Source organism: Podarcis muralis, chromosome 13 (genome assembly GCF_964188315.1).
Source record: "Podarcis muralis chromosome 13, rPodMur119.hap1.1, whole genome shotgun sequence".
Lineage (NCBI taxonomy): Eukaryota > Metazoa > Chordata > Lepidosauria > Squamata > Lacertidae > Podarcis > Podarcis muralis.
This window is the reverse complement of record NC_135667.1, coordinates 36,992,269-37,101,497: the sequence shown is the minus strand read 5'-3', so window position 1 is coordinate 37,101,497 and position 109,229 is coordinate 36,992,269. Positions and strand designations below refer to the sequence as shown.

Below are 109,229 nucleotides of genomic sequence, written 5' to 3'. Positions count from 1 at the left end.
AAGGACAATCCATTCCTATGGCTCACTGTTCCCCACCCCCCAGGCTAAAAAAACCCGGCTGATTGATTGAGCAATCAAAACTGGAAAGTGCTGGCGTTTCTAGACAAACAACTGTCACAGAAACACTATACACATCAGTAATAAAGAAAAGCCACAAGCTGGATCCCTGCCAAAAAATAAGATTTCTCTCCACAGTGAAATAGGCAGAATTAAGATCAGTGTACAGGTGTAATTGACACTAGCTTGCTGACGGAATACAGATTGTGAGTGATCTCTCCACCCGGACAATTAGAACAGCTGACAGTGTAGATTGTTTTGATCGTTTGATATGTGCCTCCCCATAACTGGCTGACACGAATGTTTGGCGGGAACATGGAGATTCACAGCATGATGAGATCTGATTTGCTTAGTCAGCAATCTGCGATGCTTTGGTTAAGGATGAGTAAATCTGACCATTTCAGTTCTTCACTCTTCCAGTCTTAAATTCAGTTCTTCACATTTCCACATTAGTTTGTGATTTATTGATGTTTGTTTAAAGTTCTCGTGAAAATTCATCAGCATTTTAATGCTGATCCTAAAATACACATTTTTGTATGCAGTTTTCCCTAAGAAGCAAAGTCATTTCCCCTACTGTAATGTATTTGTGTGTGTAATTTTCACTAATATATGCATTTTTATGCACAGCTTACCCTAGTAGGTGCAAGAATAGTGCAAAGTGGTGGATTTATACTGGACCATCCACATAGCATTCTGTTTTTGTAGTTGTTCAGTTATGCTTCTCCATTGCTACTGCACCAAGCATTTAAAGTATGATCTTACCACTTGAAACAATCATGGCTACTCCCAAAAAACCCTGGGAAATATAGTGTTAAGTTGTGGGTGAACATATCAGACGACACAGTGATTCTTCCAAGGCAGCTCTTTATTTGTAAGCTGGAACAGAACTGAACTGAGGAGCTCAGTCAGCCTGCTTATATAGAGCTCCACTAGAATGCAACAGTAACCATTTTCTGTAACTAGCCAATCACTGAACGTCACTTTCGATCCTTCATTTGCATAACTATCTACAGTATCCCCCTGCTGGCCCAGGGTGAGAACTTCAGTACATAACATATAGTTTAGGGTTCTTCAGGGTCTTAGCGCACCAAAGGAAGATGAGCAAAGCGAACCCAGAAGAGGTTCAAATATGCTTATTGGGGGCTGAAAGGTAAAATGGAAAGTGGGAGAGCTAAGTCTGGGTTCTTTTCCCTGCGTCATGGTACCTGCCTCTATGAAACCAAAGTCAGATGTGGGGCAGGGTGGGGGGAATAAACCACAGCAAACATAAAGCTCAGCGATGTGAAACCCCTTGGTGAGAAGTGGAGCTCCCAGCCTTGCTTGGTAAATAGACCGTACAGGAAACTGAAGAGCAATATTTGGTTTCAGTGACACAAACATGAGGAAGTGGAACTCATAATATGTATTATAGGTCAGGTTATGAGCGTAACAGCTGTCTTGCTGAAAAAGAGTGAAACCGTGAGCAAAAGGGTAAGAAAAGAAAGCATGTCATCACAACAGGGAAGGGGCTTTTTCAAGTGTTTTGACCACATGCTTCTCCTACTCATAATGCAGTACTTTTAGCTTCAGTATCCAACTCGGCATCACCATAATTTACACATTCCCCCCCCCCAATTGTTTTAGGTGTATGTCCTCAGCTTGTCGGGGACGCGGGTGGCACTGTGGGTTAAACCACAGAGCTTAGAACTTGCCGATCAGAAGGTCGGCGGTTCAAATCCCCACGATGGGGTGAGCTCCCGTTGCTCAGTCCCTGCTCCTGCCCACCTAGCAGCTCGAAAGCACGTCAACGTGCAAGTAGATAAATAGGTACCGCTCCGGCGGGAAGGTAAACGGCGTTTCCGTGCGCTGCTCTGGTTCGCCAGAAGCGGCTTAGTCATGCTGGCCACATGATCCAGAAACTATGCTGGCTCCCTCAGTCAATAAAGTGAGATGAGCGCTACAACCCCAGAGTTGGCCACGACTGGACCTAATGGTCAGGGGTCCCTTTACCTTTACCTTTTACCTCAGCTTGTCAGTAATATGACTGTTGTATGCAACCCCGGTCTCCGAGCAGTGAGAGACTCCTGTGCTTACCCAGGGTTCCTGTTTCCTTGGAATGAAGGTCAATGAAAACAGTGGTATCTTTAGGATATATTGTTCTGAGTGTGGGATAGAGGGGCTCATAGCAGGAACACCCCAATAGGTCTCGTATCTTGGAAGTCAAACGGAATCCGTTCCAGAAGTTCATTCGACCTCCAAAACGTTCGGAAGCTCCTGCAGCCAATCGGAAGCCGCGCCGGACATTCGGGTTCCAAAGAACGTTCGCAAACCGGAACGCTCACTTCTGGGTTTGCGGCATTTGGGAGCCAAAACGTTCGGCTCACAAGTTGTTTGTCAACCAAGGTACAACTGTACACAATAAAAAGGATATATGGAGAAGGCCAAGAATCTCAAGCGAGGGAAGGGGAGGCACAAAACAGCATACGCAGAATACTGTATGATTTCTAGCCTCTGAACATTGCACTTCTTCCTTCATTTCAGCTCTCTTAAAAGATCCCCACGCAGACTTTGGATGTGATATATTATCAGCCTTAAGACCAACCATGCCGCTGATGGATCCTCGTAGAAAACGGACTATATGTGTACAACTGCTTGTGTGGCTTAGCTGTGCCTTTGCTTCAGGAAACCGGCCTCGAACAAAGAGAAAAATGGGAGGGCAGGCAGCTCACTTCACACCTCAGCCCTGGAACCTGTTTCTAAAGCCTCAGAACTTGTGCTGTATTAAACAAAGATGCCTTCACTTCCGAGTAAAGCGGCGATTTCTATTATACCGTGAGGGCTGTGTATGCGTAGGCTCTCTCTGTAGAAGTGGCTAGACAAATTTACAAAGCAACACTCACACAGGAATTCTGGCAATGGAATCTTTAGACTCCTCCTCCGACCTGCTCTCTCTCCACCCCCCTCCCCGGCTTTACCTGTCTCTCCTCTGACCATGTGACCTTTGGACCCACCCACATTCACCTGGAGCTCTCCGGCAGCTCCTGATTCCCTCCAGGAGACCTCAGCTTTGTTCCAGAGAGTTTTCCCTTTGCACTGGACTGCCATGGACTGAGGCTATATGTCATTTATTCCCTTCCCTTCTAACCGTTGACACTGGGGTCGTCTTGCAGCTATTCCTGCCTGTCTTTCTACTGCGGGAGAGCAGAACGAGAGGCTCTTTGGGAACAGCCAGGTGCTTCCATCCAGGTCATCGGCGTACCTGTTTTCCACCTGCGATTTCCGCACAGGTGAGTTGGCAGCACGCAGGCAGCTTGGAAACCAAGCTGGCTTAAAAGAGGAAAGGAAAAAAGGACGCTTTGCTTTCCTAATGGGTTGTGATTTCTTTTGGTTTTTGTTCTGTGCCTCTACGGTCCAAGGAATTGCGACGTCTTCCTGGACCTGGATCTGAAACAGGAAAAATAACTTTTAGAGAGTTTTCACATTTCTGCAGCTCTTTTGATCAGAAGCCGGGGGTTCAATGCTTAGAGCTAGACAAAGGTAAATTCAGCATCAGCCTATAATAATGATTGTATGAAGACTCCATACAAATTACTCCAGACTTGAAAGTATCATCAGAATGCTTCAATAAACAGGATGTTGAATATTTTTAGTCTTGTGTTGCTCCGACACAGGGTTTCCCAAACTTTGGTCCCCAGCTGCTTCTGGACTACAATTCCTATTGTCCCTGACCACTGGTCCTACTAGCTGGGGATGATGGGAGTTGTAGTCCAAAAACAGCTGGAGACCCAAGTTTGGGAAACTCTGCTCTAACAGCACAATACTGCATGTCTAATCAGATGTGAGCCCCATTGTTTTCAAAGGAGCATACAGTACTTCCAGAAATATGTGCATGGGACTGCAGCCTAACTTGGTTTGTCTGAAAGGAAGTTATAGTCTCCCTGGGACAGTGTCTATCAGGGCGGCTTACCTGTGACTTTCCAGGTACTTTTTGCAACTCCCATCAACCCTACCTAGGGTCCAATAGTCAAGGAGGGCAGGAGGTCACAGGTCAGCCATCCCTACTTGGGATTGTATTCTCTATGGTCACACGTCTATGCCATACCTTTAAAGCATTCTTACACCATTTTAGCATTCATGAATCCTGGGAACCGTAGTTTGTTGAGGGTGCTGGGAACTGTAGTACTGTGATGATTAAGCCCGGCATCTTTTTGGGGAGATGCCATGACTGTGAAAGTGGTATAAATGTGCTTTAAAATGTGTAGTGTGGATGTGACCATAGTAGTTATTAATCTAAGGTAAAGGTAAAGGGACCCCTGACCATTAGGTCCAGTCGTGAACGACTCTGGGGTTGCGGCGCTCATCTCGCTTTATTGGCCGAGGGAGCCGGCGTACAGCTTCCGGGTCATGTGGCCAGCATGACTAAGCCACTTCTGGTGAACCAGAGCAGCGCACAGAAACGCCGTTTACCTTCCCGCCGGAGCGGTACCTGTTTATCTACTTGCACTTTGATGTGCTTTCGAACTGCTAGGCTGGCAGGAGCAGGGACCGAGCAACGGGAGCTCACCCCGTCGCGGGGATTTGAGCCGCCGACCTTCTGATCGGCAAGTCCTAGGCTCTGTGGTTTAACCCACAGTGCCACCCGCATCCCTATTATTATTAATCCCGTTATTAATCTACATCGCTGCTTATTGGAGTAGAAACTCTCTAACCTAGAGGGCTCATCCTCACAGCCCCACAGATTTTTGAAAAAAATGGTAAAAGTTGACAACCCAAACAATATAGGAATGATAATTATACTCGCCTACCTTACAGGGTTGTTGTCAGGGTTAGGAGAGGATGTTATGTGAAGCACTCTGAAAGGACTATATGAATGTTAAGTATTATTCTACACGTGGCCCCTTAGCAAACATCCCCTAAAACTACAGCGCGGAAATTTGTTAATAGGAACGTTATTTGCAGGTGCTCGATTCTGTCTGACGCAAACAGTTGGGACTATATTCTTGGGCAGCAAGGGGAAGCGGCTGGTTTTCTTTCACTTTTGATTATGCTGCAGATAATTTTGAAAAATCCTAAGCACTCTGGTTTTCAAATAACTTCTGAAATCCGAAGCACTCTTGTTTGGAGGCAAGTCTGGGGTCAGTCCCTTCCTAAAGGCTTCCCAAGCCATCATTAGGGCAGTAATTATTTTTAAAGACTTAAAAAACAAAGCTGTGTGCAGTCTGATAATTACTTTACAACACTTATCTGTGACTTTGCAAAGGATGCTGGGAGGACACGCCTCTTGGATCGTGCAGAGCCTGGCACGACAGAGAATGCCTTTCTGCCAGCCCGGAGGAGCAAGCCTTGCAGGGCGCAGTGGGGTGACCTTTGGAGGAAATATGCACAAGTTCAGACTGCGAATGATTAACTTGCTTGATAAATGTAGGGGCAGAAAGCCAAGCTTGTGCCATTTCAAATGGTGGATTTCTGAAAACGACTGAGTAACAGCACTGCCCTGTTCCCTTAAGGACTTCTCTTTAAGAATGGGCACGCAGGAGAGTGGCAAGTAGGGTTATCGTTTTGTTACACACTCTGGTTTCGGATTCCTCCTAAGGAGTGTAATAACCACGTCTCCTGTGTTGTCTTGCTGGTCAGTTCCACTGACCACTCTTTGTCGAAGTAGACAGTACCCAAGGCCAGATATTTTGGTGCCAGAGATAGAAAAACCCCACCTCCCCTCCCTCACTCCCCAGCAGTAAAAACAACAATAATGAATCAATTTACTAACAGCTTGCTGCCTTTCCATGACACCCCGAAATCAGCTGCCTGAGGCAGTTGCTTCGCCCTGCCTAACTGCTGGAGCGACTCTGTCTCTCCAGCTTTCTTGTTGTATTGGGCTCTTATCAAGTTCCCAGCACTTGTCCCCATGTTATCATGCAGTAGAGCAGCAACTGTTTTCTCTGTGGGGAGGAACCAGCTGTATAATACCAGCAGTGTGTTGTGTCTAAGGCCCGTGTTGTTCTTTTTTGTTAGGAAACCCCCATTTCCTTCCCAGAAATACTATTTTGCAGAGTTTCCCATGAAGAGGGACCTCTGGGAATTGTAGCACCAGCAAAGGAATCAGGATCCCCTAACAACTCTTAGCACCCTTAACAAACTATAACTCCCATAATTATTTGCGGGAAGCCATAATTGTTTAAAGTGCTTTGAATTTATAGCGCTTTGAATTTATGATGTGAATGTGGCCTTATTTGACTCCTCCGTCCATCTAAGGCTGCAAATCCTATGCACACAGACTTGGGAGCAAATTCTGTTCAACTCAGACTTTGGAGGAGTTACTTCTGAGTAAACAGAAGCAAGCAGGCATTGACATAAGGGGGCTTACTTCTGAGTGAACATGCTTAGGTTCACACTATAGTACAGGTTGTAAATGCCCTCAGAAGGAAAACTTCAGAAGGAGGAACCAGCTGTATAATACCAGCAGTGTGTTGTGTCTAATGCCTGTGTTGTTGTTTTCTCGTAAGTGAAGGCTGGCAGATAAGAGAGAGCTACTGTATCACACGAATGGGTGGTGTTATCCCAGAATATATATTGGAGGACTCTCTTGAACCCAGATCTTTGGCACTGTCTCATGTCCTCCTTTCAGGGCCCGTCATGTGGAGTCCTCCATGTCTTCTTTTGCTGTTCCAAGCCCTCAGCCACAGCTTTGCCGTTCCATTCCACAAGCAGCCGGAACACCAGCGGACTCTAGAGGATCAAGGTAAGTTGAGGGTTGGGACACACACACACACACACACACACACACACACACATCCTTGCCAGGGCTCCCTGCATCTGTTTTCAAAAGGAATCGCACCGCACTGTGGGATAACACAGGATCCATCTGCTTTTATTCTGGGAATAATGAAGCCACTTTGTTGAGGGCACATTTCAGGGGCAAAGATGCAACAGGGATTGTGTGTGTGGACTAGGTGGAAAAAAACAAGAACTTGCTTTTCACCGATTGTAAAAGAAAATGTTGTGCGTGCGCAGTCTAAAGGAACAAAGAGCCTGGAGGTCACAGGTGACTTTTTAAGGTTATTTGAAGTGAGGAAAATGCCTACATAAGAGCTGTAAAGTAGAACGAGTTCCCCCTAAATAGGCCTTTCTTAAGCCTTCTTTATTGACGTTTGTACCTTCCTCCCAAGGGATGCGGGTGGCGCTGTGGGTTAAACCACAGAGCCTAGGACTTGCTGATCAGAAGGTTGGCGGTTCGAATCTCCGCGACGGGGTGAGCTCCCGTTGCTCGGTCCCTGCTCCTGCCAACCTAGCAGTTCGAAAGCACGTCAAGAGTGCAAGTAGATAAATAGGTACCGCTCCGCCGGGAAGGTAAACGGCGTTTCCGTGCGCTGCTCTGGTTCGCCAGAAGCGGCTTAGTCATGCTGGTCACATGACCCAGAAGCTGTACGCCGGCTCCCTCAGCCAATAAAACGAGATGAGCGCCGCAACCCCAGAGTCGGCCACGACTGGACCTAATGGTCAGGGGTCCCTTTACCTTTACCTTCCTCCTGGCAGCAAGGATCTTCTCATCCCAGCCACCCATGTCTCCCCACCCCAGAAACTTTATGATTAGGCTTTGGGCTTAGCCAAAGTCCTGCACTGAGCTTCATGGCTGAGTGAGGATTTGAACCTCTTTCTCCAGCACTTTAGCCACTGCACACAACCACTAGCTCCTTACTGTCTTTAAGAAATCTACGTCCAGCCAATGAGAGGTTTGTCCCACTGGCTGTGGTAGCAATGAGAAGCCCAAGATCCCTGCACTGCCCCTCTCATTCCTAAACACAGACGTCACAGCAAGCAAATAGCCAGCGAGTGCATTGGACCCTTGCGGAACCACATTCCACATTTTCCAATGAATACAATATATGGGGGGGGGGGGAGGAGAAGCATCTCATTTCCTCAAACTGTGTGCAATAAGCTTTTGAGTTCTAACGAAGGGTCATTCAACCAGGAAGTGAAGGCATGTGACTGTGAGCAACGAAAAAAAGCAACAATGCCTCATGCATAGTGTCTAAAACAGCTCACCTGGAAAGGTTGGGAAAGTATCAAAGCAAGCAGTGATATTTGAAGAAGGGAGAAGGACCTGATGGGTGCAGCTGTTGGCTCCCAGGCCTTTCTGGACCTCCCAGAAGCCTCTGCTATACCCAGTGGCGTAGTGTGGGGGGTGCAGGGGGGCCCGGCCGCACCGGGCGCAACATCTGGGGTTAGGGCAAATCCACGGGTTAGGGGGCGCAAATTACTTGCCTTGCCCCGGGTGCTGACAACCCACGCTACGCCACTCGCTATACCTGCAAAATAAATGCTGCCATTCTCAGTCCTCTTCATATGCAACGTCCCCTAGAGGGTGGAAAGTGTATGCTAACTGGCTGGGGTTGATGGGAGTTGTCGTCAAAAACATCTGGAGGGCACCATGTTGGCAAAGGCTGATGTATGTGAAAATAACTGAGGACTTCAGCGTGACACACCCAAGAATACTGGGAGCTGGTGTTTGCTAAGGGTGCTGCGAGTTGTTAGGAGACCCTAGTTCCCCCTCCCAGAGTTTCCTGGGAAGAGGGATTGGCTGTTAAACACTCTGGGAACTGCAGAGGGGAATGTGAGTCTCCCATACCACCCAACTTTTTACTACGTAAAATCGGGGTGAGAGTGCGACATTGCGGCACCCCCAACGGCCACTGAGATCTCATACGAATGTCCCATTTTTGCCGGGGCAACTTGGAAGGCATGGGCTCCTAACAAGTGTGTTTCCTTGACAAATTACAGTCCCTAGAAATCTGTAGGGGAGCAGTCTAGCTCGGAGGGCACAGCACAGGGCAGAGGGCACACACAGGGTCAAAGGTTCTCCACTTTGCTGTAGCAACAACTCCTCTTTCTTTGAGAGAACAAATGACTCTTGGGCCTAGGACAGTGGTGGCGAACCTATGGCATGCGTGCCAGAGGGGCACTCAGAGCCCTCTCTGTGGGCATGCGTGCCATTGCCCCAGCAGGGCCATAGCTAGGGGGTGAAACAGGTGCTCCAGCGCTGCAGGAGGCCCCTGGCCGCTTCTAGCATGGTCCCAGCGCTGCTAGGGCACCATTTTCACCCCCGGGCCACGCTGGGGGGAGGAGGAGAGGAGGGCTCGTGTTGGGAAACTGCTGCTCTGTCCAGGCCTCGACTTTTGATGCGCCAGGGCCTCCCGCCAGTTTGTTGTTCCTACTCGAGAGTAAGCCACCTGGAGTTCAGCAAGGTTAGACAAATTATCAGCATGCTTACAACAGCCAAAATCACATTACTTGTTCAAAAGCATGCCAAATGCAAACTTTTACCTTTTTTTAAAAAAAAAGTTGTTTGTATCATTGAAAGCTCTGTTGTGTTTTTTTCTTTTAAGACAAAAGATGTTAATGTATTTTTTTCTAAACTAAAACCTCAGTATTCAGTTTAAATTGCTGTGTTGGCACTTTGTGATAAGTGGGTTTTGGGATGCAGTTTGGGCGGTCTCTAAAAAGTTCGCCATCACTATCCTAGGACCAGTGGCGTAGCGTGGGGGGTGCAGGGGGGGCCGGCCGCACCGGGCGCAACATCTGGGGTTAGGGCAAATCCACAGGTTAGGGGGCGCAAATCCACGGGTTAGGGGGCGCAAATCCACGGGTTAGAGGGCGCAAATTACTTGCCTTGCCCCGGGTGCTGACAACCCACGCTACGCCACTGCCTAGGACATCTTGCCTTCTCTAAACTTCGGGATAATATCTTATGGTTTCTATTCTCAGTGATCCTGGATGACTCTACTGCTCATCGATTCCTGAGCCGTAAGCCTCTTTATAACCACTGGGATTTTGAGCTGTTCACGCCAGGCAACTTTCAGCGTGAATGCATAGAGGAAGTTTGCAACTACGAAGAAATGCGCGAAGTCTTTGAGGACGACTTCAAAACAGCTGAGTATGGGGAAAGCCTTGGGCTTGGGAGAATCGTAGCATCTAGCATAGAGATTTTGAAACTGTTCTGCTGCACTTCTAGGTAGTCACAAAAAACACACCCAGAATTATAGAGGGGGAAATGATTCAGGGCCAACAGGGATAAATGCCAAATTAAAATCTGATGCAGCTGTCTGTACCTGCTGAGTGAAAGGAGAACCTAGCAACACCTGCCTGCTACATAGCAATGTGTCTTCATGACTGCACCAGGGCGACTAGAGTAAAACTGGAGTTTTAATTTGATAGCCTTTCTAGCAACCTGCCAAAGGGCTATAATGTCAGGAATGTGGTTAGCAAAGAAGAAAGTCAAAATACAGTAGTTGTCTGCCATCGTACAACAAACGTAAAGGCTTACTAAGGTAGTGGACTGGTTGCAGAGGGGGAGAGAGAGAGCATTCGAAAACCAGGACCTCTGCTTTTCCGGGAAGAGATTAAATAAATTAATAGTAAGAGGGTTGTTGTTTATACAGACATGGGGGTAAAGCCTAATTGCTAAGTTCTCTAGGAAGGAGTTTAATATTGGGGGCAGACCAATTCTGCCCCCTCCCATGCTAAAAAGGTAAAGGTAAAGGGACGCCTGACCATTAGGTCCAGTCGTGATTGACTCTGGGGTTGCGGCGCTCATCTCGCTTTATTGGCCAAGGGAACCGGCGTACAGCTTCCGGGTCAAGTGGCCAGCATGACTAAGCTGCTTCTGGCGAACCAGAGCAGTGCACGGAAACACCGTTTACCTTCCCACCGGAGCAGTACCTATTTATCTACTTGCACTTTGACGTGCTTTTGAACTGCTAGGTTGGCAGGAGCAGGGACCAAGCAACGGGAGCTCACCCCGTCGCGGGGATTCGAACCACCGACCTTCTGATCGGCAAGTCCTAGGCTCTGTGGTTTAACCTACAGTGCCACCCGCGTCCCTCCCCCCCATGCTAGGCCCAACATTTTATATTTAAAAAATAAATAAACCACACTCACTGCACTGCACATTTAAAATATTATTTCCTGCCATCATCTGTGCACCTAGATTTATGAAGCTGAAAACTGAAAGGACGGAAGCAGACAAAAAGCAGCTCTGAGTCATGCTTTACCTGCTGTACATTTGGAAACTGAAATTGTGATTGATGTAAACTGAGGATGAGGAAAGTTGTGGTTCTGTGTTGCATTCAGTGTGTGTGCAGGATCCTCATACATGAAGAGGGGACAAGATTCCATGCTTCCCTTAGAAGGCAATAAAGCCCTGGTGCTTCAGAGCCAAGGAAAACCAGGGCACATCGTTTGTCATGAACTACAGTGCTCCATGTCAGGACTCGTCTAGGGAATTTGGAGCAGGTAGATTCCTAGCATAGTAAAAGAGCCACGTGCAAACAGGCCTCAGGCTTCCTATTACAGAGCTATGTCCTGGTCTCTGGATGGTTCAGGGCAGGCAGGGAGTGAAACCAGAAGCAGCCAGAGATGGCTGGCTGAAATAAATCCGTGACTAGGCTGGGGCTCGTTTGCATCTCAGTTTCCTGGGGGGAGAGCGATAAGGGCTGCATCAAATTGGGAAATCAGTGTGTGAGAGATCAGTTTAAACACCACCCTATTCTGAACTGTGAAGGTGATTCAAGATGACGTCTGTGTGTGTGTATTTGTGTGGTTTCTGGGGTATCTTCTCCTTTGTATATTTAGATTTTGTGTCTCTTCCTATCTTGACAGGCTATGCAGTTTCCAACATTTCCATGTAACTAAACGCAAGAGAAGCCAAATTAGATTCTCAGCAGAAACTGCCCAATATTATTTCTCCCTTCTCTCTAAATACACTCTCTCCTGTATCCAAGGCCTTTCATCCCCTTCTTTGCCATCCACACCAGGAGAACCTTCTCCTTTCCTCAGTCCCTGTGTTCCCCCACAATGGAGACTGGTCCATTGCCAACTGCATCCAGCCCTCAGCTTAGACCCCCACCTGCCTGCCTGCCTGCTTGCAACCAGTCCAGGGGCTGGCCCTGGCTGTCAGTTTTCTCCTCCATCATCTCAGTGTTTCCCTTGCACAGCTCGGCAGGGAGGTGGAAGACGACAAAAATGAGAAATAGTTGGCTCTCAGTGGCTCTAGCGCCACCTAGAGTTGGCCTCCCTGCCTTCGGACCCACCAGTCCTAAATAGGCACCAGCCGCCACTGTTCCCCCAAGCTTATGCCCTCTGCTCTCATTGGTTGAGAGCATTTCTCTAGTAAGTGCATCCCTTTAGTCTGGGGATGAGGACCTTGTGGTCCTCCAGATATTGGGCTGCATTTGCCATGATCCCTGACCATTGGTCATGCCGGCTGGGGCTGATGAGAGTTGCAATCTGACAACATCTGGAGGGCCACAGGTTCCCAGTCCTTCTTTGCACCAGTCCCCCTAAATCCCCAAATACTGAGTTGAATGTATGAATGCTCCAACACATGCCACAGTGGCAGGTCGCCAGCGCTTGAACTGGCTCAGTTAATACAGTGGTACCTCGGGTTACATACGCTTCAGGTTACACACTCTTCAGGTTACACACTCCGCTAACCCAGAAATACTGCTTCAGGTTAAGAACTTTGCTTCAGGATGAGAACAGAAATTGTGCTCTGGCGGCACGGCAGTAGCAGGAGGCCCCATTAGTTAAAGTGGTGCTTCAGGTTAAGAACAGTTTCAGGTTAAGTACGGACCTCCGGAACGAATTAAGTACTTAACCCGAGGTACCACTGTACTTAGAATTTGTTTTCTGGGTTTCTGTGTGGAAGCATTTGCAGGAGCAGAATTAATTGGGGAAACTGCTATTTATAAAGATAACGTGTGCACCCTTGTGCACTTTTTCAAGTTTTTTTGCTGGTGCTGCGAGGGCATAGACACAGACAATAGAACTGGCTTATTCGCGCCTTATCTTTGTGCCAGCTAGCATTATCTCGAGGAAGCGCTGTGTTGTTTTCTCTGTAGTGTTCATGTTTATTGACATCTTACATCTTTATTTCACACCACCGGGTTCTTAAATGCAGAGTACTACTTCATGGTAATCGAGATTAAGAACCCTTGTAGCCCAAGGTGATTTGTTTGTAGTTTAGAAACCAGAAGAACCGCAAATAACGTGTAACCTTCCTTTACTGCAGTCAAGAGGTTAGTTATCGCTGTATTCGCCCTTGATAGTGGAAGACCTAAACAGCCCTAGAGGGGCGAGTCTGTTGCAGCAATTGAGGCGGTGGTTTCCTGTCCCCGCTGCAGGTGCTAATTAGCTGAGCAATGCTAAGCCGATTGTGTTAATCGACAATTACTGCTGTTGTAAATGGCGGCTGAACTGGTTTCGCTTATATTTCAGCTTTAATTGAATTGTCACAGTCTGCACCTTCTGCGTTTCATTACCATTTGCCTCTACTATGTCTCTCCCCGCCCCCCTTTTAAACCTGTGTATGTTTGTCTGCCACCAAAGCTCATGCCACAATAAACCAGTCCATTTTAACACCACTTCCCATACAGTGCTGGGGATATGTATATCTTTCATGATTCCCCCTCCTTCGCTTTTTTTTTAAATGGATGTGCTCAGGGGTTGTTTTCAGCACCCACTGTTTTGAAATATTGGGCCTTTCTGCACTTGCCATTTATAGTGGAATAGTCGCTGTTTGCTCTGATGTTTTGAAGAGTGCGTTTGTTTGCGGCACCCGACTTTCTTCCTCATGGTATCTCCATTTTCCTCCCCCTGTCCAAGTCCCCCAGCTAATTTCCCTTTCCTTCCTGCTCTGTTGGTCATTCTGTCACCTACCTGCATCTTGAAAAGCATACAGTTGTACCTCAGGTTAAGAACTTAATTCGTTCCGGAGGTCCGTTCTTAACCTGAAACTGTTCTTAACCTGAAGCACCTCTTTAGCTAATGGGGCCTCCTGCTGCTGCCGCACCGCCGGAGCACGATTTCTGTTCTCATCCTGAAGCAAAGTTCTTAACCTGAGGTACTATTTCTGGGTTAGCAGAGTCTGTAACCTGAAGTGTCTGTAACCTGAAGCGTATGTAACCCGAGGTACCACTGTATAGCACTAAAAGAGGAAGTGGGAAAGTGTTGTTCTTTGAACTTCCTCCTCCAGCTCTCAGTACTTTTCAAGAAGGGGATGGAAAGTAGCTATCTTTTACCACCTCATGATGAAGGGGACAGTGAGCGGAGGGGAGGTACAGGCAGTGGCGTAGCGTGGGTTGCCAGCACCCGGGGCAAGGCAAGTAATTTGCACCCCCTAACCCGTGGATTTTAGCACTTGAGTCTCTTCCACTAGATTAGCGCGCGCGCCCAGATGTTGCGCCCGGTGCGGCCGGCCCCCCTGCACCCCCCACGCTACATAACTGGGTACAGGGGCTTTGTGGGCTCTGGATGCGGCATTGTGTCCACAGACACCATGTTGACAACATCAGCATTGAATTCTGCGGAAGGGTGAATGCCAGGAGGTGCCACTTTCCCCAGCGCTGCACCTTGGCAGGAGAAGCTGTTCCTGCTTTAATCCTTCTCCAGCATATTGGACACAGCTGGCAGCCGCCCTATCCCTTACTAATATGACAAATCTCCCAAGTAATTGCATGCAGAGGTTTGGGCTGTGCAGTTCTGCATGTCCGCAGGATTGCATGGCACAGTTTCTTATGTGCTCGCAGCCAGTTCAGAATTTGGACTGGTTTCAGCTCTTGACTCAGAGAGAGGCAACGCCTTTCGTATTAAAATTAACTTGTTGCATAGGGGTAGATACACAGTTTAAAAGATTTACGGTTCCTTCAGCTAAACAGATCTGCCGAGATTTGACTTCTGAGGACGGGGGTTAAGTTAGCCTGTTGTTTGCGGCCAAGAATGCCAAGAGTCCTGTGGCAAAGATTAATTTAGTGCAAAAGGAACTTTCGTTAGCTGATTTCCTGAATCTGAGGGATTTGAGGTTGTCTCCCATCCCGCCTTTTTTAAAGGACTTTCTTTTGCAATAGACTGATGCCCTCTAGAGTGCATATTGCAAACAACAAGTGTGGAAATAAGGCAGCATTGCTGGAGAAGCAGTTTTAGGCTGTGTGCACACCAGGGTGTCATTGCACATGTGGGTGGCACAGATGGCATGTTTCTGTTTGTGCTTCAGTCCACACCCAAGCCGGTTCCATTTAAACCTTGACTAGCAGGCAGTGGGGATGCGGGTGGCGCTGTGGGTTAAACCACAGAGCCTAGGGCTTGCCGATCAGAAGGTTGGCGGTTCGAATCCCCGCCACGGGGTGAGCTCCCGTTGCTCGGTCCCAGCTCCTGCCAACCTAGCAGTTTGAAAGCACGTCAAAGTGCAAGTAGATAAATAGGTATCACTCTGGCGGGAAGGTACACGGCGTTTCCGTGTGCTGCTCTGGTTCGCCAGAAGCGGCTTAGTCATGCTGGCCACATGACCTGGAAGCTGTACGCCGGCTCCCTCAGCCAATAAAGCGAGATGAGCGCCGCAACCCCAGAGTCGGCCACGACTGGACCTAACGGTCAGGGGTCCCTTTACCTTTGGCAGGCAATAACTGATTGCGTGTATTCACTCTGTTCATTATGGAAACCTGAAGTCTGTTGTTGGCGTGTGCACGAGTATTTGCTTATCTGTAAGTGCATGCACCTGTAGGGGGGGGATTCATTTTGCGGTGGAACGGTGAAATAGTGAACTATACCCAAAGCCAAAGTGTCAAGCACGTTTCACAATGGGCAAAATGGCCATTTATTTATTTAGTCAGAAAGGCGTGTTTTCCAATTTACCAGATTTGTACAAAACAACACTTTCAAAAATAAGTACGTGTTTGTGAGTCACACCTGGACTTGCCAGGTAACGCGCCAGCAGCCCACCAAGAAGGGCCTCACCAGGGCAAAAAACGGCCCCTCCCGCAGCTACACTTCCCAGAATTCCCTGGGGAGAGGAATTGGTTGTAAAATGACTCTGGGAGTTGTAGCTGTGTAAGGGGAATAGGCGTTTCCAAAAACACTCAGCACCCTTAACAAACTACAATTCCCAGGATCCTTGGGGAGAAGCCATGAATGTTTAAAGTGGCATGATATTGCTTTAAATCAGTGTTTCCCAACTGGTGTTCCGCGGCACACTAGTGTGCCGTGAGACGTTGCCTGGTGTGCCGTGGGAGGGAGGCGGGCGAGTCGGGCGACGAGAGGCGGGGCGGCGGCGGCGAGGAGAGGCCGCCCAGCGCGGGGCTCTCGCCGTCTGCCTGCCTGGCTGCCTGCGTGGCGCTGACATCACGGGACTGTAACGTGCCCCACATAGGCCATGCCCACATAGGACCATGCCCCGATGCCGGGCGGCAGTGCTGCCGCTGCTTGCGGAGAGGTCCGCGAAGCCTGGGCGCGCTGATCTCGGCGCGCCCAGGCTTCGGCATGCCGGCATCTCTCCGCAAGCAGCGGCAGCGCTGCCGCTGCTTGCGGAGAGGTCCGCGAATCCTGGGCGCGCTGATCTCGGCGCGCCCAGGCTTCGGCATGCCGGCAACTCTCCGCAAGCAGCGGCAGCTTGCTGCTTGCGGAGAGGTCCGCGAAGCCTGGGCGGACAGCTTTTGAAGGCGGGGGGGGGGGGAGCAAAGACTTTCGCCCCCCGCCAGCCTTCAGAAGAGGTCGGGAGACAGACTGTCCCCGGACCTGGTCTGAAGGCGGTTTCCCTAGGAACGCATTAATTGATTTTCAATGCATTCCTATGGGAAACCGTGCATCGCAAGACGAAAAACTCGCAAGACGAAGAGACTTGCGGAACGAATTAATTTCGTCTTGCGAGGCACCACTGTAGTCAATATAGGCACAGAATTAATTTTTTAAACATTTTCTAATGGTGGTGTGCCTCGAAATTTTGTTCATGAAACAAGTGTGCCTTTGCCCAAAAAAGGTTGGGAAACACTGCTTTAAATGTATAGCGCAGATAGCATCCAGTGGTTACCACCACCAGAACTCGGGACGCGGATTTCAAAATGGCAGGAAGGCTGTTATTTGCTATCATGCCATGTTAACCTCCCCTTTTTTTGTTCTCTCTTCAGAAAATGTTTTGGGATAGCTATGAACACAACGGGAAAGGAGGCTCAAGTGAGTAAGGGTAGAAAATGGCAGTGGGAAATTCCCAGGCATCCCTCTTACATTGTGAGTCAGCTAATGACAGAAGGAAACAAACTCCGGTTTGGTTTCCCAGAGGCTCATCCTTGAGGAGCAAACAGGCCACAAACACCCACGCGCATAACTTATTTTGCCCAATGTGGGGCTCGAACCCACAGCCCTGAGGTTAAAAGTCTCATGCTCTACCGACTGAGCTATCCCAGGCCAAATTTCAGTAGGGGAAAGCAAGAGCAGACTTTGGCACTTGCGCCAGGGGCTTACTCTGAGCTGAGGGGTGCCAACAGGGTTTTCAAGGCCCAGTACACTCTGCGGATTGGGCCCTCTGCAAAATAAGTTGGTGGGCTCTCATCGCCACCCCCAGCTGTCCTACAAGGGAAATACAAAGCATGTTATACTTCATTTTAAAAGGGGGATCAAAAGGGTCTAGTGAACATTTGGTTCTCGGTGTGTCCAAGGCTTCCTCTTGTTGCTGCTTTATTTTTCCAGTTGTTTCTAGTTCACATTCTGTTCCTTACAGTTAACCTTATTTTACAATAGTTTTTTGAACTTTTTATCCTTAAGCATCAGCTCTCCTTTTTTTAAAATAATATTTTATTTAGTTTTCACAACAAAGAAATTATAAGACAAACAATAGGAAAAACACAGAAATACACTCAAGGACACTAAAATACAAAAATACAAACAATTTAACATAGGGTAAAAAAGAAAATTGGAAAAAAACAAAAAAAACCCCTCTTTTTTCTTTTATCCACTTTAGTCAACTTATTTGCCTGACTTCCTCACACCTCCCTTTTTTGTATTCCACTTAAAAGCTGGTTCAGCAAGTTCATCTATTTAATTGATCCTTAATTATTTTCCTCACATGTTTCACATATTTTAACTTCAAACTTTCATCTAATTTCAATCTACTCTTACGTAATCTTTTACTTTGTTTACTAGAACCCCTTCATTTCATTTCAATGTCATCAGCATTCAAAAATTTTACAATGTTTCTGTAAATAGACTTTAAATTTCGTCCAATCTTCTTCCACCAACTCTTCTCCCTGATCCCGAATTCTGCCAGTCATTTCCGCCATAGCATCAGCTCTCCACCTGCCAAATCCTACATGTACAATATTTTACCATTTGCAATTTCCAGTCCCTTTTTCCTTAAAAAAAACAAACAAACACCCTGTTTAGGGGTACTCTCATTTTGACTCAAGAAAAATCACCATTTTATAGTTCACAACAGGGAAAGTAAATGCAGTAAATGGACAAAAGTACAAAGATTCACAAAATGTTCAGGGGTATGCATACCCCCAGAAAAAAAGCACTGGCAATATCTACAAGTGAGTGCAAGGAATTTATTTTAGAAATGATTATTGCTGATTTATTGTGGATTTGATAATCACAAATTATCAAATCCACAATAAATCAGCAATAATCATTTCTAAAATAAATTCCTTCCCTTCCTCCTGCATGTGTGAAAAAGCCCAATAGTTCACTTTTACTAGGTGTTTTCCCTTTTCTTATCTGCACAGGCCACTCTGCCAAAGATCCTGCCCAGAACTCTTATTAAATTCCCAGGCGAAATATCTCCTGTTGTTGTCCCTTCTAAAAAAGGAATTCCAAGGACGACCTTCTGCCTCAGTGTTTTCCCACGGCCGCTTCACAAGCAGCCCATAATAGCAAGGGAGGGCAGATTGTACTTCCTGGAGAAAAGGAAACTTTGATATCTCTGAAGCCCCTCTGAATCAGGGTGGCAGTGCTCACAACAGGGCTCCTATTAGAGCAATTTGCGGAGGCGGACGCCAGATATCTCTACTAATCTTCCCTCAATCTCTCCAGCTTCCACAGAAAGACCTGGTGTTGACGTGGCCGGCCTGGTGGCAGGCCTCGTAGGAGCGTTGGTGTCTGTAGTCATGTTTGTGATTGTGGCCATGTATTGCATCAAATACCGGAATAAGCAGAGGAGCCGTTCCAGGTACGGATCAGGGTCTAAGGATGGGTGCTCTGGGGGCATGCATGCATGGGAATGAGAGGCAGTTCCAGGCAGCTTTCAAAATCAGGAGGTCCTAGTCAGGGTCAGCATGAACGATGCAGGGCTCCATTGTCAGGGAAGTTAACTCTTTATTCAAGGAGGTAAAGGGACCCCTGACCATTAGTTCCAGTCGTGGCCGACTCTGGGGTTGTGGCGCTCATCTCGCTTTATTGGCTGAGGGAGCCAGCGTACAGCTTCCGGGTCATGTGGCCAGCATGACTAAGCCGCTTCTGGCGAACCAGAGCAGCGCACGGAAACGCCGTTTACCTTCCCTTCCGGAGCGGTACCTATTTATCTACTTGCACTTTGATGTGCTTTCGAACTGCTAGGTTGGCAGGAGCAGGGACCGAGCAATGGGAGCTCACCCCGTGGCGGGGATTCGAACCGCCAACCTTCTGATCGGCAAGTCCTAGGCTTTGTGGTTTAACCCACAGCGCCACCCACGTCCCTCCTTTATTCAAGGAAACAGCATACAAATCAGCAACAGTTCCCAGTAGGTCTTGCCCCTGGGGAGCAGTTGCCAGGACTGAAGGTCCCTGCCTTCTGCCCCTTCTAAGGCTCCTCCTCTCCTGGATGTTTCCCAAGCAGTCTCAAACGGTGTCTGTGTACCTGTGGTCTCTGTTCTTCTCTCCTTATTATCCTGCACGTTCTTGGAGACCACAGTGGAGGAGAGCTTGTTGCAACAATAATAATATAATAATTTATTATTTATACCCTGCCCATCTGCAAAGGGGCAAAGGTTTGGCCCTCTTGGTCGCCAGACCATCTGGCTGAGTTTCCCCAGCCACTCTGGGCGGCTCCCAATCGAGTTAAAAACAATTCAGTATTAAATATTAAAAACTTCCCTAAACAGGGCTGCCTTCAGATGTCTTTTAAAGATGGGATAGCTGCTTATTTCCTTGACATCTGATGGGAGGACGTTCCACAGGGCGGGCGCCACTACCGAGAAGGCCCTCTGTCTGGTTCCCTGTAACCTCACTTCTCGCAATGAGGGAACCACCAGAAGGCCCTCGGAGCTGGACCTCAGTGTCTGGGCTGAATGATGGGGGTGGAGTGGGAGACTCCCTAGATTCTTCAGCAGCCTGACCTCCCTCTTCTGCTTCAGCCTCAGAGTCCGGACTGTTCCCTGACACAGGTTCTTTCTGCTCCCAAACCCTCTTGTCCCTTCAGCATCCAGCCCCTCCTCACAATCTTCTCCCTCTGACCTCTCTTCAAGTGTCCCACCACCAATCCCCTGGCTCTGAGCCTTCCTCCTCTGGAGTTTCCCTTGGGGGGTGTTATGTACTGAGTTGAATAGGATCCAAAAAAAGCAGCAGTCTGATTCCGAGTATATTTCAGGGGGGTTCCCTGCTGGCGCCTCCCATCACTCCTCTTCAGCCAGCCAGCCCCTGACAGTCCTTGAGTGGATCTCCCACAGTTGATCACACTCCAGTCGGTGCCCTCGACATTGGGGTCCCAGCTCCAGGAGGTACAGTCATACCTTGGAAGTCAAATGGAATCCGTTCCGGAAGTCTGTTCGACTTCCAAAATGTTCAGGAACCAAAGCACGGCTTCTGGTTGGCTGCAGGAAGCTCCTGCAGCCAATCAGAAGCCACGGAAGCCCCGTCAGACATTCAGATTCCAAAGAACGTTCACAAACCGGAACACCCACTTGCGGGCTTACAGCGTTCGAGAGCCAACATGTCCAAGAACCAAGGCGTTTGGGATCCAAGTTACGACTGTATAAGCCTCTTAGCAAAACATTCGCCAACAAGGGCAGCATTGCAAGTGCCATGGAATCCAAACAAGCCAAGGTCAAGCGGAGAAGATCAGCCTAGGTCTAGAGCCCAAGGTCAAACAACAGCCCAAAGTCAATATCACAAGCAGGTCAGGCAAACTACTGGTACCTGCACAAGGATGCAGAGACTTGTATAGTTTGCAGCTAGCAGAGGCTTCCCAGACCACAACCCTGCCCTGCCACCCTAGGCTCCTTTGGGAAGAAGGATGGGATATAAATTCAGCGGCCAGGTTGCTCACCGGAGCAAGACGGTTTGAGCATATTACACCCGTCCTGTTTCGACTGCACTGGCTACTAATTAGTTTCTGGGCCCAATTCAAAGTGCTGGTTTTTACCTATAAAGCCTTAAATGGCTCAGGACCGCAATACCTCAAGGACCGCCTCTTTCCGTATAAAACTACCCCGACCCTGACCCTGAGATCATCTTCTGTGACCCTCCTTCTTGTGCTTCCTTGAGAGGTTTGGAGGGTGGCAACACAAGAACATGGCTTCTCTGCAATCTGTGGAATGCTCTCCCCAGGGAAGTTCGCCTGGCGCATTCATTATACACCTTTAGGCGCCAGGAAAAACATTCCTTTTTAACCAGGCCTTTGGCTGATCAGATTTACATCCTCCTAGGCCCTTTTAAAATGTGGGTTTTTTTGGGGGGGAGGGGTTATTAGCTTGTTTTTATTTTGGATTTTGTGGTTTTATATTTTGATTTTATTCTATAAACTGCCCTGAGACCTGCGGGTATAGGGCGGTATTAAATAAATAATATAAATAAAATTGATATACCGTATTTTTTGCTCTATAAGACTCACTTTTTCCCTCCTAAAAAGTAAGGGGAATGTGTGTCCGTCTTATGGAGCGAATGCAGGCTGCGCAGCTATCGCTGAAGCCAGAACAGCAAGAGGGATCGCTGCTTTCACTGCGCAGCAATCCCTCTTGCTGTTCTGGCTTCTGAGATTCAGAATATTTTTTTCTTGTTTTCCTCCACCAAAAACTAGGTGCGTCTTGTGGTCTGGTGCGTCTTATAGAGTGAAAAATACAGTAAATAGAATTAATTCCATCTGGTATGCTGGCTGAGACTCTACCTGCCTGGCCACTGTCTCCAGGGTGGTGCATGCTCTGGTTATCTCCCGCTTAGATTATTGCAATGCACTTTACGTGGGGCTACCTTTGAATGTGACTCAGAAACTACAACTAATCCAGAAAGCAGCTGCCAGATTGGTGAATGTGGGTAGCCGCCAGGACCATATAACACTGGACTTTAGATCTTTATTGGCTCCCAGTACATTTCCGAGCACAATTCAAAGTGTTGGTGCTGACCTTTAAAGCCCTAAACGGCCCCTGTATACCTGAATGAGCGTCTCCACCCCCATCGTTCAGCCCAGACATTGAGATCCAGCTCCAAGGGTCTTTTGGCGGTCCCCTCATTGCGATAAGTAAGTTACAGGGAACCAGGCAGAAGGCCTTCTCTGTAGTGGAATGCCCTCCTGCCAGATGTCAAAGAGGTAACGAATTAGATGACCTTCTGTAGATGTCTGAAGGCAGCCCCATATTAGGAAGTTTTTAATGTGTGGTGTTCTGTTGTGTCTTTGTATATTTTGTTGAAAGGTGCCCAGAGGGGCTGGGGCAACCCAGTCAGATGGGCGAGGTACAAAAATTATTATTATCATTATTATTATTATTATTATTATTATTATTATTATTATTATTATTAAAATAAATACTGCAGCTGCTGGTAGTTGTGACATTTTAAGGATTGCTTACCAACAACCATTGGGTGATGGATGTTGGAATCACGTATCACCTGGAAGGCTGGCAGTCCAACATCTCCATCCTAGATCATTCTTTCTGTAATTCTTGGGCTTAAGAAAGTATTACTTTCCTAAGCAGTACATGAGAAGCCCTTCTGAAGTCAGTGTGTTACTTATGATGATATAACTGAGCTTGTCAGCAAGCAACCAGAGTCCATAGGAGTGCTTTGTGACATGCTCTCACCATTCTGACTCATCTCCTTCCCTCATCAGGGCTCAAAGCGACCTGTATCCTGCGGTGCCCCTTGCCACCTTTGTCGAGGAGCCAAAGCCAGAGTCAGCACCGGGACTTCCATCCTATGATCAAGTGCTGGAAACTTCAGGTGTGCACGATGCACCTCCTCCACCTTACCACAGGTACAAGAGTTTTTGAGATCTTACTCCAAGCCTCTTGCCCAAGCTGTATCCAGAGTTTGTGTCAAGTGTGCAAGACAGAAAGCCGAAATGGTCCGTCTAGCTCAGCATTGTTTACACCAGCTTTTCTCAACCTTAGGTCCAACCAGAGGTTGTCGGACTACAGCTCCCATCATCCCTGGCTAGCAGGACACGGGTCAGGGATGATGGGAGTTGTAGTCCAACAACCTCTGGAGGACCCAAGGTTGAGAGATGCTGGTCTACATTGACTGGTAGTGGTTCTCCAAGATTTTCAGACAGGGATTCTCTCCTAGCCCTCCCTAGTGATTGAACGTGGGACCTTCTACATTCCAAGCAGGTGCTCTCCCACCGAGCTATGGCCCTCTTCTAGCTTGTTTGGCGGAAGTGGCTGGAGAATTGGATTTGGGTCTTAACGCTCATCACGAATGGGCTGGGTCAGTGGGAAACAAACCCATCTGTCCAGACCACATAGAGGAAGGGCAGAAGATTCCACATCTCAGCTGCAGCTTTGCAGCAGCATTAAACTACCCAGTGAAGATAAAAATGGGCTAGCTCCATGCGCACTGCCCTGAGCTCCTTGCAGGAAGGGTGGGAAACTAATGTGACATGACGGCAACTGACAGAATGCTACTATGCTAGGCAGTTACTGCAGCATGGAGCGGCTTCACGAAATGTAACTTTCTCTGTTGGCTCTGGCTGGGCTTAGCTAAAACCCAGGGACTATCCTGCTGTTTCTAATTTATCTTTATTTTACGAGTATTTTTGTTACTGTGAACAACTTAACGGCTGTGTGTACAGTGGTACCTCGGGTTACAGACGCTTCGGGTTACAAATTCTGCTAACCAGGAAGTAGTTGCTCCAGGTTTAGAACTTTGCCCCAGGATAAGAATGGAAATCGCGCACCAGCAGGAGGCCCCATTAGCGAAAGCATGCCTCAGGTTAAGAACCGTTTCAGGTTAAGAACGGCCCTCCAGAACGAATTAAGTTCTTAACATGAGGTACCACTGTATGTTTATGAACCGGTAAAAGTGCAGTGCAGAAGGCAGCAATCCATTTCCTCCTGTCCCTGCTCAGCCCGGCCCTGATCCAAGCAGTGCTTTTCATGCATTCCCCTCTCCTCCTAAGTAGCCTCACAGGCAGCTGGAAATTCAGTTTGTATTTATACGTGAATTTGCCCAGCTCACACTTTCTGAAATACATTGGACTCTCAGGTTGCGAAGGTGATCCATGTGGGATGCACGTCCGCAACCTGCAACCTCCGCAACCCGCAGCGTCGCATCTGCGTGCGCACGGGTTGCGATTCGGTGCATGCGCAAAGCGTGGTTTAGCGCTTCTGCGCATGCGTGACTGCCAAAACCTGAAAAAACGCATCCTGAAGCGTCTGTAACCCAAGGTATGACTGTAATATATGAATCAAAACACAGCTAGGCTTCAAAATTTGCACACCCCCAAATTTTGCAATGCAGTTCTCCAGCCAAGGAATGGGTCCAAAAATGCATATACTGGGGTAACTTTGCATTAAAATGCATACGTTCATGAAAATAGCTTGCAGAAAACCCCCAAATGCATCCTATAAGGGAAGACTGCTTTGCAAAAATGAGTATGTAAAAAAAAACTGCACCCGAAGATGTGTGTTTGGAGAAATTCACATGAAAATGCCGCTTTATTTTCATGACTTGTGGTTTTTTAAAAAAACAAAATCACAAAGTTATGTGGAAATGTGGAGAAATGAACTGGATTAGAAAACAGGAATTGACACACTCGCCAGTCTCTGCTCTGAAGTTTTTGCCTGGCTCACCATTTCTTGTGTACTAGGCCAAGAGAGAGAGGTCAGTTTTCCTTGTTATTAATAAAGAAAAGGGGGGGGTGTTTGTCCTGAATATATGATGCAACCTTGCATGAATGTTTTAAGCAAATTAGCATCACCTACTACTGTCATTGTACAGTGGTACCTCAGGTTACATACGCTTCAGGTTACACACTCCGCTAACCTAGAAATAGTGCTTCATGTTAAGAACTTAGCTTCAGGGTAAGAACAGTTTCAGGTTAGGTACGGACCTCCAGAACGAATTAAGTAGGTACTTAACCCAAAATACCACTGTATGGCTTCTTGCTCACTGTTAAGAATCTCTATTTTTCTTTTTCTCCACTCCCCACCCCAGGAATAGCACCAACACTGCCCCACCAACCTGAGTTGTCAACAGCAAGATCACCACTCTTGGAAAAAAGTGTACCCCCCTCCCCGCCAATTTATGTGCAGAAAAAAACACTGTGAATTCACCTGCAGCATACCTGAGGGGGGGGGGAGACACATACACAAATATGGTGTGGACCACTGAATTATGTATATTGCATATATGTGTGTACTATGTACAGAGAGAAAAAGTGTGTGTGTGTGAAGACAGAAAGCTGCATTATATTGTTTGAGGAATAAGAATCTGAAATGTGAATAATACGGCTGTTCTCCGCTACTCTGGCATAAAAATGAATCACCAAATTTACAGCTCCGAATCCAGCATTTGCGCAGGTTTCTGACACAAATCCCTCCCTCCTGCCCACCACCTGTGTCATGTGAACAAGCCTTGTTATAGCTGTGTCTTTCTTCTGTCATGGCTTGCATGCGCTAGCTAGAGTTTGACAGAGGGTGGATGGGATACCTGCTTGTTTTCATGCCCGATAAAATAATTCTCAGAGTATGCTTGAACAATAACTCTTGGGGCCTTTAGGGTGTGTTCAAGAGCACTATTAAGATGCAGAAGGGAAGAGGAGTGTATAACATCTGGCCTTGTGGTTGGTTTGCGGTATGAAGTCTCTCCATCAGTATAAGTAGTGGTAGCTCGGCCTTCTGCCCCTGCATCCTCAATGGAGCAATGCCTGATCTAGAGAACATCCCATCCATATCTAACAATGACATAGGGCACACAGGAAGCAGCCATGTATCGGGTCAGTATTTTCTAACCTAGTGTTTTCTGCTGTGATTGGCAGTTGCTTTCCAGGGCTTTGAGCAGGAGGGCTTTTTTGCAATGCAAGCTGAACACCCCCCCACCCCCACATATATTTAGAGAAGTGTGGAAAAAATTAAGGAATGAGGAAGAAATACAGTGGGCAGGCGGGTTAGAGGCAGATGCAAAGGTGTTTAAAAGGGAAGGGGAGACATAGGTTGGTGAGAATATACAGATCAGCTGTAGAAAGCAAATGCACCTCTATGGCGATGTAAAGAGGAGCAAATTATGTTTACATGCATTGCCTACAGCTGTCGTCAGACAAATTTGTGTGGATGTCCAGGAAGGGAAGATTATCATCCAGTAAAATGGGCACAAGGTGTTTGCATGCACATATGCTAAACTCATATCCATCCATCCTTTTCCACTCACATGTCCTGAAGTGTTGCTTGCTTGACCCTGAGCACAGTATCACACACCTTTATACTTCTGTGAGAGAAGATAGCGCTGCTGTGTGGACAAGAATGTACCAAAATAACTTGAGCCATCTGTGAATCTTTTATTGTGGCATTTGTAGAAAATAAAATTTGAACTATTCTGTCACTTGTCCTTCTTGTCTGAATAGCTCTTGGGTCTGGGCTTGGCACAGGCAGGTTTCACTTACTCTCGGGAAGAAACTAGCCTTAGGGTACCAGGTTGCCCAGGACTTCAGCAGAGACATTGCTCTAGCACAGGAGTTCCCAAATGGGACTCTTTGGATCACCAATGGTCTGTAAGCTTCATTTGGGTGGTCCGCAGAAGGCCGCTCCACCCATGAGGCAACCGCCTCAGGCAGAAGGATCCACAGAGCCAGCAGATCCTGATGAGGATCTTCATTCCTCCCCCCTTTGTGTTATAGACCTTCGCTCACCTGTTCTTCCCTGGTGAGGGAGGGAGGAATTTTTTGGTTCACCTCCGATGCCAAAATCTCTTGGGCCCGGCCCTGGGTCTGCATTAAACATACTGATCTTTAAAATTGTGTTCTTAGTGTGTCTTTTATTTATTATACTGTTCTATGAAATGCAAACTGCAATGCAATAAAATGCAACATAAAAGAAGCAATAAAAATACAATTCGAAATCATACAGCATCTAGCACAGTGCATTATCATTGCTACGACTGGTGGGAAAAACGTTAAGCAGCTCACCATCAGCAGTTTTCAGGTGGTCTTAGGGGTACTGCAGCACTCTGCCAATGTGAAGATTTGGGAAAGGGTGTATAATAGGGGGAAACACAGCATAGTACTCCATCATATCTGTGCTTTGGCTTGCTCCCAAGTGAAGCACCAACCACAGCTGTGAAACAGGGATAGAGATAAGCAGTATATTGTGTTTAGTCTTGTAGTCTAGTATATTGAGTGACACGTATTCCAAATATCAAGGTTTTAATCTCTTGAGGATGTATTTGTTCCAAGTTTACGAATAGTACAGAAGAGCCACAACTATGCTACGATCTCTTGGCTAGTTTGTACCAAATTTAGGCATATGACGCTGCCTTCGGCTGTTGCTCCATCTAGCCTACTATTTTCAACTCTGGCTCGCAGCAGCTCTTCTCTGTCTTCTGCTAAAGGTAAAGGTACCCCTGCCCGTACAGGCCAGTCTTGACAGACTCTAGGGTTGTGCGCCCATCTCACTTAAGAGGCCGGGGGCCAGCGCTGTCCACAGACACTTCCGGGTCACGTGGCCAGCGTGACAAGCTGCATCTGGCGAGCCAGCGCAGCACACGGAACGTCGTTTACCTTCCCGCCAGTAAGCGGTCCCTATTTATCTACTTGCACCCGGGGGTGCTTTCGAACTGCTAGGTTGGCAGGCGCTGGGACCGAGCAGCGGGAGCGCACCCCGCCGCGGGGATTCGAACCGCCGATCGCAAGCCCTAGGCGCTGAGGTTTTACCCACAGCGCCACCCGCGTCCCGTGTCTTCTGCTACTTGACCATTTAACTGAGGATGCAACAAACTGAACCTGTGTTCTGAATACAACACGATACAAAGTTTACCGCTGAGATTCCGCCCTTCCCTTTCAGCTTTCTGCTGTCTCTCCAGTAAAGACTGGTGAAAGAAACACAACATCCATGGTGGTGACTATCATTACATCTTGTGGCAGTGAATTCTCACAACCAGAAGACACACACACCTGCCATGTCCAAGTTCTTTGTGTGTTTGTGTTTTAAGGGGCAGGACTCTCACTGGCATGTTCTGCACTGAATGGACCTTGATAAGGTCCAAATAAATAAAAGCTAGGAACAGCATTTAGAAACTTTAGTTCTCTCCCCACTACATCACACACACGGATGCACAACTGCAGCTTTGAGAAAAGAGATGCAATTCTGGGCACCCCCCTCTATTCAGACTTTTTGGTTTACTCAATCAAAGCAGTTGAAAAATTAACATAATGGCAGGCACCAGAAAGCTAATAATGGGAAGGCAATTAGGCAAGCATTCATGCAGGGGCCAAGCCAGGGAGTTGGGGTGGGAGAGCTGTATCTGAATCTCAACCTGGAGAGTGTGTTCTCCAGTTGAGTAAACTCTTTGATGTCAGCAGCTAGAGTGAGGCACAGGGAACATATTACATTGCTGACAGCTAGACAGCAGAGGGACAAGCCAATCCAGAGACTTTGTACAGCCTTCCAATCGCAGCAGCCGACATTGCACACCACTGTTTCTGTCTGCACCTATAGTGGGCTGAGCACACACAGACCCAGGTGCCTCGCTAGGGTGTATCTCAGCTTCAGGCCATGAGGTTTCAACCTCTGGAGTCCCTGACAATTAGCGAATGGAGGCACAGATTTAAACCACTCCTTTGTAGCCATAATACCTGCAGGGAGTGTAGGGGTTGTAACATTCTGAAAACTAGACTCAGATTCTTTTGAATACGCTTTTTTCTGGGCAAAATCAGAATGCTCTACTGCAGTCAGTAAACAGGGCTTGGGTCTTACACTCCCCATTTCCATTTTAAGATGAGTTGGGTGCTTTCAGGCCTGAATTTAAACGGCCTGTAGCTTGCTGTGTCTGAGACCAAGCAAGCTACAGGCCCTTTAACTTCAAGTCTGAGCTGAAAATGGTCTGCTCAGGCCTGAGACCTGTTTTTATCTTGGGCTAAAGTCTTAACTGACCTGCATCCTCCCTCCAGCCGAAGCTGTCGATTGCCTATGGTCTATTAACCATTGCGTCTTAAAACCAATTCACCTTCAGAGAGAAACGACGCGATGCATTTGTGTAACTTGCTCTCTTGTAAGGCTTCATTGTCAGATTCTACATTTGCTTTTGCACGTTAATATGAGTGATAATCAGCTGGGACGCGGGTGGCGCTGTGGGTAAAAGCCTCAGCGCCTAGGGCTTGCCGATCGAAAGGTCGGCGGTTCGAATCCCCGCGGCGGGGTGCGCTCCCGTTGTTCGGCCCCAGCGCCTGCCAACCTAGCAGTTCGAAAGCACCCCCGGGTGCAAGTAGATAAATAGGGACCGCTTACTAGCGGGAAGGTAAACGGCGTTTCTGTGTGCGGCTCTGGCTCACCAGAGCAGCGGTGTCACGCTGGCCACGTGACCCGGAAGTGTCTCCGGACAGCGCTGGCCCCCGGCCTCTTGAGTGAGATGGGCGCACAACCCTAGAGTCTGTCAAGACTGGCCCGTACGGGCAGGGGTACCTTTACCTTTACCTTATGAGTGATAATCAGGAGTGCATCAGGAAGCCAATAATTTTCACACGTCATTGGTATAACGCAGAGGGGGCTATTACTGAACTACAACTCCCATCAGCCCCAGCCAGCATGGCCAACAGTTAGGGATGATGGAAGCTGTAGTCCAATAAAATAAAATAAAATCTGGAGTGTCACAGGTTAGCCACCTTGGCATACACTGTCATTTATGAAAATTGTGTGAGTGTCTATTTCGATCTGTGTATGTGGACAGAGCACAGAGGGGAGTTTAGTATTTTAGTTTGGCACATAGTTTAGCTTCACAGTGTCCTTGCAGTGTACTCGTTTTCATAGTGTGTACACAGGACGTGAGATTGAAGCCACTTACTGGGCGCGAGAAAGTAGTGTCTCTGAAGTCATATACACCTGCCTTCTATACACCTGTGCACACAGCTAGGACCAAACATCCAGCACGAACTACTGTTGTACCTTTCCCTACACCTTTGTGTGAAGCAACCCTGAGTGCCCTTGCACAGATCCGTACAGATCTCCTACTTCCCCACCAGCCAAGGCTTGACTCTCGTCTCCGCCGTAACGTTTTGAAGGGCATCCCCACGTGTCGGAAAACACACGCCCGGTGGGGTGGGGGGGTGGGGGAAGAGAGAAGCCTTAGCCAATCAGTGCTGCGAAGGCCGAGTTCACCGCGTCTTTTTAAGATATGCGAATGCCCTTCAAACATTACCGGGGGTGGGGAGTTAAAAAGAAAACAAAACACAAAAGCCGCGAGAGGAAACGGCGTGGAGAGCTACCCCGCGCGCTCCACGAACTCCCAGCAAAAAGCGGTCCAACTTCCTGGCCCACCTTGTCGGCATTTTAAGTTCACACGTGGAAAGTAAAGCGGGGAAGACCTCGGCAAAAAAAGGGAGAAAAAGTTCCCAGATTTTGCTGCCCTTTCTGCCCCACCCCCACCCCGCCAGCCCTACTTGACCTGGCCCCCTCTCCATCATTTCCCGCTTGTTCTGGCTCCTTCCCCCCCCCCACCGCGACCCACCTCAGCTCCCCCCACATCTCCCCTCCGCCCGTCCACCTCCCCTCCCCTCACCCCGGCCGGCTCGGCCATTGCCCGCTCCGGCCGCCGTTGCCTTTGTCCTTCGGCCCCTGCGGGCGCCCTCTCCGTCCAGCCTTGCGCCCCCCTCCCCGCTTCTCCTCCTTCCTGCTCCATTTCCTGCGTGCAGACTCTCCCTCCCTCCCTCCATCTCCGGCGCCCCTGCCCCTTCCTCCCCGCCTGCCCACCATCCCCTCACAGCCGCCCGCCCGCCCGCCTCCTCCTCCTCCTCAGCACGGGATTGTGGGAGGAAGCGGAGCGGAGCGCAGACAGACGCCCAGCGAACATGGCTGCACCATGAGCCGCCTCCCAGAGGCTCGCCGCCGCCGCCGCCACCACCACCGCCGCCTCCTCCCGCCGCCGCCGCCTCAGCGCTAGCGCCAGCCCGAGGCTTGAGCCCAGGCCGAGCGGCGGGGCGGGGCGGCGGGGAGCGCCGCGGCCGAGGGGGGGAGGCGGAGGCAGAGGCGGAGGAGGGACCCCCCCCCTCTCTCCTTGCCTCCCTCCCTCCCTCCACGGTCTCCTCCCCGATTGCCCCCCCTCCTCCCCCCCGTCGACCGACGCCGCCGCCGCCGCCGCCGCACGGGGAGGCGCTGTGGGGACCCAGACTGAGCGCGGAGACGGGCCGACGGACCGAGGCCGGCCCCAGGCGCCCGCTCCCCGGCGCCCGCTCCCCATGGATAGGAACTACCCCAGCGCCGGCTTCGGGGATCCGCTGGGCGCCGGCCCGGGATGGAGCTACGAGCGCTCGGCCAAGGCCAGGTCAGGCCGACGGACGGGGAAGGATGGGGAGGCGGGAGGGGGGGGGAGGAGGGAAAGGGAGAAACAGCCCCCTCTGGCAGTCCCGGGGAAGCGCTGGGGGGGGTGGGGGGTCAAAGAGGGAACCCCCCCCTCAGCCAGCCCCTCCTCGCCTGCTGCTTCTGCTTCGCGGGCCTCCACTTCTGGGCCTGGGAAAGCGGGGTGGTGGATGGGTGGGGGGAAGCGGGGTGCAGAGTGCGGGGTGGGGGCCCGAGGGAAGGCCAGAATAACCGGAGGATGTGCGCTTTTGGCCCCCCCGAAGGCATTTGGGGGGACCTTCCTCGCGTCGGGAGGGTTGCCTTGTGCAAAGTGGGGGGAGGGAGGGAGGGAGAGAAGAGGCCTCTAGGCCATGCAGAGGAATGGGGGAGCCACTGAGGCGCACGGCTCCCCGCGGCGGTGGTTGGAAGTGGGGGGGGGGTTACACGCGAACGGGTGTGCAAAGGGTAAGGGGGGTGCAAGGGAAGGTGAGGATCCTCGGGCTTCCCCCACCCCCCGTGCAAGGCAACCCGGCAACCTCTGCAGGGAGAAACTGTGCTTAGTTCCATGCAGGTGAGAGAGGAGCAGGGGGAGAGAAAAGGCGCTGTGTGGTGGGGAATTTTTTTTGGGGGGGGCGGTCCTCTGCTTCCTTGCCCCTAGGCATACACACGCTGAGAGGTGTCCGGTGGGGGACACTCCTTATCCCCTTCCATGATGCTGGCGTTGCATCCCCTGGATTTCCTTCATGCGATGCAAGAAGCTTTTGCAACTCCCACCTACATCCGTGTTGGAGGGGGGGGCAGGGAACGTGGCCCTAGGAAAATCAGCCCTCCTTGGAGAATTTTTCTCCTTTGCTAGGAGGACTGTGCAGAATCGATCTCCCTCCTGCCTTTCAGGAGGCTTTGCATTTGGGGACCTCTCTCCACATTTCAGCATTCTTGGCACCAGAAGAGAGATCCTGAGCCAGGGCCTCTGGCAAAGTGGGAGAAGCTCCCCCTCTTTTATTCACATGGTGACATGTATGTACCCCCTTGTGCAGCGTTGAGGGTGGTTCAGAGTGAGGTTCCTTTGAATTTGTCTGTGGATATCTGGTGTTGGAAGTTGTGGAATATAGGATAAGCCCTTTGGTTGGGGGATGGAGACGAAGATATAGAGGTGTTTGTAAAAGGCTTGGGGAGGTACACTCTAAACGAAGGAAGGAAGTACAGGACATTGGGAACCCCCTATGTTTCCAGGGACTTCCCTGTGAAATAAGGCTCAGATGGGGGAGGCAAAGATCCTGTGACCCTCTTTATGCTGTGCTTCTTAACTGGGACACATATCCTCTATGTGGTTTATGCCTGTGATGGCATCATTCAGCCATAGAAGAGAGCCACAATAGGGGGGAGTTGGCCACCTGAATCTCTGAGACCTAGTGGAGGAGGGTGGAGGCCTTTGAATCTTCGAACTTTAGATCTCTGGCTATTAGTTCCTGGGAATGCTTCTTAGGAATGAAAATAACTTGTGGGGGAGTTCCACCAAGTACAGATCTGACCCACTCCATTTACTAAGAAAAGTGGGAGAAGATTGGCTACACAAATCCCCATCCCCATTGCTACAAGACACATCCCACTTGCTCTCTCAGAGAGAAATACAATAGCCCTGCCCCCTCCCTTTTGAAGAACCCAGTTATTTGGATCCTTATACCCTTTCATACCTCTGCTCTGACAAATTAGGGCAGGCTCCCTCCAGATGTTTTGGACAATACAACTCGGACTGGCTGGGGCTGATGGGAGTTGTAGTCCAAAACACCTGGAGGGCACCAGGTTGACGAAGACTCTATTAGTCCTTGCTCCCCGCTGGGAGAACCCAGGAATGCTGGATTCCAATAATTCCTGCTCTCTTTCTGTAAGGAGTCCTGGATCCCTAATCCCACCTCTCCTCTCCTCTAAAGAACCTAGCAAAAGTGGAATGGTCTTTACTCCCTTCCAGTAAGCGGGAAGGCTCATAGCTCACCTGTTTTGCATGTGAATGGTCTCAGATTCAATCCCCAGCATCTCCAGGTAGGACTTTCTGGACCCCACATCTCAAAGGCCAGAGAGCCACTGCTGGTCCATGTACACAACACTGAGATGGGTGGACCTAACAGGCTGTCTCGGAATAAGGCAGCTTTCTATGTCCCAATTTTCTTGCTCATTTCCCACAACATTCAGGAGTTCCATCTCTTTTTTGCACCAGAGGCCAGTTTGCTTCTTCTTCATCCCCTTTCCCAGTAGTGCTTTTACAGGTAAGGAGTGCAGAAGGATGGTGTGTTGTGCTGTGTTACTTCCACACATCTTGTGCAAACTGTTTGAGGCAGCCCTCGTGCTTGTTAGCCTCCTTGGATAAGAAAGTGGCAATCTGAGACTTCATTTAAATGAGACACTGGCCACAAGAAGTGCTTAACCCATATAAACATTCCCTGAGGCCGCCATTCATCTCGTATAAATGTACTTACTGCATGTGCTGCCACACATGGGCAGAGCGTTAGTTCAGCAGTGGTCCACGCAGGTGCGTTGCTGGAATGCTTGTGCTGCTGGAACTTGTGTGTGCCAGCACATGCACACTTAAATGTGTCCAGTGTGGACCATGGGAGAGGCAAGGCGGTGGGGCCCAGAATTCCCTTGAAGTATATGGTCCAGTGCTTTAAGAATAGGGGATTTTCAGAGGCAGCGCTCTAGAGTTTTATGGGAAGGGGAACTGGGGTCAAGTGAAGGTGGAGAAATGAGGTATCAGGTTCCAGACAAGCCACCTCAAAGATTCTTAGTGGGGCACAGCTCCAGTGATTATTTGCAGGGGTCATGGCTTTAGACATGTATGTATGTATGTATGTATGTATGTATGTATGTATGTATACATTAATCTCAAATGGGCCAAGGAGCAGAGTGAGACCACCAGGGCACAGATTTTCTCCAGTGTGCATTCAAACATACAGGAAGCAAATCAGGAGGCTACATTTATTATCTCTCACATTTATTGTTGCATTATCTACCCCAAAGGAGCCATCCTCTGGTGCGTACAAGCTTTTGGCATCTCCTCAGCTTGTCTCCCTGAAGAATCCTCTTCCTCCCTTTTTCTCCTCCTGCCCCTGGGACGAGGGCTGCTGAGGGATGAACTATATTTATTTGTGCTGTTCAGTTACATTTGTGGAACTTTGGAACAGTTGTGTTTGTGGCTTCAGGTGGGGGGCTCATCCTCATCATCAGTATGGCAAAACATGGAGAATTCTTGGCCTTTCTTATTTACTGCTGTTTGGTGGGGGTGACCTTTTAGAAGCTGACTGGGATCACCTTCATTTCCTTTTGAAAGCACAGGTATGTATTTCGTACTGGGCATGGGACAGCAGCTTCTTCCCCTGCTGCAAGGTGCATCTGTGTGTACACAGGATACATTTCAGTCAAGTCTCTGTTCCCTTTGCTCCCAGTGCAGTAGGACTTTACTTGTCTGAGGCTGGCAATCAGAGTTTCCAGGTTGGAGGGCATGTTTTCTAGGTAGTCTTGAGGCCTGGGAATTCTCTCTTTGCCTTTGGGCCTGAGGTGAGTTGGTTCTGTGGCTGTGTCTGCAAATGACTTTGAGGCAGTCTTGAAAATAAATCTGTAAAAGTTACTCGCCCAGTAAGTTTGTATTATCTGCCAGCCTACATGCACAATCTTTGATGTCAGGCTCATCAGTAGTCTTAAGTGGAAAGTGCTCTTTTTCCAGTTGACAGAGGCTTTCTGGCCTTCCTTAGGAATCACAGGCAACCTAGACCAGTGGCTGTTTACAGGCCTTCTTTGGAGACAGCAAGAGGCTGAGTTGGTTTGGTGGCCAAGCTTTTGTGCCGAGGAGTCAAGCGTATAGCATCCATTGCTTTGTTTCCTGGTCAAGCTTTGTACTTTGGTCTGTTGATTCCCCCTCATTCGTAACTTAAGTTTTTGACGTGTTTCTCTTAGACTTAATTTCCACCTCACACCCAAACCTGCCTCTGGAACTCTGCATCTGACCTTAAAAAGCTCACACTCTCCTTTGCAGGTTTGTGATGCTCTTATGTCACAAGGCAGTGATACTGAGTGTGTAGGCTTTGGCTTTGGGGTGTGTTTCCTGTAGATGTTTCAGCCTGGAGGGTGAATGCTCCTTCTCTCGTAAATTACACTTTGACTACCTTGCGTGCACCCGAGTGTTATATATTCTGTCTCATAGCGTGATGATTCTGTCACCACCACACAAACCCGCAACAGATAAAGTTAGTGCGCTTTCTGATACAGTTGTGTGTGGCGTGCATCTAGAGAGTACCCCATTGCTGGGACTTGTGTGCCATACGTTTATTTTTAAAACGTTCTCTGAGGCAATTCAGATTTTCTGTCAAGAAAAGCGGAGTTTGGAAACTTGCATAAATGATGCAGATTTGCATGTGTTTTGCTTATTTTGCCTAATTTGTGCAGCTTCAGATAAGGAGAAAGGCAAAGGAGCTACTAAGCAGGCTGCCCAAGCGCAGAGACCCAACTCTACCAGCTTTGGAGACTTCGCTAGGTGCTGAAACCCATCTTTGCATCATCATTACGGGACAGAAGTTTCTCAGGAGACTGTGCCCAGCACGCAATATTAAATACTGTGTTTGCACAGTAGTGCATTCTGTTCACAGCTCTTGTCCGCTGCCAGCTTGTATTGCTGCACTTGGGAATACTAGAAAGCTGTGTGGTGTGTTTATATCAGGGGTCAGCAAGCTTTCTCAGCAGGGGGCCAGTCCACTGTCCCTTAGACCTTGTGGGGGGCTGGACTAAATTTTGGAAAAAAATAATAATGAATGAATTCCTATGCCCCACAAATAACACAGAGATGCATTTTAAATAAAAACACACTTTCTGCTCATGTAAAAACACCAGGCAGGCCCCACAAATAACCCAGAGATGCATTTTAAATAAAAGGACATATTCTAATCATGTAAAAACATTCTGATTCCCAGACTGTCCGCAGGCTGGATTTAGAAGGCGATTGGGCCAGATCTGGCCCTCAGGCCTTAGTTTGCCTACCCATGGTTTATATCCTGCCACATATGGATTGTTGGACTGGCAATCTCTTGATGTTACCCTTGAACTTGCAGCACTACATGCACATTTGTGATTGCCCTCCCTGAGATGCATCCTACCATAACTTAAGAGTTCCGCTCCCCACCGTCTCCACTTCCTGTGTCCATGGCTTGCTTATTCCTGTGCATCATTTTGCATGGATCACACACCTTGCTCTGCAGGTATTTGAACACAATTAACCAATAGCTGTTGGATTTGTAGCTGCACCTGCAAGACCTGCATTTAGGGAGTGCACTTGCAAGCTGCACTCATGGATTTTGATACAAAAGTTCTGCAAGTAGAACATTTGGGCCAGTTGTCCTTTCAGTTATGTTGTGGGTGCACTTTGCGCAATGCATTTTCACCTGCAATGGTTGTATTTGTGTATCATGTAGCTTCTGTGGAGGAACTAAGCGGTTGGGAGAACGATGCATGTGTTTCTGTACAGTTGCATCTACAAAACCTTATTGCTATCATTGGGCTCCAGAGCTCTTAAGTGCACATTCCATTAGCTTACATGGAATCCTGCATGTATGTGTGTTTCTCAAAAACTGCAAGTTTCTAGTTCTCATGGGGCTAGGGATTATTTGAACAAAGCTCAAGTTGATTCCTTTCCTTGGGGGGAAAATCCTGCAATCTTTCTTTGCCAACCACCTTTCTCTATTCCTGTTTTCTTCTACCTTATTTGTTGTTTCTCCACACACACACACACACACACACACACACACACGCATACCATATTAAGAAAGACAGGGTGGCAAAGCATGCTCATTTGTAACCTTTTATTTTGCTGTTGAAATTTTCAGGTGCACACTTCTGCAGGTGCCTGGCTGCATCCTGCTGGGGAATACATCACCTTTCTTCCTTTCCCCACTACAGAAAGCTGAACATGCGTCTTAGGCTCCAATCACATGTCGTGCATTCTCAAATAATTCCTTACAAACCCTCAATAACCACAACTCCCACCTGTATGATGCTGGAAGCAATCCCTGTAGAAAGATTGCCCCGCAAGAGAGGAAGAAATCTTGGTATTCTAAGTTGTGGTTTCCTGGAAAGCAGGGGGTGGGGTCCAACTCTGATAGCTGGTGGTGTTTTTTTTAAGTAAACAATCCAGGAGTAGGGATATCTATTTCACTTTAAACTGTAGTCTATATTATTCTCCTTCCTAACTTCAGCTTCTCTGTATTAGAAGTGAAGGAGAACGGTATTTAACAGTTTCAACTAGTGTTGTTTGTGTGAACATGGTGCTTGCATTTAATGCTAATGATATTTTGCTGCTGTTCTGCATTTCTTGCAAATAAAACAGGGGCTACATTTAAAGCAATATCATACCACTTTATTAAAAGATCTTGCTTCCCCCAAAAGAATCCTAGGAACTGTAGCCTGTTACAAACGCTGAGCGCTTTTAGGGGACTCTTATTCTCTTCACAGAGCTGCGGTTTTTAGTGTGATTTAACAGTAAGCCTCTCACTGTAAGGCAGGCATAGGCAAACTCCTGCCCTCCAGGTGTTTTGAGACTACAATTCCCATCATCGCTGACCACTGGTCCTGTTAGGCAGGGATGATGGAAATTGTAGTTCCAAAACATCCGGAGGGCCGGAGTTTGCCTATGCCTGCTGTAAGGGGAATAAGAGTCTCCTAAGAACTCTCAGAGCCCTTAACAAACTACACTTCCCAGGATTCTTTGGGGCAAGCCATGACAATTTTAAGTGGTATGATACTGCTTTGAATGTATATTGCAAGTGGGCCCAGTGTTAGGTTTGTAGCCCTTTCTGCCGCAAAGGATTTGTCCTTAACATCATTCATCATCCTCAAGCTACTCTGGGAAACGGGTCACTCATCTTCCTCAGTTACAGGTGAGGGAAACTGTGGCTCAATAAGCCAGAGCCACTGATTTGCTCAGCATCCTCTCATAGCTCCCAGAGGTCCAGTGGTTTATCAGCTGTTGCTTATGTCATCTGTGTTTTTTGGAAGCGTGCGACCTCTTTCCTTCTGCCAGGAGCTGTGTAGCTTATTAGTGGCAGGCCTTGTAGGCTAGATCCAGTGTCCTGAGCAGGGAGAGGGCTAGGATAGGTGGTCTTTGGGTCTGGGGGCCCTGAACTCAAGCGTTGACCCATGTTTTGCGTTTATTGTGTGGCCTCGGAAAAGTCACACACTCTCAGACTCAATCCCCAGGCTCTGTGCAATGGGAACACCAGTGGCCTGCCTAAACTGGGTTGTTGTGAGAGTGAATTTAACAGAGGTCGTAAAGCACTCCTGCAAATTAAAAGTGTTACTATACCGCAACTGAAAATGGTATACAGTCGAGCAGAATTACCTCCTTCTGCAGACACCTGAACGGAGCATGTCTCGTGTGTGGATCCAATCATCTGAGTCTTTCTGGAGTTCACTGGTATGATATGCATTTGCTTTGCCATCTCTGCCAAGAGGGCTTTCCCCATCAGCTACTGTCTGCCGAAGTGAGGAATCGGCGCTTAGTGCAGAATTGGGAGAGTTCTCTGTTCTGTGCTAGCCGTCACCGAGGGAGGCTTGATTTCTATTCGCCATGACGGCTGTGCTCTTACCTCCACAGTTGGAGGCAGCAATGCCTCTGAACACCAGTTGCTGGAAACCACAGGAGGATAGAGTGCTCTTGTGCCCAAACCTTGCTTGCTGCTTCCTTCCAGGCAACTATTCGGCCCCTGTAGGAACAGGATGCTGGACTAGACGGGCCACTGGCCTGATCTGGCAAGCTTTGTTTACGTTTGTGTGCGTCTATCTCTTTCTCTGCCTGGGGATGGTTTTCCATTCAGCTGTTGACACAGTGCTCTGTAGCAAGCGAGACAGTGATGAGGGTGAATGAAAGACTCTCTTATTTCCTGTTTCCTGTAACCCTTCGCAGAATGGCCCTCTCGTGGTTGCTACAGCGCAGTCCATCCCTCGGCTGCAGGCAGGCATGCTGTGTGCAAGGGGGGGGCGGGTTGCCTGCTTTCATGGCCAGCCGACTCCTTCCTTGCTCTCCCTGCCTCACTTTCGCATTGCAACCTCTGTAGCTCCCTGCGAGTTTCCCCGCCCGCTAGCAGGTAGCTGCATTCCTGAGATAGGCGCGCTTGCTGCTGCTACCAGGATCACTCGTACCACCTGGATTCCTCCCTGCAAAGAGGGGTGCACACCCCATGTGGCTTCTCTTGTCCCAAAGCTGTGCTTGCGTTTCCTGCGCGGCACGTGCATAATTATGTGCGTGTGTGTCGAGGCATGTGCCACATTTCAGAAAATAAGTAACGGTGGCAGGTTGGTTTGGCGCTGGGAGGAGGGGAGTGGCAGCGTTGTACATAATTAGGCACATGAAGTGTTTCCCAAAGGGAGTGCGGAAAGAGAGAGAGCATGGCCTGGGTGTTGCGCACAGAAAGCTGGGAGAGTGGCGGGTGTTTTGTGAAGGAATACCTCCCCCCACCAATAAATCTTGGCAAACCTGTGTGGTGTACCAGGCCCTTCTGCCACATTATTTACTGCCTCCAAGTGAATAGCTGCCTGCGGTTTAGGGTGCGGTGCTGTACCCTCTTAACCCCATTCACTTCAGTGGGACTTACTTTGGAGTAGCCTGTACAGTGGTACCTCAGGTTAAGAACTTAAGTCGTTCCAGAGGTCTGTTCTTAACCGGAAACTGTTATTAACCTGAGACACCACTTTAGCTAATGGGGCCTCCCACGCCGCCGCCGCGTGATTTCTGTTCTCATCCTGAAGCAAAGTTCTTAACCCGAGGTACTATTTCTGGGTTAGCAGAGTCTGTAACCTGAAGCATCTGTAACCGGAGGTACCACTGTATAGGATTAAATTATAAGTGTGTTAAATCCAAGTGGCTGGGAGCTCTAGCACCTGTGATTTCTGATAAGAGCAGCTGAACTGTCAGCTGGGCACATGTATTTGGGGTGGGGGCAACGGGAGAGTGCTGACTTTTTCTCTTTTAAAGTGGTGGTAAAATCCAGTGGTTTAGAGCAGGTGCTTAAGAGGCAGGGCCTGGGAAAGGGGATTTTTGCAGCTTAGAGCAGGGAGCTGGAAGCAAGGCCTTTGGAGCTCTCAGTTTTCTTGACCTGGTCGTTTTTTTTAAGAGTGCGTGTGTGTAAGAATATTTCTACAAATCATCCAAGGCGGAAATGTGTGTATGTGTGTGAAGGGAAGAAGAATTTCAGGTAAAGGACAAGAGTCAGGAGCAGGGCTGAACTGGCTGGGTTGCAGATAAGGAAAGAGAGAGAGAGAGATCTCAGCAGCGCCTACAGCTGAGGAAGGAGGTCAGGAATGAGGGGCGTTCTTCTGCGAGCTGCGATTGCTGCGTTTTGGCCGCTGGGCTAGACAACTGCGTCTTCCTGTGCAAGGCAGGGGAGAGGAAGGGATGTGGGTCACATGCAGAGGCTGTGGGAAACCAGGAGGTGGGGACTACATTTCCCATCATGCATCACTGGTTACACATTCCAGTCTCTCTTGCTGCCTATGTGAGTTGCTAATGAAAGAGGATAGAGTGGGGTAGTGGGAGGAGGTGCCTTGATCTTTTCCCCAAGCATCTAAACAAGGCAAGGCGAAACCACCTCCTGGTGCCTGTGGGGTTTCAGTATCAACTGTGTTTTGGCTTAATGCGTGTTTTGGCTTAATGTCATTATTTCGTTCCTCTCGAACGAGGGCATTGGTGTGCCCATTTTATGGGCGAGGAGCTCACGCCCATGGCTGCGCAATGTCACCTAGAAAGTTAATAGCCAAGCAGGGTTCTGAAATCTAGAGCTCATGTGCTAGACCCCACATTTCTGTGCACTCAAAATTAAAGAATCCCGTATAATTGGGTTCCTTGACCTCAGCCGCTACCAGGCTTTCCGCTGATAAGCTTTGCATGAAACCTTTTGTGCATATAATCAGGATGTCCAAACTGTGTGAAGTGCGTCAAAAGATCTCAGCCACATTCCCAGAGAAGTTGCCAAGTCTGACCAAGTCTTTTCTGTGTGTCTTTGTCCTTCAGCCTGGTGTACGGTGGATCCCGGAGCTCACACCCAGACACGGATATCTTACACCGCCAGGCGTACGCCACCCCCCATCCTCTGCAGGGCTACGCCACAAACCACCACCCGGCAGGTACTGTGGTTCTGTTTCTCTCTCTCCATTGGTGTTTCTCTTTATGCACATGTGTTTTAACCAAGCCTCCCCTTCCTTCCTCCTCTCCCCTCTCGCTGTGCGTTCGTCCTTCTCGTGCAAGTGTGAATGGCCGTCGTGCCTACGTTCTCTTCCCCTGGTTCACCTTGACTGCACTTCTTTTGCCCTACGCTTTCGGGGTGAAACTGCAGGTTACAGTGATGCAGTCAGTGGTACTTCTGAAATGCAGCTGCTGCGAGGCACAAGAGAGTAGGGTGCTCCTGAACTCAAGTCCTGCTTGCGGGCTTCCCACTGGTTGGCTGCTTTTGAGAGCAGGGTGCTGAATTAAATGAGTCAGATCCAGAAGGGCTCTTCCTCTTACAGCATTTTTTTAAATGTGCTTAGCGCGCAGGACATTCTCTTTTAACCCAAAGCAGAGGAGGGGAATCCAGATCAGAACTGTGGCCTGGGAGAAAGGGGATCTAATCCTTTTCTCCATGCCCTTTCCCTGCCTCTCCACCCAAAGCTATTAATTTTCTAGAACAAAGAAACCACACTTCTCTTTCCCAGTCCCCAGTGCTGTTGATTTCGATCAAGAAGTACCGTATTTTTCCGTGTATAACACCTCCCCATTTATAAGACGACTCCTATTTTTGGGGACCACAGCAAAAATGGGGGGGAGATTGCCCAGAGTTGTTGAGCCTTTTGGGGGGGATTGCCACGGCCACCAATCATCAGCACGCTAACCGCCGAAAGCCCACCTGCCCACTTGACGCAACCACAGCCGATTGCACGCACGACTCGCCGCTGTCGTAAATAGACCGGCCAGTTGCCACAGCCAAAGCCAATCATCAGCAGGCCTTGCCGCAGCAACCAATCACATGCCCAATTGCCACTGCCAATCTCCTGCTGGCTGCCACCACCAATTGCCCGTCTCCCCTCTGCTGTCCGTGTATAAGACGACCCACAATTTTTGCCTATTATTTCTAAGAAAAAAATATTGTCTTGTACACGGAAAAATACAGTATCGTGCCTGTGCTCAGCACACAAAAAGAAGCAGTCTGGCCAATGCAAATTATAATTTGGCCCTCAGTTTATGGGTTTCCACCAGAGCCAGTTTTCTGACCTTCCAGCCCGTCAGTTTTGTCTCAGTTCCTCATTTGTCCTTCATTTCCTGCTTTTTCTGACTTCTCCCCTCTCCCTTAGCAGCCACCTGTCTAGCTGTCTTATAACTTCTCATTTCTCCCCCTTCTGTCTGTGCATGCCTCGCTCTTGGCTGAGTTCTCCCCTTCGCCACCAAAACAAACAAACTAAAAAAAACCCACCCCCAACCCTCTGTGGTTGGTGTGTCTTCTAATGGCACCAATGTTTCTTCATCCTTTTGCTGCTCCGTACCACTGTCTGTCTCGAGGCTCTCCTGTCTGTTCAGAGTGGTGCTCCCCTTCCTTCTGTATCAGGCGATTTGGCACTTCAGGCCCAGAGACCAACTGCGGCCCTCAAAACTCTCTTCTCTGTCCCCTGACCCACACTCTTCACTGGCTTGCCTTCATACGCAGAAAGGTTTTGCCCTGCTGGGAAATGTCATTGAACTTTGATAACGCCTTGTGTTTCCTGGATGGAAGACAGAGAGGGGCATGGATAGAAACTAGTCTACAGTACAAAGATAAAACCCACAGTTTATTTACAAAGATTAAATTTGCCAAGATAAAATTTACATGGACTGAAAATTAAAGAGGATGGGACAGGAAAAATCTTGGACAAAGTGGGCTGTGCAGTTAAGAAGTAAAGGGAAAACATCTAAAGAAAGTGAACTATTAGGTTTTCATACACTCAGAAAGAAGGAAAGGAAATTTATTTTAGAAATAATTATTGATCTTTTGTGGATTGACAATCTGATGAGCAAACTCACTTCTAGATATCTGAAATGTTATAATATTGTACGTGCAGGAATTGGCAAATGGATAGCTGATGGCTAAAGAAAAGAAGTTAAAAATGACAAAAAATATTGTAATATAAGGTTAACTGTTGGGAATGGAATGTGAATTAGAAATAATTGGGAAAATCAAGCAGCAACAAGACAGTATTATGGACACATCGAGAACAGACTGCAGGAAACCTATTTTGGAAAATTGAATTTATTTTAATTTGTGGTTGATTTGTTGAAATTTGGAAAATTAATAAAAATGTTTTGGGTTTTGTTTTTTTTTACATTTGTTGCTCTGCCCAGATTTGCCTCTGGCCATACCTACCACTATCATGTGGCCCTTGGATTGTTGCCTCAAATGGAATGCGGCCCTCGGGTAGAAAAAGCCTCTCCACTTCGGATCTATCTTTTCTTTCTTGCTGTATTTCGGCCCCTTACCTCCTTTCTCGTTCTCGTTTCCCCCCCAGGTCTCTCTGGCCTGTTCGAGACAGGGCTCCATCATGCCAGCAGTGCCACCCCGGACGCTTCTGTCATGAATCTCATCTCAGCGCTGGAGTCTCGGGCACCTCAGCCGGGCCCTTCTGCCTCTTCCCTGCTCTCCCAGTTCCGCACCCCATCCTGGCAAACAGGTAACTACCCCAGCACACCTTCTGGTGGCACAGAAAGGACAGGGGCCTTCTGCTCATCGTGGGCTGGGCTGAGCTTTCACGAGAGGGCTTTTGGTGATGCACTGGTGTACAAAACGCATGGTGGCTTTGTTTTACCTCCACTGTCGGAGCACTATGCCTCTGAACACCAGTTACTGGGAATCACAGGTGGGCAGAATGCTCTTGTGCTCATGTCCTGCTTGCAGGCATCTGGTTGGCCACTGTGAGAACAGGATGCTGGACTAGATGGGCCATTGGCCTGGTACAGCAGGACTCTTCTCTTCTTATGTTCATATAAAGGTAAAGGGACCCCTGACCATTAGGTCCAGTTGTGGCCGACTCTGGGGTTGTGGCGCTCATCTCGCTTTATTGGCTGAGGGAGCCAGCATACAGCTTCCGGGTCATGTAGCCAGCATGACTAAGCCGCTTCTGGCGAACTAGAGCAGCGCACGGAAACGCTGTTTACCTTCCTGCCGGAACGGCACCTATTTATCTACTTGCACTTTGACGTGCTTTCGAACTGCTAGGTGGGCAGGAGCAGGGACCAAGCAACGGGAGCTCACCCCGTCGCGGGGATTTGAACCGCCAACCTTCTGATCGGCAAGTCCTAGGCTCTGTGGTTTAACCCACAGCGCCACCCGTGTCCCTTATATGTTCATATAACGCCAGTCTTAAAGGATCTGCATTGGCTCCCAGTACCTTTCCGAGCACAATTCAAAGCGTTGGTGTTGACCTTTAAAGCCCTAAATGGCTTTGGCTCTGCATACCTGAAGGGGTGACTCCACCCCCATCGTTCAGCCCGGACACTGAGATCCAGCTCCAAGGGCCTTTTGGTGGTTCCTTCTCTGCAAGAAGCGAGGTTAGAGGGAACCAGGCAGAGGGCCTTCTCGGTAGTGGCACCCGCTCTGTGGAACACCCTCCCATCAGATGTCAAAGAGATAAACAACTAACTGACTTTTAGAAGACACCTGAAGGCAGTCCTGTATAGGGAAGTTTTAAATGTTTGATGCTATATTATGTTTTTATATGTGTTGGAAGTAACCCGAGAGTGTCTGGGGTAACCCAGTCAGATGGGAGATGGGCGGCATATTAACAACAACAACCTCTGATGGGAGGGACAAGGTGGTAGAGCAGGGGTCACCTGTAGCATTGGGTCATGACTCTTGATCCCAGCTTCCCAAGGCAAGGAGCCTTTCCCATAATCTGTACCTGCTCCTGATCTTATCAGGAACAAACATGGAAGCTTCTGCATACAAATCACATGCTCTTATTGCTGAGCTGTATCCTGCATCGCAGAAACCATGTCTCAACAATGAGGCGCAAGGCGAGCCTGCCTCAACATGTCTTTCAGGAGCGTGTTTTGTTGACTCTTTGGGCACAGCTTACTCCTCCTCTTGTGAGTAGGCCAAGCTCTGTGCCTTTACCCCCCGCCTCCCGTGTCAGGAGTGCTCTGATGGTGTTTCCTGCTTGGCAGGGGGTTGGACTCGATGGCCCTTGTGGTCTATTCCAACTCTATGATTCTATGATTCTAAGTGCCTTGCAAATCCTGCAGCTCTGTTCAAAGAAATCCAACTCACCCGATGCTTTTGTTTCTTGCAGCCATGCACACTCCAGCGCCCGCCGAGCTGTTCATCTCGGGGGCCCTCCCAGGCTCCGGCACCTTCCCCTCCTCGTCGGCACTCTCCGCTTACCAGCACCCAGCCTCCTTCAGCGGGCGCAGTTTCCCGGTCACTTCCTCGCTCACCCTGCAGGATGCCACCTTCAGCCCCACCTCCAACGGCCTCTTGTCCCCACATGACCCCCTGCTGCACATCAAGTCCTCCCAGTCCAGCGTCCCCTCCTCCCTCAGCTTTGACCGGCTGGGCAGTGCGGTGCTGGGCACGGGCTTGCCCTCCCAGAGCTCAGCGTACCGCAGCGCTCAAGAGTCGGCTTCCCGCCACCTGCCCTCCCAGTTCAACCTCCTGTCGTCCTCGCTGGGGCCCTCCGACCAGACATCCCAGCTGTACAACACCTCCGTCTTCTCCAGCTCGCCCGCCTCCTCCATCGACAGGGCCATCCCGCGCCAGGACAGTGTCATCAAGCATTACCAGAGGCCCTCCAGTGCCCAGCCCCAGCTGCCCGCCGCCCATTCCCTCCAGCACTACCTGAGCTGTGGGGGCAGCTACCAGCAGATGCCCCACCGTTCCAGTCTTTCGTGCAGCCCCTTGGGCGAGCAGTCGCCCGCCAGCAGCGAGGGCTCGCAGCAGCAGAAGACCTCCCAGGCCACGCGGCAAGAGCCCTCCCAAAGCTACCGCCCCATCATCCAGTCCCCCGGCTACTCTGGCACGGCCTCCTCTTCCAAGTCCAAGAGCTACTCAGCCTCCCGCCAGCCGCCACGCTCCACCGCCACGCCCAAGTGCCAAAGCAACTACAGCTCGTCCACTCCTAAGCCCAGCTCTGTCATCGCGAGCCAGTCGCAGGCCTATTCGCCCGGGCAGCCCCAGAGCCTGCTCTCCATGAGCCAAACGCAGAGCTACTCAGTCAGCCAGCCGCAGAACCTGTCTTCGGTCAGTCAGGCCTCACAAGGCTTCAGCAGCAGCCAGGCCCAAGACCTCACAAGCGTGAGCAAGGCGCAGAGCTACTCAACGACAGGGCAGGCCCAGCAGGGCCAGGCCGGGCAGGGTGGGCAAGGGCTGCAGACCTGTCAGAATCAGACTTACTCGCCAGAGCAGCTCCAGGGCCTGTCGTACAGCGTCCAGGCCGAGCCTCATGTCTCTGTTAGCCAGACGCCGAGCTACGTGCCGGCTCACTCGCAGGGGATGCCCACGGCCAGCCCGTCGCTGAGCTACAGCACCGGCCACTCGCCAGCCATGCCAGGGCACAGCCAGTCCATTGGCTACTCACACAGTCAGAGCCTCCCGGACTCGAGCCCTTCACAGATCATCCGGCCCCTCCAGTCGCCCACCACGAACCGGCCCCAGAGCGTGGCGTCGCCCGGGCAGTCTCAGAAGTACCTCACCTCCGTGCTGTCTCCTTCGTTCATGCAGCCGGCCCACACCCAGAGCTACCAGAGTTCCCAGGGAGGGCTGGAGAGGGCAGCGTCCTACGGCAAATCCAAGACCGACTCGGACCTGCTGTCCTCGGAGCGGACGGAGGACGAGGAGTTCCTGATCCAGCACTTGCTGCAGTCGCAGAGCCCACCCCGCGTGCCCCCCGAGGGCATGGTGGAGTGCGAAGAGAGGGGCGGGAAGGGGATGGGCTATGAGCTGAGCAAGACGGAGGAACGCTACCACCTGCAGAGCGTCATCCGGACCAACTCCAACCTGGACAACCAAGGCCTCGAGATGTCCCTGCAGGGCCTCAAGGACAAGAAGAAAGGGGAGCGGCAGAAGGAGTATTCACACACGCGCTCGACGCCAGAGTCCCTGGCCACCTCCGTGGTCCACTACAGCCACCAAACCGGCTCCATGGACTCCTACGGGCAGGAGATCAAGAAGTCGGTTGAGCAGCACCTCCAGGGAGGACACATGGACACGGGGGGCAAGGAGATATCGCAAGCACACTCGTACCTGCAGAAGACCCCGGAGCACGCCCCCCAGCCGCACCCCATGGAGCCTCACGGGATGATGCCCGGGCAGCAGGGGGGTGCTTTGATGTTGGACTCCCCTCCCGACCTGCCCCCGCTCTCCCTCTCGCAGCAGCAGCAGCAGCAACAACAATCCCAGCTGCTCCAGTCGGTGCTCACTCACACACAGAGCCAGCTGCACTCGCGCGGGAAGGTGCGCACCCCGCTGGACGTCCACCTGATGGAGCCGCAGCGCATGCACCAGGCCGAGGCGCCCTCTCCGCAGCTCCAGATGCAGGCGCTGGAAGCCCACCTGCACCAGGCACATGTGCGCTCGCAGAGCATGGAGGCTCAGCTGCTGGAGCCGCAGCAGTCGCCACAGCTCCAGGGCCAGCTGCAGCAGGAGAGGATGCAGTCGGAGGGCATGGAGGTGATGCCCCAAGGCAACCTTTCCCAGTCTCAGGAGATCCAGGATTTCCTGGAGCCCGAGCTGAGTCTGGAGTCCCACCTGGGGCAGAGTGGCTCGGTCCAGAACCAGCAGCACCTCCTCCCCGACGGCGGCCTGGACCCCGACTCCTCCCAGCAGGTCCCTCAGGGCCAGCTGGAGGGCAAGGACCAGTTTGAAAGCCCCAGCCCGCAGGGGGCCAAGCAGCGCTTTGTCCCCCTCACCTCCATCTGCTTCCCGGACTCTTTGCTGCAAGATGAGGACCGTAGCTTCTTCCCGGGCATGGAGGACATGTTCGGGCCGCCTCCTTGCGCCGGAGACGAGTTCCCCAAGCCGGACGACGGGACCCAAGGCATGGAGAGGGGAGAGGGCATGAAAGGCGGAGGCTACGACATGATGCAAGGAGGGCAAGGCTACCAGAGTTACTGCCAGTCAGAGAGCGGAGATGGGCAGCACTTGGGCCTGGACTCTGTCTCTGTGAAGCATGAGCTGCCTTCGACGGTCAACACAGAGCAGCTGGGCTTGATCCAGTCAGGGCAGCACGGGACGGCCCCTGTCTCGGAGTCCAAGTCTGGCCTGACGTCGCCCATCTTCTGCTCGTCCAAGCCCAAGAAGCTGCTGAAGACCTCATCCTTCCACCTGCTCAAGAAGCGGGAGCCCCCCTTCCAGCCACCCAAGAAGAACTACGCCCAGGAGTACGAGTTTGAAGATGACGAGGACAAGGAGGACGTCCCGGCCGACATCCGCCTCAACAGCCGCCGCCTGCCGGACCTGCTGCCGGACCTCATCTCCAGCTGCCGGACCAACCGCACCAGCCTCAGCCCCATGGGCGACATAGACTTCTGCCCGCCCAACAGCGGCCTCCTGGAAGGGCCCAAGCGCCGGGGCCGCAAGCCGACCAAGCCCAAGCGGGAGGGCCCGCCCCGACCCCGCGGGAGGCCCCGCATCCGGCCCCTGACTGAACCGCCCCATGGCGTGGCTCACGATGGCACCAAGAAGCCCCGTGGCCGGGGGAGAGGGAGGGGCAAGAAAGCCGGGGAGGAGGGGGTTGAGCCAGGAGCAGGCTTGGAGTCCCTCAAACCACTCAAGGTAAGCGGGGACTGGGAGGCAGCGGGGTTCATTTTTTAAGCAGCAGGGCTGGCGGCGGGGGTGGGAGGGCTGTGGCCCCTCTCCTTAAGAGGCTGGTTGGATTGGGACCCCCCCACCTGCCTCGCCCGAGGCTTTTGGGGGCTGCAATCCACCCAAAGCCCGGGGGGGGGCACAGCTTCCCCATCCCTGACTTGCAGCGGGAAAAGAATAATTTGAAAAATAAAGAGATCGGTTCTGAGACTAGAGACAGACAACGGGCAGAAACGAGCTGTAGGGACATGTGGTTTCTGGCTTCTGCAGAGTGGGCTTAGTGAGAGAACCCAGGGAGTTGCCTTAACACCAGCTGAAGTGTATTTGTGTTATCTGACCAGGGTCCTCGGGCAGAGAGTCTTTGCCATCACTTGCTGCCTGGTCCCTTTTAAGTGGAGATGCAAAGGACTGACGCCAAGGCATTCTGCAGGTGTTCTGGCACTGAGCTGTGGCCCCAACTCGCGTACAGGAAAGGGAGCAGGCAGACTTTTGAGGCTCCTGGTGTTGTTGGCCCTGGAGAATCTGTCACAGGCAGTAAACTACTACTTGACTTGCCAAGCGCCGTTCATATGTACCTATAGTGTTGTGCTTGCTGCTGGAAATTGCTTGTGCGCAATCCGGGCTCCATAGGGCTGCGGGAGTGTTTCAGCCTGCTTTCCAGGAAACACACCGGTGTCTGAACAGCTCCCATAGATATGTTGCACTGATGTCTGCACTTAACAACGCTCTCCGTGCAAACGCTGGAGGGGTTTTCTGGGGGCAGCCACCGTGCCATGGGTACATGTGAAATGGCTCTCTTCTGTGTGGATTACTGTGATGGCATAGCCATATATATGGAGCTGGTAGGTGAATTGTTGGCTGGAAGGATTCGTGAAAGTTTGATGGACATGGTACATGTTTGCAGCCGGGTCTTTTTTCCATGTGGTGTTCAGCCAGGAGGGAGAACCTCAGTCCACTTGGCTGTGCTTGCTTTTTGCTTAGGGTTCCAGTCATGACTGGCATGTGGCCCAGAGAAGGTTGCCCCTAAGAGAACGCAGCCCATGGCCTGAAAAAGACCCCTCCCTCCATTGCACGCCAGCATGTAAATACAGAAACTATTCAAGTTCTGTGCTTAATGTTGTGGAAAGCGGCAAGTTGTTCAAAGTTGCAAGTCTTAACACATTTCACACTTTGAAGTGGCGACTCTAAAGGATGCTGCTCTCCTGTTCATTAAAAAAACAAAACAAAACTGGAAGAGAGTGAATTTGGAGGCAGAAAGTGGCACACTCCTCCCTACCTCTAAATCTGCCACCTAAAGTTCCTGTGCCACCCATAAACCTTGCCTTGCATAGCTGTTTCAGCATCCAAAGCTCCTCCTTCTATTGAACAGCTTATTCTGTGCTCTTGGACTTACAGACTTTTGCATTAAGTTTGGCAAACGTCACGGAGGTTGCGTTTTTTCTCTGCAATCCAAGGCACACCTATATTGAACACTGTGAGTGAGGCTTGCTTTGCAGTTAATTCGCACAGGATTATGCTGAGTTAATGTGCACAGGGCTGTTGTTGGGTTTTTTTGCTGCCTTCTTCATTATTCCCTTTGCTTATTTGTCCCCATCTCGGCCGTTATTTTTGCACAGAGAGGTTTGCAAAGATGCAAAAGGTACCAGATCGTGTCTTGGGCAGGATTTGCCTTGGGTTGCATACATGCCTCTTCTCTATGGCCTGCAACTGCTCTCCCAACCCCATGCTGGTTGGCTCTGGGTTTGAGAAGGGCCATCTTTTCTCCTACACCAGTGGGGCCCCTTGGCAGGCTTAGCTAGGGATGGCAATAGCCGTCTGGTAGGGGTCGTCTCGTAGCCACCATGTAAAGTTCCTACATTGAGAGCACTCTGGGAAATTAAAATGACAGCGCCTAGAACTCGTTCCACCCACCCTCGAACGAAAAGGGAGATTTTGAGCAGCGAGCCCTTCCCAGGGTGCTGATGCCAGGCCCGACTGCATGACTTCTAATATCATGCATTTACTCCTTAATACCTTTCCTGTCTCTCCTGAAAACCATGTCACTGCCACTTCTTGAAAAACAGCCATGCAGCCAACGCACCATGCACATTTAGAGGTGCACAGCATGGACGTTTAGTAGCGTATTCTGATGGCAAAAATATTTGGGTCTCGCGCCCGTAAAAATTTCCTGTGCATTATTGCAAAAAAGGAACTTACCCCAGAGGCCTTGCTCCTCTTGTAAAATCTTCAGTTTAACGGTGTTCCTATTTGATTCATTAAAACCGATGGTTCCTTGCCTTTCCATTAAATAACCCTCAAGGCAGCTTGCAGTATCAAGCGAAATCATCCTGCCACCAGTCAGGGTGAAGAATTTTGAGAGGCCGACGTGTTAAAAGGTTAAGGCCAGCACTCTGAATGGGGCCTGAGTCAAACAGGCAGCCAGGGCTGCTGAAACAGCACTAAAGTGGTGCGATCAGAACACTTTACGCCAGACAATAGTTTGGCTTCCGCATTCTGCGCCCGCTGAAGCTGCAGTTCACTTTTCAGAGGCAGCCCCATGTAGAAAGCAATACAGTAATCCAATTGGAATATAAGCTAGGATGTGCATCACTGTGGCCAGGTCTCCAGGAAGAGTTGCACCTGGTGCGCTATCCTAAGTTGCTGAAATGCTGTTTCCTCCAGCTTGAAATTCAGGAGTAGCGCCAGATCCAGAAGCACTATACCAGATCAGCAGACCCCCCTGACCAACAGTTCTTCCATCTCGTAGGGATTAAGCTGTGGATCCTTCCACATGTCCAGTCCATCATGGAGACCAGGCACTGATTTCAGGACTTCCTCCACCTCCCTAGGGACAGATGAAATGAGTGGGCATACTGACAGCACCAGCCCAAATCTCTGGAGAGCCTCACTCAGCAGCTTAATACACACGTTATGGCAGATGAGATGGGAATTCTTTCTTAAGGACACTGCTTGGAATGCATTCCTAAAAAAAGAGAATCCTTTCTCCTAGCTGTTTGGTTGTTTTTAAAATCTAAGCGGAGTTTGAAAATAAATAAAATAGCACAAATAAAATCGCCTTGCAAGCTGTTACTATTTGCACACTTAACATAAGCATGGCTGTTTCTTGGCACAAGAGTTTGGGTTTCTAGAGTGCAGGATGCTACTAGGACAGGATGGCAGGGTTGGTAGATGGTAGGGATCCCAAATTAATGTCTTGGGCGTGTGTGAAACTAGTTCAGTACATTGTGCGTGTTTCAAGGACTAGTGAGTGATGCGAGCTTGCCGGTTGCTAGATCTATGTTTGAGCAAGCCACGCATTTTACTCAAGCACAGAATTGGTTGCTGAATATGGTACCTAGTGGATTTCAGGTTTTGTTTTTCAAAAATTTGGTTTCTAGTCCTCGTGTGAGTGGAGAAAATAGGCTGTGTCTACAGTGGGGTGGCTTCAAAGCCAGAGATGAGCAGGGTGGTACTTCCAGTTGGCTATAGGGTGGCTTCCAGTGCCGCACAGAGCTTTCCTGTTGTTCGCTTCCTTCTTATGTGAGCTGACTCCTGGGCATCCTGCAGTTCTCTCACTCTGTTCCCTTTCCATCTGCCACCCAGCTCCTTCAAAACAAAAAAAACCAAGTCAGAGCTCTCAGAAACCCATAATTTTGGAAGCAGAATAAATGGTGAAGATATATGCAAAATGTATCTTGATTTGGTTGGAAAATGGTGGGTCCAGAAAGCTGGTGAATGTTGAAACCCTAAAAATAAAATAAAAAGGAGAGAGAAAACCGGAGGTTGGTTAAGTCAAGAGGCAAAGCCAACATCGGGGGGCGAGTCCAGGAAGTCTCCCCGAGACTCCTCCTCCCCTCCCCCAATTCCTGTCCCTTCTCTTTTCCTCAGATCAAACTTCCAGTCCCCAAAGGTTTGGAGGGGTCTCAGTTGGAGGCTTCCGCCCCATCTCATCAGCCCGCTCAAGAGAGCAGTCTGGATAGCAGCCAGACCCGAGAGAAGATCAAACAGAAGATCAAAGAAGTGGAAGAGAAGCAGCCTGAAATGAAGTCGGGGTTCATGGCCTCCTTCCTGGACTTCCTTAAGTCGGGCAAGCGTCAGACGCTGCCTTCCTCTGCCTCCTCCACCTCCTCGGCCGCAACAGTCGGGGCCCCCGGCACGGGGGTTACCATGGTCGCGCCTTCAGGCAGCCCCTCCAAGACGCCCCGCCCCCCGTCAGCCACATCCTCGTCCTCCTCGTCCCAGCCGCCGCCTCCCTTCAGCATGGCGCCCCCGATGCTGCCTGGTGGCTTGGATGGGCCCGAAGGGGACCCTGCCGGGCTCGTGATGAGCTGCACCAGCCCCTGCAAGCGGCTGGATGAGGAGCTGAAGCGCAACCTGGAGACCCTGCCCTCCTTCTCGTCCGACGAGGAGGACTCCGTCAGCAAGAACCAGGACCTCCAGAAGAGCATCTCCTCAGCCATCTCGGCGCTCTACGACCCCACCGACCGCAAGGAGGGAGAACCCAATGGTGAGCGCCGGTCCCCTGTCCAAACCTTGAGTTGGGTCCCGGGCCATTGTTTATCTCCTGATTTACATAACCTATCTTGATTTCGGGAGGGCATTAGTTTCTGAGCAAGATAGACTTCCATCTGATATTTAGCATGCATTTTTTTCTGCATTCCTTCAACAGTTCTTGCATCCTGAATGTAGACATTCTTCCTGATCAAATGCCTTTCTGCTGCACACAGCAGTGTTAGAAATTAGCCAGGCGCTTTTTGCACCTGGCATGGGTGCAATTGCAACCACACAGCTTTGGATGCCAGGTTGGCAACCAGGAAAAGCAAAATGTCACTTAGAGAGGGATCTGAAATATATCTTTGAAGCTTGAATTGACCATAGCCTAGGTTTAAGGTGCCATTTGGCGATTAGATTATGTATCTGAGTTTCTACACACTGCCCACATGCTCCCTTATATTTTCCTAATAACCTGTCTACTTACCAAGTTACGTTTCTCTTTCCCCCAAGACCCAAGCACCACCCCACCTCAAAACTCAAACTCTAGATAATTTTATGCAGTATTGATGTGAAGCAAAAAATAATAATCAAGAAGGCCCTGCTCTTGTCAGCATAAAAGGGAACACATTTACTAATCCAGTTCCAGGGAGAAAACTTTCTGGGGAATTTTTATTGGAAAATCAATAACAATTATTATTATTATTATTATTATTATTATTATTATTATTATTATTATTATTATTTTTAAAGAAAACTTTCTGGGGGATTTTCCACTACTAAACTTTCCTTATGAAAAATGTTCCATTCTGAAAAGAACTACTTAAGGAATACACATAGAAACACAGAATTGTAAAGTTGGAAGGGACTCCAAGGGTCATCTAGTCCAACTCCCTACAATTCAGGAATCTCAGCTAGATCATACATAACAGTTGGCCACCCAGCCTCTGATTAAAAGCCTCCGAGGAAGGAGAATCCACCACCTCTCATAGGATCCTGTTCCGCTGGCATAGATCTTAAAGACTGATGAATTTATTATGGCAGACTTTTTCATGAATTGCAGTCCACTTCATCATATGTGTGAGGTGTGATCCCTAAGTTACAAGTATATATGTGCATGGTTTGCAGGGAGGATTGGTAAATTAAATTCCAAAGTACCTATTTCTTTAATTGATGGATGTAGCTTTGCATCAATAAATACTCCCTGGGCATCTTGCAAGGAAAACAACGCTTTAAAAATGCCGTGTATAATAATTAAAAACCATCCAAGAAACAAATAAAAAACAGCAAAAAAACTACCAGCCAACCCACCCTTTCTGGTGATACAGACGGTCCTGATTTAAAACCACAATTAATTAAAAAGCCTAGGGCAGAGGTGAGGAGTCTTTGTGACCCTACAGGTGTTGCAGGACTACAACTTCCATGATCCTGACGATTGGCCATTCTTGCTGGGGCTGATGGGAGTTGTAGTCCAACAACAGCTGGAGGACCATATCCCTGTTCTAGGTGAATAAAAAGGTCTTTGCCTGACTCTAGAAGGACTATAGAGAAGGTGTCAGGCAAGACTTTCTGGGGAGACCATTCCCCAGCTAGGAGGCCACTGCTGAGTAAGGTGGATTTCTGTTCTTGCTTGCTTGCTAACCCTGCCACTTCCCCCACCACCATAGATGTGCCACCCGTGGAGGAGAAAATCCCCAGCCCAGCTCCCTCAGTGGAGGCTGATGTCCAGCCAGAGCTACCCCCGCCGCCCATCTCCCCAGCTCCCTCGCCCAAGGAGGCTCCACCTGTCCCCGAGGAGCCACCTGTTCAGGCGTCTCCTGAGCCCGAGGACCCTGAGGACACACGGCCTCTTCACCTTGCCAAGAAGCAGGAGACGGCGGCCATTTGTGGAGAGACGGACGAAGAAGAGGCAGAGAGCGGTGGGGAAGGGATCTTCCGAGAGCGCGATGAGTTTGTAATTCGCGTGGAGGACGTTCAGGCCCTCAAGGTGCGTTAAGGAGATATTATTATTATTATTAATTTATTGAGAAAATTTTCAGTGAACAAATAAAGAAGCGAGGAATAAAGCAAGAAAGGAAAAAGTTTTTAATACAATATGACATGTTGGTAAATAAGTACTGTTATTACTACAGTCATTATACAGTTATTAAAGGTAAAGGGACCCCTGACCATTAGGTCCAGTCGTGGCCGACTCCGGGGTTGCGGTGCTCATCTCGCTTTATTGGCTGAGGGAGCCGGTGTACAGCTTCCGGGTCATGTGGCCAGCATGACTAAGCCGCTTCTGGCGAACCAGAGCAGCGCACAGAAACACCATTTACCTTCCCGCCGGATCAGTACCTATTTATCTACTTGCACTTTGACGTGCTTTTGAACTGCTAGGTTGGCAGGAGCAGGGATCGAGCAACGGGAGCTCACGCCGTCGCGGGGATTTGAACCGCCGACCTTCTAATTGGCAAGTCCTAGGCTCTGTGGTTTAACCCACAGCGCCACCCATGTCCCATACAGTTATTAGCAAGTCATAATTTTTATAAATGCGTTCCAAATAACATTATATTTATCCATGCACAATCTGCGTTGAAAAGCAAGTCCGTTCCTGTGTTGCGGGTGGCGCTGTGGTCTAAACCACTGAGCCTCTTGGGCTTGCCGATCGCAAGTTCGTTAGTTCAAATCCACCCGACGTGGTGAGCTCCCGTTGCTTTGTCCCAATGCCTGCCAACCTAGCAGTTCGAAAGCATACCAGCTTAGTAGATAAATAGGTACCACCGCAGCGGAAAGGTAAATAGCATTTCCGTGCGCCAGAAGCTGTTTAGTCACACTGGCAACAAAACCCAGAAAAGCTGTCTGCAGTCAAACGCCGGCTCCCTTGGCCTGAAAGCGGAGGTGAGTGCTGCATCCCATAATCAAATTTGACTGGACTTAACAGTCCGAGCTCCTTTACCTTTACCATATCTTCTATTCATTGATCAAAGTGGGCCATATTATTATCTTTCTGGGCTTGGAGCAGAAACAAAGCCTTAAAAGCATAAAATGTGAGTGACATTTTCAAGCGTTTCACGTATTTCAGTGTCTTGAATTCTTACTCTTGGGTAAGTTTTAGTTTGAGCTTTTTAAAAAAAATCGTAATAATGCTTAAAATCAAAATGTTACATTGGATCTGACACTAGTCTCCCTTCTGAGGGACTAGACTAAGTAGGCTTACACAAGTTGGGCTTATAACCATGTGCTGTAAATCACAAGCGAAGAGGGTTGCTGATGCCCTCAGATTCTGCTTGCGGACTTTCCATGGGTGTCTGGTCAGCCGCTGTGAGAGCAGGATGTTTGACTAAGTGGGCCTTTGGCCTGATCTAGCAGAGCTTCTTATCTGCAGAGTAGTTGCATCACAGCAGCTAGGCTTGTTTGGAGTTCTTTGCATCCCTGGTACCATCACCCCTTTCTCTGCCCTCCTGCAGCTCGCTCTTCAGACTGGGCGGGAGCCGCCGCCAATCTGGCGGGTTCAGAAAGCTTTGCTCCAGAAGTTCACCCCTGAAATAAAGGATGGGCAGAGACAATTTTGCGCGACCAGCAATGTAAGTGTCCCCATTGCTCGCTCACCATGCAAAAAATCGTACTTTCGGTGAATGTGGGCAAAAGAACTTCAGAGGTGGGAGGTCTACATGAGCTTTACGCAATTGTATTTGGCGCAGTGGCTTGATTTCTGGGTTTTAACCACCAGCACCTCTACCATTTTGTATATCCCTCCTTTTTTCTCTCTTCCCACTGCTGAGGAAATACATATTTCCATACCAATAAGTTTCTCTCTCCACTCCCATTTCAGCATGTTTCTGCCACGGCTGTGGCAGAATTTTTCCCCTATTGCTTTTATTTTATTGATTAGCATTGCTGTGTTATAGCATTTCCTGATTAAAAGTTTTGATGCAACCCTACTCTGGTATTACTTTTAGCAACAAAGAGTGGATAATAAATATTTAAATAAATAAAGTTGTTGTTGTTGTTAATTGTCTGCCCTTCACATTAAGTTTCCAGGGCAGGTGACGACATTAAAACACAATATTAAAACCTAAAACTGTTGGGTGAAGGGCGGACGATTAACAACAACAACAGGAATAATAATAAGCAACTTCCCTCACCCACCCCCCACAAGATTTTATTAAAGTTTTCACAATACAGTAAAATAATATTTGGAATAAAGAAAATCAGAAAGACAAAAAGGAAAAGAGGGGAAAAACAAGAAAAGATACTCTTTCTCTGAGTAAAAAGAAGAAGAGAGGAAGCAGAGAAAGAAGGAATATTAAAAATAACACCAATAATAATAATCATGGTAAAACAAATTATATATATATATATATATAATCTAGCCCTCGTATCATAATTAAACCCACATACAAAGAAGTGAGCCTTTCCAACTCTCACCTGAAAAAGCTTCCACCTTTCCCAGCCTCACACCCTGAGGAAAACTCACTCTGACCTGTCTCCCACCCAGGTCTCTCTCTCTTTTAGCCATCACTTCTCTGTATGAATAATATTAAACAACTTCCAATCATAAAAATAAGGCAGTTCCTAAAAATATACACCTCAAGGGTATGAGGTAAGCCAGAGGCAGAAATACTTTTTTGTGCTTGAGGGAAGTAAATCCGCTTGAACTGACTGATATCGTGGGCGAAGGATTGGGTTTTTCTGCTGTGTATCACCTCATTATTTCTGGAGGTGGGAAAGAGCTGTGTTGCCGACATTCTCTCCCCGCCGTCCCCATTTTGATATTCAATTCCTTCCTTCCCTGTCCCCCCCTCAGTATCTGGGCTATTTTGGCGATGCCAAGAACCGGTACCAGCGCCTCTACGTTAAATTCTTGGAGAACATCAACAAGAAGGATTACGTCCGCGTCTGCTCCAAGAAGCCTTGGCACCGGCCCCTGCAAGCTGTCAGGTAAAGGAGCAGGAAGCGGGGGGGGGGGGGGTGTCTCCCATATGAGAGGCCAGTTCCACTCGCAGAGAAGCTCCAAAAAGCCTTCGAGCCACTTCCTCACGTTGATTTCTTCCAGTTTGTGAAGTGCCCCATTTCTAGAATTGCGAGTTCGATGGCCGAAAAACACACCTCCCCACCAATAACCCCTCCCCTGTATTAAACTGTTCAGGTGACATGCCTGGGGGAGATTTTTCCTCAGATCCTTTACCTCCCCCCCTGCTGCCACCCTCTATTTAATAATAATAAATAATAAATTTCTACAGTTATTTCACCTGACACGCAGGAGAGTATTTAGCTCCTCACCTGAAGGAGCAAAGAGCTCAGCCTCTTTGTTTTCTCACCTGCCTAGTCATGAAACTGACTCCATACCACGCCTCTTCCACCTGTCAAAGGAATGAGCTATTCCAGGCATAGGCAAACTCGGCCCACCAGATATTTTTTGAGACTACAATTCCCATCATCCCTGACCACTGGTATTGTTAGCTGGGGATGATGGGAGCTGTAGTCCCAAAACATCTGGAGGGCCGAGTTTGCCTGTGCTTGGGGTATACCATGACTGCCTTCCTCACTATCCTGAGATTTTCTGTGCCACGGCCTGTTCCCCGCTGCCTCTTGACTCCAGCTTGAACTGTGAATCGGATGGTAGCAAACACTCCTTCTTTTCACAGACTTGACAGTATATAAGGCTGGCCTTGTCCTCTCAGCTCCCCAGCCCTCCATCGCCCCGCTTCTCCTTTTACCCTTAAAGCCTCCCTTGCACCCCAACACACACACACACACACACACACACACAGAGAGACGCCTCAGCAAACCTGGCCCCTGAGGCAGAGCATGTATTTGGATCTCACGGCTATGTCTGTCCTGCTGCAGGAGACAGAGCCAGCCCAAGGCGTCTGGCCCCAAGACCCCGGTGCTGCCGAAAGTTGAAAAGCCTGAGAAGCTGGAAGTCCCGGAGAAGGCCGAGAAGCCTGAGAAGGCCGAGAAGCCCCCCAAGGCCGAAAAACCCCCCAAGGCCGAAAAAGCGGACAAAGCCGAGAAGCCCCCCAAGGCGGAGAAAGCGCCGAAGCTGGAAAAGCCCCCCAAGGTCGAGAAGTCTGAAAAGCCCCCCAAGGCGGAAAAAGTGGCCAAAGTAGAAAAGCCCCCCAAGGCGGAGAAAACGGACCCCCCTGTTCCCGTCCCCGCAAAAGCTTCCCCAGCCGGCGGAGCGTCGAAACCCAAGCCTAAGCCAGCCAAGGTGAAAGCTGAGCCCCCTCCCAAGAAGAGGAAAAAATGGCTTGCTGAGGCAGCGTCCTCCTCTGACTCAGATTCCAGCCCTGACCAGCAGAGCGAGGAGGGTGAGTAGACTGATGCAGCCCGGCATCCATTGGTGGCGGAAGACGAGGCGGTCCTTGAATTGAATTGTGGGCCCACAGAGAGTTTTTGAGGGGAGAAACTGTCCGCGGTAGAGTTGAAGAGAGAGCCTTTTGACTTGAAAGCTCAGGGAGAGGGAGAGAGAGAAATTCATGAAGGATTGCTCAGTTGGTTAGAGTGTGGTGCTGATAACACCAAGGTTGCAAGTTCGATTCCCAGAAGGATTCATCCATTGCAAGGGGTTGGACTAGATCAGTGTTTTCCAACCTTGGGTCTCCAGCTTTTTTTCGACTACAGTTCCCATCATCCCTGACCACTAGTCTTGCTAGCTAGGGATGATGGGAGTTGTAGTCCAAAAAAACAGCTGGAGACCAAAGGTTGGGAAACACTGGACTAGATGGTCCTCAGGGTCCCTTCCAACCAATTTCTATGACAGCCTGATGTTTGTTTACTTACTTACTTACCATATATACTCGAGTATAAGCCGACTTTTTCAGCACATTTTTAATGCTGAAAAAGCCCCCCTCGGCTTATACTCGAGTGAGGGTCCTTTCGGGCTGCTCCTTCCTCCTCCTCCGCCTTTGCCGCTGGCGGCGGCGGCGGAGGAACGAGTAGCCCGAAAGCAGCCCTTTCGGGCTGCTTGTTCTTCCTCCGCCGCTGCCACCACCAGCCTCTGCCTCTTGGCAGCACCCTAGGTGGCAGGGGGACAGGAGAGCCTGGGGGGGGGGGAGAGAAGCGCCCTCTGCCATGTGTGCATGCGCGCGCACACACTCCAGCCCACCAGGAGATTTGTGGTGTGGTGAACCGGCTTATACTTGAGTCAATAAGTTTTCCCAGTTTTTTGTGGTATAATTAGGTGCCTCAGCTTATATTAGGGTCGGCTTATACAGTGGTACCTCGGGTTAAGTACTTAATTCGTTCCGGAGGTCCGTTCTTAACCTGAAACTGTTCTTAACCTGAAGCACCACTTTAGCTAATGGGGCCTCCTACTGTTGCCGTGCCGCCAGAGCACGATTTCTGTTCTCATCCTGAAGCAAAGTTCTTAACCCAAGGTACTATTTCTGGGTTAGCGGAGTCTGTAACCTGAAGCGTATGTAACCCGAGGTACCACTGTACTTGACTATATATGGTACTTACTTACTTATTTATTTACTTGCTGCCACTTAGTTAGCACTGCAGTTTCTAAGCAGTGTACAATGAGTTTTCAAACAGATACAAAGGAGAGAACATCTCCCTTCTTTATTACATTTATATGCTGCCTTTTCCTTCCAAGGATCAGAAAGTGTCGTACATGGTTCTGCTTCTCCCCGTATCATCCTCACAACAACCCTGTAGGGTAGGATAGGCTAAGCGACGGTGACTGGCCCCAAGCTTCACGGCTGAGTGGGGATTTGAACTCCGGCCTCCCAGGTCACAGTCCCAACACTCTAACCATACACCACACACTGGCTCCAGAGTATTAGCTACACTAACTGGTGGCAGCTCTGCACGGTTTCATGCTGGGGACATTCCCCAACCCCACCTGGAGATGTCAGGCATTGAATCTGGGACCTGCTGCATGCAAGGCAAATGCTGTATCACTGAGCGGCTCCTCTCCATAGTTAAAATCTTAGCAGTTTAAATCAGCCATAAAATCAGAAGAGTGCACTTTAAGAGACTTGCTGAGATAAAAGTCGTTGCCAGGCGGCTGAAGGTTTGGCAGGGAAGTACTGAATACCCGGGGAGCACAACTAACCACAACTCTCTCAGTGACCTTGGTGATCGAGCAGGGAGATTAGGCACTGAGCAGTCCTTGAGTTCTTCCTGAATCCAAGTTAAGGGCCTTGTAAACAACGTGCGACGAAACTGCAAAGGCGGAGCAGGTGCGAGGAACCTTTTGCCGCCTGAAGGTTGCTGAACTACACCTCCCACAAGCCGTTGACCTCGCTTGCTGCGGCTGATGGGAGGTTTAGTCAATGATGTCTGAAGAGCTAAAGGTTCAGAGAGCCACACATTGTGTGTGTTGGTGTTGGTGTCTTCCTAGTGACCCTGGAGACAGACCGAGGGAGATTCTTATAAAGACCTTGATGGTGAGGAGGGAGGAGTAAAAGAAGGAATTCCCCTGTCCCTAAATGGACTTGCCCAGAAAAAACACACTTTAAAATACTGTTATAAATAAATGAATACGAAAAGTAGTACAGTGGTACCTCAGGTTACATACGCTTCAGGTTACATATGCTTCAGGTTACAGACTCTGCTAACCCAGAAATAATAATAATAAATTTTTTTATTTATATCCCGCCCTCCCCAGCCGAAGCCGGGCTCAGGGCGGCTAACAACAATAAAACAGTACAAAAGTACAGCATAAACAACACTCTAAAATCATTCATTATAAAATTAATTAATTCAAGCCACTGGCAACCATTGGGCCAGAGCTCCGCGAAGATTGCCGAGGGAGGGAGTCAGGCTGTGCCCTGGCCAAAGGCCTGGTGGAACAGCTCTGTCTTGCAGGCCCTGCGGAAAGATGTCAAGTCCCGCAGGGCCCTGGTCTCTTGTGACAGAGTGTTCCACCAGATCGGAGCCACAGCCGAAAAAGCCCTGGCTCTAGTTGAGGCCAGACTAACTTCTCTGTGGCCTGGGACCTTCAAGATGTTTTTATTTGAAGACCGTAAGTTTCTCTGTGGGGCATACCAGGAGAGGCGGTCCCGTAGGTACGAGGGTCCTAGGCCGTATAGGGCTTTAAGGGTTAAAACCAGCACCTTAAACCTGATCCTGTACTCCACCGGGAGCCAGTGCAGCTGGTATAGCACCGGGTGAATGTGATCTCGCAGTGAAGACCTCGTAAGGAGTCTCGCTGCAGCATTCTGCACCCGCTGGAGTTTCTGGGTCAGTCTCAAGGGCAGCCCCACGTAGAGCAAGTTACAATAATCCAGTCTGGAGGTGACTGTCGCGTGGATCACAGTGGCTAGGTCAGGGCGAGAGAGGTAAGGAGCCTCAGGTTAATAACTTTGCTTCAGGATGAGAACAGAAATCGTGCGACAGCAGCGGGAGGCCCCATTAGCTAAAGTGGTCTTCAGGTTAAGAACAGTTTCAGGTTAAGAACGGACCTCCGGAACGAATTAAGTACGTAACCAGAGGTACCACTGTTTCTGAAGTGCCAAGTTGGGGGGAAATCCGGTGCAGTTAGAATGAAAGCTGGACTGCGCTCTCTCTTCCGTTATTTTATTTGTAACTTTTCCCTGCCCTTTCATCGTGTGTCGTTTTTGTGTCAGCCGCCTCAGAACGTTTTCAGGAAAGCCCGGGATGTTAGTGCCTTAAATAAATGCTAAGCTAACTCTCCATCTCCTATCTAGAGCGTGTGCCGACGGGCCGTATTCTGAACACGCGAGCCATGAAGGAGATGTACCGCAGCTACGTGGAAATGCTGGTCAGCACTGCCCTCGACCCAGACATGATCCAAGCTCTTGAGGATACAAACGGTGCGCATTCGTGAATGGTGGTATATTGATCGGCCCTGTGGGTCAGTCGCCTGCCTGCACAGATGGCAGAGTTTATTTGCTCAAAATTGGCCAGTCCTTGGGAGATCTCTGGAGCCCTGCGCTTCCTTCTTCCTTTTTCTGCCAGCAGGGCTGAGCTGCTCATCTCTGTTTTGTCATTGTTGGCCTCTTGGAGGTCCAGAGGCTTTTGCTCCCTGTAGAGATGCTTGCTTGGAAAACTCTGAAGCGGCCTGAATGATAGGCTTTCCTTTTCTTCGTTGTCATAGTAAAGGCTGTAAGTTTGCTCTTCTTTCAACATTAAATGCTTTAAGGCAGGGGTTACCAAATGGTGGTCTTGCCTTTAGCTTCATTCAGAAGGCCTGCAGCACCTTAAACAACGGAATGCCGAGGCACACTTTTATATATATATAAAAAGAATACGAAGCTGAAAATGAATGAACTGCAGCTAAAAGATTATGTTCATTTTTCATATGGTCTAGTCCGTCCCCTGCCCACCCCCCTAATATTCTTAAGAAGGTCTCTTCTCCAGTCTTCAGAGAGTAGCTGGAAGTGGGGAGGCAGAAAAAGGTCCTTCTTTCCTTCCACTCTGCAGTTTTAATCTGAAATCGTAGGTACAGTACAGCGCCCAGAACTCAGAAACTGCTCACCCTAATGAAATTCCCGGTTGCAAAACGTGCCTAGGGCAATGGGAGTTTCGAACACTGCCTGCGGCCTGTCTGTGAAGAATGCAGACTGCAGTACAGCAAAATACAGTGTAAGAAATTAAAAGGCCAATAAGAATACCATTAAGAATTGCAATTGCTACAACTGGCGGGGTGTGTGTGTGTGTAAATCATTAAGTGGTCCTTCAAGTCCACCAGCAATTTTCAAGTGATCTGCGAGGTGGCGGGTGGGTGGGTGGAGTTTGGAAGCCACTGTTTTAAGGCCTAGGCCAGCTACTTGTTGTTTTAATAAGTTTACTGTTGTAGAATTGACTCAAGAGCCTCCGCATCTCATGAGCTGCCTTGGGTGTTGCATTGCAGTGAGGTTACTCTTTATAAACAAACAAACAATAAGCATTTTTTTTGTAAATAAATAATAACAAGTAAATAATGGTTTTAAAACACTGCATAAAGATGCCAGATTTCACACTGCGCAGCAGCCTTGTAAACAAGCCCACAAAATGTACTAGTCCACGTAAAATGTTTTACTAGCCTGCTAGGGGCTTCCTGAGAAGGGGACTGAGGGCTCTGTTCATCCTCCAGCACCTCTGCATTTTTATGCAGGAGGAAGGTGGCTTTTAGAATTTGTAATGTAGTTTCATTGGGAGTGTATTTCACAAAGAATAGATGGTACTGTCATTGGGAATGTATTTCACAAAGAATAGTTGGTGCTAGAGAAAGGAGGTGGCAGTTGGAAACTGGCAGTTGGAAACTGGCAGTTGGGGTTTGGTTGGTCACTCTGCTAGTTCTCTCTTGACTGTGAGGGTGAGAGGTGTTGGGACTTCATGCAGACGCTGTCTGGAGGAGTTTGTAAATCATACTGACAGTGGCTCCCCTCCTTTGCCAGCCTTCTTCCACCACCGTCATCATCATCAGATGTTTGTTTGCATGCCACTTTCCCACCAAATTCTGCCTGAGCAAATGAACAATTAGCATGACCACTCAAAATGCAGAAATTGCTCCGTTTGGTAGTCGCAGAGGCAGGACAGAGAGATCCACTTCTCGTCTACCAGCTCACTCCCTCACATTAAATTTCCATGTCGCCTCTGGCTACCAGGCCTGTGCTTCAATCCAAAGCTGTTGCACAGTTTAATCACAGCTTTGACCTCTTGCAGGTTAAAGCTTTATGCTTCTCTGGGGCTGGAAAGGAGAGATATGTTGCCACAGCTTCTCAGAGGAATCAAAGCACTAAATACCAGAAGACAAGAAGAGACAGTTGAATATGGTTGGCGTTTTCCTTAAAGTGAAATGATTCTCTTATTAATGTGTAGCACAAGCAGCTCCTTTCAAGGAAGTCAGATCCTGCCCAGGAGTTCTCGCACCATCAGAAAGCAAATGCGGCATTTTAAATATGTTTCTGTGACTTTCCCTTCTCCGCAGAATTCTGGCTGCAGAAAATTGGATCCCCTTAGTGCAAAATGCTAGACATTTCTGGCTTTAGTCACAGGTTTGTTTGTGTTCGATTCTTGTTAAGGGCCTAGAAAAATTACATAGTGAAAATTACAGTAACTTTTAAAAATATACCAGTGTATGAGAAGAGCCCACGATAAATTTGAAATCCAAGCCACTATCTCCCCATCCTGATTTACAAAGCTGCAACCAAATTAAAATATAAATTGGCTACGCATTGAGATGATTCATTTGCTTTAAGGAAACACCAACCAAAACATGGTTTTTAAAGCCCTGGGATGGTAGAAAAGTCTTGGATGCTGGAAAGAACACAGTGTGGGTTCCAGGCAAGCTTCCGCAAGGAGTGCGCCATAGCTGGGAGCCAAAACTGACCACTGAAATACCCACCAAGGACACTGTGTGTGATGCTTAAAATCTCTTTTGTCAATCCTCCCCCAGATGAACTTTATCTTCCGCCCATGCGAAAGATTGACGGGATATTGAACGATCACAAGAAAAAGGTGCTGAAGAGAGTATCTCTGAATCCGTCGCTACAGGTATGGAAATGGGGCAAGTGGAAAATGTTTAACTCTTCGCCCCACACCCTGCCTGAGATAGCATTGTGTAGAAATGCCTATTTTAGATACGTAGTTTTCTCTATTGCTAAGCCCTGTCTTGGATACTTCCTTCCAATTTACCTTCACAACAACCATGAGAGAGTGAAGGCCGGAAGATTTGTCATGCAACTGTGGCTTAGGTGAGGGTTCCCCAAATTTCTGAGTTCATTGATGCCGTTGAGGAGCTTATAAGGTTGTCGTTGACCCCTTAGGAGTGCAAGCGAAGTAAAGTCAGGGAATATCCGTATATAATCAGCATTTGTTAATCCTCAATCAGCATTACTAAGAATCATAAAAATAAAGAAATAAAATGTGAAAATAACGACACCAGACTTTTCATTTAGCAACATGGCCCGAGATACTGTTATGTTATATTGGTATCTTACTCGATACAGAGGCTCATAGTTCCTAATTACATTTTTAGCACTATACCACATAAACTACCTCTGGCCCTTTTTGACACAGGAGGTCAGTCTGACAGCCACAGGTTATGTGAAATCTGCTGTCTCACAGTGAATATTTTTGCCCATCATCCAGGAGGCTCTCCACACGTTCCCCCAACTCCACACCGAGACGTGCGACACCACAGTCAAGTTGCGCCTAGGGGGCGAACCTTACAACCGCAAGACACTCAACAAACTCAAGAAGAATGTATCCAAACAGCAGGTAGGTGGGAGCCGAGATGGAATCAAGGACCTGCAGAAAACTAATCAACACTGAGTATGGTTCTAGATGCTGTTTCTTTGAGTGGGAGAGAGAGAGAGTCCCTCTCTTCCTGTTTCATCCTCTCAGCCCTGTGAGGTAGCCTTGAATCAGAGAGAGAGAGGGAGGCTCAAGGTCACCCAGGGAGAGCTTCATAGCTGAACGAGGATGTGAACCTGGCTCTTCCCCACTCCTAGTCTGAATCTCTACCAACTGCAGCATATTGGCCACGTTTGCGTGCCATGGTAAACTATAAACCATAGCTTACTGTGCCCGAATGAATCACTCTGTGCCTCCCAGCTTGCAGGAGGCAAACTACAACTACTGGCTTAACGTTAGGCCCAAACCAGGGAATGTGGTTCATGTCACTCCTAGCAAATCACAAGTAGTACGTAAGGAGCAAACCTAGGCTACAAATCGTGGTTTGTTGGGAGTGGAACAAGTCATTGTCCCTGGTTCAGACAAAACATTAAGCCAGGGGGTTGTGGTCTGTTTCCTCTAGAATAATAGAATTAAAATTAATAATAGAATTAGATTAATAGTAATAGAATTATAACTTCCAAGAAAAGTCTTAACAGTTCAAATATTCATCCAAGAGAAGAGAATATTGACACTGTTTAAAGCCATGCCGTGGCCTCTGTCTGCCTCTCTTTCTCTTTCTTTCCCTCCCCAGCTCTCTTGCTCTCCTGTTACTTGGGTATGGTAGTTCTGTTATGTAGAGTGCTAGGGATGTCTAAAGATTTTTCAGCACCCTCCCAAAAATGCAGTTGCCCAGTGCTTGGAGTGCAATCTCGCATCAGTCGCTCTTCCTTCCTGTGTCTGAAGGCATGGACAAAAAACTCTGAATAGAAACCGTGCAGTGGCTTAGGCAAGAGAGGGAAACCAGGAAGTGCAGAAGCGCAATCCCTAAAGGCTCTAACTGGAATTGAGGGGGGGGGGAGGAGAGATAAAACCTCCCATTTTAGCATATGAGAGGGCCCTACGCTCCCATCAGTGAACAAAATGGAAATAGAGAGTGTTGACTTTTCGTTCTCATTTAATCAAGAAAGCCAGTTGGGCAAGGAGTGTCCCAAAAGAGGTTCTGTGCCCGGACAGTGCTCACTCCGGAACACTAACTTAACATTTTAACAGAACTTTTTATGGCGCCCATCTCCCAAAGGAGGCCTTTGTTTTATACAAGCGGGTCAGCTCTGTAGTGGAGCACAAAGGTGTGAAGTGCAAAGACCTGTTGTTATTTATTCACCCCACCCCCACCCCAGCGGTGCAATGCTCAGCAAAGCTGACAGTGTGATGGCTTGCCTTCCATCAGGAATTCCACCACAATGGATTTTTAAACCACCAGCATGCAAGTCTTCAGCTGCCCAGGCTACAGGAGACTCCCTTCTTCTAACCAGCAAGCAGTGATGGTGGTGGGGTGTCTAGTTCCTCATGCCTTTGTGCAGTAAAAATTCAGAGCATGGCATGCATCTCAGTCTAGGGATGGACAAACGGGCTAAGTCTGTTTTCCTCTGTACCTGCATGTGCACAAAAGTGAGTGCACCGTCCTGGTTCAGTGTACATATTTTAGGGGAAATCCTGCAGCCGTTTCTCCCCTGCGAAATGTACCCAGGGGAGCTCACTCCAAACTAAGGAGCAGACAAAACCCTCCCTCTTCATACCACTCTTTTTCTTGGATACAACCAGACTGCGTTAACAAAATTAATAGCATCCCCATCCTGTGCTGCGCTGCTTGTATTTGGAAGAAAAAAGGCATGAACATTTCTAAAATATGCCATTTTGATTACACACCAGGAACCCACAGTGTGTTGAAACATATTTATATTTTTATTTTGGAAATGAGAACCGTTGAGCACTGCATCTTCAAACCACAGAACTCTAAGGAATTTCTCATTTAGGCTGTATCTCGCATTTCTGGCTCTGAGGAATTAAAACATTCTCAAGGGAGCAAATGTTCAGAACTCACCACTTTCAGTTTTGAAAAATAAATAAGGGGTTTTTGCAAACTTGAATATAGTTCTTCCTCACCGTTCTCGTTCTTGGTTTCGGCCACAAGAATGCCTGTTGGGTTTCTTGCTGCTGTTGTCGTTTTCTGCTCTCTGCAAAAGTAGTATGATCATAAGGACCTAAGAAAAACCTGCTGGATCAAGTCCTGTTCTCACCATCACCAACCAGATGTCTGTGGGAAATTGCTCCTCCCCCCCCTTTCTTTTTTGCATGGGAAGCATGCAGTCTTAAGGAAAATGTGCAACAGAAGGAAAAGAAGGTGAAATTCAATGAAGCAACAGCAGCTGTCAAGGATAAGAGAGGGTTAAGAAGTTCAGAGCAGGCCTTGTGGGAGGGAAGGTGTTCTGGAAGGGTGGTGGGCGGCTCGGCATAGAGACAAGAAGGCCGTTTCCATCGTAGGGAGGGAGCACCAAGATCGCAGGAGAGGGGAAGAAGGCAGCCTTGGAGCAGATTATGATCTGTGGTGTGTGCCAGGAGAGGGGAATAAAGGGGGGTGAGTGAGGAAGCATGGGCCTGATGGACACATGGAAGAGGATAAGCTGGATTGCACCACTTCAGATGGCAGGCAGAGATCATATTGTTGGAATATTTCCCTTCCTAAGAAAATTCCCTGCAGGTAAAATAACTAATTAGGGAAACAGGATTCTAGTTCACCCCCACTGCCTTTCCACTTGCAGGGAATTGTTTCATTTTCAAAATGTTGGGAGGGGTTTGAATATTATTATCAATTAAATTCATTAATCTCTTCCTATGAAGCATCTCAAGGCAATTTCATAGTACAATGAAAATATGTATAAAGCAATTGCATATGTAAGAACTGTTGCCCCAATTGCATAAATAGAAGCAGTTTGAAATCCAGTACAGATACAAACTGAAGTGAAAAAACAACTGCTTGAAAGTTTTGTTGAAAGAGGAAAGTCCTCAGTAGATGCTTCCCAATAAATAACAGGAGAGAGTTCCAAAGGAAATTTGATGTCACCCCCCACTCCAGTCTGAAATAGTACATCCTATCAAACCACCTTTGAGTTCTGCTATTTAATTCCCTTGTCATTCTACTCATTTCAGACCTCGGTCAGGGCTAGGGAGGTGTAGAATCTTGAATATTAACTATCTGTAAGCTAAGGCAGCTATCACCAGTCTTTTCGGACCAGTAGGCACATTCCTAATCTTGTGTGATTGCTGAGGGTGCCATTCACAAAACGGCTGCCATGGAGTACTGTAACATGGCTGCCAAGGAGTGTGTGACATAACACAATATTGTCACCGCTGCTGTTTCCCACCCCTAGTGGGGAGTCAGCCATGTCCTGCTAGGCCTGATTGTGGAGGTACAGCTGTTAAAGGCACAAAACCTTAAAACAAAGCCTAGACTGCTATCCAGCACCCACTTACCTGGCAGTAAAGGTAAAGGGACCCCTGACCATTAGGTTCAGTCGTGACTGACTCTGGGGTTGCGGCGCTCATCTCGCTTTATTGGCCGAGGGAGCCGGCATACAGCTTCCGGGTCATGTGGCCAGCATAACTAAGCCGCTTCTGGCGAACCAGAGCAGCGCACAGAAACGCTGTTTACCTTCCCGCCGGAGCAGTACCTATTTATCTACTTGCACTTTGACGTGCTTTCAAACTGCTAGGTTGGCAGGAGCAGGGACCGAGCAACGGGAGCTCACCCCGTCGTGGGGATTCGAACCACCGACCTTCTGATCAGCAAGCCCTAGGCTCTGTGGTTTAACCCACAGCGCCACCCACATCCCTTACCTGGCAGTAAGCTGCATTAAAAACAGAGAGACTTACTTATGAAGTACACCTGTGTGCCCTTGTATTGTAAGTTAACCATACAAGGAATTTTTAAGGAGTGCCTGCACAGCAGCAGACACACCTGAGCCACTCTGTCAATATTTCACGTTTTGCATTTGCCATTTTTTTCTTTTTTGCATGGGAAGCATGCAGTCTTAAGAAAAATGAGCAAAGGAAAAGAAGGTGAAATTCAGTGAAGCAACAGCAGCTGTCAAGGATAAGAGAGGGTTAAGAAGTTCAGAGCAGGCCTTGTGGGAGGGAAGGTGTTCTGGAAGGGTGGTGGGCGGCTGGGCATAGAGACAAGAAGGCCGTTTCCGTAGGGAGGGAGCACCAAGATCGCAGGAGAGGGGAAGAAGGTGGCCTTGGAGCAGATTATGATCTGTGTTGTGTGCCAGGAGAGGGGAATAAAGGGAGATGGGATTCTTTAATTGCTGCACTTACGGTTAAGTAGTATTTTCAGAAAACAACTTCTAAGGAATGCATGATCTCAGACGAACCCACCACAGGAAAGATGTATCCTGGTTGCTAGGTAAAAAGAAAGGGCTACTAGAAAGGACTACTAGAGAGAAGCAAGAAAATTGCACTTAAAGGTGGGGAGGGAGGGTGGCAGGGCCGGAACAGAAGCTCTTTAGGACCCCATGAATTCCTCTGCCTGTCGTCCAAGCTGCTCAGTTATCAATCACAGCTCTTAACTTCACTCATTGGCTAACGACTCTGAAAGGCAGGCTGGCTAATTTCACATAAACTGATTAGGGTACTTGTACATTTAAAAAATATATATATGCATTGCGATGTACAGGACTTGATGGATTGTTTGAACGAAAGACTCTGTTCCGATATACAAAACTAGATGCCAGGCCAAGACCAGCCAGCCCCTTTGGAAGGAAGAAGCCTCAGCCAAAGAACATAAAAGAAGATATAGAAGAAGAGTGGCAAAATCAATTACTGAACTATGCAGGACAAATTATTACAAAAAAGGGCAATAGTTCAATGCATATTTTTTAAGCTTTGTGTACAGATTTTTACATTAGTATAACTTTTAAAAGTCACTTGTAATAAGATGAAGAGGTTTTAAAATTGGGTTGTTAAGTATATAAGGTTTTATGGACGTGCTTAAACAAGTATTTTATAATGGAACCAAGAGGGGAAGTGGAGGGAAGTCGACTGAAAATTTATGGATTAATTTGGTTATGATTTTTTTCTGTTTTTTTCCATATTGTTATTTTTTGAAAATTAATAAATTGTTATTAAAAAGGGGGGTACTTGCACATTTTGCAACATAGCTTTCTTTCTTGGAGGGCTAGAGATTTTCCTTTTCTAAGACAGCTCAGAGTCTGGGGTCCCTTCTAGAGGGGGCCAGTGAAGGCCTTTGCAGGCATCATGGGTTGGCAACCTCTGGGCTGAGGGGTAGCCCTTCAAAAAGTTGCTGGGACTCCACTTCCCATCATCCCTGACGATTAGCCACGCTGGCTGTGGCTGATGGTTGTTGGAGTCCCACAGCAACCGGAGGGCACTGCATTGACTTACCGCTGCAGGAAGTTCCGGGCGCTGAGGTGAAGATGCCATAGCAACAGGAGGGAGGAATTAACTTTGCAGAGGAAGAAGTGGAAGACATGGCTGCCAGGGAAGAGATAGTAATGAGCAAGGGCAGGCGGACTTATTGATTATTGTGAAACATTTAGGGAGGGAACGGTACGATTCTGAGGTACTTCGGGTAGGTGAAATGGAGGATCTTGTGAGCAGTGGGCTGTGATTTCTTGTAAGTGATTTCTCCCTGTTATTTCTTCACCCTTATTGCTGACAGGAATTCAGTGTGGAGGTGGAGAAGTCCTTTTTCTACACTCTGTACCATTCCCTTCACCACTACAAGTACCACACATTTCTGCGTTGTAAGGATGAGGTGAGTAAGAACCGTACCATTTTACTTCCATCACCTGGGTTCCCTTTTTTCTACGGATAGAACTCCCCCCACCCCCCGTAAAGAAGTGAGGAGTGGGCAGGTCTGAGGTGAAATCAAGGCTGCACAAACTCCTCTGTCTTGGCTGTGCTTATTTGGCGCAATAAAAACGCGTCTTTGCACAAATAATTCCAGAGGTTGTTGCACAGAGATGCTGCTGCATTCTCTGGGAGACAGGTGCTCTTGGGGGGAAACAGCCAACCAAGGTGACTGGAAACTTATTTCTTAATTTTTTAAAAAACAGATTTTTGTGGCAGCTGGACTTTCTGGAATACCTTGGTTATGCTGGCCTTGTTAGAGGCGGGGTGTCCCTTGCATTGAGGAGAAAGAGATCAAAAGGCTCAGTCATCTTTTCCAAGGTCGTCTTTTCAAACCCGCTGCAGTGCAGGACACTTTTTGCCCAAAGTGGAACTCAAACCCACAATCCTGAAATTAAGAGTCTTATACTCTACTGACTTATCCATGGTATTCAGTTAAGGTTTACTCAGAGTTAGACCCATTGAAATTAACGAACACGGCTAAATTAGGTCCATTAATTTCAGTGGTTCTACTCTGAGGAGAACCTAGTTGAATGCCAAAAAAAAAAAATTCCCCATTGTCTTAACCCATAACAGTGTGAGTTGACAACAGTATGGTTGGTGATACCGCGAGATGTCTCCTCAGTCCTTACAGTAGAACTTTGAGCTTTCACTCTTAAACTGAGGATGATGTATATACTGCAGGGTGTGCAGATCATAGAGGTGCAAAACGTGGAATTGGGTTCAGAATTCAGCTACTACTTTTAGGGGGGGAAGTTTCTTTTCCCTGTTGTTGCAAAGATATCCTTGTAACTTTGTGATCATGGCCTAGTAAAATCTAAAAAGCCAGAGGAGGTAGGATAGGATTTCCAGTGGCTAGAGGGATCTGCCACGGGTGGTTTGCATTACTTTTGTGCTACCCCTATATCTAACAAATCAAGGATAAACTTGTGCGTTGTAGGGGGTTGAACTAGATGATCCTCAGGAACCCTTCCAGCTCTACAATTCTATGATTCTATGAAATTATTGAGGGGCATGGGCAGTGAGGAATGGCATGAAGGTGCATAACTCATACGGGCGCCTTCCATACCAGCTTTTTCAGTGCCTGCTGAAAACTTTTCTATTCCCCCAAGCCTATGCAGACAATCAAGAGCACACAACGGTCTCTTGATGTTTGCTTTCAACTTCCTTTTGCTTCTAACTTGTTTATGACTTTATTGCTTGACTATGTTTTTATGGTGCTGTAAACCATTGTGTTACGTTTTTACGACACAGCGCTATATAAATATTTTTATAAACAAACGAAACACAGCTTCGCTTTCTTCGGGTTGCAGAATTTGGTTCGCCTGGTTGCGGAATCCGTTTGTTTTCATAAGCCCCGTGAGTCCCGTGCTGCCCACGTGTGTGCGCGCGTAATGAAGCCTCTTAGCTAACGTTTTGTCCTTCTCTTGGGGGGCGGGTGGGGCTCTCCTTCTGCAGACAATGGCGATCGAGGGTCAGGACGAGGACCTGGGCCAGGAAGAAGTGGTGCAGCAGTGCATGCGCAACCAGCCGTGGCTGGAGAAACTGTTTGACTCCTTCAGCGAGTTGCTGACTCAGGCACAGAGCAAATGTGCGTGACGCAGCCGCCGGAGCCACGCCCCGGGAGGGGCCACCTAACGCCCGCCCCTCTGCAGAGCCAGAGCAGGAAGTGGGGAGAGGAAGGTCGAGGGGTACCATCACAGGCAACGAGTTCAGACTCAGCTTACCATCACCACCACCACCCCTTCCCTTTTCAGGTTTTCTTTTCTTTTTTAAAAAAATCAGGACCTGGGATGCGCCTCTTTCTTTTTATTTTGGGTGGTGGGGTGCGCGGGAGGTTTGTGATGGCAGAGAGCACACGTTGAGGAGGGTTCTCATCAAAAGGAGCGGATGGCTGGACAGCCCCCTTTCCCTTTTGCCCTGGCTGTACAGAGAAATATTATTTATATATAAATGTATAAATGTCTAATTGGAGCAGCCTCGCCCCCTGCTCTGGTGGGGACAGAGAGTAGGAGGACCCCCATAGGAAGGTCAGAGGAGTGTTGGTGCCGCGATCTGGAGCTTGTGGGGATGGGATCCAGGAGCCGTAGGTTTCATCGGGGTGACGGGGTGGGAATGGGGACGCGTGTGTTTTGGCGGGCAGCGTGAATAAACACAAGAGGGTCCAAGGTACCGTCCTGCATCTTGTCCATCAGGAACTTCTGCTTCTCCCTAGGGAAAGCCGAGTGTGTGTGTGGCAGGGGGGTGTATTTAGCCACCCTTAGCACAGTGCCCAGGTCCTTTTAACCACAGTCTGACCAGGCAATGAGACCCCACTTCCTCTCCCTGCCCGCAGACAACTCTCATCCCATCTCTGCCAAATAAACTGTTGCTTTGAGTTGAGGCTGGGGAGAGGCACTCCACTCACACACTCACAGCGATTGCCTCTGTTATTGCTTCCAACAGGAATATTTATTGCCAAGTTGCCCCTTCCCAACCAAACGGTTGCAAAGAGCCACCCCCCCCAACCCACTCCCCCAGGCTGTCTCTGGAGCACCTTCCTTCTTCACTCAGCTATTTTCATGGGGACGATTGCTGCTGGTGGACCTGCCACGAGCCACTCTCCCCCCCCCCCCTTCTTTTCTTTTTGCCCGCCGAGTTTGGGGTTCTAGCTCTTTGGGACGTGTGGAGCATCTCTCCACCCATAACCCTTCTGAATAGGTAACCGTAAATGGGGGGGGGGGCATAGCGACACCCATAGCAACCTGTCTGTATCAAGGCTCCCTAAATCGCTCTCCTTCCCATCCCTACCACTTCCCCCCATTTTTAAAAAAAGACTGTTCAGACTTTCTCAACTGGCCCTCACACGGATCACGGAAAGGGGTGCACTAGGCCGTAGTTATGTCCCTCTGTGCTTTTCTTAGAACTGAGCTCCTTTGAGGAAAGGATAATTCCCTTCCATCCCCTTCCTCGTGGTGTTTGACAAGGCAGGATTCTGCTCCCCATCCCTCCCCTCAGCTGTATATACTGTATAGGATAAAAAGTCTATGTATCATATTGTATTTGACTAACTTGAACTTAACGATACGCAGGAGTTTCTCTCTCTCTTTCTCTCTCTCTCCTCACCTGTAGCTGTGACGTTATTTGGTTTGGACTGAAACTTTTCATTAGGAGGTCGTTATTATTATTATTTTTAATCACCATTATTGTTGTTGTTGTTATTGAGGGGGAAGGGAGATTCTGTATCCCCACCACCCCGCAGCCTCCTAAGCAAAGATCCCTCTCTAACCCCGAGCTGAAATGCTAAAATAAACTCTCTTTAGATAGACAATTAGGTCCTTGCCCTGTTTCACACACTTTCCGCTCGCAGCCCAGCCCAGTCATTCAGCCGGCCTCTCTCATATATCACCCATAGCCCAGCCAGTTAACCAGTTTCCACCCCGGCATGTTTTCTCCTTTGGGTTTTCCTAGTGACCTCCCAGATCCATCTCACATCTCCACGTAGATTCCCCTGCTAGATCAGATTCCCGCCCCCCCCCCCCAACCAACGTCTACCTCATTCCCACTCCCCGAGACTACTTCTGATTTCTCTGTACCAGCCCAGTCTCCCCACGGTTCTGTTTTTGTTTCTTCTTTGCTTTTCTCTACCGTCAAAAGGTCGCAGGTTTGATCCCCATATGGGGCAGCTGCATATTCCGGCATTGCAGGGGGTGCTGAAAGCACCCACCCACCGGTTTGATTTTTATCATGATTCCCACACACTTCCCATGGAGGAAGTGCAAAAAAGGTACTCTAGGCCGGGTGGAGGAGAAAACAGATCCCACCTCAGAAGAGGGGTTGGTCCCATTGCCCCAGCAGAGCTTCTTCAGTTAAGTTTCTGGACAGCACAAAAATGTGTTGGGGGGCCCTTCTGGCTGTGTTAGATCAGGGTCCCTTATATATACACAACTCTCCACTTCCCCCTGGATCCTACCCTTTCCCCTTAATTATTTATTGTGGATGAGTAGAGGTTGGCAAGTGTGATTGTGAGAGTGCATGGAGGGGGGTGGAACTTGGTGTACGTGAGCTGCACTCAGAATGGAGTGTTTTTAAAGGGGGGAAGAGGGTTGACTGGCTTCCTTTTGGATATTTTAAAAGCTTGCAATTTAGTTTTTAACAGCTTTTCCCCTTGCAAACCCGGTTTACTGATAGCTGTTGGGCCTTAGAGGCGAAGGACTGTAGCTTGAACCTGTGTGTGGAGGTGGGGTTAGTAAGTTGAACATGGGGTTTGGGAAACGAAGGGATGGGGGGACATACACGTGGTTTGTTTTCGAGGGACATTCAGAGCCTCGATACCTCCTGGAACGACAGACTTGCACCATCAATTTCATGCAAAATTTTGCTAAGGCGTTTGCCCCCTGGACGGAGGGGCCAAGCAGCCCAAACCCTGTGCACCAGAATTGGAAGGGCCCAGCTCAGAGTTGTTTAAGAATGTGTGTGCACGCACACACACACAAACACACCCCACAGCTTCCTGTGACGAAAAGACTTCTCCTCCTCCTCCCCCACCCGCCCCAAATTTGGATCTTGGAAGGCCCCCTTTTTTACGATGTGTATTTCTGTGTATCTTGTTCGCGCCTCAAGGGTATTGTTCTGAGATAATGGGATTTGTGTTCTGTATTATTGGATGTTCCTATATATTTTTATTGTTTATTATTAGTGTCTGAGACGTTTTTTTCTCTCAATATGTAAAACTCACATTGTATACTGTGTACACAAACAAAATGACAAAAAACACTTTTCTTTGCAAAAATCAAATGCCTGCTGTACAGCTTTATTCCTTGTTTTTTGGGGTGGCAGGGGAGAGTTCATTTGCAGTGAGCAGTTTGGACAGTGAGAGACACCCAGGAGACCTGGCTTCTTAATTCTAGAGCAGGGGGCAGGACCTTTGGCCACCCAGATGTTGAATTACAACTCCTTGGTGCAGTTGAGAGTTGTAGTTCAGCAACATCTGGAGGGCTAAAAATTTCCAATGTCCTAGAGGTTTGTCCCCCATTTTGGTTCGGTGTCTGCCTAACGAATGCACAACCTCTGGCTTAAATAAAGCAATCTAAGTCCGTTTAGACCAGGGTTTCCCAAACTCAGGTCTCCAGCTGTTTTTGGACTACAACTCGCATCATCCCTAGCTAGCAGGACCAGTGGTCAGGGATGATGGGAACTGTAGTCCAGAAACAGTTGGAGACCCAAGTTTGGGGAACTGGTTTAGACTTTGGAAACCCCATTCCTTGCTCCAGATAGGTTTTTCCACCCCAAATCTCCAAAAGTCTAGTAATTGTGTCCCTGCTTTAACCCAGTATTCACTTCTGAAAGAAAGATCACAACAAAGGACAGCATCACCAGTACCTGCCCCGAGTTTGATTTTATTTGCAGTACAAATACCTTTCTTTTCTTCAGGAATTAGAATACAGAAGAAGTTGAGACTCAAAACACTGTTGCCTAAGGATATGGGTCAGTCTTTCCATTAAGTTTTAAGTTACAGGTGTTTTAGGGCCCACCCATGAATTTGTCCAATCCTCTCTTAAAGCCACCCAAATGCCATAGTTCAGTGGTGTGCCCTGTGAAGGACTTCTTTTTGTCAGTCCTCCATCCCTCAGGTGTAGGTTAATCATGGCTAGATCACCTTGAGCACCTATGCTGGTTACTAAAGTCCTGTTGACCTGACCGCCCATTGCACCTCACCGTTAGCCATTTTTGCCACGGTTGGTGTGAGCTGGATCTCATATGTTTGGAGGGCCACCAATTCCCCATTCCTGCTCCACGGGCTACATCCTGAGACTCCCAAGGCAGCCTGCTCACCCTTTAAATGTGGATGGACCATATCCAAGAGACCACACTGAATGCAGTCCCATAAATGTCTACTTGGAAGAAAGTTCCACTGAGTTCAAGGAGAACTTGTTTCTCAGGTAAGTGTGTATCGGATTATAGCCTGAATGTCTCCATAGCCTACTCAGTGCTGCCTGCTTCCTGATCCGCCCAATTTTGTGCCGCCACCACAAACCGCAACACACACTGATTTGGGAATGACTCCCTTTTATTCAAAACCACTTCTGGGTACGTGAGAATTTCACAGCTTCCTACCCTAACATTTCATGGCCCTTTGGCCCCACTGTTTGCAAAAAAACCACCCCTCTGTATGTACCGTGTGTGTGTAGATTACATATAATTGCCAACAGAGAAGACTTCCTACAGCTGACAATGCGGACTCTATTCAAGGATGGCTTATGCCATAATAAATCTGTTCGTATTTAAAGTGCCACAAGATGATGGAGCTTGAATAGGTGGTAACTCTTTGGTGTTTAACAAGCTGGAATGATCTGCAGCAGGATAGCAGGGGAATTGGCAGAAGTGACCTTCACACACATCGCTTAACTGATTGCGGGGGGAGATGCCTTGCATTTGGGCAGGATTTAATTTCATTATGCCCATTTGCTCTTTAGGCGGCAGGTAGAGGATCTAAAATGGGTAGTTAGCCCATGGGGTTCATTCAACCCCCTGTCCCAGACTTTTGTGGGGGGGGGCACCCTCCCCACAAAACTTGATTTTTTAAAAAAAGATTGTTTCTTTGGGTCCCCTACTGTAATGTGATGCTGCTAACCTATTTTTGTTTTGGACTACAACTCCCATTAGCCGCTGCTAGCATATGTTCTGGCTGGGGCTCATGGGAGTTGTAGTCCAAAGAAGCTGGAGGGTTGCAAAAAAAATTTTTTTTTAATTCATTGCTTAAATTTGTATTGACTGTTCCTATTAATCATGTGCTGTGCATAATGATGGCTGTGATTTTTTAAAAAATAGATAACACCCCTTTAGATGCATTTGTACAATACGGCTTTGAACATGTACATAAAAGTGTGTATGTGCAAAAAGCTTGCTGGCTCTGGCTACATTGAAGAGTCTGAGCCCCTCGTTTTCCTGCCCACTCTCTCACCCATCCTAAAACCAGACTATCCTATTCTTTCCGGATTTAAACCCGTGAAGCCACATTTCTCAAATTGCTCTGCCTTCTACCACGGGCAGATTTAGAGAAGCATGACCGGTTCACCCGCACTGGGATTTGAGGCGGGGGGCACGGCACCAAATTTTGGCATCTCTGAAAGCCCCAAGTCCGCCTCTGCTCCTACCCCCTGGCGTAGGAGATTCCCCTTCCTGCCAGTTTTCTCTGAAGACTTAACAGAGGAAGGTGGGGGAACAGGATAGGAAGGCACTGAGTACTCTTCCCGCACCTCGTCCCAGTCATCACATATATAACCTATTTCCTGCCTATTTAGTGGGTGTTGAGTGGGTACATGATTTATCTGCTTCCTGACCTGTTCCAGTTTGCAGGAACTCTCTGCGCCAGACGTATTGTAGTATTTGGACACAACTGCAGAATACACATTGCCAGCCCTTGTTGCATAGGTGAGGGGGGGTGAGAGGTGTGGGGAGGTGGAGATAAGGGAGAAATCCTGCCGCGCCCACTCCTTAGGAGGGAACCTGAGCAGTTGTTCTTCCCTTTCCGGGCTTTGTAGCTTGGTGTGGGAAGGCAGTTTACAGCAGGGAACAAGGACAGCCTTTGCTTTCTTTCTTCTTAGGGCTGACAGCCGGGGCAGGGGGGGATTCCAGCTCGTGAAACCTCCTGCAAATCGAAAGAGGTGAAAATTGGGACAGGAAGCAGAGAGAGAATATACAGTGGTATCTCTAGATGCGAACGGGATCCGTTCCGGAGCCCCGTTCGCATCCAGAGCAGAACGCAACCCACATCTGCGCATGCCGCTTCTGCGCATGATGTCATTTTGAGCGTCTGCGCATGTGGCGAAACCCGGAAGTAACTCATTCCATTACTTCCGGGTCATCACGGAGCGCAACCCGAAAACGCTCAACCTGAAGCAACGTCAACCCGAGGTATGACTGTATAGCAAAAGTAAGGCAGCATAGCTCTTATCACCTGCTCAGATTTTCAGGAAAATGCTAATTTTTCTCATAAGTTCTGAGATTGCAGGGGTGGGATGGATGACCCTCACATACCCTTCCAACTCCACAATTTTACTCTATGACTAGGTCACAGGCAGCCCTCCAGTTGTTGTTGGACTACAATTCCTATCAGCCCTAGCCACCATGGCTTTTGGTCAAGGTTGATGAGAGTTAAGAGTCCAACATCTAAAATAACACCATATTGGGGACCCCTGAACTTGGTGGCCAAATTTAGCAAGGCTCTAATTGTTGGATCTTGAGGATCTAGTAAAAGTAGATACCACAAGACTCAAATCTGTTTTGAGTCCTAGGCTAAGGGCATAGGGATATATATATATATATATATATATAACAATATATATATATATATATATATATATATATATATATATATATATATATTCCAGTAACAAGAAGCCGAAAGCACCAGCCTGAAGATGACGAGTGAGACCTCGTCGAAACGTCGCCTAGACACCCCAACTTTTACACGGGAAGATACCCGAGGACACCAAAACCTGCATTCCTGTACCCGTGAAAATCTACGAAAAATCTATGAAATCTACGAAAGCAAATATATATATATATAATCAACTTTCATCAAGCTGTGTTGGCTGGGGCCGATGGAAGCTGTAGTCTAAATTATTATCAGCAGTAGTAGTATTTCATTTATTTATTAAATTTGTGTACGGCCCTATACCTATAGATCTCAGGACTGTTCACAACATAAATTACAAAATAAAAACACAGGATACATAATAAAAACAAAAACAAAGACAACCCAATAATCTGAAACATCTGGAGGGCACCAGGTTAAAGTAAATAATGAAATACAGTACAAATAGCCACAAACGGCCTCCATGCTGAAGTTATTATCAAAGGACACTGCTTTCCCCAGGCTTTGGGGAGCCAATATTATTATTATCTTATTCATTATACAGTTGTACCTTGGATCCCAAACACCTAGCGAGTCGAACATTTTGGCTCCCAAATGCCACAAACCTGGAAGGGAGTGTTCCGGTTTGCAAATGTTGTTTGGAACCCAAACGTCTGATGGGGCTTCCACGGCTTCCGACTGGCTGCAGGAGCTTGCTGCAGCCAATCGGAAGCTGTGCCTTGGTTTCCGAACATTTTGGAAGTCGAACGGACTTCTGGAACCAATTCCATTCGACTGCCGAGGTACCACTGTATTTGACACCCCTGCAAAAAAAAATGTCTCAAAGCAACCGACTTAGTCGTGTTAAGACACAGCACATCCACCAAGTCACCTGTCCTCTTACCTGATGGCCCTGACCAGCTCATAGAAAGATTCATCCACATTGAGGCGCATTTTGGCAGAGGCTTCCATGTACGGGATCCGATTCTCCCGGGCAAAGCTGAGGGCCTCCTCCTTGGGTACCTGAATAGGAAAAGCAGCGATGAGAAATAGCAATGGATACCGTTACAGTGGTGCCTCGCAAGACGAAATTAATTCGTTCCGCGATTTTTTTCGTCTTGCGATTTTTTTCGTCTTGCGAAGCACGGTGTCGGGAAAGTTTTGGAAAAGCTTCAAAAATCACCAAAGTTTTTAAAAACCTCAAAAAAGGCTACCACACCGCGTTCTATGAGTTGCTCCTCGAAGTCAAGTCGCAACTGTATTAACGGTGTTAAGAAAAAGGAAACAAACTTGCAAGACGTTTCCGTCTTGCAAAGCAAGCCCATAGAGAAAATCGTCTTGCGAAGCAGCTCAAAAAACAAAAAACCCTTTCGTCTAGAGTGTTTTTTGTCTTGTGAGGCATTCGTCTTGCGAGGTACCACTGTACATGGCAGAAGAGTGTAGCTGCGGTGGTGGGAGGGAGGGAGCAAAAGGAGAAAAACAAAATGGCGGCTGGCATTGGGTAGTTGTAATGTCTGGTTGCACAGCATCCCACATCCAGCTAATTTGTGACCCCCGTCCCACATTGTTTAAGGGAACTGGAAATGTGGAGATACTGAAGGGGCATGTAAGGAGGCATAGGTGCCTCGTGGCAGCCAAATCTTCCCCACTCATGGCTGCTCACAAAGATACATTTTCTCTCAGCCAAGCTCTCCTCATTTTGGAGACCAACTGGGTCAAATACAACACTGCTTGCTGCGCACCATATAAAACAGCCAGGGAATGGCAATTATTCAATTTTATTTATTGTCATTTACAGTGGTACCTCGGGTTAAGAACTTAATTTGTTCTGGAGGTCCGTTCTTAACCTGAAACTGTTTTTAACCTGAGGTACCACTTTAGCTAATGGAGCCTCCCGTTGCTGCCACGCGATTTCTGTTCTCATCCTGAAGCAAAGTCTTAACCCAAGGTACTATTTCTGGGTTAGCGGAGTCTAACCTGAAACATCTGTAACCCAAGGAACCACTGTATTATATTTATTAGTTGCCCAGATTTGGATGACCTGGTAAGGCAAATCATGGCTTAGCTCAGGGCAACAGCAGAATGAACGCCGGAGGAATGAAGTGGTCATCATTTCCCTGTAGAAGTCCACCCACCTTCACGTTCATCCTAAGCCATGGTTTGGGCTTAGCATCATGAAGTCAGAACTTGCAGCAGAGCAAAAACAAATGTAGCAGCAGCAAAAGATGTTAAATCAAAGATGGCTTAACCTGCGGCCTTCCACATGTTATTGGACTCCAGTTCCCATCAGCCCCTGCCAGCATGGCCAATAGCTAGGGATGATGGGAGTTACAGTCCAACAACATATGGAGGGCTGATGGTTCCTTCTCCCTATTATCCATTACAACCGGCAACGATAAAACTGGGTGTGAAACACACACAAAATCCCCCATCAAAATAGAAGTGCATCCCATCTCTGACAAAACACAGAGGGAGCCTGATGAAATAAATTTGAGAAAGCATTCATGAGTTGTGGCGCCACCACAAAGAAGGCCTCGTCTCTCAAGCTCATGCCTTGCCAAGCCTCCCTAGAGCAAGGCATTACACATTTATCTTAATTCTTACCCAGGCCTATATGGGTTTCCCAAAATGAGACTGCAGAGGGAGGATTCAAAACATTATCGACTCATGTACCAGCCCAGAGTCCCACCAATGCAGAGACTGATATCACAATAAGTGATTGAATGCTATGGAAGGCTCACCTGCCGATAAAGGTCAAGGTCAGCCTTATTCCCCACAAGGATCATGGGAAAGTCGTCACGGTCTTTCACTCGAAGTATCTGTGTGTGAAACTTGTGGATCTCATTGAAACTGTGGCAGAGAAGCAAAGAACACAGGTGAGACTTTTCAGTAAGATGCTCCCTAAAAAGGACACTGTTCTAAGTTTGGTTAAAAACTACTAAGGTTAGGGGAACTGGAAACATCAGGTGTGGCTAACCCAGGGTCAAATCCTTAACTGTAAGCTTACTGGACTGACTAGAATAAGTTACTCTCAGTCTCAGTTTCCCCAGCTGTAAAATGGAAATTAGAACAGTCTGCTTTGATGTTGTGAGGATAAACAATATAAAATATTCTGCAGAGTATGTGTGCAACGTAAGCTATTAACTGGCAAAACTGTTTTATTTCAAAACTAGATCTTTGCATCTTTTAAAAATGATTAAATGTGCATGTTATAACCTCATAATTAATTGAGGTTTTATTAATGTTTTAAATTTCATAAAATAAAAAAATTCCTTCCAGTAGCACCTTAAAGAACAACTAAGTTAGTTATTGGTATGAGCTTTTGTGTGCATGCACACTTCTTCAGAAAGCTCATACCAATAACTAACTTAGTTGGTCTCTAAGGTGCTACTGGAAGGAATTTTTTCATTTTGTTTCAACTACGGCTGACCAACACGGCTACCTACCTGTAATTAAATTTCATATATTGTGTATTTTATAGCTGTAAGCAGCTTTTGAGATCTACGTGGTGAAATGCAGGATATCATGTTTTAAATATACAAATAAGAGTCCTGTTGAGCATTCTGGCAACAGTTACTTCATTTAAGTAAATGTAGATGTTTAATTAGGCACGGCGAGGTGTTTTGTTGTACCTGGTATTATCAAAATTTGCTGTCCTAGGAAAGCGCCAACCATTCTAAACCAACTGCAAATTAAACACCCCCTCAGAAAAGCACAAGAAAACAAACCAACTCAACTCAGAACCCATAGAAAGCTCTTTCCTCCCCATCCTTTGACCACTGGACTGAGAGGACAGGACCTTCTAATTTAACCATGGCTTGGGTCTTACCTGCCACGATCATTGATGGCATAGACGAGGAGGAAACCTTCCCCAGTACGCATATACTGCTCTCTCATGGCCCCAAACTCCTCCTGGCCAGCTGTGTCCAGAACTGAAAGCATAAGAGAAGTAGTTTAGATCTAAATTATTCCAAATTTGATGGGAGTGAAACAAGAGACAGCCTTCGGGGACTGATTGGTTCCACCAAGCTTCCCCATTTGGTCTGCTATGATGCCTTGGCCTAGTCATGCTCACCTACCCTAGATGATGCCAGGTGTGGGGCAGGTAAATATGATGGACTCCAATTCCCATCAGCCCCAGCCAGGAGGGCCAATGGCCAAAGGTGATGGGATCTGTTGTCCAACAAACATTTGGAAGGCACAATGTTGGCTATCCCTGCCCTACATTCATGTGCTCTCCCACATCAAAACAGACAGACAAAATATTCCCTGCAAGTAAGAAGCAACCAGTACCACCCCTTCCATCGGCTGAGGGAGAAACCGCTAGTTTGTGGGGCTAATTTGCTATTTACAGAGTTTAGGGCACGGGTAGACAAACTAAGGCCCGGGGGCCGGATCTGGCCCAATTGCCTTCTAAATCCGGCCCACGGACAGTCCAGGAATCAATGTGCTTTTACATGAGTAGAATGTGTGCTTTTATTTAAAATGCATCTCTGGGTTATTTGTGGGGCATGGGAATTCGTTCATTCCCCCCCCCCAAAAAAATATAATCTGGCCCCCCACAAGGTCTGAGGAACAGTGGACCGGCCCCCTGATGAAAAAGTTTGCTGATCCCTGGTTTAGGGTCATTGTCAGTGTGTTTTTAAGTGCAGAACTGGAACATTCACCTGGAGTTCAAAGTGGTACACTCCACTCTTATCACCTCATTACACTACATTTGCAGACCAGGCCATAACCATTATGACATCATTATCTTTATTCTTTGTATATTGTATTGTTGTTTTGTTGCTATGGCCGGTGGCTGTTTCAAATAAAGATTCATTCGTTCATTCCTACGTCCTTCTGATATTGACACACACCCCTACTAAACATGTACCTCCTATTCACCAAACATTTGTTCCAAACATTTGTTCCAAATTCCTTTATGGTTCCCCCACACCCAATAAGTGCTTCCAGATCTTTAACCCTCCATCTAGTAGCATGGGCTACCCTTCTGTCCAATCAAATGATGTCATCAGGAAAGGACAGCTTTCTTGCGAGTTTGTTGCAATAAAGCACTTGGGACATTATACCTGTCTGAGCTCTCTCAATATGGCACTTCCCATCATATTGTTCCTGATCATTCCTTTGTCGTTGGGTGATTCTCCTCTCCCAATACCTTCTGTCTAATTTCCCTTCCTCAATTTCCTTCTCATGGAGCCGTTTGTCACACAAACTGAATGTCGCCGTCCCCCACTCATTTGACCACTGATGGAGGACACTGGAGATGGGGAAAGCATAACAAAGCCTCCTCCCACAAAGCTGTGGTCATGATACACTCGACGTTCCTCCATCCCTTTATAAGCAATGCCAAGGAAGGACGCTGCCCATTGCAGAATGCTAGGATCACTTTCTCCCAAGCTTCTGTCTCCCTCAAAACATTTGCATGCAGCCTCCATCCACATCACCTGAATAGGACCCCAGCCCAGTAATACTCACTATCCAGCCGTGTGGAGGTGCCATCGATGTTGCAGATTTTTGTGTACGAGTCCTCAATTGTGGGGTCATAGTCCGAGACAAAATATGACTGGGGGGGGGGGGGGGAGGAAGAAAGGAAGGAAGGATGTTAAGGATGACAGAAAGAACTGAACTTGAAGACCCTTGCTACTCCATAAGAGCAAAAACAGGACACCCTACCCCCAGTATTGATCCTGTGTTCCCCATGAGAACCATAGTTTTCCAGTACAAGAGTTCCTTCAGGTCTCTTTGACATCAGATCAGTAATTTGGTCACCAGAGGCGACTAGGAATTCCATGCAGGCGAGTGAATGGGCTGGCTAAGGAGAATGAGATTGCTTTCTGTTACTCCCTGGCCAGCAAGCAGATAAAGAGGGATGCTGGAGGGATGCATCTGACGAAAGGCCGTTTTAAAACTATCCTGCTAGGAAGTTAGTAGCCTGGTTTTCTTCCCCATGTTGGCTGCAGAGGAGAACTTCTCTCCTCCACTGTCGTCATGGGATAGCTTAGCTGATAGAGAATGAGACTCTTAAACTCACGATTGTGGTTTCAAGCCCCACGTTGGGTGAAAGATTCTTGCATTGGAGGGGTTGGACTAGATGTCTCTTGTGAGCCCTTCTAACTTTATGATTCTATACTCTCTTAAAGGTAAAGGGTAAAGGGACCCCTGACCATTAGGTCCACTCATGACTGACTCTGGGGTTGTGGCGCTCATCTCGCTTTATTGGTCGAGGGAGCAGGCGTACAGCTTCCGGGTCATGTGGCCAGCATGACTAAGCCACTTCTGGCGAACCAGAGCAGCGCACGGAAACGCCGTTTACCTTCCCGCCGGAGTGGTACCTATTTATCTACTTGCACTTTGACGTGCTTTTGAATTGCTAGGTTGGCAGGAGCAGGGGCCAAGCAACTGGAGCTCACCCCGTCGTGGGGATTCGAACCGCCAGCCTTCTGATCGGCAAGCCCTAGGCTCTGTGGTTTAACCCACAGCACCACCTGCGTCTCTTACTCTCTTAGCAGACCACTAAAATGAAACAGAAGCATGCTAATAACGTCTGTGGCTTTATTTGCAAGGATCTCTGCAGTCTGCTACACAAAGCTTGGATTCTGGTCCTTCCCTTCCCTGCATTCTTAAAAAATTTATAAAACGGTTTGCCTTTCTGGATCAGATCCAAATTTATAAAATAATGCAAGCTTTGCTTTAATGCATCGGAGCCAAAGGTCATCTGATCATTTGAAACTGCCTGGTCCACCTAGCCTGGGCACATCAGCTTGAACAGTGGCTCTCCAGGGTCTGAGCAGAGATCCCTTTCCAGCCCTCGCATGCAAGATCCTTTAACTGGAAATGCCATCCAGCCCAGCCCTTGTTTACAACAGGACCCAGCTGCCTCTAGAAAGCTCACAAGCACAGTGTGATGCAGATGGTCCCAGTCCTGGGTACCTCCCTTTTTTCTCCACTTGATTTGGACCTTTCCATTCCACGCCAGGGATAACTCCCCTTCCCCAACCTCCTGGGGGCCAAGGTCCCTTTGCGCCCCAAATAAAATATTTGAGGGCCCCCCAAAGTTGATCGGCATTGCCATTCAAACAGTGTGCATGTGCCGTGTTTTTTTATCAATTAAGCGGGATGGGGCTTACCTGCCCCCCCATCACCTGGTTCCCAATAGGGGAGGTTCAGGCGGACCGCAATCTCAGCCTCTCCAGAGGAAGAATTTGAGGCTGCTCAGGACTGAGCCCAATCGCCCTTCCCGTTCATGGGGAAACATCAAATACCTCTTATCTTGGCTATTTTCTATTATTTTTTTTTTGTGGCGGGGGGCAGCTACGGGATCGGCTTAGAAAAGGGACTGAGAAACTTGTGGGACTACAACTCCCACCAGCCCCAGCCAGCGTGGCCAACGGTCAGGGATGATGGGAGCTGGAGTCTATCAACGAGGTCCACCTTAGGAGAAATCCCTGCCTCCGCCGCTAGGGGGAAACAAGCGACTGGGTTCCTGCGCACGTTTAATGGGAGCCCCACCGAACTTCCACGGGGATTACTCCCGAGTAAACGTGCACACAGCGTCGGCAGTCCGGACTTGCTCAAGCGCTGAAGGCTTCTCTTGGGGAGGGAAAACGTCCCAGCAAAGGCGACAAAACTTCCTCCCAGTTTAAAAAAAAAACCTCATCCTCATCAACAACACAGGATCTTGGCTCAGGTTTCGCTTTCACCACCGCCCTGTGTCACCTGAACGCGAACTTCGGCGCGGAAACATATGGTAAAGTTTGGGGAGGTTTTTAAATATATATTTTTGTCGCTATCTGCCCCCCTCCCCGGCCCCGCTCTCCCGACCTCGCCGCCTTGGGCTCTCCCTACCTGGATGAATTGGATGGTGAGCGCGCTCTTGCCCACGCCGCCTCCGCCGACCACCACCAGCTTGTATTTCTCCAGCGGCGCCGCGCCTTCCTTGGGATTCATCATGGTCGGGGGGGTGGGGGATCGGCTCGGTGAACTCAGAAGCCCCCCAGCCCTGCCTCTGCCATCGCCGGCTCCCGTCCCTGCCGCCCCTCGAAAGATGGCTGAGATCCGGGGTGGGCCCTCCTCCCTGCACGATACGAATCGGCGCTCCGAGAAGCGAAGCGCGGCGATTCCCGGCCGCTCCGCTTCCCTATTTGGCCAACGGGAGCCGCTGCGGGGCGGGTCCCACGTCCGGAACAAACTCCGCCGGCCCCCACACTCCGCCCCCGCCCCGGGGTGGTGGGCCCCGTCGCTAGTGGCGGAGGGAGGCGCTCGGCAAGCGGGGAGGAGGAGGAGGGCCGCTTCTCTCCGGTCGTGCGCTTTTCTCCCCAGGACGCACGGCGCGCCTTCGGAAGCCCTGCTGCTCCCTTTCCGCCAAAGCGCAAAGCAAAAGCAAGATCGGGCCAAAACAACAACAACAACACGGTCACAACCCCGCGGTTTAACGATTCGCACTGACCCTGGAGTGGCGGCACTCCGGGGAAAGAGCAGGGACTGTGCGCAACAGGAACTAGTAACTTGACTACTGCAGCTTCCCACGTGGCGGCCTCGCGCTGACTTTCTAGGCGCGCCCTGCGCGGCGCCTGCGGCTCGGGATTTTGCTTTGCGGGGTGGCGGAGAGGTTTGGTGTTGGAAGGGTATGGCCGGACTCCTGGGTCCTTTTTGGCGCTCCGGCGGTGGGAGGCGGGAAGTGGATGGTGATCCTTTGGGTGTTGATGATGATAATGATTCGAGGTGCATCACAACATCGGAGATTAGTCCGTGAGACTTTATTCCCAAGGTGGCGCACATAGGATCGGTTGCAGCCATAGCTGTTTAGAATAGTTTCGGGCGGGATGGGCTTAGGGGTGCCCCAACCCGTATAACACGCAGCGCGCATACACACCATTTGAATGGCAATACCCAGTGCTCCCCGCCCCCTAAAAAAAATGTTTAGCGGTACTCTCATTTTGACCCAAGAAAATCACCATTTTATAGTTAAAATCAGGGGAAATAAATACAGTAAATGGACAAAAGTACAAAGGTTCACGAGAAAATTGGTTTAGGAAAACTGCTAAAATGATCTACACTGAAATTCAGCTAAGGGGATTTGTGGAAGTCACTTAACAATGTCACTAAGATTGGTTTAAATACGGTTGAGATTTATGTTTGTTTAATTTTTTTGGAAAATCAGTAAAAAAAATGAAGGGGGGAAAAGTGCAAAGATTCACAAAATGTTTAGGGGTATGCGTCCCCCCAGAAAAAAAGCACTGGGAATGCCTATCAACTGCGTGGGGCTCAAATAATTTATGGGGTGGGGTGGCGAATGGACCTCGGCCTCTATGACTCGGGAGTCAGGATTTCTGGGTCCTTTGGAAGTGCAGGAAATTGGCCAGCTTTAAGCCTGGGTCCCAAGCGCTCTTCTCTCCTCGTTGGACTGAGCGCAGGGCGCTAGGACCCGGCGCGGGGCGTGGCGCGCGGGGCGAGGAGCCATGAGCTCACCACCACATTCCTTTCATGTGTTGTGCGAAGGAAGTCGAGGCACCACCCGCTGCTTGTTGCCTCCCTCCCTCCCTCCACCCGCCAGCTGCCTGCACAGGACCCTCCTTGCCATGCACCGAAGAGGAGAGAGCTCGGGGATCGGCGGAATGCGCAGGCTTTTCAACTTGGCACCTTGTTCTAGCGCACAGGCTGGGCTCAGATTCTGCAGATGTGGAAACAGCTGCGTTCATCTGGGAAACAGCAGCAAGAGTTGCACTGAGCCTGGGCTGGTACTCAGGGAAGCACAGATCTATTTTAGAAATGTTTGTGCAAAACAAAGGGCCGCTTTTCTGAGGCCCAGAATAAGTTTTTTTCCCCATACTGGTTGGTGTTTGTCTATTATTGAAGAGGGGTGGGAAATCAGAAATACAGCAGTACAGTACCAAGGTATAGGGATGCGGGTGGCACTGTGGGTTAAACCACAGAGCCTAGGGCTTGCCGATCAGAAGGTTGACGCGGTTCGAATCCCCGCAACTCGGCCCCTGCTCCTGCCAACCTAGCAGTTCGAAAGCACGTCAAAGTGCAAGTAGATAAATAGGTACCGCTCCAGTGGGAAGGTAAACGGCGTCATTTCCGTGCGCTCCTCTGGTTCACCAGAAGTGGCTTAGTCATGCTGGCCACATGACCTGGAAGCTGTACACCGGCTCCCTCGGCCAATAAAGCGAGATGAGCGCCGCAACCCCAGAGTCGGCCACGACTGGACCTAATGGTCAGGGGTCCCTTTACCTTTACCAAGGTATAATTGGAGTGCACATGGTTTGCACCATCCTTGGACAACCGTATCAAAGCAGTTTTAATGTTACAAACAACTTTGTTATCTTTTGTGATTTAGAAATACTTCTATAGATATATAATAAACCTGGCTCCCTGCAGATGTTTTGTACTACAACTCCCATCAACCCAGCCAGCGCATGTCCAAAGTACCTGGAGGGCACCAGGTTGGTGAATTAAGGTTTACAGAGCCAAATATCAAGCGTTCAGGACGTTGTAGGAAAACTCTGCACTCTCACCATGTGCTACAGCGGGAGCAAAACTAGGCTTTATTTCACCCTGGTCAAAGGCACAGTTTGACACACACCCTATGCACATTTGCGTACACACACAGGCTGTGAGCCTCAATGGCGCCCCTCGGGAGGCTTCATTCAGGGCAAAAAGCCTGGTTAGCCCTTGCCCCGTAGCTCTGGCTACAAACAAGTGACCGACCCCTCTGGATCAGGACTACCCAAGATTTAAGCAGGATCTAAGAGGCTTGATAAATAGATACCGCTCCGGCGGGAAGGTAAACGGCATTTCCGTGTGCTGCTCTGGTTTCGCCAGAAGCGGCTTAGTTGTGCTGGCCACATGGCCCGGAAGCTGTCTGCAGACAAATGCCAGCTCCCTCAGCCTATAGAACGAGATGAGCACACAACCCCAGAGTCGTCCGCGACTGGACCTAACGGTCAGGGGTACCTTTACCTTTTAAGAGGCTTGATAGGCTACAATAGCTCTTGGTAATCTTCAGGTCAGGAGTGTGTTATCCATAGCCAGTATGTGGCCCTCGGGTTAATTTCATATGGCCCTCACCAGGCTGTTGGTTCAGACCTCTAAGAAGAGACACCTGTGCCTCTTCCTACATCCCACTGGATAAAGAGAGAGGGAGAGAAAAAGGGATAAGTCTGAAAAGAGGGCACTGTTTAGCACTCTGCCCCCCAACCTCCACCAGGCCCCATGCACATCTCATATTAACTAACAGGCAAAAGGTTGTTCACCCATGCTTTTAATGGAGATGATCAACCAAGGACCATTGTGCAGAATGAAAGCAGAAAACTTTATGGTACTTAGGGAAGTGTGAGACTGGGAGGAGGAGTTGACAGTGACACATTAATTCACTTTGACCAAAATGAGATGAATGAAACTCTGGGAGTTGGGTAGGGAAATCTGCACTGAGGTTACCTTTTGGTAAGACCAGGGCCAAAAGGTCTATTTATTTATCATCTTATACCACTTCATTGCAGCAAAACTTAAGACAGGTGTCTAGCATCGTGAAGTTTAGGAACTGATGTGTAAGCAGTACTGAAGATAATTTGGTTTAAGAGTGTGACCTAGTCATTTATAGGATATTACTTGCTCATTTGGGTTTATTTATAACAAATTTTATTGATTTTCAGCATACAACACATGAAAAAGAAAGAAGATTCTACAGATATACTGAATTCCTCCTTTTCCCAATCATCCCCCTTAGTTCTGGTTTTATTGACTTCTTTTAGAAAAGAAAAGAAATTTATCTTAAAAGAAAAGGAATCCAATACTTATTATTTTATTTTTTAAAGCACCACATTATAGGCTGCATTACCAGATTGCTTTAGGTCTACAGTTAATCTCTCAGCCCATATGCATTCTGTTTACAATGTTTCCTGCTTGATGTAACAGCCATAGTAACACATCTGCTTTATTTATAGTATACTGCTTCAGTGCTCAGGCTACAAAGTGGTTTATAATTTTTTAAAAAATAAATGAATGAGATGAAAAATACAATACAAATTCCACATTCAAAATGAAACGAGTGATAATTGTTAACGATATTATTAAATAATAATAATTTCATATGCCCTGTGGGACTTGACATATTTCCGCAGGGCCTGCAAGACAGAGCTGTTCCACCAGGCCTTTGGCCAGGGCACAGCCTGACTCCCTCCTTTGGCAACCTTCGCGGAGCTCTGGCCCAGTGGTTGCCATTGGTTTGATTTGAATTAATTTTATAATGAATGATTTTAGAGTGTTGTGTTGTGTTGTGTTGTGTTGTACTGTTGTACTGTTTTATTGTTGTTAGCCGCCCTGAGCCCGGCTTCGGCTGGGGAGGGCGGGATATAAATAAAATGTATTATTATTATTATTACATAATTAGACAGCAGCAAGTATCTCCAAAACTGCACGTAAGTAAAATAAATAAGAACCGCAACAGCACATCGTATACAGAACGTCAGCATACATGAAGGTACAACATCAAAATGCAACATAACAACCTCATAAACATAGCAAAAGCTACATATAATGGCACAATCACCAAAATAATTCACTTACATGTTCACATGACACAAAGTGAATCGAAATGCACGACACTCAACAATCACACTTCCCTTACACCCACCACTGCAGTATAGTCACTCAAGTTCTCACTTCAGTAAAGCACTCCTTCAGCTAACCAATGTGGGTGGCGCTGTGGGTTAAACCACAGAGCCTAGAACTTGCCAATCAGAAGGTCGGCGGTTCAAATCCCCGTGACGGGGTGAGCTCCCGTTGCTTGGTCCCAGCTCCTGCCAACCTAGCAGTTCAAAAGCATGTCAAAGTGCAAGTAGATAAATAGATACCACTACGGCGGGAAGGTGAACAGTGTTTCTGTGCGCTGCTCTGGTTCGCCAGAAGCGGCTTAGTCATGCTGGCCACATTACCCAGAAGCTGTACACTGGCTCCCTTGGCCAATAAAGCGAGATGAGCGCCGCAACCCCAGAGTCAGCCACAACTGGACCTAATGGTCAGGGGTCCCTTTACCTTTACCACTGCAGTATAGTCACTCAAGTTCTCACTTCAGTAAAGCACTCCTCCAGCTAACCCACTAGTCCTGCACAGAACAATATTTCTGCTCAATAAGTGCAATCCAATAACAGCAGCAAAAAAAATGAAATTCATTATGTATGATGGTGTGGCGTCCGACTCATTATCTGTTCCGTACTCTAGGTTGTTGGTTGTAATTCTTACAACTCAAAAATGTATAAAAACGTTTTGTTTAAAAAGGACCCTCTGTTGCAATCTGTTGTACTTGAGTTACTGCATATATCGTCTCAGATTCTTGTAAACTGCTTTGGAAGGCTGTATACTTGAGATGCAGCATACAAATAAACAATATTTTAAAAAGCAAACTTTAATTTGATTAAAAAGGCACCCAAAACCAGGCAGTTGTTTTTTTAAAAAAAGTTGCCTTAAGGAGGTAGAAGTAATTAAAAACTGTCAGTCCTCTTTACCATACAGGAAGAAAGGGCATCGCAGCGGGCAGGATGTGTCTCAGTGTGGCTTTGGGCTGACTGTGACACTGTGGTCAGCAACTACGTAGTTCTATGAGTGGACTTCATTGAAGTGGATGACATTAGGCCCAGACTTGACTTAGCTTCCCCAAACGGACTCCCAGCAAGTTCTCTTGCTACTGCTGTTGCCCTTTGCACAAACACAGAAAACCCTGTTGCTTTAAGTCTAGCGCCGAAGGCTTGCTGTTAATTTATCTTGCTATAGCCTTCCTGCAGTAGCTTTCAAGGCAGGGCAACTAATTCAGATAGGCCAGCGGTTATGGGAGGAAGCTGTGCACACTGAGAATCCATGTGGATGGATTCATCTGCACATGTGCTGGAATCCAAGTGCAGCTTTTACAGACTTTGGTAGGAAGAGGTGCTGAAATGGGAAGGAATCGAGTTCATTAGTACACCGGGCAACACCTTTTTAAAAGGACATTCCCTTCATCACCACCAAAGGCAGAAGAATGTGGAGCAATATTTTATCAATGATACAATAAAACAGGGACTGTTGTGGATGTATAGGGACAGCTGGAAAGTATGCATCTGTTGTGTCTATAAAGCAGCTAGCTACAAACCTAAAGTCAGTAGCTGCGGCAGCCAGAAACAGAAGACATGTTTAATTCTAGAAAAGCCAAGAATTGCCAACATCTGAAGTTGAGAGCCTTCTCAGTTGTGGCATCCTGGCAGTGGAATAAGCCTTTCTACTGTGGGTTGCCTAATGACTCCTCCATAGCCTTTTTTTTTTTTTTTTGCTACCAGCTTTACCATTTTATTCATCCAGGCCTTTCTACATCCTGCATTATTTAAAGAAAGCTTTCAAGGTCTGAAATTACTGTATCACTTTGATAATCCAAGCTGTATCACTTTGTACTGTATCACTTTGATAATCCAAGCTGCTAACTGGCTTCTTTTCTTTTCTTTTTCCTGTGAGGAATTAAAGGGTTTTTTGTTTTGTTTTTAAAGCTGCATTTTAATCTTTGTACAGTAGTACCTCGGGTTAAGAATTTAATTCATCCTGGAAGTCCCTTCTTAACCTGAAACTGTTCCTAACCTGAAGCACCACTTTAGCTAATGGGGCCTCCCGCTGCCGCCGTTGCGTGATTTCTGTTCTCATTCTGAAGCAAAGTTCTTAACCTGAGGTACTATTTCTAGGTTAGCGGAGTCTGTAACCTGAAGCGTCTGTAATCTGAAGTGTCTGTAACCAGAAGTACCACTGTATTGTATTTTAGGATTGTATTTTTATTCTTTGTTGTGAATCTCCCCGAGAATGCGCATTGATAGGAGGCCATACAAATGTGGTTGGTAAATTAAACAACTGCCAGAACCATGTCAAGCATTGCCCACAAATGATCTAGAGAAGAATACACTCAACAGGACTACTTCTGAGCACCATAATTTTAAAAGGATATTGACAAGCTGGAACGCGTACAGAGGAGGGCGACAAAGATGACTAAGGGTCAGGAAATCAGGTTTCTACAACATGCAATGAGGATTCGTCATATAACAGTAACTTTAGTGTTATTTGCAGGTTTTGATGAGTGATTTTATTGTACTGAACCCAATGGAATCCTGCATATGTGCCAATCAAGGTTTGAGAATTTGAATTTGGGTCTGGAAACCAAGCCTTATGAGGAGCAGTTGAGGGATGTTTAGCCTGAAAAAGAGGAGACTGAGAGGAGACATGATAGCCATCTTCAAATACCTTTAAAGTGCTGTCACATGGAAGATGGAGCAAACTTGTTTTCTGCTGCTCTGGAGGGTAGCTTCAAGTTACAAGAAAGGGGATTACATCTAAGTAACGGGAAACTTTCTGACTGCAAGAACCGTTGAAGAGTGGAATGGACTCCCTCAGGAGGAGCTGGACTCCCCTTCTTTGGAGCTTTTTAAGCAAAGGTTGGATGGCCATCTGTCATGGCTGCTTTAGCATCCATACACTGTAGGTGGTTGGACTCAATGACCCTTGATTATGATTTTGCATTTTAATTTAATACAGAATAAGCGTACTATTACCACTAGAGCAAAAGCAGGTGGGATTACACCAAGTTCAAAAGTGACCGACACATGTGCACTGCAACAGCTGTGCTTGGTGGACCCAGATTTATCCCCCCCCCCTTTTAAACTAGTTGCTACATCTCTCAATTCTAACCCTTAACTGTCAAAACAAAAACAAAACAGGTCTGTTCCAGGGACGCTTTGCCATTTCCTTCTCAACCACGTTAGCCTCACAATTCAAGCATATGAGCACAAGTTTTAGAACGCATCAGCTTCTGTCTGGGATTGTTTGATGGCCTAGGATCACTTGATCCATCATTAGAACATGTCAAAAATTCCTCCTTTATTTTGGGATGCCAACATCCTGAATTCAGGATTGCTGTGTCCCTTGGTGTTTGCCATGTCTACGGTGTACTGGTCTCCTTTTACACACTCCATTACAGGAAAGCCATCTCTGTCAAGGACTTTGGCTTGGGAGTTGCCCCCAACAACAAAAATGACATCCCCTGTGCTGCTATACTGCAGAGACTTGATCTGGTGGCATTCACATGCTTGCAAAGATCGAAAAGCTTGAAGAGATGCATCCATTCCAGCAAAATCCCAAAATCTAACACCATAGTCGTAGCCTCGTTATCAAATGGGCACTCGAGGGATCCAATCCTAAAGCAGAGACTGTTTTTGTCCCATGATGCAGTGTAATTTCATGTGAGTCAGAATCTTCTTGACAGGATCCTTGATGTGCCTGGGATTGAACCTGGGTTATTTGCTAGTGAAATACAGCCCTTTCTCATAAAGGTAAAGGGACCCCTGACCATTAGGTCCAGTAGTGACCGACTCTGGGGTTGCAGCGCTCATCTCACTTTATTGGCCGAGGGAGCCGGCGTACAGCTTCCGGGTCATGTGGCCAGCATGACTAAGCCGCTTCTGGTGAACCAGAGCAGCGCACGGAAACGCCGTTTACCTTCCCGCCGGAGTGGTACCTATTTATCTACTTGCACTTTGACGTGCTTTCGAACTGCTAGGTTGGCAGGAGCTGGGACCGAGCAACGGGAGCTCACCCCGTTGCGGGGATTCGAACCGCTGACCTTCTGATCGGCAAGTCCTAGGCTCTGTGGTTTAACCCACAGCGCCACCCACGTCCCTAGCCCTTTCTCATATCTGTCCCTTAAAAAAGCTCTTATTTCCACTTCGTTCACTAACAGCCCAATCCCTCCAACTGCATGACCCTTGATTCTATGACCCTTGATTCCATGTTGCTTGCAAAATCTGCCTGCATGTGATTATTTTGCATGTGACTTTTGATTATTATTTTTTAATGTGGTTTTTCAGCAATATCCCACCGCTTTCTGCGTGTGCATGTGTGTTTAATTACATATAAACACATCTCTAGTGATACGCCCACAGCACTCGGTGAATCGCGGGTTAAACCCCATCTCTCAGCGCGCCCGTGATGTCATCAAGGAGCGGCGTTTCCCTCCTATGACGACATGCCCTTATCTCTATGGATACGACATTGCCGCTGCGAACGGGACTCGCCCCACCCAGAAAGATTCCATCTCCCGCAACTCCCCAAGGAAGAGCCCGTCGCAAAGCATTATGGGATAGGGCAGGGGCAAGTGGAACTCCTGCTCCACAGTCCCGTTGCGACTCGAGCTCGGAAACGGGGTGGTCCAGTGCCGGAAGTCCAACCCCCTCCATTCCTACGTTCGAGGAAGTGAGGCGTCTCACCCTAAGAGAGAGAAAAAGCAAAGCGCCTCATGCAGCTCTCACTTCCGGCTCCCGTTAGATTTCCCCTCCATGTGCTGGGTGGGGGCAAAGGGTGCCGGACACTATATTGGAGCCGATGTAAACAAACGGAACCGAGCTCCCTTTTCCTTGCAGTGCTTTGAGATACCCATGCCCTGAGACACCTTCCATCCTCCACCCTTGCGGGAGGAGGGAAAAAAGGCTTATTTTGGGCCCCAAAGGAGCTTGCATGCTGCCCCCTTGATGGTTGGAATAGAAGTATTTTGATTTTTTCCCCAATGAAATGCTAAAAGTTAGGAAGAGAACAGAAGTACCAGAGGTCATCAAAGCTGGCACACCAATTCTGGGCGTTAAATCCGATTCGTGCCACGAAGATCACGCGTGTTGTGTGTTGTTTTTGTGTAAATCGATGAGCTCCCGTGTCTTTTCTGCCCTGGGATCATTTCAAGCGGACAGAACACTGATTTTATTCTGAGCCCTGTTTTGCTTTCGGTCGCTTTTCTGGGTGCAGAACAGATGCTTGCAAAGTCCTGCAACGAAACTGAAGGCGGTGGGGTAGAAAAGCGGCGCAAGCGTGGAAATGCATCCCCGCGTCGGGGGAGCGGCTGCCTGTCAGGGAGAGGCGTCTGGAGAAGCGCGGACCGCGATCAAAAGTGCAGATCATGCCGCCTTAAGCCCCTTTCCTTTACCTCTGGCGGGCAAAAGGGCACGGCCGTTTCGCAGCAAGGCAATAAAAGGGAGAACATAAGCCTGCCTGCCCGTTTTTCAGGCTTTGGGGCGAAATCTCCGCGCCCTGCGGCTCCTCTTGCCCCGCTCACTGAGGCCTCGACCACCTGGCGTGGAGAACTCCATTCCCACCCACGGCCCCGCTCAGCTAAGACTGCTGCCCCTCGGCCCTCGCACTGCGGGGAGCGGCCCCCATCACTCCATACAAGGCCCCGTCAGCGGCGCGCCTCGCAAACTACATCCCCCATCACGCCCTGCGCGCTCCCTACCCACCCCGCCCCTTTTTCCCGTGCCGCCTCGAGGCATTCTGGTCGTTGGAGTCCGGGGTGCCGCCGCGTTCTACGAGGGGCTCTCCGGGAGCGGACTGCATCTCCCAGAATGCCGCGGGGGCCGCCCTCTCTCGGAGGCCCCGCCCTCCCCGCCGCGGAGCCGAGCGGAGTAAAATGGCTGCCGCAGAGGCCGGGCCCGGACAGTGTCGGCGGCGGCGGTGGCAGCGGCAGCGGCCGCGCCTCCTCCCCTTCCTCCTCCTCCTCCTCCTCTTGTGTTGAAGTGGGCGGGCGGAAAGGCCTAGCTTCCCGGTGGAGCTGGGTAATTATGGCAATGGCTCGGGAGGGGCTGCCGGCCAAAGGGTCTTTCGCGGGGCTGGTGTGCGAGCGCGCGTGTATGTATGTGTGCAAAAAAAAAGTGTGTTTGTATACATATATTTATTTATTTTATATGCGCCGGGAGTGTGTTTGTGCGCGCGGGGGGGGGGGGCGAATATTAAGTGTACGCAATGCAGGGGCGAAGGCTTTAAAAAAATAATACAGTAATAATAATAATAATGGGGGTGTTCGGTTGTTTTAAAGTAGCGGTGACGGGCGGAGAAGGCCTCGGAGCGCGCCCGGTTAAGGACGTGATGTGGGGTCGGGGGATCGGGGGGGGGGCGGCGGGTTGGTCGGGGGTGTGGGGTGGGTTCATTTTGGCTTGGAGGCCATTCCCGTAAGCCCTAAAGGAGGGGCAGCTGTCGTGAGGGGGGGGTGGCGGTCCCGAGACCCGTGCCTTGTCTTGTTTCGGTATTAAAACAGTATTTGGGGGGGGGGGTATTGTGAGGAGATCTGTGGGGAAGCGATGCGTGTGGGGCGGCATCCATCCTGCGTCCACTTAACCTGAGGAGAAGTGCTGATGGGGTCAGTGGGGCTTGGCGCTCCCCCCCCCATCCCCACTATACGGGCAGCGGATAGGGCTTTGTTTGCACCCCCTGGGAAAGGGGGAAGAGGGCATTCAAGGGGGTGTACGCCTGCTTCTGGGGCTGTACATGGAGGGAAACGGTGGGGCAGAGGGGTTTGAGGCATGTGGAATCTATGTAAGAAGATGGGTGGTGGTGGGGGGTTGTTTTAGTATGGCTTAAGAGACGGATGGGGGTTCATTTGGGGTTGTTGGTGGCAGTCAAGGTCCTTTCTTGTGTCACTTGGGTAAGGAGGAGCTGATTTGACCCTGGGAAAGGGAACTGAATAGCATCAGTTAGACTAAATAGAATTTATCTCGTCATTCCGGGACAAAATGTTTGGACACCTGACATAGCGTCGTCTACTCTTGAGAGAGTCTCTCGAATCGCAGGCAGGGATTTTTTTTTCTCATTGTCCGTTACTTTTGGACTGGAGTTGCCAAGGACTGAAGCCTAGGACCTTTTGCACAGAAAACATAGCCTCTTTACCCCTGAGCTGCAGCAGTTGATGGTCAGGTAAATTCTATAATGGGAGTTGTGGACCTGAGATGCGGCTATGGTTAAGGGTGCTTTTTGTGGCTGAAGAGGGCACAGAAGGCTCGTGGGTTGCCCAAAATGTGGTGTCATCAATGGGCTGTGGGATCTTGGTTGGTAAGCTGATGGAACGGCATGTCCAGGGTGAAATGACAGAAGAATTGTGAGGTTCCAAATGGAAAAATAAGAGAATGGGAAGGTTTTTCAGTGGCATGTGGTGAGAAGGTGGGTGGCAGAGGATTGATGGAAGGTTTTAAAGGAAATGTTGGATAAGCAACTTAATAGCAATTTTTAGATGTAGAACGTCTGAAGCAGAGGATTGGGCAGATGATCTGAAAGGTTGCATCTAACTCTCTATGCTTATAATTTTACCTGTCTTTTGGGTCTGTTATTATTTAGAATCTAGCACAAAATTGTGCAATTTAATGGAATAATTGTTTAGGTAAATAGGGGATTGAGGATTAACAGGTCTCTTTAAGTTTCATTTATCCATACCTACTTAAGACTAGAAAATACGGTTGTACATACCTTCACACACACCACATATCTAGGATTTGCAGATCTCCCAAAGAAACCAACATAGTTTCGAACCTGGATTCTGGTCATTCTACCAAAGTTTCGATGGGTCTTGGGTCAGCCTCAACATCTGATGCTGTTCAAGTTCATTCTTATTAGAAAGGAAATTATTTAAGACTAGGAATGGTGGGGAAGGCACTAGTGTTCTGAGCTGAGAAGATGAGATAAGGATCAGGGTTTATAAAACTTAGAGAGTCAGCTCTTGTGAAAGAATGGTGCCGCAGAGAAGAATTATTTATGTGTGGGTAGTCTGTGATGATTAGAAAGTGGAGGAATTTCCTGGGTGAAAGTCAGACTCAGGGATGGAAATATGTGGCCTTTCAGATATTGGTAACTACAGCTCCCATCATCCTTGACCTCTTGCCATGCTGGTTGGGCCTGCGTGAGTTGGAGTCCATCAATAACTGGACGGCCACCCCGTTCTTGGTGTAGGTGGAAAGGAACTTGGAATATTGGGCTCCTAACAGGCTACACATATAATGACAACTTTATTTTAAAATAAGCAAATGCTTAAATGTATTGAACTATAAATCAGCTAATCAGCGGGGTTCTAGACGTTATCATTGTCGATCTTAAGGACCTCAATCACTGTATTCGCTTCTCCCACTATCTTCACTTGAGAGCACGCTGCTCCACACAAACAAAAGTAATTTTAGATATGCCCAGGGACACCCTTCTTTTAGTATTATGTTTATTACCTATTTGGTTCACAAAACAGGGTATGAAACCGATCTGCTTTCATGGTGTTGAAGCTGGCTCAGAAAATAACCTGGAACATTTCCCTTCTCGAAGGGAGTTCTGGCAGGAGACTGTGATCTGGCTGTGCAGTAAGAAGCCTTTCCTCTTTGGCTGAGCCTGACGTAGGTGCTGTCTTACTGATTTAAATATGCAAGCCTCAGATGAGGCAAATGGCTTATATGCTGCCATGGCGTTTTAGCTACTTCCATTGGGCAACAATTAGAAAAGCATAATTGGAACACTGAAATAGTTTTTACGGAAAGCCAGTTGCTACCTGCTCGATCCCAGCCCCTCTTCCCTTCGTTGCTTAGCTGAATTATGGACAGTGGAGACCTAGATCCCATGTTGCAGCAGTGGGTGCAGGCAGAGTTTTCTGTGAAAGAAGCAGGGCTCTGGCGGATCGAAACATGGGCTGGCAGTCTTGCAAATCCTGAATTCTCTTGGAGGAGCATGAGGTATTGAGAGGGTGGGATGGGGAGATGACTTGTTGCCGAGTGGGTGTCCGGATTTCAGAGTTCTATGCAAAGGGACTGTATTTCATCTAGTCTAGTTGAACAAGCTGTACCTGAAGAGGATAGGTAGGTCAGAAACTGGATTGTCAGTCGCTAATGTCTCACTCAATGTCAATATCTAGGATTTGCAGCTCCTGCAGACATGGAAGAGGAGGAGAACCGACGCCCCCCAGTAAGGGAGGATCCTGCACGAGGAGGCGAGAAGCCAGCCAGTGAACCTTCTCTCGATGCAGATTGGGACCAATCGGGTGCCCTCTGTGCTGGCCAAGCTATCATTCTGGTAATGACTGCTCAGTTTCTCAAGGGGTTGTGGGCTGGAGTGATGGGCATAGGCATTGCTTAATACTTATGTTTCGAATGAGTAGTTCTTGCTGGGAAGCCTGTGGTTCCTTGAGGTTGAGCACAAATAATAGGTCCATTTTGAGGCATTAGTGGTGGTTTCGCTCAGAGGATTAATTTGTATTTCCGCATTGTGCTGCTTTGTAGATGCAGACGAGTTTACGAAAGCAGGACAGTTAAGTTAACATATGCAAAGTAACCAGTTGGGTGTTTGGAGATGCTCTCCTCTGCTTCTTTCTTACAAACTTAGTCCAGTGTATTTTCCAATTCAACGCCTTTATGGGCGTGTAGCAAGTACTGAAATGATATATTGATTAAAAATGTACATGGCGCGTTACTGAAATACATCAAGAAGGGATTGTGGCAATCAGGAAGAGGTGACACAGTTGGCATTGGACTGAGTGGCTTCCTGCCATTGGATCAGGAATGGGCGGTGAGAAGGACCCCAGGTCCCATCAGCCCTAGCCAGTATGGCCAGTGGTCAAGCATGATGGGAACTGTAGTCCCAGCAGCGTGTAGAAGAAGAAGAAGAGTTTGGATTTGATATCCCGCCTTTCACTCCCCTTCAGGAGTCTCAAAGCAGCTAACATTCTCCTTTCCCTTCCTCCCCCACAACAAACACTCTGTGAGGTGAGTGGGGCTGAGAGACTTCAAAGAAGTGTGACTGGCCCAAGGTCACCCAGCAGCTGCATGTGGAGGAGCGGAGACGCGAACCCAGTTCCCCAGATTACAAGACTACCGCTCTTAACCACTACACCGCACTGGCTCTCCCCTATTCTACACAGTCAACTACAACCACAGGAATCTGAAAATGAAGTTTGGAGAATGTGGGACTAACATCCTCTTAAAAAGCAAGAGCTCTCACTCAACCTGTTTACACGCTTTTTTTTTATAGCTGCCAAACAGCCATTTGTTAAAGATACTGGACAATAGCAAGGCTGGAGATCTTGAATGGTGTGTTTTTATTCAGAAAACAAGTTTAATGGACATTGTGAATGGGCTCACTGTAGATAAATGAGAATCATTATCATGCAGAATCATAATTCATATCATTACCCCCCCTTCCTCTACTGTTTTCAAGGGGCTGTATGGGAGTCCCGTCCCCAAATTTTTATGATCACAACATATCTCAGCACAAAATAGTTTCCGTGTGAAATAAGTCTGCTGGGCAATAGTAAAGAGAGAGTGGATACTGAAAAATGAGGCAGCCTCACAATGAGAAGATTCACCTTCCCCAAGAAAGCAGTCTCTTAAGTTGACTCTTGCTTTCATAATATGGAAAGAGTTCCATAGGTCTACTTGCATGTACTGTATTTGGATACATTGGTAGACTTGCTTAGTTTTTTAACCTGAAAATAAAACTTTTCGTTTGCTTTTGTGTCAATTCCTAAACATGAAAATTCATCATATGGGCTGAGATCCAAAAGGACCGTGCACTCACATGCGTTTTTGGGAGACTTCCTTTCCCATTGTTGCCTCCTGTGTAACCCAAACACCAAATTCCAAAGGGTTGTCATACAATTGCCCGATTCAAATGTAATGATAAATAGTGGTATATAGTTATGTGCACAAGCTTTGGGTTTATGCTTTTTCTTCTACACCTCTCTTCACTGGTGCAGACACAAGGAGGAAATTGGAAGTTTATGCGTTTGATTGCGGTTAGCCACAGTTCAGGATTGTGTCTTGAGTGTTAGGTTAAGCTTAAATGTGGCTAGTTAAAGCAAGGTAGCTTCATAAGCTATGAAGCTGGCTTATTTCAGCAGATCATAGTTAATATTAACCCCCGTTTAGCGTCATGTCCAAACCCTAAACTGGGGTTATTTGGCATTGAAAGCAGTTCAGTTTCCTCCTGCTGATGTTGTGTGTAGAGTGTGCAAAGTGCGATTTGAAGCTTATTGCAGCTCATTCCTGCCATGATAAAACCATGGTTTACTGTGGTATCCAAACTAAGCTAATACAGGCAGTGACCATTTTGCATGGGGGTTCTGTATAGGCCCGCTCCGCCCCGTTCTCCCCTCTTCTGGTTCCAAAAAGACCTGCACGTCAGGACAATTGAACATGCCTAAAATGGTCACTGCCTGTATACGTGTATCAGGGTGATTTTTTTCTATCCATACGTGAAGTGTTTTTCTGGTTGCACATGGTTTTTTTGTATGTGTGTCACAGTCATCGCTTCCTCCCTAACAGTATTATAAATCAATCATTAGGCTTTCCTTGCAGAAATATGTTTAGGCTGCTATGTTTTTTGTTGTTTTTTTAAGTACACATCACTGACATATAGAGTTTACTTGAAGTAAATATTTTTTCTTTCATTCCGTCCTACATTTGACTTCAGAAACCATAATTTCTTCGTTTTCTTTTCCACCTCTCCCTCACTTGCGCATCGTTGTTCTTTTAACTTCCCTCTTGGTGCTTGCCAATTGTTCTGTGGAACTGTTTGTTTAGTTCTGCCAGCTGGTGTGGCGTTCCAGAAAGAAAGAAAAATCTGTAGAAGAGCATTAAAAAAAAAATTGGCCTTGCAGATAAGGATACAGAGATTGTAAAACTCGCCAGCCCACACATGTGGTTTCTTGCTTAACCAGCTTTCAGCAAAACAGGCTCTGCTTAGTCTTAGAGCTTGAAAAATAACGGTTCAGAACTGTTTTGGGTTTGGAGGGTAGAAGGAGTTGAAAAACAGAGAAATACTGGATACATTTCCCCATTGATGTAAGAAGCAGCTCTTGCCAAAAATGAATAATTTTTTTTTGCCCAGACATAATAAGTGCAACCCAATCTTGTATATGATTGGAAGGAAGTCTGAACCATTTTCATTGGTGCTTACCCCAGGAAAGTGTGTATAGCAGGGCATTTATATATTATTTTAGTGTCCAAATGGAAACTTGGACAAAGCTCTTGGATGTGTGACATTCACAAAGTAGTATGACCTTTTTAATGAAATTAAATAGTATCAGTAGAACACAGCAGTATATCACACACTAATTCTTAGGTTTTTCACAAGCAGTAGCATTTCTGGAAAACATCTGAACAAAATCTTTCAATATGTAGTGTGATACCTCAATATTTTCTTCTGCTGCGGTTAATTCCCCCCCCCCCCCCGGAGTCTCACTTTTGTCAGAACAGAAGTCAGTAGAAAAAGAGATTCATTTAAAGCATTGGGGATCTAAATGCAAAATGTAGTAGACTATTAATATTTACATTAGTATTAATGTAATTTGATAATAATATCAAATTTATAAAATAATGTGTGGGTTAAGGTATTTTTCATATATATTCATATAGTGCTCTCCCTCCTCCCCTTTACACAATTTTGTGGCTTTTTTTTGGAATCACTTAAATGCTTTATACTTGAAAATTCTTTGATAAAATATCACTTTTTAAAAAAGCATCAGGGCTTCACTTTTTGGAAGATTTTCTTGCAGACATGTTTAAGTTCATGTAGTTAGATTTTTATCCTCTGTGCACTTACTTGGAAATAAGCCTCATCTTGAAACTTGGTGAGATTTCCTCTTTTATCAGCCACCCATTGTGCATTTAATACGCTTAATTAATAATTACTTCTAAAAGAAATGTCCTAGGGACAGGGAAGTCTGGAACCAACATGCATTCAAGAAGCGTCTTTTGAAGCCTTTCCTCCTAAGAGATAAAGAGCAAACATTAAAAGATGCTTGGCCTTGGGGCATGCAGAAGAATGTAGCTGGAAGGGAGAAAACAGCCCACAGCTGCAAACTTGCACAACTAATTAAGCTGAGACCGTGATCTTGGATCATTGGATAGGCACAAGATAAATGAGACAGGTGATGGTGACAACCAAGCAGAAGGCTTTGGGTTCAAACTTCAAGGTATTGGCTCAGTCTTGGGTGCTGAAAGCACATCTGAGTGCAGAGTAGACCACATGCAATGGATTTTGGTTAATTTTTAAAAGGCCTGGCTACAAAGCTACAGAGGAGAAATTCTGGATCAACGTTGGCTTCTTAGGGGTGGTTTCTACCTGCCCCACATTTGTGGCAATTTGCAGGTCTGGTTTTAATAAAAATCATCTATCTCCGTCAGGTTCAATTTTTGGGTTAGGTTTTTATTATAATTTCATATTATAATGTATATGAAACAGAACAGTGATAACTATGGGCAAAAAATAAAAGACGAAAAACAAAATTATAAAATAGGCACTTGAAAGAGTTTAAATAATAAAGTCTCAAGTGAAGACAATCAACGTTATCAGATCATCACGTGTCATTCCAGATTTGCCAGGCTTGTGACCTGTTGTCTTGAAAATGGTGGTTCCATTGTATATGCCATAAAGGAATGTCACATCGTATAAAAACTGAATGTTGTAGTCCTTGCCATAATCTGCAGCCAGTGATACCAAGCATCCAGTGTAAGATGATTCCACTGAATTGCAGTTCCTATTCTTACTGCCAAGATCATATATATAAATCATTTTTAAACAATATAGTTACATTGGTGTCATCAGAAATACTCAGTAACATTAATTCTGGACAACGAAAGATTCATTTTTGACAACCTGCACTGTTTCTAGCGAATCGTTCTTTTTTAATGATGAGCCATTCATCACTCAGTGTGTATATTTAACTACATCCTTAATGTGAGCTTTATGTCCAGTATTGCAGTGTAATAGCTTGCTTGTTATCATTGTTCTGACGTTTCTTAAAGTGGCGCTTAGGCTGGAAACAAGATCTCCAAAGTTCTTGGGCAGTTTATGTTTTATTTTGCAAGGTTCTCATGTATAAGATTTCTGTCTTGATTTCATATCAGCCTTTGAGTCTTGCCCCATTGATTGTCCCTGTGCAAAGCCATCCAATGTCCGCCATGAAAGCTAGCCGGTCATTTTCAGTTGGGCTTCTGGCAGTTGCAGTACTGGATGTTTCTCAGCAAGAGCTAAGGGTTGTTGTTCTTTTTGTCCTTGCAGAAAGCTTTGCAGCAAGCTGTGGGCAGTGGCCTTCCAGGTGAACTGCAGGATCCAGCCAGTGAGAAAGGTAACTCAGAATCAAGAGGCAAACCAAGGAGCGAAGGGACCAATAAGTTTGTCAGGTGGATTAGTTGCACTTTCAGCACCTCTGCTGTGAACATCACAATTCAACATGAGCATAGCAGATCTCGGACCAGGCTTGAGGGATGTGGGCTTTTTGTGGGGAGGAGCGGTGAAGAATGAGAAGTTGCCTTTTACCAAGTCGCATCAGTTGCCCATTTAGCTCAGTGTTGTCTGCTCTGATTGGTAGAGTTTCAGACATGGGTCCCTCCCAGCTCTACCTGGAGACACCAGGGGTTGAACCCAGGGATTTCCAGCATCCAACAGGGGTATTCTTCCACTGAGCTATTCACATTCGCCTTAAGTTGAAGCCACATATTTCCTTTATTTACTAAAAAAAATAAAAATGTCTATCCACAGGGTGCCTGATGTTCACCAATAAAAAGCCTGAACTAAATTATGGGTGCTTAATGGGACGCGGGTGGGCTCCAGTTGCTTGGTCCCTGCTCCTGCCAACCTAGCAATTCAAAAGCATGTCAAACTGCAAGTAGCTAAATAGGTACCACTCTGGCGGGAAGGTAAACGGCGTTTCCGTGCGCTGCTCTGGTTCGCCAGAAGTGGCTTAGTCATGCTGGCCACATGACCTGGAAGCTGTACGCCGGCTCCCTCAGCCAATAAAGCGAGATGAGTGCCGCAACCCCAGAGTCGTCCGCGACTGGACCTAATGGTCAGGGGTCCCTTTACCTTTACTTTACCCAGCAAGTTCATGACCGAGCTAAGATCTAAGGATTCCCAGTGCATGACTCTTTAGTACTGAGGTAGAAGTTTGATTGTGGCCTTCAGGTGAGCCACTATCCCATTTCTGGTGGATCTCGTTGACGAGATCTTGATTTGATCTAGCAAGGCATTTCATGTGCTCATAAGCAAAGAGTGCATCCTCTAAGATTTGTGGTCGTTCACTATTTGTGATAAGCAGTCTGGGGTATGGACTCTTTTTTAAATGAGAATTTGCAAAGCAAAAGAAAGAATGAAGTCATCCAGTCTTTGGACTGTGTAATGGCAAGATTTCAGCTACCTGTATAGTTCATGTGCAGGTGCTTTTTGGAGCAGTATATCCCTGCAAAGCAGGCATGTCATACCTTTCTAGTGGGGTCCCTTTTGCTGTCA

General features: G+C 48.1%; 4 protein-coding genes, 1 long non-coding RNA gene and 1 other non-coding gene across 9 annotated transcripts in view; 4 read left to right on the top strand and 2 right to left on the bottom strand.

Annotated features, from left to right (window-relative positions):
* Positions 1 to 3,035: 3,035 nt before the first annotated feature.
* On the top strand, positions 3,036 to 26,580 carry PRRG2 (proline rich and Gla domain 2). The gene is made up of 7 exons (XM_077917397.1): positions 3,036 to 3,323; positions 6,662 to 6,775; positions 9,799 to 9,962; positions 16,989 to 17,034; positions 18,898 to 19,024; positions 22,874 to 23,017; positions 25,198 to 26,580. The coding sequence occupies exons 2-7, from the start codon at positions 6,670 to 6,672 to the stop codon at positions 25,226 to 25,228; spliced, it is 618 nt and encodes a 205-aa protein (XP_077773523.1). The 5' UTR covers positions 3,036 to 3,323; positions 6,662 to 6,669; the 3' UTR covers positions 25,229 to 26,580.
* On the bottom strand, positions 17,193 to 17,266 carry TRNAK-UUU (transfer RNA lysine (anticodon UUU)). Its single transcript has one exon. It is a non-coding gene; the product is annotated as a tRNA-Lys (tRNA).
* Positions 26,581 to 30,914: 4,334 nt separating the features above from the next.
* PRR12 (proline rich 12) lies at positions 30,915 to 77,590 on the top strand. Its single transcript, XM_028702107.2, has 14 exons — positions 30,915 to 31,509; positions 41,569 to 41,681; positions 44,070 to 44,231; positions 45,849 to 49,327; positions 53,225 to 53,843; positions 55,495 to 55,814; positions 57,277 to 57,393; positions 58,617 to 58,750; positions 59,660 to 60,123; positions 63,472 to 63,597; positions 66,165 to 66,262; positions 66,860 to 66,988; positions 72,624 to 72,719; positions 74,273 to 77,590. Exons 1-14 carry the CDS (start codon positions 31,424 to 31,426, stop codon positions 74,411 to 74,413), a joined length of 6,084 nt encoding a protein of 2,027 aa, XP_028557940.2. The 5' UTR covers positions 30,915 to 31,423; the 3' UTR covers positions 74,414 to 77,590.
* Positions 75,447 to 89,663, bottom strand: RRAS (RAS related). Its single transcript, XM_028702108.2, has 6 exons — positions 89,001 to 89,663; positions 86,631 to 86,718; positions 84,982 to 85,084; positions 83,894 to 84,002; positions 82,057 to 82,175; positions 75,447 to 80,444 (listed from the first exon to the last, which is right to left on the bottom strand). Exons 1-6 carry the CDS (start codon positions 89,103 to 89,105, stop codon positions 80,357 to 80,359), a joined length of 612 nt encoding a protein of 203 aa, XP_028557941.2. The 5' UTR covers positions 89,106 to 89,663; the 3' UTR covers positions 75,447 to 80,356.
* LOC144325134 (uncharacterized) lies at positions 88,584 to 94,558 on the top strand. The gene is made up of 2 exons (XR_013390442.1): positions 88,584 to 88,902; positions 90,654 to 94,558. It is a non-coding gene; the product is annotated as an uncharacterized LOC144325134 (long non-coding RNA).
* Positions 94,559 to 99,574: 5,016 nt separating this feature from the next.
* The window catches only part of SCAF1 (SR-related CTD associated factor 1), a 23,080-nt gene continuing 13,425 nt past the window's right edge, over positions 99,575 to 109,229 (top strand). The window contains exons 1-3 of one of the 4 annotated variants that reach the window (XM_077917391.1): positions 99,575 to 99,757; positions 102,859 to 103,016; positions 108,003 to 108,069. In XM_077917391.1, coding sequence (XP_077773517.1) covers positions 102,879 to 103,016; positions 108,003 to 108,069 — 205 coding nt within the window. In that variant the 5' untranslated portion in view covers positions 99,575 to 99,757; positions 102,859 to 102,878. Of the gene's footprint in view, positions 99,835 to 100,576; positions 100,893 to 102,858; positions 103,017 to 108,002; positions 108,070 to 109,229 lie in introns of those variants that run through there. The other 3 variants (XM_077917393.1, XM_077917392.1, XM_077917394.1) reach the window with 3 other exon arrangements.

Excerpts from the sequence above, each read along its gene's own strand:
- PRRG2 (XM_077917397.1), top strand. The coding sequence starts at position 6,670 with ATGTGGAGTCCTCCATGTCTTCTTTTGCTGTTCCAAGCCCTCAGCCAC. Across the intron at positions 9,963-16,988 it reads TTGAGGACGACTTCAAAACA|AAAATGTTTTGGGATAGCTA; the intron begins GCTGAGTATGGG and ends TTCTCTCTTCAG. Across the intron at positions 17,035-18,897 it reads CAACGGGAAAGGAGGCTCAA|AAAGACCTGGTGTTGACGTG; the intron begins GTGAGTAAGGGT and ends CAGCTTCCACAG.
- PRR12 (XM_028702107.2), top strand. The coding sequence starts at position 31,424 with ATGGATAGGAACTACCCCAGCGCCGGCTTCGGGGATCCGCTGGGCGCC. Across the intron at positions 41,682-44,069 it reads CACAAACCACCACCCGGCAG|GTCTCTCTGGCCTGTTCGAG; the intron begins GTACTGTGGTTC and ends TTTCCCCCCCAG. Across the intron at positions 53,844-55,494 it reads CAAGGAGGGAGAACCCAATG|ATGTGCCACCCGTGGAGGAG; the intron begins GTGAGCGCCGGT and ends CCACCACCATAG.
- RRAS (XM_028702108.2), bottom strand. The coding sequence starts at position 89,105 with ATGATGAATCCCAAGGAAGGCGCGGCGCCGCTGGAGAAATACAAGCTG. Across the intron at positions 86,719-89,000 it reads TCACCATCCAATTCATCCAG|TCATATTTTGTCTCGGACTA; the intron begins GTAGGGAGAGCC and ends CCCCCCCCCCAG. Across the intron at positions 84,003-84,981 it reads GCCATCAATGATCGTGGCAG|TTTCAATGAGATCCACAAGT; the intron begins GTAAGACCCAAG and ends TCTCTGCCACAG.